Source organism: Pseudopipra pipra, chromosome 11 (assembly GCF_036250125.1).
Source record: "Pseudopipra pipra isolate bDixPip1 chromosome 11, bDixPip1.hap1, whole genome shotgun sequence".
Classification (NCBI taxonomy): domain Eukaryota; kingdom Metazoa; phylum Chordata; class Aves; order Passeriformes; family Pipridae; genus Pseudopipra; species Pseudopipra pipra.
The window spans coordinates 4,953,907-5,098,085 of NC_087559.1; the positions used below are offsets into that span (position 1 = coordinate 4,953,907).

The following is a 144,179-nucleotide window of genomic DNA, read 5'->3' on the forward strand; positions in this document are numbered from 1 at the left end:
CAGATCACTGAATACTGCTGCTGTGAACCACAATGGGAGCTGTATCTTGACAGCATGGCAGTTCTATGTCTTGGGACTCTCAGATACTGAGGACGTGCTGGCAAGGCCCCTCTTGCTGCCCAAATGTATGCAGTGGTCTCACTGTGCAACCCTTGCAAGCCCCTGGACTGACAAATAGGGCACAATTTGCAGCAGTTGTGCCTATGAACAAAGTTGGGCTCCTGGCTGTATTTCAGAACCACCAAGTGTCCCCACATCTGCCACAGTTCTCCTGTTTGTCTGGGGCTCCTTCCCCATCACAGCCCTTTCTGATTAGATTAAGGCCAGCTGGCGAAAACCAAGAGAAATTAGAGAAGTCCAGGCAAGTTTATCATCTTCAAGCAGCCTCAGTGTCATGTCTCAAGATCCTGGCAGACTCAGAGCAGATTATATATTGGATGCTGATGGTGAAAAAAAATAAAGGCAATGCCATCCTTCTCCCTGGAGGTCCAATCAAAGGAATTGCAACAAACAAACAGCCTTTGAATTATTTACAGCATTATTTGTTTTTTCCCCGCTGGTGTTTTTTTCCCACACCAGTTTGTGCTGATGTGCTGACGTCTGTTTTGCTAAAGTAATAAAACCTACTAAAATTTACAAACTTTTGGAATAATGATTGCAGTGTGTACTTGGGTACATTTGCACCTGCTTGAGAGACAGAAAGAGACTGGAGAAGTGAGGCATATAGCTGACATAATAAATTCCTTTTTGCATTTGAGTCTGCAGAGGATGTGCCTAAAAATACACCAAAAGCCCTCCTCAGCCCTTTTCCAGATCAGTGCATCTCTCCAGGTTCAGGACAGGGTTTCATACAGATGGTACCATTTTACCAAGGAGCACGCAGCTTTTAGAGCACATCCTTAGAGCCACAACTTCCCATAGAAATAACCCCATAATTCCCCAAGTTAAATAAGCCTGGGACTGAGGATATCAGTGAACTTGTGTCCTTTTTCCAGACCATCAAAGGTTCATTCAGCCGGGTCCTGCAGTCGGGAGAGCATCGCTGCCACTCGCAGGGATCCTCCGGCACTGCCAGCCTTGGCTGGAACGGACAGGGACAGTGCAACTGGAGACAGGGAGGACCCATGTACATAAATATCTGAAGGGAGGGTGTCAAGAGGATTGACCAGGCTCTGCTGCGTGGTGCAAAGCAGTAGGACAAGAGGCAATGGGCAGAAAGTGATGCACAGGAAGTTCCACCTGAACACGAGGAAGAACTTCTTCCCTGTGCAGTGACCAAGCACTGGAACAGAGACCAGAGAGGGTGTGCAGTTTCCTCACTGGGGATATTCCAGAACCATCTGGATGCAGTCCTGTGCCATGTGCTCTAGGATGACCCTGCTTGAGCAGGGAGGTTGGACCAGATGACCTCCTGTGGTATCTTCCAACCTGAAACATTCTGTGATTCTGTGACCCAAAATTTTTAGGAGCCTGAGAGAGCCCCAAGGAGAGCAGTCTGAGGGGCAAGGTGCCTACAGGAGAGGATGTGATGTTGTGCTTACAGTGATCACCTGAGCACACTTGCAAGTAGTCTACCTCCTCTCAAGCATCTGGGTGGGCCATTTTTCACATCAGATAACCTAGAAATGAATGAAGCACAGGATTATTGTCTGCCCAACAGTCAATGTCCTTCATGCAACAGTCCTACTCCCATCTACCTCCATGGAGGAGGTGCAAGACAAACATCCAACTTCAGTTTCCTATTTTAAATGTCCAGGGAGAGACTCTCAGGAGCCCGAAAGCATTTAGCTCTCCAGTTCCATGGAAGGCCAAGGTGCACCTTAGCAGGGTCCAGGTGAATTGAACTAAGAAGAGTCACAAAACCACATACACGTATTAAAAGCCCACCATCTAGGAGTGATGTGCTACCACCTGCCAGCCATCAGCTTTGCCTCCATCTCCAGAAGCCGGTGTGTCTGTAACAACATATCCAAGGAGCTGGAGCGCAATTAAGACTGAAAAGTGAACACATGATTATTATTATTTTTTGCCCTCCCTTCTGCTGTGGGTGACAGAACACAATCAGCCCCTGACGTGCTTGGTTGCTTGGTAGCAGACAGCCACATTTTTAATTATATACTAAAATATGCTAAAGAACATAAAACGGCTGCGTGACTAATACGTGTGTATCAAGAAAGGCACATGACAGCAGCAAAATTGCTTCAGTGTCTGATAAAAAGTGCCTCTGTCAGGCTTGTCATCAAAAGATCAAGGGAAAGGGGTGGAAAGTATTATTAATAAAACAGTGACTTTTAAAAATACCCCTCATTGTTTGAGGTGCATTTTTTTTAATGTCTAGCATGAATTTAATTCTTTTCCATTTATTCAGCTTTGATTTAGTTCCTGCTTTTCCAAACAGAATTATTATATTAGACCTAAAAAATCTCTGCTTATGATGCATGACTCCAAAAAGAAAAGTGGAAAGCTTGTAGGATCCAGCTGGGTCCTCAGCAGTGCAAGTTCTTCATGGATTTGTTTGAACAAAATTACTTTAGTGGTCAGAGAACAAGAAATTATTTTATTATTTACACGTTCTGAAGTAATTTCTTTTGCAACAACCTGCTCTATAAACTGCTTTTCAGCAGGGAAGAAAGAAGACAAAGATTAATTAAGGTCCCTTCCAATCCAAACCAGTCTACAATTCTGTGGTTCTGGGACTGAAGAAGGAGTATCTACACAGTTATTACTCATGCCCAGTGAACGGTAGCATTCAATGTACCCCATGTAAAATGAGAATCAGACCAGTGATTTTGAAGACAATAAAAGATTTTGACTAAATGTATTTAAAGTGGCTAAAGAAACAGTGCTGATCATAACAGTGACAACTCAACACATGCTCAACTCCTCTGTGCCTGCCTGTCTGGAGCCCATCACTCGCAGGGATCCACCAGCCTGTAAATTATGTTCTGCATTCAGAGACAACGATTTGCAAATGACATAATTAAATCACAATTCGCCTTAGAGCAAGGTGGGTTTGCCAGCCTCTGCCAGGATGGAGCTGCTGGGGTGGAGCAAAGGCAGCACCACAGGGAGATGCCGCTGAAATCCTCACGGTGGCACATCTGTGCCCACCGAGAGAAGCTTGTCCTCATTCCAGGCAGCTGGAAAAGCCACAGCCCCACAAGAGTGTGCTGTTCCCCACTCTTTTAATTAATGTCTAACTCTCGCTGCTATCACAGGTGGAGAGGAGGAAAGCCAGGGGGAGCACGGAGCTCTGGAGAGGCACTGCTGAACAGCACGAGAGCAGGCAAAGTGTTTGAGCAAGACCAGAGTCCCCAGAGCTGTGTGCCCCATCCACCAAACCCTGCTTTGAGACAGTACTGACAGTATATACCTGTGTGCATCACTCTCATGGTGATTTTTATAAATACATTAAAGAACAATCAATATTTAGATGCAGGTCTGTCAAAGGAACCCTTTATGATACCAGGGCACAACAGGGCTTCAGCCCCAGGAAGCCCAGCTCTAGAAAGTGCCGGGGTGGGATAAACCAGCAGGAGCACGAGGCGCTGGAAGCTTCCCTCTCTCCAGGGAATCCATCTGTGCTCAGCACAGATGGACTTCAGAGAAGTCCTTCTTGCTCCTTTGCAGTCTAGGTGAAAAAGTTGTAAACAGGATGAAACTGCAGCTTCAGGCCTCAGCAGAGACGTGAGCCTCGACACATGACACACAGTTCCCAAAAACTGAGTTAAAAACGCAGCAGTTTCTAGGAAGTGTGTACTGCGGTCACAGGCAAAGACAAGGGTGATGGTCAGTGCACACACATTTAACCTCTAAGGCAGCATCCTGTTTAGCCTCATTGATTTTAACAAGTCAGGGACACTTTTTCAAGCCATTACCCTGCAATTTTAAACAAGTGCATTTCAAAGGAGCTGGTGTAACAGGGTACAGCATCATTCAGTGCTGGGACCACCCCCAGATGAGAGAGCAAAAGGAGCAGCACTGCTGAAGCCACTGAGACACGGCAATCACCATCTCCCTCCTGGCACTGGGAGCTGTCAGGCTCCCAGGTCTCCTCAGAAGGAAAGCAGGAGGAGGTGACCCAGTGGCAGCATCCTGCTGTGCCACCACACAACAGCCAAGCCCTGCCCCACCCCACAGCCCAGCCACGGGGCTTTCCAGCAAACCAGACCCCACCAGACACAGGTGGACATACTTTTAATATCCACTTTCTTACCCTGCAAAGAATTTCTCAGGTTTGTCCAAAGGAACTAAAAGGCTTCTAAGCAGAGCTGCCACCACTCCTTTGCTGGTACACTGAGCTATTGCCTACAGCCACTAATCCCACGACAGGTATTCTTCCTGCTCCTCCTGGGTTCTGCAACCCAGCCAAAACCTCAAGGTGCTCCCACCCAAAGCAAGAAATTCACTCCAAACTGACCACCAAAGGCAAGCCAAAATACATCCAAGAACTCAAACTTAAATTAGAAATTATAACCCAGACTGCTGATATATATTTCCTACTGCAGTATTACAATGGCACAATCTAATAGTATGTTGAATTTCTAAAGAAATTGCATTACAAAACCTACTGGAAATACTCACAAGCTTCTGCTTAAGTATCTTCTACAAAGAGGGAGCCGGTCTTTTCAGCTGTAGTCCTAGCAGAGTCTGCATTTTTTGTTGGGTTGGTTTTTAAATTGAGCCAGTAATTTTTAATTTCAACTGAACTAGGTATTTTCTACTCCTAATAGGTATCAGACTTACAAGACACAGGCCAAATTCAAACTTCTGTTTGCATTCAGGGCTCAAACCCATGAGACAACACTCATGAACCTCCACTGCTGCTGCAGCAAGGACCACAGAGACACAGGGACTCAATGCTGTGAGCACAGGAAGCGACAGCCTGTCAAAGAACAAGACCAGAAGGGATGAAAGCAACAGAGACAGGGAGAAATAATGAAGATAGCAAGACACAATAAGACTCCAGCTGGTTCCTCATCACCACGAGCTGCAGCTCCCAGCACAACCCAGGAGCAGCTGTTTGCATGGTGGGTGAGTGCAGGTCTGGGAGGAGGAACCTGGGCAGGGAGGATGGGGATCCCATGCACAGGTCAGCTGGAGAAGGTGGTGAGGGGCTCCTGCATAGGACTGCTGGGGGTGGGTGACCTTGCAGGAGTGACAGCAGGGCAAAGGGGCCTCACTGAGCCCCCGCCTGGCACAGGGTGCTGGTGAGCAGCAAAGGGCAGTGCTGCCAGGGGTGGTTTTGGCAGACGCCCACAGGAGCAGGGAGGGAGCCAGGCAAATGGCAGGAGCCCATGAGTGGGGAGAGGCAATGACATTTTACCACACTCACTTGTTTTACTCCTTACGCTGCACCAGGTCTCTCCACCTTGGTGTGTGTTTGCAAAGCCCCAGTGGGGTCTGATCTGTAGCTCCATCCTCCCGTGCTACCACCATACAAACACAACTGGACACTTCTGGTGCAACCAGGGATGCCAACCAACACCAGGTCAGGGACGTGGACACATCCATCAGACACAGGAGCACTGCAGGGACTTCAAATACACAGGAGAACAAGATCCACCCACATGGAAAACGAGTGACTTACACAGACATATGTGAAAAACCAAATGCTTTAATCCATCTATCAAGAACAACAGTTCAAATTATTTCATTGGATACATTAATAATTGATCCATAATTTACAGTGCTATGGACCATACACAAATTATTGCTGCAGTCAACAGCAGATGAATATCAACATTACAGTACCAAGCATCATAGCAAGAGGCAGTAATTAATGTCACTTTTTCAAGAAATATAGGTATTCATACTATTATCAACATCAGCTTCCCCCCCAGTGCATTTTATGTCAAACAACATAAATGTAAGTGCATTATTTTGTGCTTTGTGCTTTCCTCATGTACCTTCTTTTTGCTTTACAGGTTGTAAGAGTTAAATATTGCTTTATAGGCCAAAAGCAGTAAGGAAGAACTTCATGGTACTCTGCATGTCCCTGCCTGTTGCATGGGTTTGGCAAAGTGAGAATTGGTCATTCCCCACCCACCTGCTCAGGGAAGTCGTCGCTGCCCAGCGTCACACGAGTCACCGTCCCCAGAGAGGGCAACAACTTCTGTCCATCTCACTCCACCCAGTCCATGCCAAACCCTGCCTGTCATCGCTGTCTCTGTCCTCTGCCACCAATGCCCTGCAAAACCTCACAGCCACACGCTCCATGATGCCCAAAAGGGCAAAGGGGCCTCCCATTAGCACCCACCTGGGGGTCTGTGTCTCCTAGAAGGTGTCCCCACTGCAGTGTCACCATTCAAAGGGTGGGCAGACTCAGAGCAGGGCTGTGGCCTAAGGAAACACAGGGTGAAGAGTGAGCAGGGCACAGCAGAGTTGTATGTTACCCCAGAACAACACAAGGTACAGGGAGCACACAACAGAGCTGCTGTGGCCACAGCGACTTCTATCCAGGAATCCAGCTCTTGATGTAATGGTTTGCCTTGAATCCTAACTCACCTCCACACAGACACAGCTAAGAATTAGAAGTCATGGCTGTCAATGAGTACCAGTGGTTTCACATAAACTCGAAAAATATTAATATACCACAGTCTAGACTTGAATTTCTGAATGTCCAGCACAGGCACCAAACCAAAATCCTTATTCAATATACTCAGTGGTTCTCAGTTACTACACTCCAGCATGCACACCCTGATTTGTTGTACCAATGCTGCAGAGCTGTCCCATTTTCATGGGGGAGGGTAACACAGGTCTGTGCTACAGCTACAAGTATTTTTTACAGCCCTGATTTTCTCACCTGTCACCCTAACCAAACAGCAGCACCAGAAGCCTGTACCCCCATACTCGACTCAGAGCTGACTATGGCACAGCTGCCTTGCAGGGACTGGGAACATTTCCCTGCCCGAGGACCATGGTGGCCACAGTGCATCCTGCAGGCTCCTGGGTCCTGCCTGGGCCAGAGTTTCTCTACCCTAGGAAAGACACATTCCCAAAAGCTGTCTGGGGCTGGGGGGGGGAGGGGGCGGGAGAGGCATCATTACAATCTAACTCCAGCTCCTCTTTCAAAAACTACAAAGGAAAGAAAGAAGCCACAACCCGGTGGTTGCATCAGCGCTAACACATAGCTGGTGGCTCACGCAGGAAGGGAGAGGGCCGGACACAACCAGCACAGCCACAGAAAGAGCAACACACAGACCCCGGAGTACCGTAACCGCAGCTGTGTCCCCGCCATCCACACAGGAGCAGTGGTGCCCGGCAGGGACACCAGGAACTCTCCCATGGAGAAGCTTTTGGGTTGGACTCCTGACACCGTCCCCAGCTGCCCCATCACCACCCAATTCACATTTGGTTTCTGAGCACTAACTGCCGAGCCCCAGGTTTCCTTGGAAAGCCTCCCAAACTGGCACTCAAGTCACTCACCGTCGCACTCATCCCATGGAATTTCCAGTGTAGCACAAAGGAGAACGGGAAGCTCTTGTTTTCTACACGTAGGCACCATGCTACACCTCAACGTCCTACAAACCACCACCCTAATAAAGCTCTCTCCTACGCCACACTTCAGTCAGTGCTAGTCGAGGAAGACTACAACTAGAGTTTAAGGCACTTCATTCTGAACGAGCTACGCCTGCGAGTCAGCTGTAGGCTGCCATGGAGAAATCCACTCCCTCCGTCTAGCTCGGAACACCGCACGTCACCTCCGTGAAACACCTAGGCTGGATATAATACAAGGAAAACTACCGTTATTGCATAGGACTACACTTGAGTAGATAATGCACCGAACTACTTTTACAACATGGTTGCATGTTAAAAATTAATAACATTGTTATCAAGTAACAGTTATTTGCAGATACAGTAATTTACTCTTTTTTTTTTTTGTTGTTTTTTTTTCTTATGTCAGCCCCAGTGCTGAAATAGAACACAAATTGCTCTAACGGGTATATTAACTACATAGTTATGTTTCCAAGCATATTACTACTTTTTTTTCAGTATCACTAAAAATAAATATGTAAGTTCAGTTTCTCTACAGAGTTGTTTTATTACCTAATCTAAATTTTTACTCTACCTTAAATGCGTTTAAAAACATTTTCAAAGTGAGACTGTAATATACAAAATATTCTTGAAATCTCTCTGAAAACACAGAACCCTGCATAAAAGCTTCCTTTCAAGTGTTTACAAAGAACGCAGAAAACTTCCAATGAGTTTTAAAAATGTCAAAAAATCGTTGCAATATTAAGAGGCAAAAATCTTACAAATGAAATAAAAATAAATTTAAAACAAAAAGTTGAGGATAACTAAGGAATCCATGCAAATCAAAAGAAACTGTACAATGCAATTTAAAAAATAAAATAAAGCCAATTAGATATGTACAACATAATGTGCCCAGCTGATAAAATGCCTTTTTTTTTTTTGTCCAAAGAGTGTATTCCAACTTACAGTGCTCCTGCTTGGTTTGTTGTTGGCAAAGCCACCAATGTGTGTCACAAAACAAAATAAAAATTTAAGAGGAAAAACTCGAACCGTGATCAAAAGGAAAACCCAAATCAGCTCAGAGTAAAATTAAACAACACTCTGAGACACTCACATCTCCCTGCAGTTTCAGCAACAGCATTTTATATCACAATCAACACAATCAGGATGTCTTAACACTTGGTTTTAGTTTGTATTCTGAGTGGAATAGGGTGGGTATTTTCCCTAAACACTTGTCATGTAAGACCAACATTTGAGGGACACTGTATCTTTAAGGCAGCACTATTCAATTAATACAATTACAAATTGGACTTTTTTTTTTTTTTTGGTTTCTTTACATTCTTTAACTTTACATTTTGTTTCCAGGTAAATAGGTTGCATTTACAATCCTACGATTGCCCCCTCCCCCCCGAGTAGAAACAGACTCTTCATCTGTAATTCTATTGCTTTGAGTAGATTTGACCAGTTCAAAGTTCTTGGCGAATCCAGTTCACAGATACTGTACATATGCTGTACAATATTTTGGAGGCGTTGGTAGTTTTAAAATAGAATATACAAGTTTCTTCACAAAAATTCTAAAAAAAATCCTATATATATAATATGTACACACACGCACACACACTGATGAAGCACAAGGGAAAAAAAAAAAATCAAAAAAATTCTACAAAAGGTAAATTATTTCATCTACTGATCAAGAACCAAAGCAGTTTATGAAAGGTGTGCCAAGTATATGCTAACAAGCATGATCAGTGTCCTCCATGCTCACGCTGCTCCGCCTGCTACTCGTCTTCGACGCCCCAGGAGACACGGAGGAAAGTAGTGGGTCAGTTACTCCAACGGGGGAGAGGGTATCGTCCATCAAGATATCTTCCAGTTTGGATCCCATTTTGGCAGGAACACTGTACGTGCCAGTTGGTTCAGTCACGTTCCCGAGGTTGTCACTGAAGGTGATGGTGCCGTCAGTGAGGTCGAGGGTGGTGGTGCAGGACAGGTCTGTGTGGTGTGGCATCATGTCTTGGGTGCAGTTGTCCAGCACAGGCTCCTGTTTGATGACCCTGTTGACCATGTCAGGGGAGCAAAGGCCTGTAGATGGAACAAGGGACAGTCCGTGTGCCCGAGCTTGCATCTCAAGTTCCTGTGAAGGATGATAAGGGACAAATTAAAAGAAAATCTGAAAGAAAAATATGTCATCTTACACTCACCTTGCAACTTACAGTTTTCTTCTCCTGTACACATCCCTCTCCCATAGTGACCTTGCACACTCCAGCCCTGCAAATTTGCACCTGAACATCAGTCTCTTGAAGAGGTGGGTGAACACCACCCCACACAGGTCCTTCACACTCCTCCTCAGAACCTACACCAGAGGCAAAACCCAGTGCTCTGTAGCACAGACATGTTTCCCCTCAGGCCTCTTTCTCAAACCAGTGCCAGGATACGCAAGTTTGGCATCACGTACGGTGAGGAAAACATTTAAAAACAGGAAAAAATGAAATAGCAGAAGCATATGCTTATTACTTTTATAAAGTCATATGTGAAGGCATAGCAGGTCTATAGGAAGGGACATTTCTAATTCCACAAGTCTAGCAGAGCTTGAAGAGATCAACCAAAACTGAGCAACACTATCTCTGCATTGAAATAAAACAAGCAAGTCACAGGAAGGCCTTAGACTTCACACACAGCCAGGATTCTTCAAATCTCCCCAGAAAGTTTAAATCTCACCTTCACATTTAATCATACAGGTGCACTTGACTGAAAACAGATAATAGAAGAATTCACTTAAATGGCCTTTCATGAATACATCAGTAAAAGAGATGTTTTGCTTCTACTTATATTAGACAATCACAATCACTGTTGTGATTGTGCTGTTTCTGGATATTCCTGTCACTGAAGTTGATTAATAGCCCTTTCCCCCATTTTCGAGCCAAGACAACAAGCTTGCAGTGGCACCCTGCAAGATGAAGAGAGAAGGTGGAATAAGAAAGCACTTCTTTCATCAGCTAATGTGCCTAAATCAGGAGTTCCTTATTCTGTGCTTAATCAGAATTGACACAAAAAGGGAAAATACACATTTGCTGCCAGATGTATTGCCTGTTATTCAAGGGTCTGGGTCTTATATTATTTTGATTGAAGGAGCCAGAGAAAATGGATAATGCAAAGGAAGATGAAAGATGTTTAAAAAGTGATCTCAGCTTTGAAACACCACTGCTTGATGTTGCTCTGCAGAAAGGTTGTGAGTTTTTATCATCTCACTCTAACAAGCAGATTGCTCAACCAAGTACAAAAACTGCACTGAAGCTCAACCCAGCCTGTTCTAATTTTAAAGCTGTTTACTTCCACACTTGACTCCCAGGTATTTGTAGCTTCATTATCTCCTTGGTGGATTAGCTGGGCTGTGGTTCAGGGGTCTCCTGGCACACTGCAGCTCCATGCAGAGCTCAGCTGTTCGCACTGCAGGTGAGCAGCAACATGAGGATATCTGGGATATCACTGTCTCCATGTCATGTGTTCTTACACCCAATCCTAGATACACTAATTACCCTTTTTCAGAGAGAGGGGAATATCCAGCTGTCTTTGCCCACCTGGAGAACAGAGGTGACAACAAAAGTTGTGTAGGCTGCAAGGTTAAGATTGCCTATCCAGCTTGAGGTGAAGGCAAAGGAATTAATTAGAGAAATGGAGTTCTCATCCTTAGATCTCTGTGCAGCACAGAACACTGGAATCAGGGTGAATCCAACAAGGCAACAACCCACAGAGAAAACATATTTATGCCACCTACTGCTTTTCAGTGCTGAGGAGAACTGTTGTACTGTCCTACAGACATCAAGGTATGAGGAAAACTCCCAAACAGCCAAACTGAATTTCATGAATATCAACAAACAGGTGATTTATGAAGTCCCAATTCCTTAGGCCCGGCACCCAGAAAAATGTATTACCATATAAATCTTTTTAACAGTATGCTTTGCAACTAACGTGGGCCATAGTAGAACAAAACCAGACTACTCATAAGTGCTTCTACTAGAGCGTTAGGACTCCATTTTTTTTTTTCTTTAAACTAATGTATCCTTGGCTTTTTCTGGAAAAACCTCATCACAGCACTGGTCACCGTTAATTTAAATGTTGGTTCCTTCCAACCCACACCCCTACAAACAAGCTTCAGTCACCACTATTTGCAGTCACACGCTGCAAACATGAAGAGCACGTGCAGCATATTTATTGGCAAACCTGTATTCTGAGCAGCAGGTGTCTGTTGGCATGTTCCAGCTTCTTCTGCCTGTTCTCCAGCTCCTTTGTGCGCTGCTGTTCCCTCTGCAGCTTACGGATGTAATCCACCGAGGCTTTTAGGATCGTTCCCTTATTCCAGCGCATATCCCTTGGGAATCAACACAAAAGGAAAAGATAAGGCCCTCGGGGAGGCTTTATTTCATAGCTGTTCCCTTTACATCCATACCTGTGATTACACCTCATGCAGATGTTAACACCCAGATAATATTTAATTCCAAGTTTATGGACACAGAAGGCACTGGAAATGCACTAGAGGGGGCCGGAGTGCTGCTCTTGGGAAGCACACTCGCTTCAGACGGAGAGGGTGCTGCATCGCCTTCTCCTCACATCATCTTACTTTCTTTAAATAAACAAATAGTCTGCATGCTATTAGCAAAGATCCACCTGTCCTGTAGGTTGATACTGAGCAATACTGTTTTCTTGGCCTTAGAGGAAGCTGCAGAGCCTCTCTGCAGAGTAGCTGTGAGTTGCTCCATGAGCAACTGCTTTAAAACACTGGAAACTCTCCCCAGAAGCATCACGGGGCATTGATTCAGATTTAAGCGAGACTTTCAAACTCCAGAGCAAGGAGGGCTCCTTGCTACTGAATCAGCACTGGGAAAGTGTAAAGACAAGCTAATAGCAGTAAAATCATTATAAAATTATCAGATGAACTGCCCTCTATTTTCACTGAAAGAGGGACTGTTTCTGTCTTGTCAAGCTATGACATCTAATTAATTAAAAGAATCATTTGGCAAGACAAGCAACCAGTTAAGCAGTGAGACCAGACTATGGTTTCCCACTCTCACAGTTCAGCCTCTGGTAAGGCTGTCAGTCACTCCCAGCACCAACCTCAGCTTTGTGACAAAAATTATCAAATTAATATAAACATAGGCAGGTTCCTAAAGGGGAAAAATAAACCCCAAATCAAATCTTCAAAAAATATAACAGAACCTGCAAGGATTTCTACAGTCATGGAGTGCCAAGAGCAACAAGAAAACAGGAATTTTTTTTTTTTTTTTTTTTTTTTTTTTTTTTAATTCTTGTTCTCCACTAGGATTATTTCCCTTTAACCCCTCCCTCCCACAGTCCCTGGGCACGTTACACTTACGGGTCATTTGACTTGGGTATCAAGGTGCCCAGTTCTTTTATACGATCATTAATATTAAATCTTCTTCTTCGTTCAACTTTAGGAAAAACAGCACAAGTGTTACAAGTAATATTCACACTTAATTACAACATACAACGTATTTCATCAAAGGTTTCTTTCAGCACCCTTGAAATGTTCACCTGAAGCTTCAAATCCAGAGATAATTTATTTTCTCTCCTACACACAGATGCATTAAGAGAGAAGTTCTGTCTATACTGTAAATTTTGGGACTGCTGAAGTGGCAGAGTTATACTGAGACTCTAAAAATCGAGATGACTGAGAAGAAAACATTTTCCTAGGGAAAAGCATCAGAGACAAATTCAGAAACAAATATTCGCATGCTCAAGGAAATCCCAAAGCAGGAATAGTGAAAAAGGGCACAGTCTCTTCTTCAAAGTACTCTTACAGATGCAACATTTTGAGGATCCTAAAGTCAGATTTAAATATCAATTTTCCAGCATTACTTTTTCATGCTATGGAAAGGGCTTCTGAATAGCTCAAGGCATGAAATGGTTCCTTTTTTCTAGTAATATAAAGTATAAAAAGACAACTTAAGGATTCTTTAAGTCATAAGATACTAATTATTTTAAAATGGTTTTTTCCAACCTGGAAATATGAGTTCCCTTCAAGAATGAAATCTATAAAACTGCCACACTGAGGATCAAAACTGTTGTTTAAAGTCACAAACTGACCACATATCTAATTTAAAAAATAATTAAAATTAAAAAAGCAAATGGTGCAAGGTGGATTTGTTAAAAGCAATTGAGTCACGTGTTGTTCACAGCAATTCCATTGATAGCATCCACTCATATACTTGGTTTATTGAAAAAAACAATAGAGTTAAAACTCAGTAGTACATTTAACCACACATTTCACAGGAATGTGAGATATTTGATCTGTGGGCATAACATAACAAACTAATACTATATACTATCTGCAGTGACTCATTCAGATTTAAATAATCAGTATTTGAACATTTAGTGCCCAAAATCACTCCTAGAATTGTTGCAAAATGTGAAGAACCAAAACTTACTCAAGTTGTGGTTGTCTTTCTTTTGCCTCTCCTTAGCCAACGCTCTTGCTTCCGACTCTGTAGGAAAAATACATGCTGTGCATGTGAATGAAGTAATTAGAATTAAAAATAATTCAAACACAACGTTTCAGTCTGTGAAACATCTGCACGGGAAGCCTGATCGATATTCGTCACACCCATTACTATGCCCATTCCAAGGAGTGAGAAGGGCCTGGGAATGCCAAAACACAACCGCTGGTATTGAGCCTCACCTCTGCACCTGCAGAGCGTCTCTTCCCACACCTCCCAGGCTGACTTCCACGATGAGAATGTTTCCCACGGAGGCCCTGACTCAGCAAGGTATTTGAGGACAACAAGCTGCTGAAATCCAACATACCTTCTCCTACGTTTACATACGAGTCCCACGGGAGCTGAACCAGAGGGACAGCATGCTTATGGCATTGCTACCTGCACAGGATGTGAAGCAGGCAGGAGTCAGAGCCTCTGCTCACTGGAATTAAGGATATGGCCTTCTGTGGCACGTGCACACATATCACCGCAGCACTAAAGGGATAACTTAAGTGACCTACTATGATTGTATTTTCCAGCTACACTAATTGTTCCTATTATATAGGAGAAAAAAAAAAAGATGAAAAATTCAATACTCTCATTAGCAACAAAGCTGGAAAACAAAGGGTTATGCTTCAGGAAAAGCAAAAAGAAAACTAATGACAGCCGTGCTGCACAGAATTTGTCTCCTCAACTCAGAACTGCTCCTAACATTACTCCACACATTTATTACCTATTATTTATTATTATATTACCATTGCTATTATATTCTATAAGTGTTATATAATTATTAACTTCAGCTTGCAACAGTTTGGGCAAGAACATAACTAAATCTGTTATTTACAATTCTCATTTGATCTTACGTTTCTCGAGCAATTTTAATTTTAAGTATTTTCATGTTTGCTCTACCACTTTATTTTTTTTTTAAAGGTGAAGTCATTAATCCTTGCCCTTTTGCCTTTAAATCCCCAAACCAGCAAGGCACTATGCAGTTTCCCAGTAAGTCAGTGAGGAGGAATGAGTCTATCATGTATTATCATACATTCCATTATGGAAACAACACCTCACTGCCTCCAATAAGTTTCTTTCCTGTATTATTTTATTTCTAAGGAATACGGATTATGTCCCATCCAATTCAAATTAACAGGTGCTAAGGGTTTCCCTTGGAGTGCTTCACTGCTTAGAATACAGAGGTATCCCAATATTACATGCAGTACAACAGGACATATCCTTTTCTATGCCAGGCTCCCCAAGGATCCCCCCAAAAGCTTGAAAGATCATTGAATGTCTTAATGAAATTTGGGCTTAATCTGACACTGCTTTATTAAACAGATATGAGGTTTGTGAAGCCAAAACTGATAGAAACCACACTCCTGGGAGAGCTGGATTCCCAATAAATGCTTCAGTAACTACAGCTGAGAACCCACAACCATCAACATCAGATGCTGAAATAACAGATTGGATTTTTTTGGGGGGTTCTTTACCATTTTGGTATTTATTTGGTATATATTTGGCATATAGTAGGATTAAGAAAAGTTTCTGCCAAATGCTAGATTTAAGTATTGCAGCTCTCTCTAGCCTAGCTCCAGTAACAAAATCAGGAAAAGGAGAACCAACAGACTCCTGCCTGCAATAACATGCTGATTTTAAAATCACTGGCTGTCAGAAAGCACCATCAATGGAGCTTTGTGCACAAAGGCTTGGGTAGATCAGTGTCTCAGTGACTGCTGTTAAATTTGAATTTAATACCTAAACCTGCCCTGAATCAGCTAGCATGTATTTTGATCAGAAAAAGCACTCACCTAAATTGTATGTATTGGTGAGTGTAGCATATAGACATGTAACTTATTTCAGTTCTGTTTTGATGTATCAAGGACTTCCATAAGACTACTCACTATTTCTCCTCTCTTTCTGCTTTGTTGGTCTGAAGTCTTACACAACTATCTGCAGTGAATCCAGCAGCTTGCACATCCAAGTTGGGTCTTCAGCTTCTATTCTAAAGGTCCTTGAACTTTCTACACTTTGGGCAATGAAACTACCTGTAACTTGGACTTTGTGTGTCTTCTTTTGGTGCTGAGCTCAAAATCTGTGCAGTCACATAAATGCAAATACCCGCTGGCTCAGAGATGTGGCATTTCCTCCTGAGAAGCTGACTCCTGGCCTATTAAAACTGCTCTACTTAAGCTAATTCCTGCCCAGAACCTGCTTTGCAACTGAGTCAGCCTGTGAGTTTTCACAACTGAAACCCAGAAAGATGATAGACAAGAAAAGAAACCAGGCCTCCAACCTACTACATACAGTCAGTGACTCCCTGTTGGGCTTAAGAACAGCCAATTCTGGGTATTAAGATGATTTTGCCATCAGTTCTAGAATGGATCTCTACAAGTTCAACCTGCAGACAAACTTACCTTGTATATGTACCCTATGTGAGGTTATATCCTTTCAAGTGAAGCAAAATAAAACATGCTTGAGAATATTAAACTTCTTATTACTTGCTTCGAACTATCTCACTTCTGTACACATGTGCTTGAGAGAAAGAGGCTTTTAATGTCCTCCTCTCCTCCCTCTGCCTCCCACAGATTGTTTAGAGCACTGCTGGAGGAACTGGCATAACAAGAAATTAAAGGAATACTTAATTTTCATCTTAATTTAGAGATGCATATTCATAGAATCATAGAATGGCTTGGGAAGGAAGGGACCTTAAATATCATCAAGTTCCAGCCCCCCTCAGTGCCTAATTTTACATTATATAGGATCTACATCTACAGATTTCATATTAAGACAAGTTATTTGATCATTACTGCTCTTTCCTACTACAGTAAGTCCTCTAGTGTGTATTATTCCTCAACATGAATCCCACAGAGACTCCAGATGTGAAATTGTTAAAGTTTAGTGTTGACAGACCAAACAATAAGACCAAACTAGAAAACAGCTCTGGAAGAGATGCATGGAAACTTCCTGGGTCACATTTTCAACAAGCAGGTGCGACTGTAACAATTGGGGAATTTATCTTAACTTGTGACAGTGCACACACACGTGACCACACATGCACACAACTGCATGGTAGGCTAATACATCTGCTAAAAAAATGGTCTGCAAAGCAAAAAGTAACTATTCAACCATGTATTCTTTCTCAGAAATTATGTCCAATATCACCTGAATTCAAAACAATTACACTACTACTCCAAGGTGGTATTTTAGATGTATTTACCTGTGAGCTCCCTTTTTATATTAGGAAGATTAGCTGGACATGAGTTGCTGATGTTTAGTCCTGGAGGAGGCATGCTTTGGTTGCCATAAAGGTCAATCAAATTACCAGACACAGGCAACTGCAAAAGATAAACAAGGAAAAAGATCACTTGGTTTGCATTTATGAATGCCTTTGTACAGAAGAACAGAGTCAGGATCTGCTGAGAAATCTGTGCTCTTTTCCATGTGCAGAGTGTGCAAGAAGGTCAGCAAAATTCACATAGATATGCACAGGCATGAGGAACAAAACATCTCCTCAAAAATATGCAGACAGAAGATATGTAGAAGAGGTAAAATCCTGATGATATTGTGTAATTGTTGCTCCTTATTTTTCACTTAAAGCTATTACATCTGTACCCTCAACACTTCTGTCACATCTGAAAGAGCCTAAGAACTCTCTGGGAGAAAGCTCCCCTTTTTCCAGGGATATGTGAGTGAAGTACTTTGCAAGTTGTCACATGCTTGAGGAAGAACACTGTATTAATTAATCACATTTTTCATGTGATTTGAAAGCTACCTACACAGAAAACATTTCAGTTTACTTTGTTTTTTGCCTTACATAACAAGAACATGCACCAGTAGGAGGAAGATTATTTTTACATTAAGTTTCCCCAATTACTTGTTCACTCTGCAATGCTTATTTAGGTGTGTTTAAGCAAGCAGACTTATACAGTATTCCAACAAGACCTACCAAAGCTATCCTTTAAACTGAAATGCATTTAAAGAAGCTTACATTTAACCTGATTGGATTATTTTACCCATCTCTTATTTGTTTTTTGAAAAGACAGGTATAAAACACTTTGGTATCTTATCTGAGTGGCAATACTTCTTTTAGCATCACTGCTGCAAAGAAAACCAATCCCCCCAAGACATTGATCCTGCAGAGATTAGAGTAAGTATTAACTTTACACCCATGTAAATAATGCTGTTGAATACAATGCAGTGAGTCACAGCCTGCACTATTAAACTCCTACTGATGGTCCTTGACAGAGGGAGACTTAAGAAAATTTCTTTGCCATGTGGAAGTGGATAAACAGAAGTTGATAGGTAAAGTACCACCAACTAGAGGCCATGCTGATACATGTTTTGAACAGTGACCAACAACAAAACCAAAGTCCCCAAAGTCCCCTGACTCAACCTCTAAGTGACAGAGGAAAAAATGTAATTGAATTCTCACCAAGATTCCTCGCCCTGCCCTTAGTTCTCAAATGCATTGAAAAAAAAACATAAACCCAAAACATCTAATAATGCTGCTCAGGTCAGAGCTGTCCCAGTTGTGACCTACTCTACCCACACTAATGTCAGGGTGACCACTCACTACTCTCTACAAGGCTGACCCTTTTCTCTTTGGGCTCCCCAAATGCATCCATGACACCAGCACAGCGATAGCGTCACACACCCTTCTGACTTGGATGTGCTCGTTCTATTCATGCTCTGAAGCATGGGGAGAGCACAAAGACCTTGTTTGTGGCCCAAGGACTTGAAGTTCATAACCAGACATGTGAAATCTAATTAGGAAGTTCAGGGGATTTAGGGGGGGTGGGGGGAAGAAAAAAAATAGATTTTTTTTGTTAGAAAACCAGAAACGAGCATTTCAAAGCCTGGGTAAAGCAGTCAGGTTGTAATGAAACATGGAGAACAGTTAAAGTCACCAAGCTGCTTTCCTTACTGCGTGACAGAAGCTGCTTGTTACAACAGTTCATGATTGATGTTTTTTTCCCATAGGTGTCAATGTGCCAGATTTCCATGTAAATAAACAGGAAAAGGGGACAGTAAAGGCAAGCAGCAACTGCTGAATGTGCACACTTGGATGGCTGCTAGAGGCTGTACACAGGAATGCTTATCAAGGAAATTAGGGGGAGATGCCAACAGTGTCCATCTAAATTAGTGATCCATAAGCAAAGAGACTGATCAGCTTCTTCCTTTGACTTTTCCCACCATTTGAACTCCAAAGCTTCAGTTGTAACATCTTCCTACAGGTACACTCCACACAGAGTATGAGCCTCTGAGAGGCCTCTTTGCCAGGATCCCACAAGTCTCATCTTAGGGATTCACTTATATTATTACTTTCATATGAAAACAAAGTGCATGCAGTACTCTGGGTCACCTCATATAACATACCTGCAGTTAAACATCAAAAGTCTAAATCGAGGTACATCCTTTGTTCACAATTATATAACAGTTCCCAGAGGAATAAAATCAGTTGACTAAGGTAAAACCAATAATCATTAGTGCAGAGTTTAGGGAACTGGAAAGGGGAGAGGAACCCCATGCTGAGGGCACTGATTTGAGATGGACAAGTCAGTAGTGCTGTAAGCACACAAAAGCAGCCAGTAGGCTGAAACAGGCAAAAAAAACCCCAAGAGGAGGTAAATGCCCTTACAGTGACACCGGGCATTGATTTCAAATTCTTCCCTGCGAAACAAACTGAAAAAATTACACATTGTTTGCAAACATTTCAGCTCTAAGACAGTCAAGCCCTTCATCACTATCCCCAAGTAAAAGGAGATGGGAAAATCTCAAAACTTTCACGGCCATTTCATAATGAAGATGGAGTCCCAAACTTTGAGAAAGACATGAGGCTCCTTCCCTGTCTTCTCCAAATTCTATCATGTTCCCAACCTAAATAAGATTTTCCTTAAGGCTTTCTTAGCTATTTCTGGTTAAATAGAAATTTAAATGCAGCATCAGTCAGATCATCCACCCTTACTCTTCCAAAAGGTAAATGAAGGAAGAATGGCTTATGCAAGGATTAGCATATTATCTTCATTGAAATAGTATGGTCTCAAATGCCTTAGTTTTTGAGATTTCATATTTCAAGTCCTTGGCTTTACAAGTTGCACAAACACACCAAGTAAAACAAATTTCAACCTTCCTATTGCTTTGCATCTGGTTTTGTTTTTTTTTTAATAACAGCTTTTATATAACAGAAACTTCAAATATGGTAATTATGACTGCAGATTCATCAGAGTGTACATTCATGGGAGTCTCAGGCTTTCATTTCTCCTCCACTACTCCAACAAAACAAGCACCCACATTCTGTCTAAAATCCCTGAGACATCAGCTGTGTGATCAACAAGGCTGTTGCTGAGGTATCAGTACACACTGGAATGGATCCTGTTCCCCAGCTCTTGCAGCCTACAATGTATTGTGTTGTTCCCTTACCTACAAGCACACGCTCAGCAGCAGTCCCTGAAATAAGACTCCTCTCTACTTCTGGAGTTTAATTCCATGGGAAAGCCACATCTAAAAGTGGAGCTGTCCATACACACCTTTCCATGTCAGGCTCTGGTTAGAATTGATTAGTTGGATGAATTAGTTGTCATCTCCACTTGGGACACAAGTACTTTACACAGGACTCAGCAATCCAATTACTAAGTCACATCTATGCAGAATACCCTCTCTGCAAACTACAGACTATTTTGTGGCACTTTCCACCACAGAAGTAAAGCCAATTAACTGGTGGCCCAATCCCCAAGTTTACAAACACTTCCACAAGCAGTTGATTGCAATGAGCCATTTTCAGTTCAAGGCACTTGGAAACCTCCCTTAGCTTGCTCTGCACAAAAATCTCTGATTTTGCTTATCAATTAAGTACTGTTACCAACTGTAACAAACTGGTCCTTTTGTTCTTTGTTGGTTATGGAACAACAGCTGCCTTTGTCAGAGTCTCAGCACAGCTATTTATAGGTTGCGTCTCTTTAGAGACCATTTCCTCTCTTGATTTCTCCCACCTCTACTTAGCTCAGTCTATAGACATTAATTCCTTATTAGTAAAATAATGTGTGTTTTTAGGAGCTAAATCCTGTCCCAAAAGAAAAGTGTTACATCAGGTTCGTTTTTTTTCCCAAGCCAACTGTTGAGAAACATGGGTCAGTGTCCATCTCTTTAGGTTAAATCAGAGACTGAAATATGCTTTTTTCCTGCAGCAATTTAAATGTATTAGTAAAGAAATATTAATTCTACTGTTTCATATCCTTATTTTCCAGACTTCATCACACAGAGTGGGCTAATTTTGAAATTCCACAGTAAACGTGGATTGGGCAGCCTTTACAAGGCTTCTTGTCACGCAGCGAGCAGGAGGGATGCAAACTACCCTGAACATTGACTACAGGGACTCCTTGCACCAGAAGAGTGCAGAGTACTATTCTGTCCCTGCCTGGAAGCAAAGAACCACTACTGGGGTCCCTGGGAAATGAGAGAGGAAGAAAACCACAAAAATAACCAGGTCCCTTCTAATTTAACAGGTTGCACTCCAAAGGAACTTCAGAGAAAGGACTCCGGAAGAACCTCATCCCTCAATTTAGAAAGATATATATATAAAAAAATAGATCAAGTGTCTTGAAAGCTATCTTTTTCGCAGTTCACTGAGGTTTTTCTCTCAAATTCCAGGACAGTTGCACTTTGCATCTTAGACTAAAGGAAAATTTATTCTTTCTGGCAGGACTCTGTAGCTATTTCTCCATGTACTCAAAGGGCACTATTTAGAGAGGGAAGCTGGTGGGCCGCTTCCTGCGTCATGCACCACGTCTCTGAGAGGGCTGTGGGAATCTGTGGGAGCACAGGACTAGGTTAACATGACATCAGATGACTACTGTCAGCAAATGTAAACCTGTGCTACAAAATCAATGCTATGTGGTAAGCTGTAAATTTTGGCACCAGATAAAAAAGAAACAGACGCCAGCACTGGCAGACATCTACTCAGCCAGATCTAACAGCACTTAAGCCTAAGGCAAAAAATTCACTGGAGCTACCCTCCACAGAAGATCAAAATCAGATTATGCCAGAAGTATGATTAGATTAATTCTCAAAGCAACGTGAACCAAACTGAAACAGCCACTTGTAGGTAACCTGTGCCTTGCCTTGCTCAGAGCCTTCCACAACCCCTGTGTTCTTGATGTTTGTGACAGGCTTCCCACGTGCTCAGACTTGTTCAGTTTTTAATTTCCTTTATTCCTTCCCCTTTTGTTTAAGACTGTGTTTTAAAATTCCCCCCTCCCAAATTCTGTAACATCTTTGCTGTCGTCTAGCTGGGGACTTCTCTCCAACTGATATCAGGCTGAGTTAAAGCTGTGATGTCAGAGATAACTGTCAAACTAGAGTATCTCTGGACAGCAATGCCAACATGTAACGTACAATTTCTTACTTGAATATGACAAGATACAGGAACCTGGGATGCCAGAGGTTCCTTCCTTTCTGAAAACAAGTATAAAGTCCATGGCAATCTTTAATATCGATGGGAATGAGCTATTCATGGTAGCACAGTTTACTCCTCTGTTGTAATCCTCTCACAACTGACATAACTGGGAAATAAGAAAAGTAAAATTGTCCTTTGTATTCTCTTGACCTGACTCCAGCTTGTGTCTTTAAATTCGTGTTTTTCATTGCAACTGTATACCTTGAGCTCTTCAAAGAAAAAACCAATTACACTCTATGGAACAATACAATAACTACTTAATTGCAAGGAAAAGAAGCCATGCTGCAGTTCTGCTTTCTCTCAAGGAAGGATGATTAGACTTAACAGGGAAATCAGAAGGAAAGGACCGTTGTACCGTATTTGCCATTTGCAGGGCTGGGTCCACCAAGCCGAGGATTTCTTCATTGTAACTTGACTCCAGACTAATTATGTCATCGATCACATCATCCATCTGCAGCAGAAAAGGTGGACAAAGAAAAGCAGACCAGTCATCAAAATCACCAGGATACAGAGGCCTGACAAAGCCCTTCAGCCACACACGGGCTCTGCAGCACAAGCCCAAGGTACTGGTGCAATTTTGCAATCCCTCAGCCACGACTCCTGCTACCCAGCCAGGACACACAGGTCGTGGCAAAGCTGAGGCTTCATGGTCTAACCCACTCCTCCCACCAGCAGTTACCCTGCACTACCTGCCCACGGACACACTGTTCCTTCCCAGGAACCGCAGAGGAGGAAGCTGCCCATAGAAGGAGCAATGCTGACGACATGACTCCCTCTCCCCCCGCAGCACTGCCCGCCTACCCTCCACCTCTTCCCTCTGTGGGACCAACACCTGCCCACAGACAGGAATACTGAGCCCCTGACACCTTCAGGGAAGGAGAGAGAGCAAAGGCCTGCTGCTTGTGGGGTGACAGGCTGCCCACCATTGACAGCAGAATCCACTGGATTCATATCCCTCATACACCCTCCTCCCAGGAAGCAACACCCAAGGGCAGCTCAGAGATGATTTTAGGTGGTACAAGACATATCTTTTTTTTGGGCTGGGCTGGAAGGTTCCTCCGTAAGCTCCTAGATGGTCAGGAGAAACACCTCTCCAAAGCACCCACCCAGCTGTTTCCAACAGTCCTGCAGGACTATCTCCTTTTTGCTCATTATAAAAAAAGAGCTTAAATAACAGAGATCTAGAAAATCAATGCATAACACTGATGACAGAAGTAGTAGTATATGGGATAGTAGTATATGGGATTTTTGCATTGGCTTCGGAAAGTGTGATCAGAACAAATTACACTGACTGGAAGTGAGGGCAAGAAAGGAACTAACAGTTACAGCCCATAACTAAAGTCTTGTTACTGTTTCTGGGAAGGAATAAAAAAAATTTAGTTTAAAAAAAATTAAAAAATATAAAAGGGTGATTACTGAGGATGAATTACCACAGCCTCCTCACATAATTTTTTAAAATGCAAGTTTGATCTGCATAGAAATGTGGAGTCAGAAGTTATCAGGGCAAGAACACATCCATGCAGTCTCGGAAAATCCAACTAGAAAAAATTTCCTGAACTGAGACCTTAAACCATGTTTGAGGTGTTTTGCTGCTATAACAGTGCTAGAACAGCACGAGCCCTTTTTGGATGTCTCCATGCATTTTTGACATCAATGCTAACAACCAGTGTTGCTCTTTTGTACCTTAAATACATTTAATATTCAACTTCTTAAAGACACTATAGGGCAAGTTTATTTGTCAACACAACATCAAAGAAACATGCTCATTAGAAAGGGGACCTGTGCTCCACCTCCTGTGTCATCCAGTACCTGCATGCATGATGCTCGTGAGTGTGTATTCAGAGCCGGGCACTCACTCTCAACCCTGCTTTGCTCTTCAAATTTATAAAATCCCTGCAGAAATAAAAAGGAAAAAAAAAAAAAAAAGAAAAGAAAAAGAAAAAAAAAAAAAAAAAGAGGAAGAAAAAGCAAAGCATGGATCTGAGTTCATGGCACAGTCTCAGTCCCAAAAAGAGCACGATTGAAATAGTGTCATGCACACATGTTCCTGATGACACAGCAAAGTGAAGCTGTAAATACCTTGAAGAAAAAAATATTTGGGTGCCACTGGGACAATAGGATGGAAATATTTGATTTTCATTTCTTTTGAAACTATGGAGCACAAGTATTACTCTTGCATGTGCAAAATATGTTCTGTAACAACTGTTTCTCAAAGATGTGTAGTATTCTCCTCACAGACTGAATCTGTAGTAAAAATCTGGCACAAAGGTTTGAGGATGAGAGGACATAAGCAGCTCTACATTGTCTCCAATTGTTCATTTTACAAAATATTGACATGACTCTTATACTTGTTAATATCTTCCCAGTCATCTTCCTTTGGTGCCTGAGCACACATGTAACATCTAATTAAGTTTATGCCAGTAAAGATTAAGACAAGGTTGCAAAGGACTTCTAGGCATAGGGTAGCGAAGTCTTATATTTGTAGCACTGAAACAGCAACCAGTAACATTTTAGGGTATATTTGTTGGGATAATCTGGCCTTCCAGTTACACAGGAGACTTGCACAAATTTTACTGTAAAAATACCTAAAATATCTCAAAAAAGCTTTGTGGTTTTTTTCAGTTATTTTTGCTATGCTCTTTGCTCTTTCTACGAGAATGAGCCATAAATAACATTATTCCAGAAAGCTACAGCTTACAAAGCTGCTTTGTGTTCTCCAAAGGTCAATTATTCACTGTTGCATCAAGCAACAGGGTGGGGGAAAAGAAAAGTAGTTTTAATAAGTATCAACTAGCTAATACAGTTCAAAAAGGAGGAAGTTTGAGGGATACAGTTGTTTTGCCAAAACGTTCTATGCACCTATCTACTAATCAGGCAGACACAGAGGCAGCAGTTACATTTTCACAATGACATTCGGAAAAGATAAACACAACATCTTGACAATGAGCAAAAATGGTTTAAAACAATTAAAGCAGATTGCAATTCCGTTTTACTGAAGAATGTGAATAGGGAGAGCATATTACCTCTTTCTCACAGTTGGAGTTGAGGGTGAGCATTGCCATCGGGCTGTTGGGAGCGCTGCTTCCAGTTCCAGGCGGCATGACATGATCCCCGGGCTGGTTTGGACATGGCAAGCTCAGGGCTTGGTTGGCATGTTTATTTGCTAGAGTGGTAGAGAGGTACTGCTTTACCTGCTGCCGCTGGGCCTGCTGAATGTGGTACTTGGTTGGATTCTCAAGGTGAGTCTGCACCTGTGCGACACAATTAATAAAAGAGGGTGTTATTGTTTAACAACGTCATCACAGGTGCTATGGATTTGAGCTGTGCATTTCTGACATAAGTACCAGCTAAGCATTTGACAAAGTACAAACCTGCACAGCTCCAAGGAAGGCCACAGCATGTCACTAACTCGCATCTGGTGGCAAAAAATCAGTTTACGACCCGGTGTTTCAACAACTGAATTATTATCAGTAAACCAAGAAGCTCCAGTTATTCTTCTACAACATGAGATTTCTCACTTAAGCCCAACGCTCAGGTTTCCAGTTGATACAGGCAGTCCAGAACAGACAGTTCTGCATTCAGACTTTCAGCTGTGCGACACTCAGTTTTCACTAAAATATGGAGAAATGAGTTGTACCACAGGACTCATTTTACTTGTTAATATCTACAAATGAAAACCAAGTCCTATGGATTGCTGTCCTCGATCCAAGAGAGGTCAAAAGGTTTGTTGTTGGTTTTTTTTTTAGGTTTTGGTTGTTAGGTTTTTTTTAAATTAATACATTGATTAAACTAGAAAAACAGGAAGACACCATTTTTCTGCCTACAGATTATTTATATCTCAGATATATGGCCTAAATCATATACAAATAAGGCAGCCTGTTTATAAACACATCATGCAAATAAGATGCAAGAAAAGAAGTGTTTCAGTTCAGATCAATCACTGTCCTCAGCAACAGCTATTTTTATATTTAAGATAAGCTTTTCGGTAGTTAGAATTTTTTTTATATTCAAAATATGAAAAACCTCACACCAAACTACTGGTGAGCACTCTAAATAAGCAAGAGAAGAAAGGCAATTTTTTTTTTTCCATGAAAAATTTCCACCATATCCTGGAAACTCTTTGTTGCCTTTCTCTGGTCATTCGCATTTTCACCAGAAGATAGAAAACTAACCGAAATATAGTAATATTCTGAGAAGTTATTTTGTTTTAAAATAGTTTCATTAAACTGATTTTTGCTGTTACAAGTGACCACGTACACTGCTGTGAAAAAAATTAAATAAAGCATCCAAGACACCAGAGGAAAAGGGTTTCCTGCATCCTGTACACACCTTCTTAGCAACAGGTTTTAAAATAAGTCTGCAACAACAACTCACCTGATAATGATTATATTCAAGCATTTCCAGCATGCTACTTAGAGGTTGCAAGAGAAGCGACTACAGTATCCTTTGCTCTATTGCCACTCCAGTTTGAGGGATCCACATATGGAAGCACCATAAACAAGCTACCCCAGAACAGCAGAAGAAACTTGATGGCCACTGCTCAGACTTATAGTAACCTACTCTAATTAGCCATGCAAGTGGAGAAACAAACAGTTCACACAAGGGCTCTTCATGGAAGTTATGCAAGTTTAAGTTAAGCCCTAACGATTGGTATTTTTTTTTCCCCTGGCTTTGATGTCATGCTTTTTCATAAACATAAAAGGACCTTTTAAGTGATGGGCTATCAAAGTCAGATTGACAGTCTGCTCAAGGCTAATTCGCTATTCAGCTTTCGTTCCAGTCGTACTAACAGACAATGGCAGTTTTCTTTAGCAGTAAGGTTAAAAGTTTTTAAGTACAGAGTAAGAAATAACTGAACAAATGCCCTACGAGCCTAATGCACATCCCCTGGAGTGCATCAGTGCATTAGTGGAGTGCACTGGATAAACCCACGGGCTACACAGTCCTATCCTCAGCTTCCAGGCTCAGCTGCTGATCCACCCAGGACCTGCAGCAGAACATGAAGCACTTGAAAAAGCTCTACCCCATCCTCAGCCTCCCTGGTGCTTTAAAGCCATTAATTCTGTCTCAATCTAGAGCTGCAAGAAGTTTTCAAGTTCGTGGGCTAAAGCATGTTCCAAATGCACTTATCTGCAGGTGGGCACAGTCCCTACACATTCCAGGACTTACCTTTTTCTTCTATCCAACTCCTTGACAGAAGTCTGTACTCAAACACAGACATAAAAACCACTCAACTGGCAATATTTCCCAGAGTCTCCGCACATTAGGATGGTATTTCTAGACAGTTTAATCTGCTTTGTTGCACTACCTCACAAGACAACACAATACCAAAGCCTGCTGTGATAAGTACAGTACTTTGACAGTCCCAAACTGCATTATCAATTTTTCTATCACCAGTGCTAAGAGCTACACTACCCAGATAAGTCTATTTTTCACCAAATTTTCAACTTCAAAGTTGAAGATAAAATTATCAGTAAATGAGTTATTTTCATAACACTTATCTTTGGTTAAGACATTTGAAAACAAGCCCTACTCATCTGACAGAATCTGCACATTCCTTTTCCTCCACAATCATCAGACACAACTGCTGTTCTCCATCCCAGGATGGAGCTCTCTGTATCCAACTCTTACTCACCCTCCATACTCCCAGGAGAGAGACAAGCAAAATTCCACAATCCACATCTCAACTTTACATCATCAAACACTAAATTATTTATATCATATACTAACACACTGAACTGACTCCACTACATGTCAAGTTTTGAAATGCGCACTGCCTGACACAAGATTTTTTTTTGCTAAAACACAAACTTATTTCACAAGAACTTACTCTCCCTGTGATTTTGTTGTATTATTCTACATTAGAATATTTTGAGTATTTTGTTACTCAATTACTAATATACAGTTTTAAAGGGCTGTGCTGCCAGGAAAGGCAAGAGAAAAAACGTTGTGAGTTCATGTGTCACAATCTCACACAAGTCCAGTAGTGAGCTGTCTTTTTCTGTCATTAACTTGCTCCAAAAGGATGCAAAGATATTCAGGGACTGAACACTTTCTTTTAATCCACAGCTGGTCAAACATACTTTCACATTTAAATACAAGAACATACAATCAATCTCCAAATGGAGGAGAATGTGATATAACAATTCCCACCCTTCAACAAGGACAGGAGTTCCTACAGGACTGAAGCAGCTTTGCACATGTTCCTTCTTGGACAAAAGTACCAATTTCAACAACCCTCACTCTGGCCAAACACGAGGCCCAACAGGCGACACAAAAGGTATCTGAGAGACTTGAGTTTGATTCTCTGTTGTGTCACTGGCTGCTTTCTTAAGCTGCCTTAGGAGCTCCACTGCGGAAATCTGGTGGGAATTGCCTTTATGAACTCTGTGCTGTTTGTTGAGACTAGCCCTGTCTTTGGCCTAAAGCATCCTATTCTACAGTCTCTACATCAAAGGCAGACCAAATGTGACCACTTGGACACACACTCCAAGATGCACCAGTCACAGCCAGCCTGTAGATAACCCATAAAGTAGTTCTTCCTTTTTGACAAAATATCTCATGAGCAAAGAGCTGCAAAATAACCCTACAATGAAATTCCGCTACCCTGAACTTGAAACCGTGAATAAAAGCTTTGACTTAAGATCTAATTTTGGTCCTCAGCCCCTTCCAGCCTTTCGGGTGAAGAATAGTTCTTGTTGTTCTTCCAAATTCATGAGACACAAAGTGAAAGATGGCAAATTATTGGTTTGGATACACTTCCTAAGAAACGTGACTGAATGAGGACATGAAAGAAAAAAATAAAGCAACTTGAAACCAAGTCCTCTGGTTCTCCAACTGTCTGTCTCCAGGAATCTCAACCAAAGCTTTGCTGCAACATTACTAAACTGAGTAGAACACGGTTTTTTGGGCATTTTGGTATTGACAAGCAAGAAGTAATGTAATATCATGTGCAGAACTTCAGAGATGAGCCGAGGCAAAACAAGCTAAATTTATCACACTGTAGTAACACAAGAATTTGGCTATAAGGAACTGCAGCTCAAGGATGGCCAAGTGGCAGCCCACAGCCTGGATTCAGCAGAGAAGGACCCAGAAAGCAGCTGTACATTCAATTTGCACTCAGATGCATTTTCAATTTGCTTGGTTATCAGGGTTCTGCCTACATGGGCAATACAGAATAACACTGCCTTAGAAGTAGAGCCCCAAAACTGGTTTCATCCCAGAACTGCCTGCAATGCCAGCTCAGCAGCATCTCCAGTATTTCCATAACCTGGCTACATGCACACTTAGAACTGCCACAGCATTAGATACACCTGCACCACCAGTCTCATTGGTCAGCAATTCAAGCTCCATCTGCTCTTGCCCTGCTGACACTCAGGAGGATGTATTTCCTTCAGGTGAAGCACTGAGAAAGGCAGGATAAAGAAATCAACTTGACCTCACCCCTGTGTTACCCACTTAGGCCCTACAAGGCTGAGCTGGGCTGGAAAAGTTTTGGATGGAGCCACGCTGATTAGTCAGCACTCACCCCTCACACTTTGTACTGTCCTGGAGAACCACATCATCTCAAGCAGGGAAAAGGCTTTATCATACCTTCACTAATCTTGAAATCTGACTGCTAATTCCAGGCATACAACCAGTTCAGGTATCTGAGCAGAGGAAAAACGGCTCCTGAGTAGCTGCCTATTTTCTTCCACATCACAGAAACAACAGTAATAAGCTGTTTATTACAGTAATAGACAGATTTTTCCCAGCCCTTGTGTCTAGTGTCAATCAAGCAAACATTTAATCAATAGCTTTGACTAGCTTTAAGCATACACACCACATCAGTGGGAATTTTAGGTGCACTTCAGACTACATTCTTCAAAATCCTTATTATATTACACATCAGTGACAGAACCTCTGAGTAGACCCACACACTTCCTTGAATTTCCCAAACTAAAAACGTTTCCCATTAGGGTGATGAGGGGCTCAGGAATTTAAACACAAAGCATAGCTGTGTGCTTAAGCACAAAGCTCAAGTAGTTCCTCTGCACGAAGCCAACACAAACAACTGAAACAATACTGCTGATACTTGCTCCTCTGGTCAAGTCTTGCTGGGAATCACTCAGGCTTAATTTACTAACAACTTGCTGATAATGGCAAGAACTTAAAAAAGTGCTATGTAGCAGCAGAGCAATGCACCACCACTCCCAGCAGCTATGCACAGACCAAACCCTTTTTGTAGGGGCACCCAGGAGTTCACTCTTGGGCAGGCCCAGGCCAGGGAAGCCTAAATGCCTCTGGAAATACAATTTGCACAGTGTAATCCAGAAATTAAATGGCTAATGATAAAAACAACGGGGAATTACACCAGAACAAAGGTCTTTAACTGTGGCATTACTGCCAATCATACTCTAGGAAAACTTCAAGGTCACAGAATCATAGAAATATTTAGGTGGGAGAAGACCTTTAAGATCATCAAGTTCAACCATAGTTGGAAGTTGATTAGTTGCTGTAGGATCAAGCTTTGAGCCACTGGTACATGTGGATGAAAGTAACTAGGCTAAGTTGGTGTGTGTTACTGACATACTCATGAATTTGTCCTTGCACAGGTTTGATTTCTTTGCAATGGGTAACTTCTGGAAGCAAGGACAAACACAGTCTATCTTGTGTTAAGAGTATTTCTTCAAGGTGAAACACCGAATATTGGCTTTACCATCTCAGTTACTACTTAAAATCACAGTGTCTTACTTGTCACATCTCCCAGTGCTGCTGCTTTCAAAGCAAAGCTGAAGATGCCTCAAATCCCCTGCTGGTGCAACACAAGTGAACAAAGGCCACCACGATGCCAGCAGCTCCAGGCTGTCCCGCTGCTCTGGCCCCCACAAGCTGGGATGGAGCATATTCCCACTTCCAAAACCACACAGAAGGAGATTCTTCTCACCAAAAACATCACTGAAACTTCCTGTGACAGTAAAGCCAAAGCACTCAATGCTTCATTTAAGCAGAGATAGGCTCGGGCACAGGAACATGTCAGAGGACAGCAAAGCAAGGGGGAGGGCGACTCTTCTCCCCACCCCAGTCCCACTTTTTTTTCTTTAATTAAAAAGACCATTTGTTTTAACTAAATTGCCTAAGGACTTACAGTTTACAATTACAAATAAAATACTTTTTTGTCAGTTTTTTTGGTTCAATAGAACTTTTTGTTGCTTAGACAGCTAAATGTCATGGGATTTTTAAGAAAGGTTAAAATTCTGTGTCATTTAACAATTAATGGCACCCAAAGAAAAACTATATGAAACCACATCCACTGAAGTGTTCTGCAAGGGCTACAGGCTTCAGTTGGGTTCACTGCAGCGGAAAGCCTGTTCAACAAACCAGTCTTGGGCTTCAAAGTTCCTTTTTAAAGTTGTTTCAACCTACTTTCAAGAATAAAAACAGCAGCAGCAACAAGTTGCCTTCTAAGATTTTGAATAAAAACAGGAAGTTGTATAAATAGGTGTCTGTCCTTTGAGGTTAGGGGAAAAAATTTGAGGAGAAAGACATTATGAGAAAGATAATCAATTAGTGCCACTTAGAGTGATTTATTCCCCTAAAATTTTCCAATCCAGATTCAAGATTCTGCAAGTCATATTCACCAGAGGCTGGTCCACTAAGTCTGAAAATCCTAAAGACCATAAAATCCCTTCAATTAACTTCATTAAATATTGATCATGGGTTTCACTGCAATGCCAGGAAGTACCCTCCTACCACCCAACTTGGAGCAATCCAAATAACCAGCCAGACAATGGTTTAACTCATTCTCAATGACATTTTCCCACATGCTGCATTCAAACATTAAACAACAGCATCACATTTTTCCCCCTAAAGACGTCAGTGGTCTGAAGTGGCTTCGCGTGAGAAGTTCAGTCCTGTTGCTTTCTGAAACTTTTCCAGTCCTCAAAGATGAAGCAGCCACCTCACTTGTAATGTCACCAAAATTAAGCTGATTGGGCTGTGATAGATCATTCCCCATAGGGCCACTGTGAATTTAGTAATAGATAAACCTATTCAGTAACTTCTCCAGCTGCCATTCTCCCCTTGCCCCCAATTTTACTAGAGCATATTTGCTCCACTTTCTTGTAGCCCATTACCCAGAAAACATGGCCAGAACAACACTGACCAGAAAGCCCAAAAGCAAGAAAAAGGTGAAGAGTAACTTGTATTAACTGGGGAATGACAAGCAGGATGAACTGATTCTATCATTTTACTTAGGGACATGGCAAACACAAGGAAACTACATCAGTTAGCACAACAAAACTCCCTGGTTATCTAATTCACCCAAAAACCCTCTGAACTTGAAAAGAAAATCAGATATGAGAAAGTTATTTAAGATCTGGCATCACAATTGCACTCTAAGTAAGTGGATCCAACAGTCATCTGCAAGCACAAAGTTATGAAAAAAGAAATGGCACATTGTACAGAATGAACATCATTTACACAACGAGGGGTTGCTTAGTCCATCATCAAATTCCTCTGTGTAACGTGACTGTTCGTCCAAGGGAAAGACATGAAGCAAACAAGAACAAAGTATTCGTGGATTAGTATTTAAAAACTGTGCTTTAGCTACAGAAGCACATGACAACAGTATCTAAAGAAATTAAAGAGAGGTTAGCCAAATTTGCTTAAGGAGATAGAAACTGATGTAATTTGCAGGTTAGTGGCATGCTTAGCTGCCATTCCACAAGTCTGCCTTTCAGAAGGATTAGGTCCTTTGAAGTCCTGCCTTTTTTTGTTGTTGTTGTTGTTAGGAAACCAGCATTTTAGCTGTTGACTTCCCAACACACATGCCATAAATTTTTATTTTATACAGTTACTGATACCAAAAAGCACTCCAGCATTTTAAGACAGACAAGGAATTGACTCCATAAAATGACACAAATCTTTTGCAATGATTTCACCTACCCCAGGTGCTTCTGAGCGTAAGTATTTTATGACTTAACAGGCAACAACATCAGCCACACAACTGCATCTGACAGGCAAGTTTGAAATATTGTACTGCCACGGTGAAAAGCTTAATTCAAGCACCAAATATTTACATCCACTTCTGCCATCCTGCTCTCTCAGAAGGAAGCTGGGCAGCACTTTCATCGGCACTAGATGGTTTGAGATCGCTCAAAGTAGGACACAAATGACTCCTCCTCACAGGAACTGTCAAAGATAGACATAAAGCTGCTTCCAAAATCTCTTGCAAGACTTGGCTTAGAGATGTGAACTCAGGAGGGAGCAGAGTCACGGGACTACAGATACTTCAGCTGCCTGAAAGCCCAAAACCAGTTCAGGCAGACGGTCTGAAGCCACCTGTGCTCCCACCTTCCCCTTGCAAAGCCTATTTTGCAGCCCAAGCAACAGCAACACAAGATTCACCAGACCACTCCAACACAGTTTACTGTCGACTTGAAAGAGTGACATTAGAGGGGTAAAAGTATTTGTCCAACTTTATCTTCCTCCTGAGGTTGCCAAGCACGGCATGAGCCAGTGCCAGCTTTGACCGGCGGTCACGTACGTAGAGCCTGAGCAGGACTGTCAGTGACATTTCACAGGGGTTACTGACCCAGCCACTGTTCCAGCCTTGCAGTAACCCCTGCTAGACCCGAACGACACAGTAATTAACTTTCAGGTCCCTGGTGCACTGCAAGATGGCTGAAAAAAACAGTGGTTTAAACTTCACTGCATTTCCCATGGCAGGGAAGAGGCACAGAATATCCACTCTTCTCTCCAGAAGGGCCTTGACAGGTCAGACTACTGCTTAAATCATATCAACCATCACACATGCACAGGATTTGGAGATCCTGGGTATATTTCTAGACCCCAAAACCAAGACAGCACGGACTTTGCTACACAAAATCCTCTGCAATGCCCTGAGGATGCGGTTTCCACAGGTGAGAAGAGGTGTCCTTCTCCACATCTGTTTTTTCTCAGGTTGCTCATCATCACTTGTCAAATGTGAAGAACACAAATGGGACTGGGTAAAAATAATGGCATCTTCCACAGAAAACAAACAAAGGAGAAAACAGAAATCAGTTTTATACAAGATGTTGGGTTAAAAGTAACCAGAGCTAAGCTTAAAACAGTAGGAGAGACAGCACACAGTGACTTCAAAATAAAATTCCTTATTCTCAGCTTCCTAGGGATGCAGAGTTACCCACATGTAGAATGGGACAGGTTGTTTGCTTGTCCAGACTTCAATAAATAAAATTCAAGTAGCTTCAAGTTTCCATGCTGAAAGCAGATTTTAATGCAGTAAATCTACTTTGCCTCTGCATCAACTTCTCTTAAGATGTCATACAACACCAACTTTTCCCAGGTGAAAATTAAGTTAAAACAGGCTATTTTACCCAAACTGTAAATAAAAAGTGTAAGAGTAGGAAAAACACCCGACCTTTTACTTTCATAAATTTTAAAACCTCATAGCCTGAACCCTGGTCTCATTTGTCACTTTGAGGTTTGTGAAGGGTTGCTCAAATTTATAGCATATGGACAGATTTTGGCCAAGATAACTTCTAGTGTTGAGGAATGTAATTGTTGGCACTTTGGGGTTAAGCAAGAAGGAGTTTGATTTACAAGTCTTTCCAATCCACAACGTTATCTTGTGAGAACGAACTGGTATTCAGAATATCGCCTGTGGGCTACTGAACTATTTATTTACAAAACTTCAACATTCAGCACTGAAATGCAGGAGAGGGAGAGAGATGTAAAGATGGCACCAGATCAAAATATATCAAACACCCAAAAGCCACAGAGACAGTTGTATCCTTCTCTTTTTAAAATAAAACCTACTTTATAAACTCAAATGCAGAAGGACATCATGGAATAGTTTGGGTTGAAGGGCCCTTTAAAGGTCATCTAGTCCAACCTCTATATCTTATGGCATACTTCTCCAAAGATACCTACACTTGTGGCATACTTGTCTAGAGAAGATCCAGGTGAGAGACTGCTACATTCATGGTTCACATAATTACATGGGACCTGTGGGGTTGGCAGCTCTCAGGGTCACATACACAGCACATATCAAGAACTTGCCACTAATCATGACCCAAATGTGAAAACATAAGTACACCAAACTCAACCAGTGCATGCTGGAAAAGCTTTCAGCATCTACCGGAAAGTCTGCCTACCAAAACTTCCAAAGATGCATCAAAAAATAAGAGTGAAAATAATTTTGAAAGGACCATTTATTTTAACAAACCACTTGTCAACACACTGGCTACAGCACAAAGGACACTTGTTCTGGAACGAGCCTGTTTGGAGGGGATTTGCTTTACAACAAACACACAGCGCCACCAGAAGAAGTTAGCAAGAGAATGAAGACTGTGTTAATTCAAACCAGTTTTACACTGTTAACATGCCCTGAGCTTCTACATGTCATAGTTAACAAAGAATTAGAACGACTTAGTTGGGCTCTATACCACTTTGCCTACAGCTGATGATGTCTCATGTCAGCCCCAATATGGAAGGCTCGGATAAGCACAAGAATAAAGCACTCCAGATACATCCATTTTATTCACATCACTAATATGATCATTAGACATAGCCTAAAATAATAATAAATCGCTGACTTCACTTAAGTGAAGGAAATGCAAGCTGGCTTACCACTGAACTCCTTGATTTTTATCCTTAAGTTCAACGAGCTGTGCTGTTATTTATGACTGTACTAAAACCTACTGAGTTATAATAAAACAGTTTCAGTACCTCAGAGTGCTTGATCATCATGTTCGCTAAGGTAAGATAATCCAAGTCACCTTCATGGAAACTCAGCTGGTTCTCATCTGAAGCACTCTGCTAAATACCAGAATTGGAATTTTTTTGAGGACTTTGGCAGGCCACAAAGGTGGGTACTCCTTGTGCAGGGCAGCAAGGCATTGCTCTAGAGGAGAATTTACCCAGGGGCCAAAGTGGTGCCACAGAGCATCAAAACTGAAAGCCAACACTGTCAGGGTTACTTTGAATGATGCTGGCTCTTCCTAGGGAGTAGAGTGCTAATGTCCAACACTTCCATTAAGCAATATCACATCCTTTCTTTTCTGACATCTCACTCACAAAATAAGTGCCCCAGCAGACATCATAGTAGCCACAAGGGATGAAATGCAGCAACAGTAAAAATAAGTATGTTTATTCCACTCTAATTTTAAATCCAGAAATCACAATTAAAGTGGTTTAGTTAATTTTTAGTTAAAGACATGTCACCATAATCCTGTAACAGGAAGACATATTTAAGGCAAATAGCCATTAGGCTGCACAAGCTCAGCTCTACACCCCATGATCTTATTCCTACAACTGCCAGACAGTAGCTATCATTTGGCTCCCAGCAAAAAGTAAGACTACCACTGGCTCATTTATTAAACAAGGATGCCAATACTTCAGCCCTTTAAGATCTCAGGCCTTACATGCATAGAGACATAGCATCATCATCTATTTTATACTTACAAAAACAACATCCAGCCACTCGGCCAATTTTGCAACCTTCTCCACACCTGCTCCTCCATGTCTTCCCAAGACGAGCTGTTGAAAACCCTTCTCCTCGTGTTATTTCACATACAGCAAGCAAATAATTAGTTGCACTGTGAAATGAGAAGCTCCTGTCTACATAAATGACCCTTGATCAGGCCAGAGGATGGGGCACTGGCAGGACCATCAACTGAAGCAATGAAATCTTGGACAAAACCCAAGTCAGCTGTCAGGAACCCTGTTTATATTGCAGTTGTAATAAAAAACTGCACTCAGGTTCATTACTTCAACAGATATTCCACAAGCATGTTCCTTATCACAAAAACTTGAAGACTGTGAAAATAGGTTATAAAAAGAGATAGTCTAAAATTCTGCCATGATTTTCTTCCAGCATATACACAAACCTCTCACAGCAGCATTTGCAGCACGTGAGCAAATATAAACCCTCCAGCTTGCAAGGGACTACAGGCTTGAAGTCCTCCTGCATGAAGTCCTACCAAGGCTAGGGTTAGGGCTTTTTCTGCAGGATTGGAATCACATTTTATTTCATGACATCAGGCAAATTTCACCTTTCCAAACATCTTACAAAAAACTCTTTTCAATGGTTTCATCTGAACTTCAAAAAAGCACAAGCCGTCGACTCACCAGGAGAGGCACATTCACAAAACACAAAGAAGAGTGTGTGTTATTGTTCCAGTTCTCCAAAGGTTAGTTGCAAATATGAATCATCAAGAAATTCAGAAGTAATAGTTTTTTCAGAAGATCAAAATGTCTTTTGAGAAAGAAATTCAGGGCCCCCAGGCTTGGTCTCAGAAGAATCCTATTTTAAACCGCACTTGACCCGCACTAATGTAACCCTTCAAGTGCTATTGCAAGAACAGAACTATGTTCACAAGGGGAAATAGGCAAAGTATCTTTCACTAAAGATTTCACATATTTATTTATGTAAAAAAATGCATATCCTTTTAGCACTGAAAAAATACAAACATCATGAGATGTATTTTACAAAATACCTCTCATCAGTGATTGATGACATACACAAGGTTTTAGCTACCCAAAAAATAGTATGGGAACATAACATAATTCAAGGCAGCCAGATGCTAGAGTTAGAGATGTAATTAGAGATTAGATGTGGATTAACTAGATCCTAACTCAGACTTCCTGACCTTCCTCACCCTTTTTTAAACCTCAAGTATAAACCCATTTTAGCATATTACTACCTTACTAACAGGATGAAATATTTTTAGAGATCTTAAAAAATGCAAATAAGCTCACACTGAACATAATTTATTTCAAATTAAGTTTGAACAGATGAAAAGTAAAAGCTTAGGGTATTTTAACATCTGCTAGGAGCCAGGGGAGATGTCAGTAGCCATAGCCAACAACGTGGTGTGAGATGTGGGACCCCATAGGAGCATAGTTCAGAACACTATAATGCATTTCAAGCCATTGGTGTCAGACCAGCTCTAGTCTGCTCTCACAGACTGAACTCCCAGTGGAGGCTGAGTAACACAAGGTCTCCTCATTTAATTTTCCCTGACAAGAATCTAATTAGTACTCATCAACAGCACTGGGCAAAAATAAGCTATATGTAATACGTGGGGGCAACTGGGGATTTACTGCAAAATTACATAGCTGCTCCACCGTAAAGGCAGAGCTGGTCCAAGAAGGTGCCAGTGCTGGTGTCCAGCTGCTTGTTCTTGCCCTGCCACATCAGCTCACTGCTCTCAGCCTTCAGTGACACAGGTACAGCTGCTTGCAGGGCTATACCAACCCAGGCAATCAAAAACACAAAGCTGATTTTAAAAAACCAGTCACCTTTCCATAGCAGGGGAGTTGACTAGGTGATGTTTAAGGTCCCTCCCAACCCAAATCATTCTAGGATTCCACAACTAACAGCCAAAGCTGCTTCTGATTTACCCCACAGTTGGCCTATTGCTTATGTACACCTGGCAGCAATAGCTTTTATTTTTTTTATTGAGGCATGTTTTCTGCAACTGCAGCTACCAGAGAAGAAAACGCAAAGTTGAATTAACTATGTTCCTCTAATAGCTATCTGTCATTATTCCCTGGGTCCAGTAGCAGTCAGCACATTCCTCACTCCGCATCCAAAGCAGAGCATCCACACACTTTGTGCTCAGATCACGCAGAGCCATCGAGACACAACTCAGTCCTTGCAGCCTTTACCCAAAGTAGATAAATGGAATTAATATGTTTTCTTGGGGAAGGTGAAAGTTCAGAGAGAAGTGTTTTCTAAGGATAATCCTGCAAACAGGCAGAAGCCCTGGCTGGAAGCTTTTTCCTCATTTCTTACAGGCCATTCTTAACAGTGACCCACAGAGAAAGCAGCACTTCACACGAGCGACCACTTACTGCATAAGCAGCTCTCCAGAGCAGAAGGCACCACTTTTCTTCCCTCAAAAAGCCAATGTATGAAAAGGATAAACTCTTTTGATAAGCCACAGTAGCATGATTAAATGCTATTTTTCTTTTTACACAGCAAACCATACAGGGCTGAACCCTTAAGGAATATATGAACTTTCATGTGAATGGAGCCCATTAACTGCCCTGCAATGAATGGTGCCTGTGGTCCAGAAATCATTTCCTTTTAGAGAGCAATGAGAATGGAAAGCTTACGACTGCTACACACAAGTGCTGACTCATTCAAGGTCATTTTATTCCCTCCCAATACAAACTGTTTCTTTGAGACAGGTATTTCAGCAGAGTATGGTTTTGGTGGGAGTCAGGAAGCAGAATTGTCAAACAGTCAAATTAATACTATGGTAAAATACTTGTAGACAGCTCAAAGGATGACTTTTCAATTAGTAAGTTATGATAATATAGATGACTGCCATAGTATTTCAAACAGAAGTCTCACTTCTCAGAATTTTCAGCTTAACAAGAGAAGAACTAACTTTAAAGCACTTTTATAATAAAGTAGGAATTAACTTTAAAGCAGTTCCTGAAATGCTAACACTGCTTCAACAGAACAGCCCAACTTCACATGAGGCTGCAGCAGCACCAAAAGCAGCCCTTGTCCCCCAGTAAAAACAAGCTGTCTTGCCAAAAGCATGTTTATCACTCAGCTGCTATCAGGACAGCCATGCTGGTTAAGGGCAGCAGCTCTCTGGATGGCTGATATGGGTAAACTGGAATATGTTTTTCCTGAGAATATCACCCCCTCTAGACAAGTCTCCTGAAACCCAGAAGAAACAGAAACAATCCCACACACCTATAAAAAAACACAAGCAGAAAAGTCACAGTCTTAGGTAGCTACAAGCAGTTGTCTTAAAGACAAAGTTCAGTGTGTTGCCTGCAGGTCCTTGGCAGGACTTTTATAAAGACCTGGGAGAGCCAAGACAGACTGTTCTCTACACCTCAGTCTTCAAATGTCTTCAAGTAAGAGACTATTTTTAAGAAGAGAATATCCATTAGTTGCCAGTTTATATTTTGCTCTGAAAGAACAGGAAGTTTTAATTCACAGCCAACCACGACACTCGCAAACTGAATTTTGATGGTTTCAACCAGCAATTTCTTGGTAGCAGAATTTAAGGAAGGTAGCCTGAAATACAAGCTCAGATTCACCCTTCTCCACATACAAATTTCCTCCCAAATTAATGCATTATTTTTGATCCTAGGTCAGAATAATTTCCCTTTCAATCCATTACCAGCCTATTTTAATAGAGCAGTTTTCTGGCAAGGCCTCTCATTATAACCAGGAAACAAAAAAAGAAAAGTCAGCACTGGATGGGGAGGGAAAAATACTCTAAAGCTCACTCGAAGGATTTGCTGGAGCTTGCAGCAATGAACCCTTAGGTCCAGATTTATTAAAGATGCCCAACTGCTGCTGGGTGTCCAAGTTGAGCAGCAGCAGCTCCCAGCTCTGATTGTACTTCCAGCACCGCAGCACTCGCGTGGCCTGTGACGCTTCCTGGTGAGTGGATCTGCCACTCTCCGTGTTCAAAAGGAGAGGACAGAGAGATAGATACAAGGAGCACATTGTTCCAAGAAAAAAAAAAAACAGCTCTTTGAAACTTTGGTTTCTTTGAGCACGCAAGACACGCTCCTGCTGATGTCAGTGTGCTCACTTGGAGACACGACACAGATTCCAGCCAAGTCAGCGACAAAAATGCTGCCATCAGAAGCCAGGGATTCAAGTAGGTGGGTTGCCTGAAAGCAGCTAATGGCTTCTGCACTCTGTAAGCCACATTAATTTAGAAATACAGTAATATTTACTACTTGCTTTTCCACAGTGGCATCATATACCACCCCAAGTGATTTTTCTTTCACTAGCTGACATTTTCTACAAAAATCAGGATCTTTAGCACAAAGCAGAAGAGGGGTAGAATTTAACACATAACTGTTGTGTCTGACATAGCTTTGAGGATCTGGAATGTTCAATGGAAAACACGCTCCAGTTTTATCGCTGAAGTCTTACTTGCTGAACAAGTTTATTACTTGTACAGCAGCAGTGGGTTTGTTTAGAAGAGGCAGCCTGCCTTGCATAGACTTTCTAGCAATATTTGGTTTTTGCATGCAATAACTATCACATACAGCATTTTACTTGGTTAATAATTTAAAGGCACCTCTAGGACATTAACTGATGAAAATATGATACAATAACACAAGCAAACAACACGTTTAGAATAATGTGTCAAAACAGTTTTTCACACACGAGTTTTAGCCTTCATCAGTTAAAGAAATAGTCAAGAAAGACGAATTCCCGGGCAGCTGAGAGCTTTCCCAGGGAATCCACAGACTCTTGGAATCTGTATTGCCATCTGCTGAGAGATCAAGGAAGTGCAGCACCCGGAATGACACAACCTGGATGAGTTATCAGTGCTTCCCAGCACTTCATGTACCCGTTTAATTACTGTAATGTTGACACTGAAATGCTTTATGTCATGCTGCTGGTGATCAACAGGACAACAATCTGTTTGGATTATATAAGTTAAACAAGAATTTTCAAACAACTAGCTGGAACTTCAACTATTGATATCCAACAAGTCTAGGACACTAACAAATATTGTCCATAATAAATAAATAAGAAGTAGATCCATAATAAATATTGTTCCAGTACATTAAGATAAGAATATGATGTGTGAAACCCAAACTATTAATTTGGCATTGACGTTCTGACTTTACAAAAAACCATTATTAAACAGAGTTCTGTTTGTTGGGAAATTGTTTGGGTGTTTCTTTAGAAGATACTCAATTTTCTGCTCCACATCGTTACAAGCTGGAAGAAACATACCTAGTTCTAAGTCAATTTAAACTACAGAAGTTTATTAACAAGTTTCAAATTAATAAACAGGCAGGTACTGGCATCCAGTGGTAGAGCTTCTAGTGAGGACCTGCAGGGTTGAGCTGCCACCCCATCACCCCAGCAGCCTCTCTGCAAGTGTTTGCAGGCAGCAATTTATTTTCATGCTTGGTAACAGAAGAATAACTGGCAGAGTAATATTTCCACAAAGGCTATCACATTATTATTTTTTTTTAATTTACTAATCTGCCAAGCATATAAAAGCAGACACGTGGTTTTGCTGGGTCTAACAAACACAAGTTCCCCCAGAATAAGCACTATCCCAGGGGATGTAAAGGGGATGTATGGAAGATGAGCAGGAGCATGTTCTGTTCTGAAACAATTCTGCCCCAAATGGTACTGATGAGGTACAAGTTCAGAAAAAGTGTTATGCAGCACTAGCAAGCCTACCCTAAGTGTAAGGCTAGCACAGTCTGCTTTTCCTCTAGCCCACAACAGTTTCAGAAGTGTTGCAATCCAACTCTAACATTAATTATTAAAGGAAGATTTACAGTAACACAGTAACTTGATTCTTTAATTCAAATAGACTGACCCAACCAGCTCCACAGGCCAGCACATGTTAGTGCACAAACTCAAGCTGGATGCTGCCACGCTGAGATGTTCCCCCAGAAAAGTGCAAAGGCAGCAGTGTATTGATCCAGTGATGGCCTGAATCTCTAATTTAATTTCCAAGTAATGCTATTCCCATCTATAAAGAAGAAGGAAGAACCCTGCATGACTGTTTTCGTAACGAAACCAGATGAGTTCTGTCCTCAACTCAGGAACAAATTTCCACTAAAGAGATGGGTTAATAAAATGGATCATTTTGCTCAAAGAACAAGACATGTAGATGGCACTCACTTCTGAGAGACAAAGGGTTAAAACAGTTACCCATTTCCTCAACTGGACGACTACTACTATTGTAAAGTCCTTATTCAGCTGAATTCCATCAGGCCAGGCTTTCTTAACACAATCTGACATGTACCTCTTCAAGATCTTGGATTTTTTTTCCCTCTCTCTGCTTCTCCATAGTAGACACTAGAAATAAGTACACCCAAAAAGCCAAATGGTAATCCGAACAAAGTAATATTAAATTATCAAGCTGGAGAGACTGATGACCAGACATAATAATTTCTTTTTATAAAAAAACAAAACAAAACACACTTGCCAGGCCCTTTGCAGACAACACAATACTGGGTTTTGTTTCAAGTTCATAACTTGGCTCTTAAAGTAGTTGATAATGAACCAGCAGGCATTATTTTAAATCAACCAGTTTTATTAAATGAGCCAGAAAGGAAAGAGGCAGGGCTAATTACCAACATTCCTTGATGAATTACCTAGCGGTGTGTGGTAAATCTCCAGGCGTCTTTGTCTTTATCCCCAAATTTATCCCTTACTTATTTCTCAAGAGGTTAAAGGACATGGGGCTAATTAAGGAACCAATCCAATGACAGACAGAATCATTCAAGGTAAGACTGGTTTTCACTCTTTCAAGCTTTTGCATCTCTGCCTGGTACTTCTTAATCTAATTTTTTTTTTTTACTTTTTTTTTAAAATTACTGCTGGGGAGGGGGAGGAAAAGTGCTAATCTTGTCACGGTCAGGCAGGTTGAAATTGCCATGCAGTGCTGGGCAAAATGCTACATATTTGTAATTTAGCCAATAAGAAATTCCTTAAGCCTCTCTTGAATGGCAGGAATGTCTCCAGCTTGTCACTTTGAATTCATTTACTACACAGGTTCAGCATCTCAGGGAATAATGCTGCCAAACTAGCTGAAGAACTGAAATATTTGCGAGGATACATAATACCCAAAGATTACTTTAAGCACATCTAAGTTTTCACATTTAAAATTTAACGCCTGTCAAAGGTGTCAGCAGAGGCCCCTCCAGACCTCCCCCCAACTCCTCCACCTTCCAGACCCATGTGTGGCTCCGGGCACTGTCTTCTGCCAAATTAAGCCATGGACTCAACAACACAACTGCAACCAGCACTCACCTTCTTCATACGTCCTTGGCTCAACCAGGAAGGAGGAATAAAGTGGTTTTTAAATTCATGGTGACTGGAAAAGGACTTAGTACAAGCTGTTAAAACCTGTTAGCTGGTGGGCTGTGGAGCCTCATCAACGCTTTTAATACCCACAACTGTGGTCACCTACAAATCTTTAGGAAGATTAATTCATCTTCTGCAAGTCCAAAACAGTCACTGACACATGGTAAACCACCGTTTTCCCAAGGTCTGGTAACTCAGCCAGCAGATAATATGTCTAGACCACACAAAAAAATAGGGCTTTGAAGCTGTAACAGACCAAACTTAGCAAGCTCTCCTTAATTTTGTGGATGTTTCCATGCCAGAGAGAAGACAGCAAATCCTTCAGACCACCAACTAGGGTAGAAGACTAAAAATTTCTAAAAAGGGGTCAGAGCTTGGACCTCCAACTTTGTATTTTGTGTCACAGGGACCACAGGTAAAGAAACAAGATGGAAAGATCAGACATCTTCATCAGCAACAATAATTTCTCTCAAGAGAAATGTTTGCAGCACGTTTGCATCCACAGGAAAAGGACATTTGTGACGAAGGGTGAAAGCAGTGTTTTGCATTAGCAGTTAAGCAGTCAGATACTTGCACACAGAAGTATGTTGCCCCCTTGAATTCCATGCATTTTTAATGTCTAATACTCTAGGTGTTAAGCAAGACTTTACATTTTACCTCTGTTGCTGACCACAGAACTCAAGCACCAGTGCTCGTTTTTTGAATAGCTTTCAATCCACTGAGCAAGCAAAAGTTTTAAGGCCTGAGAGATACTTTTACTTATGTGAAGGCTTAAGAGACAAGTCAGGGTTTAGTGGCTCTGTGGTTAAATGCAAGTTTTTCTTCCTGGAGAATTTGCTGAAGGCTTAAGGTACATATACCAGTCATTGAGTGTAAGTAACCTCAGTTTAAATGTTGTATCTGTAGCTCAACAAGTCTCAGCCTGGCAAATCACTTGCCTAAGTTCTTGATTGCAAATACACACCATGCTTACCTAACAAACCCACACACTACTATCTACCATTGTCAGGTTAGATTAAATTACCTTTTAATCAGATAAGTGTGTCCACAAACACACATCTGCTGCTCATTCATCTCAACATCCCATTGTTCCTGTTCTTCAGAACTGTGAGGTAAGTCCCCTATGCAATGAAGTTTTATGGTAATTATTACACCAAGAACACCATTGCCAACTGCTGAGCCTCGCCTGCAAAGCAGGGCTGTGCTACCACCACAGGTCAGTCTCAGGCACAAGCACACTGGAAAAGGACTAGAAGGAGGTATTTTTTTGATATATGTCTGTAGTCATTAACATCACTCAGAAGACATGCTTGGCATTTAAAAAATGAAGAAATACAGGGTATCTGATGCAAAGAGCTTATCGTGGTGGCACATTTAGAATCTGAATGAGTAACAACGTGATGGTGAAGGCAAGAGGCCAGGCTGGTTGCCTGCGCTCTTCCAAGCAGTACAGCGTTGGTTTTCCCTCTGAAAAAGCTGTAGTAAGGGGAAAGATGAGCACAAACTTCAGTAATGGGATGGCACTGAGGAAGAGGAAAATGGTCCTACTCTGGTATCAGCAGGGATCAACCTACAATACTGCCATGAGATGAGGAAAAGCTCTTGGAATAATAAAGCAAGAGAGGAAGTAGTAAACAGTACCTAGCTCCAGGCTTTGAAAAGAAGAGGTTTCACCTTGCTTAGAACAAGGAAGAAGGGCCACAATGACAAGAGGCAGCAATAAAGAGCTGCAACTCTAGCACCAAAAGAGCAGATAACAGCTCCCATGAAGACACCAACCCAGTCAGTGTAGCAGGGGGACTCCAAAGTGGAAGCCTTAGTGGCAGATAACTTTTTAAGTACCCAGCATATTATAAACATTGTATCCAAATAAACTATTAACAATCCCCTAATTACAAATATTTAAAATGTTTTTGCAGCCTATGTTTCCATACATAAGGTTTTATATATGTATATATATGTATAAAATATACACATGTATATTTGGGGGTGAACTGCCCTGTTAGCAAGGGCAGGAATATGCACAGATACAGATTCTACATCCAGGGAGGAGAGATTCTAATATGTAGATCACCAAAGCAGGACTCACCTTGTCCAGATGCCCTGGAGCAAGGGAACTGTTTTCTTACTCTCCAGGAACAAAGAAAAAGGAGATGTTAGCATCCTGTAATGGACCTGTTACATCATCTCCTGGTCAGGAGACCTAATTTTACCTTATCACCTGCAAAGTATTTATGCAGTGCTCAAAAGACATCTGCACCACTGCAGGTTCTCACTCCAGCCCTTGAGGCTGTGCTGTGCAGCAGTATCCAACATGGCACTCTCAGACAAGCATCTCCCACCTGTGCCAAATAGAAGCTACATTCTTAAAACTGCAATGGCAGACAAAGAGGGAGGAAAAGATATGAGAAGTCCAGCTGAGTTCTTATTGTGCTATTCATTTGGTTTGAGAACACTCAGGAGGGAGGGGATGTACACCAACTGCATGCTGTGAGCACTGGCATCCAGCAGCAGAGACAGGGACCTGCAATACATCCACAGTTTAGGTTCCATCAACCAGTGACCTGGTGCATCACATTCAAAACACAACAGCAAGTGTCACATCCACGCACCAGCTGGGAGATGTCACCAAGTACCATGGAAGGGCAGAGGGAAGAAATGTTCACCCTCAATCTTCTACCTTCCATCTGCTTAGTGAGACATGCAGAGGGCTGGATGTCAGCTGCCCACCAGTAATGTTTTCAATCCTACAAGAACTGGTAACATTTTCAGTGGAACTGATTTGCAAATCTGTGGGCCGATGCTGGCCCTGAGCCTCCTTTGCTGCCTCCTGAGGATGCTCTTGTGCTTCTTCTCCCACGGAGGACACAAGCCTGCTCACTCTAATTACAGTTCCTGCAATGCCACACTGTGTTTTGGGCAGGTAGGTCCAAAGTACTTAGGGGATTGTGTCATGCTTGATCTGAACAGCAAACTTGATCCAGAAATCAGATAAAGCAATACAAACCACACAGCATAACTACAATTCAATTTCTGTAATGTCTCTCCATGAGCAGACAGATGAGTCCTTACTCTGAATTTCTGCAGTAAGTTTACTTTCTGGATCGCTGCAAATTCTGTAAATATAACAACTTTGGTACAAGTCGCCTTATTAAAAAAAATAAACACAGCAACCTTCAAAGGCAAGCCTTAATCAAAATCTTGGGTCTGGCTACTTCTATCAGCAGAACTTCTGAAGGACTAACCCAAAAAACAAGTAGAGGATCTTTCAGTCTTGTTTGTGGGAGTAAGTCCTGATGGCTGGTAATTTCAGCCTTCAGAATCATTTCTTGGTTTTTTCCCCCTTGGATCTTCTAGATATTTTAGATTAAGGAAAACCCTTTTTCTTTTGTAGCTCTTAAAAATGTGTAAAGGGTGATAAGCCCCAAACCCAAATTGCTATAGTGCAGCTTTGGTGAAGATGCCAGAGGGACATTATGTAAAGCTCTGATCATACAAGTCAGCTTTTTTGTCTGAAATCCTAAAATGAGCTGCCTGGACTGACACAGAAGATTGAAAACTATCCTACAGACAAGGCCAGGGTATCACTGCCTATCAGAAAGGCAGGGAATTGTCCTGCTGCTGCCAGGAACTTGGGAGGTGGGAGACCACTCACTTTACAAGAATCCTGAAAGTTGCTTGGTAGGAAAGGAGGAAGGGAGTAAGCAGGGCAGGCATGAAAGACATGAAAAGCAGAAACCAGCAACTCTATCACATCAACTGGAGATGCTCCCTAAATAACTGTCAACAGGCAGCTGGTAGGACTACAGCAGGAACACTAATTCAGTGATATCAAGTGTAAAGACAGGAACAGATATAGTCCAAGACAGCTCAATGGAAGTCGATTGACAGACCAGCCTCACTACAGACCAAGAGCATATTCTCTACAAGCTCACCACCTTAAACAAATTTATTTCCACAGGGTATGGGATTAATAACAGCATTGTTTCGCAAATAGACTACTGAGGAGCAACAGGACTAACCTACCATCAGGCCTCAGTGACTGCACGACCTCCTCAAGTCCTGGGCTAACCCTGCCTACAGAAATGCAGCAACCGGCTCCTAGAGATCAGCTCTGGAACACTGAAGCTGAGATCTGCAGCACTGCTTCTGCTCCAACAGATGAGAAGTCCAACCAGACAAGAGAATAACTTCAAACACCACCAACAAAAAGAACAGCTTCTTAATACCCATTAAATACACACTAAATATAAACTAAAAGATAACAGGATGGAAGAAGCATGAAGACATCTTAAGACGAACTCTTTGAAAAGAAGTTAATCCTTTTAAATAAAAACATAAGCTTATTTTGTACCTCAGGAACAGATCCAACACTGATAGGACTTGGAACTACTCAAATGATCAACCTTTTAGGTTATACACTCTTTTTTCCAAGGCAGTGCAAGAAGCTGAATTGCAGCAGAAGGAAAGAATCCCTGGTGACATCTATCTGTAGATTTGGTCCTTAACTACCAACAGGAGATGGATGAGAAGGTGCTACTCCCAGTCCACCTCTTAATTAGACTGCACGAAGCAATGCAAAATGTGAATTCCAACAGGTCATTTCCTACCTTGCCAAGGTACATTACTTGGCAGAGAAGTGATGCAATAAGAAGTCATTACTCAAGAAAATGAAATCCCATTTATTCACATGGCCTTGAGCATACTAAGTTATGCAATTTGGAGATTCCTATGCAATGTGACATAGATTTGTACGTATTTCTCTTTCTGTATTGTTTCTAAATGAACATCTTGAAAACAAACATAAAATCCAAGCTCATTAACACATTTGGCTTCTTTTTAAACTAGTCATTCCGAATTACCATCCTCAGATATGCAAGTATTCTTCTTCTTCTCACACTGTGAGATATGGGTGAAAGGGCAAGTCACACAATACAATTAAAAACACAAAACACTGAGAAATTCAATGGGCTTAGAGTGGGGTTTCTTGATACAAAGTTCCAAAACAAACAAACAACAAAAACAGCTACTACATTTCATCTTGTTCGTGAAGTAATATTCAAAAAGACCTCGTTTAAACAAAGTTGCTTTGCAGATTAACATTTCTGAAAGTGTAAAAATCCCCTTTTTGTCTATCTCATTCTTTAAGGTCACTAAATCCAGACCATCTGGATAACAAAGTTACCAACTTAGTTCCCTATTTATCTAATTAAAACTTCTGTACAGCTCATATGGAAAATTTGTCTACAGCTAAAAAACAACTGAAGTGTAAAAAGCAGCTGCAGGGAAATGATGTCACTGCAGGCAGAGCTGCCTGTCAGCACACTGGCACCAGGAAGATCCTGAGTTATTGTTAATCTCAGCTTTTGAGCCAAATATCCTATTTGGAAAAACAAAACAAAACAAAAAAAAGAAAAACAAAACAATCCTCCCTCCCCCCCAAAAAAAAACCTCCCAAACAAACACAAAATTATATGGGCCTTTTAGTCAAATCCTACTCTCATTGAAGCATCAGTGGTAAATTTTCAGGTAGATCATGACTTCAAGACTGGTATTTTGTATCAATTTTTTTGTACAATTTTATCAGTAAGGATAAAAAGATGAACCTTTCCCCCACCAAAAACACAAGCACCAAAACTGTGCAAAGCAGACTCTCTTCTCTCACACACAGAGACCAAGAGGACTTGGTTTTGATAATTTTGATTGTTACATATGTAAATGTAGGTGATGAAAAGACGGACATTTTTTCAGTCCAGCAGGTAGCTCATATTTCCACAACCATCACAATTCTGCTGCCAATGGGTAGTTGTTGCCAGTAATTACTTCTATTTTACAAGCCAGTTAAGGATACATTCTCATAATTTTTTGCTCTATAGGGTCATGCACTCTGTTATTTGGGCCAAAGACAAGTGCAAGAGAGGTGTTCTCCCTCTTTCCAGGAGATCCTTCTCCATCAGAAGGAAACAGGGAATAGATACTACTTTTGGAATCCTAAGGGACAAGGATTCAAGTCCTTTGGGTGAAGTTCCCAAGCAATGCTCCAGCAGGTTACAGCTCTGCATCCAGACCTGTGACAAGCCAATTCCCAGTATAACTCCATTTGCAATAACTGAGCATCACCTTCCATCTGCAGTGTCTTCTGTCCCTCAGAAATCAAGGACTGCTTCCCCTCCACTCTTACAGAAAGAGGCATTTGCAAAATGAACAATAAAGACAACTGCCAATGCTTCTTTAAGATATTACACTCCTTCCTTATCAGTAAAATATCATCGGAAAATAAATGCTTCCCTACAAATTTTGACAGAGGTTTAAAAAGTACCCTAAAATTCATGTCACAATATATTAGGATGAAAGAATGTAAAAAGTGTAACTATGCTTATTTAACTAGGTGCATTCCAAACAAGACACTATTTCATAGCACATACACTTCTGCTAGATCTGAATTATAACACTGCCATAACCTAGAAACAAGTTTAACAAATCGTTATACACAAACACTGTGAGTAATGCACTAATGTTAGACAAAACAGCTCTTCACAGACAATTTCAGACTCCTTTTACATATTTCTATACACATGCACACATGCTTAAGAGTATATCATATTTAATTTTTAATGGAAATGTGTGTGTGTATATACCTAGAATTCAAAATTCAACTGCTACCTCTTTGTATTACCCTGATGTCCCAACTAAGTGTTAGTTTTGGCGCAGACAACACAATGCCATAATGCAGACTCAATAAAGCGACCCTATATTTTCTCCACAAACCCACCACACAGACTGCCTCAAAATCCTGAGCCTGCAAGTCTATTTTAAAACTAAATCTTTGACAAGGCATTGTTGATATATAACAGCAACGAGCAAACTACGAGTGGTTTGTAACCAAGCTCAATTAACTTATGTGGTGAGAACACGCTCCCTGACTGAAAGTGGTTACTAAACATCAAACTGTAATAAAAAGATTCAGCAGTAATGCAGAGTACGCTCTTCAAAACTAGTGAAAAATGTATTTTCGTGAAATATGTGAGCAAACTTCTCCAAAACATTTCTCATTGTTGTACTCGCACTCTTCATGTCACTTCAGCCCACTTGAACTTAAGCAGTGCGTGAAATTATCTCTTTTATTATAGCTGTTCACGTTTTTCCCTGAGTAATTAGCAAGCTACATCCCCTTTGACAGAGGGACACTAACAAGCTCCTACAGTTTCCAGTAGGACAAGGAATCCAAAGCTACTAATAGCAAACAAGTCATTTAAACAAAAAAGGATTACAAAGACTCGTTGCAAGAGGCTGGAAACTCACCCATATTTCAGATTAAGGCTTTCTGAGGAGCTCTTTTGTAAAGAGTTTTGACTCCATCTTACAAAAATATTTCATTGTTTTCTTCTAAAAACCAAAATATTGATTTGAATATCTACTAATAACTTCTTTTTGAAAATAATTACGCACTAGAAAGACTGAGAAGTGTCTTCCAAAGGGAAAAGTGACGGAAACATTCGTTTTGTAACAAAACCCCCCTCCGGACATCTCACAGTTCAAAGAAAACAAAAAGTTACACAAACTTTTTAAAAAAGGTTTTTCCACTCTTTGCTATCAGGACACCAAAACAAGCTGCAAGTCAAGCCAGAGTGCAGAATACTTGCAAAATTTCCTTGCCAAAAATCCCTGGAACCACGCAAATAAAGAACGTTCGGATGAGCGCAAGCTCCTGAGAGGAAAGGCAGAACGTACCTTGAGGACCTCCATGGGCACCTGGGTGGCGGGGGGCAGGCTGGTGGGCACGCTCACGTTGATGGCAGGGGTCTGGCTCACGGGCACCCGCTGCTGCATGAACTGGGCTGCTTGCTGCTTCTGCTGCTGCTCCCGACGCTCCTGCTCCTGCATCTGCTCACGCATGAGCTGCTGTCGTAGCAGGATTCGTGAGGTCATGCTGGAGGAGCTTAAGGGAGGCTTGGAAGCGCCAGGATGCTCGGAATTGCTGTGGGAAGACCAGAGAAAGACAGCTCAGCTTCCACCAAGCGGGATAGTGGCTCCAGCGGTCGGAGCCCGAGGAGTTAGACCGGGGTGTGGGTGAGGATACGACGCACCGCGCGAAGGGGAACTCGGAGTCGACCTACTTGAGGTACTTAGCGGCCACATTAGGCTGCCTTAACTTGACTGCAGCCAACCACTTCCAAACGCCAACATCCAGCTGTAAAGAGCTATTTGCTCTTTCAAATTTTGCACTAACCGCCCACAAGAAAAAACAAATGCTTTGATAGACAAGGGAAGGCACTCGTATTCCTTTTTCTTAAAAAAGTAATAAAGGGCTGCCTGCAGCAAGTCTTATGATAGGTGTAGATAATACTCCAGGTCTAGCTCAAAAATAAATAAATAAAGTAAATCTACCTCTCCCATGAAAACACAACATAACAAAGTTCACTTATTTTTGCGAAATACTACCTTGGGGTTGGATTTGCTGGAGGTGACACACCTCAGAGCCAGAAACCAGACCTCCACAAAAACCCTCAACTCCCACCCCAGGCCTACCAGCATCTTCCAAGTGGAGTGACATACAAGAACAGGCAGAATAAACAACAGTAACAGCTTTATTCCAGTCATACTTTATAAAGAGCAACAGGCTGGCACACAGCACTGCCCTAATACCTAAGGGCTACCTCTATGCCATTGGCAGAGCCTGGGACAGACCATTGGACTTTGCCATGGACTGCATGGACACCTTTTGAAGCAACTCATCCTTTTCTTAGCTCTCAGAACTAAAATTCATTCCTGTAGCGTAAGGCAGAACAATTAGGGTATGCAAACACCAATCTGCACATCCTTCAAGGGAAGGATGTTGGAAGTGGGTAAGAATACACGACTCCATATAAGAAAGAGCTACAATGTGCATAACTCAGCATATTTGGGTTCAGATTCTGCTGGCTGCCGTCGGCCCATGGAAGGACAGGGCTCATTAGGCTGTCATGATGCAGGGTCATGCCAGCAGTAACCCTCCCCCTCTGGGAGGAGGCTGCTCTTGAAAACCTGACCTCTGGCTCCAGTGCTTTGGTGGTACCTGCAGGATGCTGGCAGGACACAGGTGTCTGGGAGCCAACATCCCTTCCAGGTCTTGCTCAGAGGCTGTGGGCACCGAGCGCTGCTTGTGCTTGGGCAACTGGAGCCAGCACTGCTGGAAGTTTTCCAGCTTTGTTTAGGACTGATGTTGAACACAGTTCAGAGTAGAAACACAAAAAAAAGGAGGACCCACACTTAATGCCCCAAGAGATCAAACTCTGCTCTTCCAGAGCACACATTTTGGGGGCAGGGAGGCAGGGGACCATCTTGCTATTTAAGACCTGTCAGGTTGAAACATTCACAGAGACACTGATCCTTTTGAAAAAACAAGAGAAAACCTTTGTGGTGAAACTAATGCAGCTGCGGAATAATCGTACTAATTAGCTGCTCAAGACAAGTCATTGACTGTGATACTTGTAAAAAACACTCCCTTTTTCAATTAAGGGCAAAGCATTCTCACATCTAAACCCAGCAGCTTGTTTTCTGGCTGCACATCTGAACCACTTTTACATCTCCAAACAGAGGAGACACTTTATTTCCATGACTACGATAGTTAGAGATCAGTGGCCTTCCAATTTTTTTGATTACACATTCCTAACAGGAATGTTTGAGCATGCACTCCCAATATATGTATATTTATTTATTTATGAATTATATACAAGTATTACTGAAGTGATAATATTTTCCTCCTGCCCACCACTGTGCATCCCACTATGGAGACCACTGTAATACCTGAGCAAAAAAAGGCACTCAAATGTTGCTTTCAAGGAAGGATTCATTGTCCTCATGTTGAAGAAAAGTGAATCATGTATCACACTGAACATTTGTGTGTGTTCTCATTTGTGTGCTACTGGCATTTTTTACAGATATTTAATGCTGCAAAATTGGTAACCCAGCAGTTCCTCCCACCTTCTTTCATTTTGAACTGTTTCTCCGCCAACCAAAGCCAAGTGCGCTGGAAATCATCTCAGAAGAACCTTCCCATGTACTGAAATTTTGGGGAATGCGAGGGAGAAGGAAGGAGAAATAATTTCCACTGCATTTCGAACAGCCCCTGCCAGGAACCTGATCTCACTCACACGATTATTGTACCTGCTCAGACCAACAACCACCCCTCCAGCTTCCTGCCAGTGATTCAGGGCTCTAGCACCGATTGAAAATTGTCAACAAAAGCTTCAAGTATCATGTCTTTGAAAGAGACAACAGTCCCAGAAAATGCTGCTCTGCCAAATTCTTCCCCAAAGGGCAGAGACACTTCCAGGTTTTATTTCTTTTGCAATTCTGCTCAGTATTTTACATGGTATAGAGGCCCACAAGCCCTGAACGCAGGCAGTGCTGGCAGGCACGTGCTGCCAGACTGCAGTTACTGCCAAAGTATCATGGAATTGTTTAGGTTGGAAAAGATCTCCAAGACCATCAAGTCCAACCGTTAACCCAGCACTGCCAAGTCCACCACTAAACTCTGTCCTGAAGAGCCACATCCACATGTCTTTGCTGACTCAACCACTTCCCAGGACAGCCTGTTTCAGTACTTGACAACCCTTTTGGTGAAGAAACTTTTCCTAATATTCAATCTAAGCCTCCCCTCACACAAGTTGAGGCCATCTCCTCTTATCCTATCCCTTATTACCTGGAAAAAAGAGATGGGCACCCAACAATCACACCATCAATGCAGGCGAGTTCGAATGCCCAGCTTCCCTTCTCCACCATGTCTGCTCCTCTTCTTAAGCACAGAACACTCCGAGGTGGAATAGAAGATAGTCTGGGTTTCATCACCATACACCCTCCACAGAGCAAGCAGTAGGTTTGCCAGAAACTCACTTTTCCAATCAAAGAAGCGATTAAAGACTTGTTATTTCAAAGGCTTCATCAGGACAAGTTTGAAAATGCATCTTTTTAAAGCTTCTTGACCTCTACATGCTGCCTCGCAGGCAGATCCCTTCCCATGATCAAGCTCTGTGCCACGTGCCACAGTACAACCCAGAACTGGACATGTGGATTCAAAACTCCCATCCATGAACTGATTCACCCCCAGATCATGCAGAGTTGGTAACAGAGCCCACACACACAGCTGATACACGATGTGATTTAGATACTTCCTGCAAACAGTTTATGGAAACCATCTAATTGCAATAAATGAAACCGACTCATCCCTTTAATTGACACATGATTAAACCAGTTATCCATTAGCAGTCTAATAAGCACAGTGTAATACAGACTGGGAGTTATTAGTTATGTGTCATGTGCCGATCCAATTAATCCTGAAGTGATAACATTTTATTAAATGAGTTTAAATTACATATCCTTTGCACAGATGCCTGGGAAATGTTAGTTACTGCACACAAATTATAACACAGGTGGCTGTTGCATAATAAAAGGCAACTGATCAGATTAAAATCAAGTTTGATTTTGTTGCCATCGACTCCAGAGATTAGAGGGACCATACCTCTTACAGCCTAATCTACCTTCCCAGATGTGTACTGATTATTTTATCTGCCTCCTTGGCCAAAAAGACAAACTCATCTTTTGTTGGGCAGTTTTGTTTTTTGATTCCTATAAATTAATCAAACCAGCTCTCTGGTTCACATACAGTATTTAAATGAGTTGTCTGGTTCACAAGTATTATTTTGCAACAGCTACATATTTGCTAAGAAACTTCTCTGGTGATTTTGAACTCAAAAAAATATTTAACTCATCTTTGCTTTTTAACTGCTGTTTAAAAATTATTTCAGAAAAAAAAGAAAAGCCTCCAATGTAAGGTTTCTTAGACAAATTACAATAATTAAAGCACAGATAAACCCCTCAAAACCCAAGCCTCCTCAACCAGAGATGAACAAGAGTCAAACAAAAAAAAAATAAGAAAAAAAAAAAAGCCCACTTGCTTTGGGCAGGATGTACTACCCTGCTCTAAACAGAGAAATGGCACACAAGAGGGAGGCTGCTGCTCTCCTCCATTCATGCCAACTGTTTGTTAATGGGGTAGTCCACAGAGAAATCAGCCAAGTAAAGCAGATTTAGCACCTCAGGAAATCCACTGAGCTGTACCAGATCTCAGAAGAAATAACACGGGATTTAAACCCTTGTGTTAATTTCTTACCCTTATGTCATTCATAATTATTTATAGAGAAAAGAAAGGCATCCACATTTAAGTATCCAACATTAGTATAAAACAATCTTGATCTTTAACAAGCAGATGAGAGGTTGCCAATGCTACAACTCAAATACTTGGCTGGACCTCCAGAAGGCATTTTCAGAAGAGACCACCCCACAGGCCCCTTCCAACACCCCTCCTGTTCCACAACCACTAGAGTTTCCTCAAAAATTAAGTTGATTTGTCCAAATTCTGTTTTCAACCTCTCTACCAAGCAGTAAAATGTCAAGTAACTTTTTATTCCCTGTACTAAATATGTAACTGAGGCAACAACGCTTGCAGCAGCACCTAACTTGCCAGCAAGCACCACTGTTTGCCTCAGAGAGGGGTGACAGAAAAGGGAATAACAAAAGAAAAAAATAAATGCAAAGAGGACCCAGATTATACACACTACACCACCCCCCAAAAAAAATTATAATACAAAATGTAGAAAGTCCACAAAGAACAAAAATGCTCTACACAATCCCTTCTCTCCCATCCTCAGCCAAGGTAAGGGATTCCAACTACTACAGCGTTTCCCCCTGGAGCACTTTGTACTTCATTCCTAGCATTTAATAATTGATTGTGGGTTACAGCGACACTCCACTCACCGCGTCAACTGCCTGGCACTGCTCGAAGTATCAGCGCAGAAAAAACCAAGCCCAAGAGTTGGCACCTTTGTATGTCCTGACTTGCCAAGGACAGAGCAGTTACAAAAACGGTGTGGAGACCTTTATCAGCCTTTATAATAAAGCCAGGACTATGTTTCAGGCTTCTATATGAAATGTTTCTGCACTTGAAGGTTACATGTTTAAAGAGACAGGCTGCATCTGCTCCTTCATCAAGGTAGATGTTTTCTGTCCCTCAACTGCTTTTGCATCCTGACCTGCACCAGCTCAGAGCTGCTCTCCTGCTGCAGCACTGCTCACCCCACATCATGGGCTGCACCCACAGAACACCTCACAGCCCAAAAGGCATCCATCCATCCACCTCCCTGAATGCATTGTGTGCATCTGGTTGGGTGGGGAAGGAAGGAAAAACCCTGCAATCAACCATGCAGACCTACTACCAAGGAGCTAAGGGTTGAATCCCAAATCCAATTAATGCAGTGGACATACTTGCTTTGGAAAAAAAAAAACAAAACAAAACAAAAAACCACACACACCTCCAAAAAAAAAAAACCTCCAACAAAACCCAACCCCACAAACAAAAATATTTAATCCTCGCTAAGAATTTCTTTAAGTTGTTGTACACCATTTAGTAGTTTTCCATTTTTCTTCTTGTCTTTAAAACACACCTTCACAAGCTGCTGAACATAATGCTTTCTGAACTTAATGAAAACCTCTCTCATGACCCAGGAGCACTCAGTAAATAATTATTAAGCTCTGGAGGTGGCTTTTGCATGAGTGTTGACTTAATAAAATGCCGCAAGTTGATCTGCTTGAATGCCCATTTACCTGGGGGGACAGCTTGCAGTACAGCCTGGAAAGCTTGATCACAATCAGATTAAGGAACCAGGTAAAATTAAGAGGTTCCATCCAGAATCTGCAAAGGTCATATTTTACAATCCTTTACATTTCTTTTTAAAGGGAGATAAATAACTGCAAACCCATGGTATCCTGAAAGATTTCCACAGAATAATCGTTATAATGCACCAAATCTTTTTACACCTAAAACGAACACACCCATTAGCCCAAATGTCTGTGTATGCCATGAAGTTTCAGAAGGAGAGATATTTATATGCATATTTAATTACTTTTCTTTTAAACACAGAGTATTTTACAAGTCTTCCCCTCCTCAAAGTCACCATGATCTCTCAGCAGGTCAGCCCCAGCTGCCGTGGCTCTGCAGGAGACAGTGGCCAGCTCTCAAGCATGGTATATTTAACTCCCAGAACACAACCTCCACCACAGCAAATCAATCACACAATAATCTGCTCACGGTGCCGTCACCCGGGAAAGCGTCACTCACAGACAGAAGCTGTCAAGGGAGCAGGGCATGAACATCTGAACTCTAACAGCCTCCATCTTTCCCCCCAATTTTGTGTCCAAGGGCTTTTGCTGAGCACCCTCGGGTGAAAGTCAAGCGGCGTCCGGGCCCGGCTGTGTCTCTAGGGGAGGCTCCAGATAAGGACCTGGCAACTCCAATCCCCACGGAGCAGCAACACAGGCAGCGGTTCCTGGCACTGCAGACCTGTACAATCCAGCACCTACCGAGGAGAAAAGAAGGGAGGGTTGAGGCAGCCACACACAAGGTCTTTGTATATCGTGAAACGACTCTGAAACACCTCAGAAGTTTGGAGTCGACATCTCACTACATCCTGTCTCACCTGCATGAGAGCACTGCACAGAGCCCTGACAGGGACAGCTCGGAGCAAGGTGTGGATCCACAGCAAGCACGGATAAATGTCCAGCACTACCGTGGGGCTGAGTGTGATCCCCACACCTGCACCCAGGCAGCTATACCACCCTCACCATCCCGAGAGCACTGGAAGAAATGGAAGACAAGGGCTGGCATTGAAAGCACTTCTCCCATTCATTAATTAAAAGGGGTGTGATCAGGCCATTAACACCATCAGAGGAGTGGATAAGGGCTGTCTGTAACAGCACCGTTTTCTCACGATCTTTATCACCAAAAAGACAAAGGGAAAGGGTGAGTGCAAGACAAATTTGTTTTCTGGGATACAACTCCTTCACATTCAAGGCTCAACTAGGTGAACCTCTACCTAGGAACCACTGGACATGCATCTCACAAGAGCCAGATGTGCATCTCTAATGGTATGGAGAGTCGATCTGACAGTGTACACACTCTTCCCCCATTTTCACCTCTGCTCAAAGAGGCTGAAACCTTCAAGCAGAAAAGGAGCAGGCAGGTGAAGACAGATTTGTCTTTCACTTTAAAGTCTGACCTTGCTAAAGGCTTTTTGAACCATTTTTCAGACACCACGTCTATGGGTACTTCCCTCTCTGAAAGGCTCTACACAAATTTGCAAAACAAAAAGCCAGATAGCTAAAACAATCAAGAGGTGATAAAAGAAAAAATCGAGGAGATAACTCTCCACTAACAACCTCTGTAGGGTTTGATTTTGTAATACAGAATTTACGTTCTTTTACCAGGGTAAATACAGATGATAACGCCGTCGCTGAGAGGGCAGATGACGTATGATCACCACACTTTTTGATACTTTGCAACTAAATAGTGCCCAGGTCTGACTCCACAACAACTTTCCATCATATCTTGGTTTAGAAATTATCTATCATAGTTAGATAGCAAGTTTATTCACAGATGCAGTCCTGAAGAAAACAAGACTCGACCATGCTGTGTTCACAGATTGTACCCATAATTTACATGCTCATATTCCCTTCAAGCTAAAAAGCCACCATGCTCCTCAACGCTTAACGTGACCCAGCAATTCCCAGCCTAAATCCTTCCACTCATCCAAGGTTTTCTGCTTATTGACTACACTGTTACAGCACTATTTAACGCTTTCCAAAGAGGATGAGGCAGCTCGAAGCCTCATCTCGTGCAGATGACATCCCTGCTTTGGTATGTTGAGTAAACAGGATCTTAAGGAGCAAAAGGGAAAGTGTTTATGGAAGATGTGCTTTAAATGATTAAGAACCCCAAAGAGTCACGATGAAAACCACACAGTGAATTCAGTGCTTGATGTGCGATCGGTCAGTGTTATCAGCTTGGAGGACTTGCTTCTTACAGTGAAAACTATGGGCAAGGGAACAAACAACCCCTAAGTCATTACTTCAATAACTCTAACATTAAAATAATCTTGGACAGATATCTCACTTCCATCTCCAGCCACAGCACTAGCTGTTCATTACGGAACCTGATCAAATCAGCAAGTGTGTTCAGCAACTTTTCTTTCTAGCAAAGCAACTCTCCAGACTGCAGAAACCAATTCCTCAGCATCCACATGCTTGAAGTAAACTTCAGTTTGAGTGTTCTTAAGCATTGCTCATAGTTCTTCTACACTTTTGTCTATTTGTGGAAGAGTTATTGGGACAAGGAGGATTGTGTGACTATGTAAGCTGAATGACTCCGGGCAGTGGAAAAAGCCTTTATTCAGCAACAAGTTACTTTACCAACCATTTGCATATTTACATTGCAATTACGATTTGCAATAGCAGGACAGATGTGCCAGACTTGCTGCCTTGGGTTTTCACAGCAGACAGGAAATTGGGATAAGCTTCAGCTGTCCATGTAAGAAAACATTACTGATATTTGCAGATGTGCTAATTGAGGCCAAGAAAATGGAGGAATCACCATTGCAAACAACTACAGACCAGACAGTTTTCAGTTCCCTTGCTTAGGCCATTCAATGCCATCCAACACTACCCCTGACATGGGGTAATCCCAAACCAAAGCTCCTGGAGAAAGCAACCCCCCCACACAGTCCATCAGGTATCACTGCTATGCTACCACGGGATCCAGCAGCATCCTCAGTACAGACACATCCAGCACTAAGGTCCTTTTGTCTCCAGGTACCTCTCCCAAATCCCAAGCTCAGGGATTTTCTGAGCTTCTGTGTGCTTACAGCCTTTGGGTATACACTGTGGGTCAGGATGGTTGGGGTAGGTCAGTGCCAGTGTTGGTTAAAGTGACCTCTTCACCCACCATCCAGCAGTTGCAAATTCTATTTTAAATTCGTCACATCTATATGAACTGCACTCTTTCACAGAAATATTTAAAGGCTTCAGGAGTGGGGAACATTTCCAGGGTCTGTTCTAATAATTCCCTCTCCACCTCCACCAAAAAATTCTGCATCTTGTGTTTCTAACCAGAAACTGTTCATGAACACCAGAGAGAGGGAATGAGAATAATTACTTAAACTTGGAGTCACATGTAAATAAAAAATAACAAATGAAAAACGTAATACAGAATGAGGTCTCATTCAAAATAAAAACATACAAGTAACATTTATACTTCTGGATTTCACAGTGTCAAAATATATAAAAAAGATCCTCCTTAATCTATTTATAGGTCTTTTAACACCTCAAATGCAGCCCTGCTAATACACAGCCTTAATTTAATTTTGCAATTACTCTTTTGCTCTGCATCTCTTATGTTGCATCTAAAATGCACAAGCGCCTCTCGCAGAGAAGACATCAGGAAAAATCCTCAGAAATAACTTTATGAAACCAAATAAAATCTCAAAAATTAACACAGTTGATGCATTTCTAGACAAGGGGATTTTTTCAAGTAAAACTGTTCAGCATGGTGCATGTTTTGCACAGTTCACTGACAACTAAGAGAGCCGTGCTGTCCATGTCATTTGCTGCAGGAACACCACTTCTTACTTTTCAAAATACCCTTGTGGTTTATTTTTGAAAAAAAAAAAAAGCAACCAACTCAAAACTATTTACAGGCCTTTTTGTTAGACCCTCTTAATCTGTTCTGCTCTGCCAGAAGCATAGCACTTGAATGGCTATTTCTGTTCAAAGCTATATTTGTTGTGGAACTACTGCAAACTCCTGAATCATGTAAACAGAGGCAAGAGCCAAAAAATGTTTCACTGGACTTGAAGTTCACATCTGCCTTAGTTACTAGGGCAAAAAAAAATAAAGGCAGGCGCTTAGCTTATAGCCAATAAATCCTGCAAAGACCACAGTTAATCATGCATTCCTGCAACAGGGTTTTGTTTAATCTGGTTTATTTAGCATTTGTGACCTTGGCAAAGTACCTGCGGGAGCACCCACCACTGCTGTGGAGCAGCAGTTCACACCTCCTGTTATTTTAGGCCACAGCAGACAACTACACAGTGCTCCATTAGTCAGCCAGGTTTATAAACATGCAGCAAAGTCACCTGGAAATGATGTACAGTTCCAGACTTGCTGGAGCCCAGCAGCCACTGTACTGCTGTCCCCAAAAAGCCGTATTGTAACGGCTCGGTCTGGACTCGGCAGCAGCCGCACGTTTCTGCAGAACAAAAGCTTGGCAAACCTGCTGCTGAGAGCAGAGTGACCCTGCCATTTCTTCACGTTCTTGGTTCAGAGGAGTTAGTGCTGGAAGCCATGCCCTCACCTCAACCTACCAATCTGGATGAAAACTTCACCTTCTCTTCACTCACCTTCTTCTATTCCCCATGATCCCCCCCAGCAGAAACAATCTCCAATATTATCAACATGCTGGAAACAGGAAGAAGCCCCAGTATTCCCAACATGTTGGAAATTATATAAAGCCCTAAAACAACAATAAAAACGCAAATAGGTATTTCATCCCACCTTTCCACAGATTTCAGCGAGCTTCAGGTAAGGACAAATTCTGCCCAGTGGTCTGTGGCACCGACCTGTAGAAGAGGTACTACAGGTACAAAGACAAGCAGTTTATTTTTGGATAAGAATGGGACAACACAGTGAATAATATGCTGAAATATTTACACATAATACACTGAAAATATTTTTCTCATTCATCCAGAGAGGCAAAGCCACATTCAGGAACTGCAATTAGCTTTCCAAGTATTTGGGGGGGATCTATTTTTTGCAACCTCAAGATGATTTGTTACTCTTATCCTGTTTTTAAAAGCAGATAATAAAATATTTGGTCCATTTATACTTGTATTAGCTATCTTACTGTAGCTTAAGATTGTACAAATCAGTCAGGGTCAAAAAATATTCTATCTTAAAAGTGTTAACCTTATACATTGTTATACTTCTGTGTCTCTTCTCTTCACAGAGCTGCAACCTGGCTATTGAATTCCCAATCTTAACAGAAGGACAGAAGGACATATATTTAATTTTCCTTAACAGAAGGACATATATTTAATTTTCCTTGAATTGACATTAAGACTACTTAAAGTTGCATTAAAGCTAGTATGATCCTGTACACACTCCAGAGCACCAAAAATGAACATCAGCTGTCAGAATGCCAGAGTTATTCAATTAACACTTACACAGCCAAAGCATTTGCAATACTATTCACAAGTTACCAAAAAAACCCCCCAAAACAATAACACCAAAAAAACAACCCTTGTGCCTAGGCTAGGGAAAGGCAGCTTCTGCAGGATTTCTCATTTGGTGAGCTCCCAGACACCTCTCTTTCCACACTAGATGGAGCTTTGTGCCCTGCTTCTTCAGCTGTCTGGCACTGCCCTGAGCTGGGATAAAAAGGGTAAAGAGGCAAAGGGTGAAACACCAACGTCACCCCAAATAAACAGCCTGCACACAGCAGCTTTGGGAACAGCATGATACCAGTGAGTACCTGGCTTCTCACCGTGTTCTTCCTGCTCTTGCTCCCCTTCCAGCCCAGTAATCTCTACTTTGAGCACTGTTTTGTTGTTTTCAAAGAATCAAAGGTTTCAACAACTCCAAATCCCAAACTGTGCTGAGCTCACTGCCTTGAGCTCACACCACATTCAAATTACACTCCTTTTCCTCCCCTTATACAGGGACAGCATTTAAGCTTATTACCAGATTACACACCTGAATTGCTCACTGGCTTTCCTGGATCCCTCTTCATATTCCCAGTTATTTTCTTTCAAAATAAGCTCTTCGGTCTCCTCTCTAGTAACCTGAAACATCTCTACCAAATGCCTCTGCTCAGGCTCCAACCTTGGATCCACTGACACTTCGGGGAAACAACTCATGGATAAAATTTCCCTTGACTTGTGTCTGCTGGATTTGGTCTGTATTGTTTCAGATCACAGGTCAGGAGAAACAGCTCATCCTTCTGGTGAGCTGCCACAACTCCATTAGGATCGTTCAAAGCACAACAGGATATGGTCTATCATCGGTATTTCTATGATGAATTTAAACTCAATGGGACAGAGAAGAGCCCAGGGAATGAGTCACTCCCAATGTCACAAGTGGCCAGCACTGCAAAGCCCAAAAGCAGCAGCCTCAGGCTGTATCAGATAAGGCAATGACAGGATGGAGAAGCACCAGTGTCCATAGTGCAAAATGTCTGTGTACCCTGTGGGGAAGGGGTCCTGCTGGGGCAACTCGCTCAAGAAAAAGAAGCTAAAATTGAGGGGACAAGGGAAACAGGCCCACTTTATAGTGGGAAGCTAAAGAAAAGTCTGGAGGTTGACAGGGATGAGTGTTGCTGCCTATAAATACAGCTGAGAAACAAACACCCAGGAGAGAACAACCCTGGCACGTCACCAAGTGATATAAACCAGCTATGAACAAGATTAAATTGGTATCAACAGTCTCATTCTGAGAAGTCCAGACCTGAAACAGCTTCCAACTGGAGGACTGGCGAAGGAACAACGTGCTCCTTTTCAAATAAAGGCTGGTTGCCTAATCAAAGTAGGTCACTGTGGAATGAAGCAGCCAGTAACGAATTACAGGACACAGAATCACAGAATCAATTAGGCTGGAAAAGACCTCTAAGATCACCACCGATCACCACCTCGTCCACTAGACCAGAGCACTGAGTGCCACATCCAGTTGTTCCTTGGACACAGAAGATCCCCTGCAGCCAAAGCTCCAACGGGACAGACACAGGACAAAGCAAACCCTTTGGCAGAGCTCATGGATCTCAAGTAGCGCTGGAATATCGCACACAACAGGAGCTGTTGCCTTCCCATACACCAAATGCAATCCTTCTGGAAGGTGAGCACGCTGGCTTGAACAGCCTTCTCAGCAGGTCCTACCAAAACAAAGATGCTCTTCTAGAGCTATCAGCCCACCTGAGCCCTAACGAAACATTGCTCTTATCACCCGGACTCTGGGTTAATTGGACAGAGACACCGTTATCAGCAGTCATTATGCTGCAATTTCTTGGAAACCCTCTCTTCCTCCTCTGCCTGTATCCCCTCCCACGTTAGCCCAGCTGAGTGAGCCAGAGTTCAGAAGTGTTGAACTGAAGCAGTAAATAATACCTCAAAAATGCAACCCCTCCTTTCTAGCTAATTTAGAAATAACTTGAGTTTCTGTGCCACTGCTTTGCAAGTAAAGGACTACAGCTTAGCTGACCCCACCTTTTGTGTCTGGTTGCCACACTCATCCCCAGATTTTTGCATTGAACCATGCAGAGACCAGAGGGCTACAGCACTTACTTAACTTGGGGCATCCACAGGTTCAAATGGAATAAGTCAACAGGCAAGACTAACTTCAATACTGACATTAGGAAAAGGTCTGAAAAGAGGCTCCAAAAGAAGGTCATTTTCATCATGCAAAATTTCCTCCAAGTCAGTATTTCTTAAATAGGCAAAAACTCTCATCAAGTGGTACAAATAACTGACATAACAGCACAGAAATAAAGCTAGAGTCAGAAAACTGTGGGAGCAGGTGATGAAAAGGAAAAGCTGTTCTTCATTCACATCAGACTGATCAGCCTCAGTCCGTGTTTTCCTTCTGTTGACCACGCCATGTTATTCAGCTTAACTGGCCCACAGAGTCAGTGTCAAGAAGCTTTGCCTAAATCAAATATTCCCCTGAGAAAAAAAAAAATAAAATTGTCTCTTTATTCAGTCAAGGAACAAAATCAAAATCAGAGCAGATTTAAGCGAGATACCTTTTGAATACAAGACACAAGACGGTCAAATCCTTGACCCCCTGTAAGTGTTCAACATCCTGGACGTGCCATCTCAAATTTCCACTGAAGTTTGAAAGTGGAACAAAATGATAACACCATCACTGACCGTGTTATTTACAGCCTGGGAACAAAGAACTTCAGCCTCCGGTGCTCTTTTAATACAGCCTAATTTATTCTGAAAAAAGTTATAATTAAGTACACAAAACCAAAGTATGGAACCTGAAAAACACCCTCCTATCTGGCAGAGCAAGTGCTTTCTAAGGACAATTACATTAGCTCATGCTGCTAAAATGGTTTATTAAAAATAATTGGGGAAAAGCAAAGATGACCTCCAAAATACACAACAATGTTAAGCTGAAAATGTTACACTGAAAAAAAACCACAGAGCAGATCAGATGCATTAATATATTCTTAAGTCCATATTCAAGTAGTTTGAAACTGAAGTCTTTAATATTTGAACGATTATGTACAAGTTTTTAAAAATCTAACAAGTGTTTAGCACTACTAAAAACCCAGCACATTAAATCTTTCCAGACTGAGATTCAAAAATTCCCTACCACAAGAGGGAGAAAGCCCTGGGCAAAAGAAAATAATCAAATTTCACCACCCATCCCACCACACGCCGCTGGAGAACCAGCATCAGGTAAACTGGGGATTGCAAAGTCAGCCAGAATAATGGAGTTCCCAGGCCAAAGGGTTCTGGCTTTCAAACAGGTCCAAGAGCTCAGTATTACAGTGTCCTAGGACAGAAAATGCAAAGGAAGCCTTAGCAAGTGCCAGGAGGGAGGTACTCAAGACTGACACCAAAACCAACCCGACAGTTACTACTTCAGGTAAGGTGTATCCCTACTTGGTTAAGGAAAACCTCCATATACTGCCATTAAAAATATAAAGCAGTAAAAGGCTACTGTGATTCTAGTGAATGCACAAGATATTTTGTGAGGGTGAGGAGCCCTCCCCGTGCCCAGATGGAAATGACAGCTGGAGTTCCTAAGAATGGGCTGATTCACCTTTAGAGGACAACCACGGCACTTCCAACACAGCTTAAGGAGAATAAGCTGAGAGAGGCATCCTCAGAATGAAAACACGCCACAAAAAATCCCCAAAGTGCTCAGTGAAGTACAGCAACGCCTACAGTGTTCCTGTAAGGACACAGTACTGCAGGAAACTCATGGGTAACATCCATTTCCCAACACCACTCTCCTGGGCTGGTATTGCCCCACCCTGAACAAAAAGGTGCACCCCGCAATCAAAGACCAAGCTCCACAAAACCTGGAGCAGCCAGTTTTGTTAGAAATTGGCCACAATATTCTAGATTGAGCTGCAGCAGCTTTAAAACCTGGTTTCAAACTGATTTGTCGTTTTCTCATTGCATTATTCAACAGCAGCATCATTTTATCAACCTCCCAAATACCACCCTCGAAGAAGCAATACACAAGGGCTTTTCTGTAAAGTTTTCCATAATCACTAGAGCACCAAAAAATATTTTGATATTGGAAGAGAACTGCTAAGTTTTCTGCAGCAAAGTCCATCTTTATAATCTGTCATTTGAGATTAAATGCAATAAATTCCTTGGTACTAAAAAACCAAATATGAAAATGCAGGTGGATCCCATCCTGTATGTATTTTTGTATCAGTTAACATTTTACATGCAAAGCAGTTTAAACAGTGAACTTCAAGCCAGAATGGCCAAATCATATACTTTCCTCATTTCAATTAAAAACCACGAATATTTAGAGTAGTTTGAGCAACCTGGTCTAATGGAATTTTTCCCTGCCCATGGCAGGGGAGTTCGAAGTGGAAGATCTTTAAGGTCCCTTTCAATACAAACCAGTCTATGACTGTATGATTCGCAGTGGTGTTGGGAACCTACAGATGCATGGGAAGAAGAGAAGGAAATAAAAAAAAAAAACAAAGTACCTACAGAAAACAGATTTAAACCTGCATTTCCGCATGGCAACAAAGCAACATGCTGCTTGGAAACATCCTTCCATTCCTATTTAACATAGGTGGTGTGAACTACTGCCAAAGTAAACTTGAAAAATTTGTTTGCCATCGAGGGAAACCAAGCAAACCGGAGTTCTGAGTGCAGAATCTTGTTTGAAGAGGGTGAAGGTTTCTTTGTTCCCTTTAGTGCCAGGTCATTTCAAACTTTTACGTCTACATATTTTATTGTGCTTGCAAAACAACTATAAAAAAAAAAAAAGGAAAGAAAACTGGATGATTAAAAATTTTAATAACCCATTCCTAAAAATCAAAAAGCCTTGCTACATGTGTAAAAATATCACCAAGTGCAACATCTTTCCTACTCTATTAGTCTACTCCCAAATGTTTGCCATCTGAAAGCAAAATATTATTGAATGTAGCAAAGAGAGAAGATATGTTTTTTGAAAAAATGTTTGTATAAAATCCAGGAAAAAAAAGATATATTTACAATGTTAATATTAGTTACATAATCTGTCCTCTTATATGACAGTTTCTGACCATTAACAACCATAAATATAGATAAGACCTTTTATTCAATTATCACGCTAAATGTCATGTTTCTGTAAGCACCCTGATAAAGCAGCTCAATCATTCCTCCCTCGCTTATCTGTTATCTAAAAACCACTGACAGTATCATTTCTGACACTAGAAAAGTACTTGCAACTTTCTAGGCTATGGCTCAGCTACCCCAACAGATCTCTGCACTGACAAGAGTTTACTTTCTGCATCTCTCCTTTCCATTTAGGTCTTGTGCCATTCCATGGTTTTAAGTCCGTATCTTCAGCACACAGACATGTAGGCAAACAGTAATTTCTGTAAGTTTGTTACTATTCAAGATATTTCTTGCAGTATTTGCCCTAGCAATCTTAGGATTTAAACTCAAATTGCAAAGCAGACTCATAGCTGTCGCAAGATTGGGGAGAAAGGCTGATTGGAATTATTAGACAGCAACTTTCACTGAGCATTTAATTCCAGCATTAAATTCAGGCATTTAATCAGTGCATCATAACCAAACTTAGCTGGGACATGGTCCTAAACCCAAGGAAATCAATAGGAGTATTTCATTCTTATTTCCCAAAGACTCTTTGGACACACACTGCAGCATTTTGAGCTGAAAAATTGCCTGCCCTTTTGCACCTGAGGAAACGGCCCTGGCAGGCAGGATGGATCCCACCATCCACAGTCAGCTCTGCAGCCCATGGATCTGCCACGGAGCAAACCCTGAACCAGCTGGCTGCACATGAAAGCACATGCAGAGGTCTTGTGCATGCTTGTTTGGTTGCTTTGCAAAGGAAAAAGAAATGAGCAAGGAAATATTGTTGGTTTTGTTGTTCTAAGTCAGATTTCTCCGTTTGATTCCTACCTGGGCCAGGAGGGGAAAGGGAAAACTAAAACAAAATAATCATATCCTATTGCTTGTTCTCCATCTCCTACAAGCCAGCTGCAGGAGCTGACGTGCAGGCACAACCCCAGGAGGGACAAATGCTCTGTACAACCCTGCTGCAGCTCAGAGAAGAGAAAAGGACTGAAAACTTACCCAGGGGATTCATTCTTTCACATTCCAATCCAGCAAAAGCTCACTGGGACCTGGGCTCCTGATGGCCACAAAACCCAGACTAGTCAGAAAGGTCTTAGTAAGCACCAACTTCCAGAAACTGCACTTCCACTCCTACCATCCACCTCCTAACCCTGCCGCTGCATTTGTGGCTGCCTTTGTTAGAATACTTCTGCAAATGAAAACAGATGAGTAACTATTGCTGCTTTAGCAAACTCCCAAGCCCATGGTCACTAATAATAGCTTTGTTCCTTTTATTACTAAACAAAACCAAAAAAAAAAAAGTTTAAATGCTTGTATAAAATGCACATTGCTGAATGTTTTCTTTCATTGATCCAGAGCAGTTTCCCATACGAGCTCAGGCCCAGGTCTCTCGACTAATTTCTGGGGATCAACACAATGCAGAGCAATCTCAGGCTGCTTGAAGGGCATCTCTCACAAAAAAAAAAAAAATAATCGGGTTCTGTGCTGCTTCATTTTAGACATTAGGAGTTTAATTAAAAAATAAATATGAACAGAGATATTCCCACTTTTTGCACAAACTGCAACTCAAAGGCAGCCCTGAGCTCTCCGGTATGTGACACTCTGGAGCTGATGAATTCAGAAAGGCAAAGGTGCCCTGGTAAGCCAAGCTCCCAACTCCTTCCTGGCAGTGGCACAAGGTCGGCTCCCACTGTGCCAGGAGCAAACAGGTGGGATGGGAGGGAAAGGGCAGTGTGTTGGGAAGGGAAAGTGGAGAAGGGCAACACAAGAGACAGAAAATGGAGAGGGTATGAAGCCATTGCTATGAAATGACAGTGGGAGAAAGCCTTCCCTTGCACAAACCTGACCCAGTTCACCACCAGGAAGAAAAAAAGAAACAAGAAAAAAAACCACAAAAACTATTTCCGTTACAATATTCTGCCTTTCCTCCCTACAATCAATTCAATAAATCAATTCCAAGAACTCCTGAAAGCCATAAAAATAACTGGGTCCCAAATCACCCCAAGCCTGCAATGCTTTACTGATGGAGCCTCCCACCACACATCCTCTTTGGCCTGGGGGCTGCCACAGCCTCCTGCTCCTCCCATGCTTGTGACCATGGCCGAGTAGAGGCTGTGTCTCTCCCCTTCCTTCATCTGGGGTGCAGGTTTCACACCTGTCTTGGACTGAAATGTAGCACTGCCAAGCCCAGGGCCTCCGTTATCCTGCACAAAGGTGCTGGGAAATGATTTGGAGCCGCTGGGCTTTGGCCGCCCACACTGGAAGGTGAGTTGACATCAAGGAGAAAAAAAAAACCAAAGATACTGAATATTCAAAAGTCAGGCCACAGCATTTTCACATTGTTCACATCCTAAAGTTTCTGAGGGTTTTTAGCTTATTAATTTCTATTATTGGGCTGACTGCTGCTGAATAATCCCAAGCATCACATAGCAACTGGTTTTTTTCACAGGAAGTAACCAAGCCAGAAGCAGCGAAAGCATCCTCTTGTTCTTGTGTGAGCCCTTTTTATTATTTTTTTTCCATAGTTTATTCGAACAATGGCACCATGAAACAGCTTACAATAATGACTGTTACAAAATAGGAAGCTGAATTATTAGGCAAGCGTAACTCAATCAGCCTAGGGAGGATATGACAGGCACGACTAAGACAAAGGACTGGACTCCGTGACCCCAGGCATCTTTCAGGACACTGTTTCTGCAGCTGAGTTATTAAGAGTTGAAGTTTGCTTTGGTTCCTTGATTAGAAGCACCATTCCTATAACTGCAGCAAAGCACACACACTTCCCAAGAAAGCAGATCACAAAGTGTGCAGAAAGCAAACACTCTGGAGAGGCTGGGATGAGAACTTTACCTGGAAATACAGTTCAAAATGAAAATTCAAAGGTTGGTACTTATCCTTTTTAGTGTACAAGAGACAGCAGGACAGGTAAACCATGAGTTACTCTTTAAGAAAATACCCAAGCACAGCTTCCACAAACCAAGAAAAAATAACTGGTGTGAGTGGTCTTTAAGTAGCTTCAAGGTTCAACAGCACAGAATTTCTGCAATCCTGCCAAGAGCATCAGCAGGACCAGCTCTGGAGTGATACACTTTGGACCAGAGGACCAGGCAGACACCTGCCAACCTGTCATTACAACAACCTACTGAAACTATGAAAATCAGGTCTGAGTGCTCGGCTGAGCAATGCTGCTGGAGACAACAGCAACACCAGTGACTGAGCAACAGCAATACAGGAACCTGCAAGTGAATCATTAACGAGCAATGATTTCTCCATTACTCACTGTGGATATAGAGCTACTGCGGGTAAGATTTGCTTCTAAAAAAAGGGAACAGCCGACAACATGAGCACTAACACATTCATCAAAGCCCAACACAACACAGAAAGGAAAGAGGAAGGCACAGCTACCAGTCAGACTTTGTCCAGAAGCACTGCTCATTGAGGAAGACTGTGGAGCAGAGCAGACGTGCTGGGAACAGCATCTCACACCATCCCCTTCCATGGGGGTCACGCTCAGGGGCTCAGGTCAACTGGGTGTTGATTTTGCATTACACCAAGAAATTATTAACTCATTCTACAACAGCTGAACAGCTGTCAGACTAGTGATAGAGATCAATAACCAGCTACTAAAATGTCAACAGTTTGACCTCTAGGCAAGTGTTTCCATACCCCTTCACCCAGGTTCTACAGTAAATGCTCCCAGTACATTTTCTCCAGGCATTCTCTGTTCTACTGAGAATAAGCAACAGGAGAACGGAGCTGACATTCTCAGCCAATCTTTAGGCAAGATTAGTGAGCAATTAAAGCTGTTGTATGAGGAATTTTAAGTGCTCTACAACTTCATGCCAAACAAGAGCTAGTCGAGCACTGGAATTTATTTTTTGCAATTCTGTCCTACACAGAAACAGAGACAAATTTAAAGAAAAGATTTTTGAAGCAAGGATTCAACCGATTACCAAAACTTCTATTATAGTTTAAGTACAAATGTATGCTGAAAGAAATTCAGCACCAAAAAGGGATGTGAAAAGCCTTATGATTGCTTCCTACCAAATATGTCAAAGCTAATGCATTTCTACAGAATGCTTTAATTTCAACCAAATGGAGGGTTTTAATCAGTTTTTATTGTTTTGTTGGTAAAACATAATTAACAGTTATGCTAATTGACCCCCAGACGCTTCGGGTGCAGCACATCCTGAGAACACTTTAGAAGCCCAGAAGTGAACCTCAGCCCCAAAAGCAAACAAGTACTTTGCCACCCCTTGCCTACAACCACGTCCACCAGGACAGGTAGCAAAGAATAGGGATTTTATCCCAAGAGCTGATTATTTAGTCCCAGCTATAGCTCTTCACTAAGTTACCAGGAAAACAAAATAGAGTAACAGAGAAAGCCACACATTTCATCAGTGTAAGATTTACAAGATGTTCAAGAGGAAAAGCTTGCTTTTAAGTACAACAGAAAAGAAGGCAGATTTTAGGAACTGTCACCCCCAGCAACAATTGCATGGGCCTGACAATAAGGGTTGAAAATAATTATTTTCATAAACACACCAAATGGAGTAGAAAAAATGTTACAATGAACAAAGCAAGTAAATGAAGTTAAATAAGGTAAACGAAGCCTGAGGTACAGTTTCAGACTGATCTGCTGTTCGTATAAAGAATGCTCTAGTTGAAGATTAGGGGTGAGAAATAAGAAGTCATTAGCTCTTCTTCAAGGTTCATGATTCAAATCTGACAAAACACACACTTCAGTGTTTCCGAGCTTAAAGAAAATTCCAGCAGGGTCACAGAAGATGCTATTTATAGCTGCCTTAATCTTTGTGCACTCAAACACAGCTTTTGTGCATGCACATATTTTGTTAGCACTTAAATAAATAAATTTTAAAATCTCTGCTGCTGCAAACTTAATCATCTACAAGATCTGAAAATGCAAATGAGCTTTCCTCTTAATATTAGCTGCTTTTGAGTGAACAGCACCAAAAACCAGGCTATAGTTTTTCCAGCCAAAACCATTACCGGAAAAAAAACCAGGTCCTGGAAAATATTCAGTGTCAAAACTGAGAAAGAAGAATGTGGGAAGTTACCAGCAATTAATTTCTTCAATAGGAAACAAACTCTTCCCACCCACAGTGTACCTATCAGTACAGCTGAGAATGTTCTGAAACCTGGAACATCCAGGCAGTGAAGGACATTGGGAAGTGCCCGACACTGGCATCCGTAAGGAAAGCCCCACAGCCCTGGCATTGCTAAGCCCTCTGACACAAACAAAATACATTAGAAACCAATGGTCCTCTGTTCTGCCTTGTTTCCTGACTGGCTGCTCACTGCCAAGATGGTTTAGGTCTGGGGTTTTTAGTAGAAAGGCAAAGCAAACAGGTCAAACACCTGCGTAATCTACACTGGGATTGGGGAGAGGTGATGGGATGGCTCCCATACCAGGCAAATGGTGACTCAGCAGATTTCCTGCCTTCCACGGTGTCACAGCTGGCTCAGAGGACACAATGGGGAGCAGTGATCGCCGTGGACATGACCACAGGATGTGAGGAAACCTGGACAGACTGTCTGGCTCTCTCCAGGCAGCGTTCAGCAGGTCAACCCACACTGGAGGGACAGTAAATAGCTGCTGTCCTTGCAGGGGTAAACACTGGGATCAAGATGGCCCAACATTTTCACTAGTGATCCCTGGGAGAAAAGCAAAGCTTGACTAGACCAGGCTGCTTAGAGCCTTGGCCAGCTTCAAACTTGGATACTGAACCAATGGATTGGACCAGGTGACCTTCGAGAGTCCCTTCCAACTCAAATTATTTCTGGTCCAGAAACACTGAGATTCAATCTTTGACTCTTGAATTACTTACCATGTACTTAAAAATATTCTATTCATACATGTTAGAAAGTTTTTAGCCATGGCAGATGGTATCAAGAATGATGTGGCCCAGGCACTGCATCATGCATTGGAAAGACCAATAAGAACATTTATAGTTGCAACAAGACTGTTACTACTCTCCAGTAACTATGTGCATGTCTTGCTACACAGGCTCTACAAAAGCCATTTAGTTAAATTTAGTTGTTGTTAAATTCTTTATTAATCCTTGTAAGTTTGTCTGTTGACCTACTGTAATTTTAAGAGATTCAGAGGCTGAATGTTGATACCAGCCAAACTCTTTTAATAGAATTAACTAGAGACAACATGTAAGCTTTTAATAATGTTGACAACTACTAAAATTCAGTTAGCTGAGCCAACAAGAAACCACTGAACTCTTGTACGTTTATCTCTCCCCATCAAGCACAGATCTCCATGTGGAGACAGCAAATTTCCTGACTGCTTTCTTAAAACACTAATGGATCAAATCTGCCTGTAAGGGAACAGTGAGTAGCTGAACCCCCTTCCTCCCCCCAAAACAACAGTGAGTTGAGCAATATTTTCCCTGCTCAAACTTAACACATGCACACACACACACACAGAGGTTGGTTAGCACACTGCTATTCTACAACAATGCCACTGCCCAAGATCACTTTTTATTACCTTTAGGCAGGTTTAGGAAAATATTATAGCGTGGAGAAGCATATTCTTTACTGAACACTAATTTCAGTGACAAATCCACAATATTGAGTTAACAGCTATTCAGCACTGAAAACAGAAGTACTTGGCCAATGTATATGCATTGGAAAAAATTAAGCAGAATCAGAATCTCTCCTTGTTAGTTTTCTGTAAGTGACAGAAATCTTCTAGCAGTCATATTTCATAACCAGCCATCATTTCTCTTAAGGTGCGCCTCAAGGAAACTTGATGTACATCCAAACTTCTGCAAGCTTGCTCCTTTCTCTTGGATGCATCTTTCATTTTCCCTAAGAGTGCAAATCATGTTCTGGAAAGGCTACAGCATGCCAGGGATTCTTAAAATAGAAAGGCTGTAGCTGGTTATACTGCAAATATAAATACAGCTATTGGTATAGTGGTGGGAGCAATAGCAGTGACACGGACTCAGAGCAGCCCAGTGGCCAAACTCCACTGGCAAGCTGCCAATGGCTTCCCAAAACACAAGCAGAAGAAAGGGAACAGCCATTTAAAAGTCTGAATGGGCATAATGCACATGAAATGAGTTGTGGCAAATTCACAGCACAATCTAACCCTTGGGATTCAATGTTACTAAATTTAGGAATTTCAGTGCAGGAAAGGAGGTAAGAGAGCTACAAAAAATGCTTTAGTAAGGTAACAGAGCGAGCTGATTGCAAGTCTGTGTAATTTTGACCTTGCTGTACAAAAAAGAGCACTTGCAGTTGGCAGCAGGGGCATCGTATCCAACCACCACTTTCGTGTGAGCAGGGAAAAGCACAACTCTGGCTTTCTGTTATAGCAGGATTTACAGAGGGATACAAACACCAAAACAAGAACATCAAAGAAAAAAATGGACTGAGAAAGGTTTGGCCACCAAACTAGCAAACCCTGTGAACCTTAAAGACTGCTTAAAAGTATTAGATATCAAAGTTATCAAAGCACACCACCAGTCAGAACTGTGGCCAAGTCTAATATAATAATGTCATGTTTATTTTTGACCCCCGACTCCAGACTAGGTACTCCAGCTATATTTGTGCTTCTTGTAGCATTTTAAAGGAAACACACACTGACTGAGCAGAGCAGTAGAGGGTGTATTAGATGATCTATTTCAGAGAGCAGCCTTGCTGCATTACCCAGTTAATAAACAATTTCAGTCAACAGAAAGACCAAAGTATATACTGAGAAACACATTTCCAAACATTTTTAAATAACTGTTTCTATTGCACTAAGAACAAACAATATTCAATGGATTTTAGAATTATTTAGTGAGCCTTGTTTGCTAAACTAAAATAAAACAATATTGCAAAAACTTCATCTAATAGGTGACTAAGCCTTTAGACATGCCATGGCCTGGCAGAGCCACTCGAGTACCCAGTCCATCTGGCAGTGTCATTCAAGCCATCGGGCACTGCAGCACAGACATCTTGACACAGCAAGTCTTCCCAAAACATCTGAAGAAAATATTCATCATTTCTCCACTTACTGCTGAGCACAGAGCACTGGTGGGGAAAGAGGAGACCCCAGTGTCCCAGCACTTGCCTCTGATTTCACTTGTATTGTCACTGACTAGAGCACAAGTATTAATTTCTATGTAAAAACCAGACAAGACAGAAACAAACACCTGTGTAATCAAGACAGGGATAAGAAATAGCAACTAAATGTGGGAAAACAAAGAATGGATTACTTCAGTTTAGCTGCTTGATATCTACTTCAGGTGCACTGTCACACAAAATATGCAGTTTCCAGCATCTTTCTTGCAACCCACACACACTCCAAAACAAAAGGACATTCACCATGTTACTACCATGGGTTCAAATTTCAGGTAGAAACAAAAGTTGAACTTCTGGGTGAAGACACAAAAGATTACTCCCAAAGGATGGCTATTCCCATGACAAAAACCATCTTATAACAGCAGGGACAGTTATAGTATGGTTCTTACACTCAGGCTCACACATCTTGGGTAACGTTATGTCATGCAGGCAAAGTCAGACCTGGAGAAAATCTGCTCATTATTTTATCATAAAACATTGTATCTGGGAGATCTGATAGAAGAGCTCTGTCCCTGGCAGGAGCAACAAGTAATTGCTGCAGGAGAGGTCCCACTGCACTTGTTTTCAAAGAAACCATCCCTTTCTAATTTCTTTGTCCACCTTATCCTCAAATGTAAGGCTGAGGATTTGGTCTGCAGGAGATCATTTCTTTCAGCTTTCCCTGAGACACCTCACGCAGGAGATAGGGCCACGATTCAGCCCTTCCAGGTCCAGTACTCCCTCTTCCTACCAACACTTCGTGCTTCTAGAGGCCTGCAGAAAAAGCCACCAACACACAAAGACAGCAAGTTGGCTTCAGCTACAGGTTTAGCCAACAGATCTCAGTCACCATCTTCCTCTCTTTCAGAAAGGTCAGTGTGACCCACCTCTGAAAATCCAACAGAAGCCCCCACTTCTCTCATCACCTCCCTAAGCGAGGCTATGAGTTTCAAGAGGGAAAGTTGCCTGCCCTTCTCTATCCTTTCTTTTCTTCCTCTAGCTTGGTCTTCCTTACCCCTCGCCCCACACTCAGGATGATAGGCAGCAGATAACATGAGCTGGACTCAGGCATTCACACAAAAAAGTCACTGTTTAAAGATCTGGGGCCAGAACTCGGAGACTCAAAGTAGATGGCCCAGACCACCCTTGGCCAATCTTGACAGTATTCAGTACAGCTCCTTTGCCTTCCCTAAATATAAAAGAAACCAGGACAGATGACTGCGGGATGCATCCACAAAGTACTTGTTAAAGCAGCTGATGAACAAACCCATTTGTCTGAAACATCAAAATCTATATTCTTATAACAAAAAGCGATGTGCTTGCAGCCATGATGATCACAGGGCATGAGCAATTCAAGAGTTTACAAGGAGACTACTTCATTAGATCAACAGAAACACTTGGGAAAAGCATAAGCTTTTAGTTGACAAATTCTTCGTTAGGCTTCCAGGTGCTCACACCACTCATAACAATACCAACCTCTGAAATACACCTTTTTTGTTTTGCTGTTTCTCACACAAGACAGAAGCAGGGCAAGAACAACAGCAGGACACTGGACAAAGCCATTTCTCTCCTGTGAGCTCAGCACAGTTATATTCCTGGTCTTTCAGTTCCAGCATCTACAGTCTCACATGATTAAAGAAAGCTACCAAACTATAAGGGAATGCCTGCTTAATGGTTGACCAAATCTGTGCACCATGAAGTGCTCTGCTGTTCCAACAGCATGTCAACAGATGGATCATTTTCAGCAATGCAGAGACTGTTCACATGCCACTGGTTGCATAAACCGAGAAAAACGGTGCTATTGTGGAATAACTGACATGTTTTTATGGTTAAATTATTATAAGACATTAATTGATTCCTTTCCACTGCATTTTTCAGAAGCTCGGTCCTTAGATGCAAAGCCGACTCTGCTTAAATTCGATTAGTTTTGGGGAGGAAGGGGGTAGGTAGTCAGGAAATAATCATTTATTAACAGAAAAGAAAAATCCTAATGCAATAAAGCACAACTTCCAATTCAGTTGACATGTTTTCCTTTACTGTATGATGGAAACATGATAAATCAAGTGACCGCATCTGAATTCCTCCTTTTCCATGACAGATGCACAGCAAGGCTTTAACATCACCAACACCATGCAGTACAGCCTTCATGCTAAATCCTGGTTATCCCACTACCAGCCACAGAAGCAAACAGGCAAAAATAAATTGCACTGAGATGCCAGCTACAAAGCACACATTATAGCTCGTTTGGGTCATGGACATAAGGATTAACAGATAGCAAACAGGATAAAAGAAAACAGTAGCAGAGAGGTCAGAACCACTCCTCACCTCATCCTGAATGCAAAGCAAATCCATGTCCTGCCATAAGTGCACACCCTCCCATCCTAGCCTGTCCTCAGAAACAGCCAGTTAGCAAAATCCTTACAGTTTCCACTTGTTAACAAGTAGTTCTCCATTACAGGAAGCAGTCTCACCCTGTCCTGAATTTGTAACTATCACTTTGTTTCTGTATTACTTACGTTTTTACCCTTTGCACCCCAAATTAAGTAATGTCACAAAACAAGAATTTTGGGGATCATCCTTGGGTTTCTGCTGTACAAAACACTATGAAATAGAGAGCTATAGCTGGGATTCCTTTATATTGTGAAAACAGCATAAAATCAAGATCTGGCTATTAGGCACAAAGCTACAGAAATTTCATTTATTCAATAGTACAAAGAGAGGACAGAGGGAAGAATAAAATGCAAGGCTTCACATCAAAAGGAAGGATGTAGTAAAAGAGGCATTCTCCTTCAGGAGAAAAGGGCACAGAAAAATGCAAGAAAACAAGAGACACAGAGAAGCTGTCAGGAGCGAGGAACAGCCCCAAGGGATGTGGCACAGGTGGAGCCTGAAGCATCCACAGCATGAGAAAGGTAGGAGACAGGTATCAGGGCAGGTGAAGTAAGTGACAAGGAAAGACAGGACCAGAAAAGTGTGCAGAGTGCAACTGAGCACCATTGTAGTAAAAATGGAAGCATACTTGTCAGGGTGTATGGAGAGATAAACTGATGGGAAAAGAGATGCATGTTTATGGGTCCAGGAAGAACAGCATCAGTTCTAAAAAAAGGGAAGTAACGTAGAACAAAAAGTATCGAAGAACTAAGAAAATAAGGACAAGAAATCCCAACAGCTTTTGGTTTTGTTCTCTTTAAGGAAAGGTCAAGTGTTTTGTAACAGAAATGAAATGATAGCTTCAAGAAGCTGGCTGGTCAGAGTTTACTCTCTGTGCATGGGACCATGCAGGAGAGCACTTCCCAGACCCAGACACGAGCAGACATGTAGAGAAACTTCCCTTTCCAGTAATCTGAAGGATGAGAAGTAGCCTGCTGTACATGTTGTTATTATCTGCCACATCTCTCCAACTCTATAGCTCCAGCACTGACTACTGAGCTCTTCCTACCTGTCAAAGAATATCCCAGCCAGTAGCTTAAGGCCATGATTATCAGTAATTGCAACTAAGCCAGGTCTGGCTGCACTCAGGGAAAAGTTGTTCACGTTCTTATTTTCAGAAGCTCACAGGAGAGTTTTACTTGTTGGCACTAACATCAAGAGAAATAACTATAGGACTTGGTGAGGACGAGGATGCTGCTCATCTACATCACCTGAGGATAAGCTGCTCCCTTCCCTGATTTTTATTTCCCCACTTGCAAAGCAGGAATGATGATAAAGGCCTCTTCTATAAGGCATTTTTTGAATTAGCAAACACAGCCACTGTTGTCCAGGCACAAACAATGGTCCCTGTTCTAAAGGAAATGGAGAGGGGCCAAATATTTGGATGTATAACCCAAGCAGAGCTGCACCAAGGGAGTGCAGTCTGGCAGAAGGTACATGGTAGGCTCAGAGATGTCCAGCAGCACTGGCACTAAGGGGGGAAGCACCCCCCCCCCCCCGACGTCTCTCCCCCTTCCTCCCAGCACCACCCAGCACAACACTCCATATATGCAACATTCTGCTGCACAAGCAGCTAAGCATTGGCTGTGCTTAAGCTCCAGACAACAGAGAAAAATAATTATGAAAAACCATTGGGATGCTGGAAAATTCACTTTCATATTCACAGCATGTTGTATTTGCCTCTGCAGTTCTCTTCTTACGCCTCTGCCCAGATGTGAACCGAAACTAGTTAAGTAACAGTACAGTTCACCCTGATGATGCAGAGTTTCTAATGAGGGACTTCCCAAGAAAATAATACTCAGACTTTGAGTAATAATTATTCATACATGTTATAAATAAACACAGCTCCTAATACTTTTAATTAGACAGTTTCCACCAACAAGTTATGTTCCCTTTAAATATTTACATTGCAAAAAGAAACCATACAGCACTTCTCCAGTGATGGAGGAGTTGAAGAGTGGTCTAAATGAAAATGGATTTACTGGAGACCTCTCTTATTACAGCTTTTTCTTTCAAACTGATGAAGACCAAAAGCATTAATTTACTCTTTTATATACATTTGAAGAAAAATTGTTTAAGTGGGTAAAGGTTTTGCCCATCTGCATTAGAAGTCACAATAATATTTGAAATTATTGAATGACTTGTTTCTACAATTCTGACTGACAACACTGTGTACCCAAAAGGCTTCTATTTTGCTACAATCCCTTGAGCATATTGGATATTTTATCCACTGTGGATGGGATTTCTCTGTCCCACTACCTGAAAACAGTTTATTTATCAGTCACAAAACTTAAAGCTTTGTGCACATCTCCCCCACCCCCAGCATATCAGCACATCAGGAGTTTATAAGCACATTCACTCATATAGACACTAAGTCTCTATCTGCCACATAGAAGCTACTTAATTATTTGTTTGCACTGCCACAGCACACAGGAGCAGTCAACATCAATCAGCATCTTGTCCAAACAGCACTACACAAATAGCAAACATGACCACTCCTGTCCCGAAAAACCCTAATTATAGAAGGCAGACAACACAAGAAATATGGGGGGAGACAGAAGTGTGCCAGGAGACAGCAGCAGTCCTTACAATACCAAAGGGGTCTGCTTGTATTTTTTAACAATTATAATAAAAAAAACCCCAACCACTTCCTACTATGGATCTCTTCTTCCTTTTGAAGGAAGGAAAAAGAGTCAGGAAGGAGGAATACTTTTTCCATATGAAACAGTCAACTCACTTTGATGCAACAAGGCCAAAAGATGGAAGTTTTCGCTTGAAACAGTATTGTAGCTGGGAGTCCTTCCTCCCCACCTCTCCAGGTGCTGCTCTGCTGATCCTTCCCCTTCATTTTCTTTGAATGAAATCAATTTTATGCAATGCTGCCATAGCAGTGTTGCAGGAGAAAGCATCAAGATGATCTTTACCTGCTAATTTACCCCCTGCACTGGCAAGCTGGAAAGAATGGAAGATAAATGGGGAAAAAAGAGCTAACAACTCTGTTACTATTAAGAGCACTTTGTCAAATAACAACCCAAAGAAACTGAAGAGATGGGGCAGAAAAAAGACCATGAGAAAAGAAAGGCAGGTAAGCAGATTCAGCGAGACACCCCCTGTAACAGTTTCGTGAGATGACTCACCCAGAGCTCTGCTCCCCTCTCCAGACTTAGCCCAACACTGGATCAGAGGGATGTGCTACACATCAGGAAAAAAAGGGTGGAGTTGACAGAACATTTCCTGGGCAATCACAGGAGCAATAAGCAGCCTGTTTGTCCGCCCGGTAGCAATTACGGGAACATCAGCACTGCTCAAACACACTCAGCACGCAAGAGCGCCCCGAGAGCTGCTCCATCAGCCTCAGCTGCTGGGCTGCAAGAGGCTGGCTACACCTTTGGAGTAGGTGACATCCACTGGGACCAGTGCAGAGGCTCTTGCATGCCACCAAGAGCCCTAAAAACATGACATTGGTTTCCTGCCATTTACCAACTTAAAGCACAGTTCATTAATAAAACGATTTTTAAAGGTTCACACAGATAACAATCATGGAACGGATGAACACACAGCAAAAGCTTTGGGAAGGTAAAGCAGATGTGCTGTAACACAAGACAAATCTGGAATAGTGATTTCCAAGGTGGGAAGTGAGAGGGTAAAGAACATGTATGAAGTTATGGCAGCCAGCTCATTTCACTAACAGACAAAAACCTCTCCATGTTGAAAGAGCAAGTATGGGAAGAAAGGGATGGAGTCTCATGGCACTGCTGGGTTCTGAGGGACAGAAGATGCACATAGAAGGATAAGGAAAAGTTCTCACAGCTAAGGATATATTTGACATACTTAATTTCAAGCCAGAAAGAATGGGCAAGAGACAGGATCTAAAGGCTTTGAGTTCCTCTTTGTGCTGCATAAAAGACCAAAGGATCCTGTAAGGATGCAGTCCCACTTATTCCATCTGAAGGGCCAAAAGCACACACACAACAAAGAGAGGGACTGAAGCCAGAGTGTGGAAACTCACCTTGACATCAGCCCCCAGCCAGCTGCTGATGCCTGTCCTAGGAACCCTCCAGGCTGGACTGTCCCACACTTCCCTGCTGTCTTGTTCTTCTCAGAATAAGGTTCCCAATACTCCATCACCTTCCCTCACGCATCCAGCCAATCCCTTCATATCCTGTGCTATTCATCTTTCTCATCTTCTTTTCATCCTCATAGCAGAGCCATTACCTACAACACTCCTAATCACAGTTAATTGGTGTCTACTACATGGAAGAGATCCATAATCTTCAAAGCATCTCCCAAACAAACTAGAGCAGAAGAGATTTCCCCCTCTGCTTAAGGCATTTGGCAAGAGCACAGCAGCAGACATTACACCAAGTGGCCTTTTTGTTTCCACTCCCTGAGTCACAACCCTATGCATCAAAGATTGATTTCACACCTATCTGGGATGAATGAGCTTTCCTAAATGCTTATGACATGCTTAAGAAAAAAAAAAAAAGGCAGCAAGGGGAAGGTATGACTCACTAGGTATTTGCTAATCTATACCTGATCTTCAGAAGTTATTGCATCTGTATCATGTTTCAGAAATAAACATGCAAATTTCAACATTTATCTCAGACCTACAGCACAGCACTCCACGGTTATGGGTTACCACAGCTGCTGGATGGACAAGCCACACACAGCAGCCTTCTCCAGGAGACATAAAAATACCAAATGACACAGATCAGTCAGAAATAAAAGGCTTCCTTAAAATAACACGCACACAGACTCTTGAACTCTACAATAATCCCTACTCTCTTCTACTAGGTGTAAATGGCAGCACAGACTCAGCAGACTCAAGGTTATTTCATTTTTTTAACCACTGAAATTCTTCTCAGGTTTCCAGAAGGACCATGTTGTCTCTTCCCATCCTCAAAGGTATTTGGCACAAGAAGAGGCAACGCCTATGCCATAGCTGAACAGATAAACTGTCTCCCTTGGCTGGTTGAATCACTGTTTCAAATTAAGCACAAGAATATGGAAAATCCCAAGCTTTCCTTTGCCTCCCCATATTCCTACTCCCTGTTTCAAGGGGGAAGTCCTACAGAACTTCAGGGATCAGTTTTGCTCCCAGGTACAGACAAGCGAAGTACATGACAGCAGGCTCCAGCTTCCATGGCCCACCTATGTTTTCTTCTCCCAGCAGGAGATCCTAAAATTACTTTTGGAGGAGAATCCAGGCAGAATCCAACCGTATGTTGGTGGTCTTTAAGCAAGGAAAGGGACTGTAACACTTAGAGCCAGACTTGGAGCAGTAGCTCCATGTTTAGGGAATCTCGTAAATACCCAGCACAGATTTTTTGCATCACAAATGCTGAAGCCTGTAAAAGCTGAGCTAAAAGAAATGCCACCTACAGAAAAAGTCTTAAACTGTTGAAAAATCCAGATATCAGTGAAACCACTGCGGACAACACCCAGGAAGGTTGGACCTACCACAGCTGGAGATGCCAACAAACTGAACCCCAAATTTGGGAGATGAGAACTGACAGTCAACTACCTTAAAAACCGTGTTTTTCTTTTCAGTATGTTGTTCCTATTGTATTTCTTTTATGTTCACCTTCAATGGCTACTAACGTACCAAGCCCAGGTCTTTGTTTTTTTTAAATGAAGCAGATCTCCTGACATCACTGGGAACAGAAGCATGGCTTGAACAGAGGAACCAACAGTTACTCTTAACAGTGTCTGGTAATGAATGAGACAATCCCCATTAACTCTAGTTAATAACCACAGTCTCACAGCCTATAAAAGTTCTGCTGCTTGGCAAAAGAGGAACAAGCAACCTCCAATTAACTCTTTCTTTCTTGTTTAAATATAGTTTCCTGTGCTTACTGGTGACCAAATCCTGTTTGCCTAACTCACGAGAGCAGTTCATTTTAGTGGGAAAACTCTGAGAATTCAGCTTTTATTCAAATAAAATCTGAATTCGACTTCAGGTGCTCTTATGGCCTTAATGTCACTAGGAAGGAGTCTGCAGCTTGTGCCAAAGACATTCTGTCTTCTTCCCCACCAGGTAAATCCTCACTGGGTAACAGCTGGAAAAGAGCTGGATGATTGACAAACATGAATCCAACAACTGAAAATAAGCAGATTGATCTGTTATTCCCATTCTTGCCAGCAAGTGTTGCTGTTTACCAAGGGAAAGCAAGAATGAAAAAAAAAAAAAAAAAAAAACAACAAAAAAAAGGTATTGCTAAATTTCGTTATTGTGTTTGTACCCAAATCTTTCCATGCAGAATTCTGATTCATCAGTTGAAACTCAGTGTGGCTTAAGAAGAACGTGCTTTCAATAGCTTCTGAAAGCAGAAAGCTTGCAGACTATTTTCTGAAAAAAAAGAACATGCATATGATCTTCTGCAGTGTTGATAAGCACATAGCAAATGCCCAGGGAGAAAATTTGTGTGGGGAGATAACTGCAGAAACTATTCTTAGTAACAGAGTTCTGCATCTGTTAAACTAACTCTGTTGGCACTGCGCTGAAAATTTATATTCAGGAACACGTGTTCCAAATGTTGTGAAAAAGATACTATTTTAAATTCTGGTTTATGTAACCTGAAACATCTCTGAGAGCTCATGGAGGTATTTTCATTGCGTATGGAGAAGGAGCAGAGCCTGGTGGTCCCCAGCACAGCAGGGACTCACGAACAAGGGCCGGTGGTGTGAGGGTAGCAGAAGCCCACACGTCAAAAACACAAAATAAGGCAGAGCAAAGCTCCAACACCCATAGAAACGGGTTACACAGTCACAGGCCTAAGCATGGCTGAAAACTGTGGCTTTAAAACTGGGGGTTTGCTGGTTAAATCACTGTCACTCAGCGAGGATATCTGATCTTTGGCAAAACATTTAAGCAAATCCATGATGTTCAGTATACCATGACATTCCAGCAACACAGGACTCACAGGCAACCAATAAGACCCTTAAGAGGTCTGCAGATGAAAATAATATAGTGCAAGCTTCATGTGTGACAGTGAATGAGATGAGAAACTTCATCTGAAGACAATGAAGCAGAGCCCCTGTTTAATAGACAATTTAACTTATCAAGCTTCAATACTTCTTTTAGCTGCCTTTTTTCAATTTGAAAACTAACTTTTGGTAGGAGAAATGTTCACTACAGAGGAGGGTTTTTTCCTTCTAGCCATTTTTTTAGGTCCTCCCATAGCATTTTATTTTGGGGCACTATGAGAAGCTGGGCAGAAGCTTTCTCTCTCCCCAGTACATCAACAGTGTCCCCTAAGTTAGACCAAGCAGAATCCATGGCATAGTACTCTTTTTCTGTAATTCCTTTGTGGTTATGCCTCTGTGTACCAAACAGCACTGGACCTCTGGATGCACCTATAAATAATTGCTGTCAAATGGAGTAAGACCATTCACCTCTAAACCCGTTGCTGAAATCTCATCAAAGGGCTGAGAGCAGTCTCTGTGTTTGACACCACCCGAGACCACTGTGGCACCTTTCTGCAGTTATGTGACAACATGAAAAATTCATTATCCCACTCAGGAATAACTGGGACCTTTACTTGTAGAGCAGCTGTAGAGAGGTCAAAGCCTGAAGGGATTTTGGAGAAAGCAAGCAAAAAAAAAAAAAGAAAAGAAAGAAAGAAAAAAAAAGGCCCGAAATATGTAGGAACTCCAGCAAAAACTCTTTTTTACTCAGTTAAACAGCCAAAAGCAGTATTAGACTGCACCACTCACACCAGACTTGCTCATAACCCCTTCTCCTGGCTCCCAGCATCCATATTCTGGTACCCAATTTGAAAGACAGCCTCCCTCTTTAACCACCCTCTGTTAAAATGCTTGTTCTAAAAGCTGATGGTACAGACAGGGCCCTAGTACACTAGTCGCAGAGAATGTATTTTTTCCTGCTAAGCCATCCTCATGGCAACAGCCAGAAATACCCTTCAGTAACCCGTACGTGTCAACAAGCTCCATTCCAGCCCAGGCTGTTTGGTATAGCAGTTATTTCACAAGTCTCTGGTGGGACTGTAAATTCTGGCAGTGTCAAATACATTTCCTTTTATTACAAAACCCATTTTGAAGCCATCAGAAAGATTTCTCATTTGTAAACTAGCACTTCTATATTTAGAATATTACTTGGATTACAGATTTATTTTTTCTTCCTGACACTGCAGAAATGGAGAAAAAGAAAAGGCAGGAAACACTAGCAGAGGCAAACAGGCAACTTTTCAAATACTGGAAAAAGATTTAAGTTTTTGGAGAAGGGGGCTGTTCCTCTAGATTTGAAGGAATGGCCCAATTCACAACTTCCAGATGAAACACTGTCCCTGACTTCACCCCTCTGTAAAATGGAAACTCTTCCTCTGGCCAGGCTAACCTGCAATGTGACTTGTGGTCTGCTTCAGAAAGCAAAAGGTCAAGGCGTCACAGGGATGTGGGGTGAAAAACCAAAGTGCATAAAGTACCCAGTCAGGAGAGGACCATTCACTTCCATAACTCCTCATTTCTTCTCTGCTGAAAGTATAAATGCTGAAAGTCTACTGACCCCTCAGCCAAACCAAGGGAAGCAGATCCCCCTCACAAGGCTTCTGCTCCTTAAAGACAGGAGCCTTTTAGAAGTACTAGACTAAGTTGTTTTAACATGTAGAGTGAAGTACATCATGACATTGCCTTTGCAAGTCAAATAAAATATGAAAAATAGTTGATGGAAGTACAGATTTCAGTTTTTCAACTGAACTAATGCATTAGGAGAATAAAGGAGTCTCCTGTACGTGCCAAGATGAGCGCAACTTGGCATGACAGACCTCTAAATAAATTCTAAATCAAACTAAAAACCATGACTGACAGGATAATGACTAATACCCCATGTAAAGCAAAGCTCTTTTTTATGGACTCAGGAGATTTTGATGTCTTGGACTGAATTCTCCCAACTTAGATGCGCTTTTTTTTTTTTTCCATCAATTCTGGATTAACTGGCTCAATTATCCTCTCAGAGTAAACCATATCCAAGCTTTTGATTCCTTGACTAAAACCTGCTCTGCAGCTAAAACTAATACCAAGGCCTACCCAAACAGCTTGGTACAAATAAACTGGGGGAGGGCTGCATACATTAGTTCCCAGATCTCTGGATATACTTTTTTAGGGGGAGGGCACTGTTCCAATAGTTTCTTAAAATTACAGCAGCAGAACAGTGTGAAACTGGGTGGCACAGAGCTGCCAACACATCAAGCATTTGCAATGATTCATAAGTCCAGACTTGGACAAGTTGTTCCCGGATTTGAAACGAGAGAAAGAAGGAACTAGACATCCAACCTGCCAGAGCTCAGCTGACTGGTACCCAAATTCCAGGTGTTGGGTGAACTCATGGAATAATCACAGTCATAGTCCATCCAGCTCAGTACCATGTCTCAAGTCCAGCTACTCTCTAAGCTCTGCTCCGCTTGCAACCCTCCAGCATCCACAGTAACTAACTAAGAGACAGAGTAACCCCAGTCCAGTTCCCTTCAGTATCTGGTCTGTCCATGATCTTTTAAGTCCAGTAGCACCAGCTACTTCCACAGCCTCCTGAGCAACCAAATTCATGTGTTTACTACCTGTTTAAGCTTATTTTTTCCCCCTACAAACCTGTATTATTGCATTTCCTGTGATTGCTTTTATTTTAACCTAAGCAGGTATCTTGTTCAACAATGGAAAACTGGTTTGAATGCTTGAAGTCATAAACATTAACTGGTAAAAGATAGAATAAACCAAGAGAACAGCCATTTGTGAGGGATCATTTCGATGGTTCAGCATTTGTATTCAATCATCATCTAACTTCTCTGCCTATGTATTTTTTTGAATGAAAACATTACCATAGTTTCCCATTTATTGAACCCTAATCTTTGTCTGTTTTTCCTATTAAACCTTTTTCCAGGCTTCCATCCTCCCTTTCCCCAGAGAAAGGGTCTTTGAAAAGTTTTTATCAAATGTAATGTATAATTTAGCCTGATGTAGCTATTTCCAGATGGCCTCCAATGCAATGAATTTATGCACTCACCATGAATTTTCCAATGGAGAAGAAATAAATGGAAGCAAGACAGGATTTCTAAAGCAAGAACCTTGCAAGTACCTCAGGAATTACGATACTTCATTTCTTCTAATAAAATTCACAGAGATACCAAACACTCCCAATGACTTCACCCTTGTCTCTAACCCAAACAGTTTTTTCATTGAAAGAGAGCCACAGCACATGCAGGTATTCAGACTGTTGGCACACCTTACTGGAATCTCTTGCCTGAAAATCCAGCCATTAACATATGGAGGAATTGGAGCAAGTGCTTCTATTTTTATCATACACCATCTTTTCTGAGTTATCATTTTCCCTGGATTAAAGGTATTTGGCAAAACAGACAGAAAACCATGAATTAGGATCAAGAATTACAGCACAGAGCTTAGCCTTCCCATCAGTGTGATGGTACTGTTTTCTCTGTAGAATCTCATTCAATTTGTATGCTGCACAGTACAAATATTCCTGCAAAAGATGCTCCTGGACAGCACTATCAGGCAGCTCCTATAGGAGGGTAGCCCGGAAAGCCACGAGACAGATCTCCAGGTTCCTGTTGGTTTCATTACAACAGGTTTTGTCACTTCACCACAGACATTGCTTCCTTTGCATGTCACAACTGAGATCCTATACCTGTCCAAGGCCCTGCTATTGTGAATCTCTGGACCATACTGAACCACCACAACTACCCAAGGGGACAGGGCTGGGATCCAGACCCACGGGTTCCTGATGCTCAAGAAGAAAACCTGGTCACCAGAAATGCCACATTCCTCCAAATGACGATAAAAGCTCAGTGCTTTATCCCACTTCCAAAGGTACCTCCTCAGAGGTACCTCCAAGTGTACCTGCCCTGCCACCCTCCACCAAGTCTGCCAAGAGCTCTTTTCTGGGCAGGACACCACCAGGGTTTTGCCAACAGCAAGGCACTGGGTGCACTAGGACTCCATCCCATCACACTGACAGCTCTGCCTCATTGTTTCCCCCTTTAGCCATCTGCTTCTCATGTCTTATTCTCAGACTGCAGATCTGCTGTGAAGCAGCCCACCACCTTCCTTCGAGCTCACACAGCACCTACCAGCAGCACAGGACACTGGGTCCCAGCAGGGATCCTTAGTGTTACAGTAGAATAAGTCACAACACACAGAACAAAGCTGTTTACAGAAGATGTTGTTGTTGGAGCTTCCCAGATATACTGTTGACAAAATAATGTCACATTTCATCATAATTTCCCTGATGTGTGCCAACTACAGAGGAGCCCTCTGCAACCAGAACACCTCCAAAGCACCCTGTATCAGTCGTCGGTCTATACTCAAAGCTGCTGAGGAGAAACAAGGTTTATATTCTGATTAATTGTTCAGGATGAAAATATGGGCTCTGACATAATGTAATAGCTATTTTGGCACAACTTTTGAGGAGCATGAGTAAGCAGCCTCTCCTAATTGATGTGCAGATCCTGGAGTGGGTAGTAACTGCATAATAGCTTCGTGTTGTCTTCTGAAAGTTAACACAGATGTGAACCCTGTCAAACTAGTCCACAGTTACCAGCAGCAGCTACTCACTGGAAGAATTTAACCCCGCTCATCCACTATCTACATTTTCTGTCTTCCACGGAAAATGGATTAACACAGGAAGACTTGGACATTACAGCTGCAGTCAAGGCAAAGGATTCCAAGCCTCAGGGGTGGCAGGAGGGCTCCAGCAGCCCATCAAAATCCCTGGTTAAACAAGTTGCCATTCAGCAGCTGAGCTGCCAGAGCAGCCACGTGTGCTGTGAGAGGACAGTCAAGGTGTACTAAAAGAGCTTAGCTTAGTCTGTGGTCAGAGAGGTTTGTGTTAAACCTGCATTACGTGATATTTGCTACAAACCAGGACTTTGCACACAGATAACTACTGCAGCAGAGCTGACAGCAGTAAATTATTAGTCAGAATTAACTAAACTATGCTTGAGCTGTAAGATGATTAGCTCAGTGAGCCAGTATATTTGGGTCATGGTTCCTATGGAGTAAGCATAAAGCTCAAGAAGAGAGAGGCCTGGCAGGTTAACAGAACACTGGCATATGCTTCTCATTCATTTAAGAAATTCAGTATGTCAAGAATCAGTCAGAAAGACATCAAACTGGACTCACTGGTAAAGGTATCTGCTGGCTGTAAGCATGGTACCTGTCACACTTTCTGCTGGAATGCTGATTTTAAGACATTCAACCGCATAAAAAGAAACAACCACAGGCCAGCAACCATACAACTCACACATCAGTTTTATCATGTTTTTGTAAGGTCAGCAGTATGGTTTCAAGTACCATGTAACCCAACATAACTACAAGCTGCTACAGCAGGAGGAGTCTTGCCCACAGTCTGGCTCTCAACCCTCCCCTGGGTCGGGTCTTGTAACTGTGTGGCCACAGCACCAGTCAGTTCTGTAAGCAGATGGAAAATTTTTTATTTTGAGCATGTGTGGTCCTTTCCCATTGAATCAGCAAGATAAGCCAACTCTCCTTACAGCCATTTAGCAGCCAGCTCCTTGACAGGACTGTGGCTCAAGGCACAGATGGGCAGAGCCAGACCTTCCAGCAGCAGCCAGAGGAGATCAGGTGGAGCACAAAACCACACCCCGCCTAGTGCAGAGTCCTTCTGCCAGCATTTGTAAGGTGAACTTTTACCCCACATTACTGCCTTGGAAATAAAGTAGCCAAGTAAGTGATAAGAGGCTATTTTTTCCCTTAAATCGTTCAAATGATAGAGAAGACAAAGCCTCTGATTTCACATACCTAAGCTACAGAGGAGATAACTGAAAAAACACCAAACCTCCTGCATCTTTGCCTCTGACATCAACTGAAGTAGACAATGACAAATAATTGATAAAAGTGCACTTCAATATAGGAATGCACATTACAGGGCAAAAGCATGATAGACAGCATTGCTCTGCAATGCTTTTGTGTTCATGTTCATGTTCCGAACTGGAGCTCTTCCACAGTCTCCGATTCCCTGAACAAAAAAAGGTGAGTAATCAACATTTTCCACATACAATGTCCAGTAGAAAAGGAGAAAGCTGCCCCTTATCTCTGAGGTCACCCAAAACTCCTGGGCAGCAGAAACTTGTGCAGTTTTCCAGGCTGTTTGAAGGCCTGTACCTTATATCCAAAGGCAAGTCAGCCTGTATGAACTGGTATGATGCCAGCAGTCCAGCCCTGAAAAGCACGGGACTTACCAGCTGGCACATACTCCACACACACGTGCAATAAACCTGACACTTTCTGGGGGAAATTAAACACCTCTGCCCTTGCACAGCAGCTCTGCTGCAGCACACAGCTGTACGCAGTGCTGAGAGCAGTTAAACAGTCCTCTTGCCAGAGGAGCTGGGGACTTTTCTTTGTAACAGTAATGGCTGTGGTAGGATGTAAAATATGGGCACTACCAAATAAATCACAAAGACCAGGCCAACTTTTGTGAAGGAACTCTGCTGTCTGCAGGTGTAATTCTCCTTCCATGTACCACCCTTCTGTGCCTCTCTCACAATAAACTCTGCAGAATATCCTGGAGTTTGGGTTCAGTCTTCAGTTCCAGCAGAGAAGGGGATCTCAACTATTAGTCTGTATCACTGAGCTGAACCAGGTGTCCCTCCATCTTTGTACACTCTTCTCCCAACCTCTGCAAATGCCTCACACTTTTTGGAAGCTGTACTGTCGCAGCCATCCCATGCCCAGATTTCACAAAAAGCTGTACAATAAACCTAAGTGCAACAAAAAGTCAGTGTGCAACATTAGAAATCCTGACTCCATTACTAATTCCTAATTTAATTCAGAACATCCCTTAACCATGCAAATACAGAGGCAAGGCGGTGCCTTCAAAACGCTTTTCATTAAGAACTCAGCATTTAGCACAGCTCCCCATAAACTGCATATAATCAAATTTCTGCACTACCCTGTTTCAGCTTCTCATTACTGCATATCTTTCATGTTTTAATTCACATGACATTAGATTTGCTGCACTAAATGAGCACCTTCTGAACTCCAGAATAAAATGGAGGTTAATTACTAAACCAGATTTTTAAGTGAGAGTAAAACTCTATTAATGCCTAAAGCAATGCTAAACTTGACAACTTAATTGAAGTTAAGCATTGCAGAGTTAAACTGCCCCAACAGCTTTATTCAAGCAGCAACTCACACAGCAAGACCTCCCAGGATCCAGGTGACAGGATTCCTCCTGCTCCAGAATCTTGCATTTCAAGTGAGATACTCCAGTGGCATTTTGTGATGGCCTTGTAAGCAGATGTCCAGAACCTCTCCCCCCATCTGCTTCTCACCTGCCTGGAACACACCAGTGAGCCTTAGAATAAAGGAGGGAAGACAAAAGCAATGGGGTAAAAAAAGCTCTCACTTCAGGTAGTACACCCAGAGGCAAAAACTACTGTCAAGATCTGCCAACATTCAGCATTCACAGTGTTAATTTTGCCACCAAAGCACCTAACAGCTAACTATGCCATAAGCACACTGAGAGTGCAGCTATTGCTGTCCACTGTCTACCATCCAAAGTCACTCCCATTTACACGGGAAAATCCTGAACGGACTGCATAAATGTAGACATCATCCTCATCTACTAACCTGAAGTAAGAAGGACCATTGAGTCTACTGGGTCTCAGGTTCATCTGGAGCTTCAAGATGGTATTACATAACCAAGCCTCTTCCCCAGAAAGTGCTACTTTGGGAAACCACCTCTAACTTTCTGCTTATTTCTCAACAGTTATTGTAAATGCAAAAGGAACAAAGTCTGGAGCAGTAAACATGGTTTATTTTCTACACTTGACGTTATGCTATTGCCAGTCAACTCCAATCATCCAAACATGTCAGAGCTTGAGAATACAGAGAAACAAATGCAGCCTCAGAAAACACAGACTGGAGACCGTAGCATCTCAATATCTGATACCAAGTAAATCAAGTAAGACTGCTATGGCCTAGGACTGGACTCTTACTTGCTATTGGCAGTATCATTAAAGATTTTTATTTAATTGCTACACTTTTTTTTTCCCTGGAAGAAACCTCTGAAGTAAACTTTTCCAGTCATTCTAGTAAACTTTTCTTTAAGTTAAAGAACATATTCTGTAAGATCTCTGATTTGCTGGCACTTGAAGCTGCCAAAAGCAATCTGCACAAAACTGAAAAGTAGTCCTAGACAGTCTAGACAAGATCAGTCCCAACTGAAGATCAGATACTCAATTCCATGTGATATTTATTTAATATACCTTGGCTGAAGTGCATTGTATGCTGTCCTGATGAACAGAAACAGCTACAGGCCACAAAAAGGCACTTTGTGCATAGCACACTGAGGAACCCTTTCTAGATTTATCCCAGAGCATGGAATGGCCAAAGTTCATGTTTACTATTTTAGAAGTAATTTCAAATTCAGTGTATGAATTCATAGCAGACAAGTTAGTGCTGGTGCATCAAAGAGCAGGAATATTTTAGTCACAGCCACGTGGAATTATTATATGTTAAACAGCCAAGATAACATCACAAGCAATGAGCATCTGTCAAATGCTTTGCACAAACAACACCAAGGCATAGTTTTGCAGCACTGGACACAACCTCTGCACTGAAGTGCTTATTAAATGCAACGTTATGCTGAAGGGTGCTTTGCATCCATCCACAGTGGGGAATGGCAGAGTTGAAAACTAGTTCGTGTCAAACAAGACTGAATCAAGAGGAGTAAGAAAACCTTGAGTCACGACTGAAAAGGACACAGAAGTTTTGCCCGAGAGGTCTTTAACTAAACCTGTACAATCCACTGCTTTTAGGGCAAATCCCAACAGTTTAGATAAGAAACGTAACCCCCGTCTTACTTCAAAAAGCAAAGCTGAACGAGTGTAATTTGTGCAGCTGCCTGCATACTCCACACAGTGATACAGAAGTCAGAAAACAGTCTATGTGTAACTCAGAAAAAACCCGCCAAAACACAAACAAAAAACCCCACACTTTTTTTTACTGTGAGGGTCCAATACTGGAACAGGTCACCCAGAGAAGTTAGGAAGCCTCTGTCTTTGAAGATACTCAAAACCCAACATGACATGCCTCTGAGCCACTACTCAACGATGAGCAATGGAGCTGGACAAGATGATCTCCAGAGGTGTCACCTCAATGACTCTGTGAGCCTGTAAAGCCACTGGGAAAAACTTCAGAATGTTGGAAATAACCCTATTCCAAACCTTCAGATCCCGCCCATGTGACACCCAGTAGCAGGCTTGACAGCATTGTGGTTGGCTTTGAGAACAGCCCAGTTTGGATCCAGAAAGCTGTGGTCACATCCAGCTCCTTTTCCAGAGGAGCCACAAAAGCACTTGCTATCACAGTAGGCAAACACACATGTGAGGGCTAAAGGAACTGTTCTTCTTGATATAAGCACATGCAAATCTAAATACTCATCTCAAACGATATCATCAGGACATCAGAAATAAATGGGCAGTTAAGTCTTTTGGGAGAAAAACAACAAAAAACCCAGCTGATAGTGCTCATCCTCTGCTAAATAGACTATACAGAAAGTCAGTTAATTCTGCATCTCATGTTGAAAAGATTATGCATTTATCTTCTTCTAGTGGGATTTTTTACTTTTCTAAGTAGTATTTCAATGAAAGTGGAACATATTAAAAGCACAGTGTCGGGCTCAGAAGTACATCAGATTTAGCAGCCTGCCATATGCTGAACACTCTTCTCCCAATCCAACAACACGGATTTCAGCTCAAACCAAGAGCTGAAACCAAAGCACAGTCTCGAGCAGCACAGCTCACATGCTTAAGGCCTGCTGGATCAGGGTAGAGCTCTCTTGTGTTCAAATCTGCAAGTACAAAACCAACTGAATTATTAAGTATTCTGAAATAAAGACTATATGGAAGTGTTGTGTTGGACAGAGGTCTAATCAAGGTAGATCTTTAAACATATGCTTAACTTCAGCTGGCATTTAATGGTGATCTCTTTCAAAATAGCCTCAGCCTGAACACTGGATGCTTTCTCAGCTTGCAGCTCCCACTACACCAAGGATTTAAAGTACATTTGGGGGGGAGGACAGACAATGTAGGCATTTGCTCAGGAAGAATGCTTTTGGGAGATACTACATATTATTTTAATATTTCAATTACTTTTACAACCTCAAACAAGCCCAAATTGTTTCTAAAATTCCAGCACATAGACACCTCCCTGAATTTTAGCTCAAATTCTCATCTTCATCTAAAAAAGATGCCAGGGAACAGAAAAGAGCCTGTTTCCAAAAACTTCGATAAAATTCAGTAAAATTGTCCAGATGATTTTCATTCCACAGCAAATACCAAACCAGCAGTTTGCATAGCATAGCATTTTGTAAATACACAAAATAAAGAGAAAACAACACACAAGTGGAAAGTGCAAATGCTGAGCCCATTATATTTTTGTTCCAGCAGAAATGTAGCACAATCAATACCATCTTGCAGTTCTAGAGCACCCACCTTTCTGCTGCCAGGGGCGCTCTGCAGCTCTAAGTGCCACCAAATATATTGCACGCAGCTCCTAGTGCAACCATTAATTTTTCCTGTGCTACATGCAGAAAGGAGGAATTGCATCCCCACTACCAAACCCCCAAACCTCAGCATTCCCTATAGCACAAGAAGCCAAACAGCACCTACTGAATAACTCATGTACTTTGGATGACTCTGCAAGCAGCCAAATTTAGCAAATTTGCTATTTTCTCCACAGCATAGCCTGATTCTGTGGCTCTTTAAATACCGGGGAAACTGTCTTAGATTAAATAGTGATTAGAGATTTAGAATTTCAAGAGCTGTGAAAGTCCTTGCCACAAAACATGAACCCACTGAAAAGAGACGAGGACAGATACTGCAATTTTCTATGCCGTGTTATTTAATAAATCTCAATGCAAAAGAACTAAATTACAGATGGGAAACAAGCATCACACAATAATATGACAACATCTGAAATCATTCAAATCCACCACCAGCAGAATCAGAAAACTGATCAGAAAGATCAGCAAAAGATGAGCCATGAAAAGAAATATCTCTCCAGTTACAGATGGATTCATCCTTTTTCCATGGCATCTCATGGCATCTCACTAAAATGCTTCATAGCAACGGGACAGGAGTTATACCCTGGCAGGGGAGGATACTAATAGCCACATAAACCTGGAGCTCAGAGTACACCTCAAAAACAATAGGAGAAAACAGGCGAGTGAGCAAACCCAGCACTTAAACTGAGTTTCTTAAACTGTAAGAAATCACTAAAGCATTTCTTCTGTAGGTCATTAATGCTTTTCCATGCGGTGCTACTGGTTTCCCTCATCATCCAGCCAGGAGGGCAGAGACAAGACCATTGCCAGGACCTGCTGAACGTTGCACCACTTGCAGTCCTTGCAGAGAGCAGGACCTGTCAGTGTCCATGTGTCCCTGTCTCTGTGCCTACCCAAAATAGCTGCCCAGAAGAAGCTCTGGGTATGAAAATGGAGGGATCACCTGCTGATGAAGCCACCATCGAGGTGCTCCAGCTCACTGCAAGAGCCACCTTTTCTCACCAGCCTCCTTTCACAGAGCTGGTGCCCAGCGCGACACTCGGCACAGCATTCGGGAACACAAGATCACTGGACCTGTTCCTCTGCAGGTCTATTTATAGTCTCAAGTGGTGCTGCAAGGCAAAAGCCCAAATGGCCAACAGTTTCAAAGAGCAAGTCCCTAAAGATCCCCACTGAGAGCCAAGAACACACCTGCCAGATGAGAGCAAGAGACCACTGAACACACAGAGGAGGGGAGTTTTGTCCTGTGGAGATCGTGGTACCCCAGCACAACTCTTAGAAGCACCTTCATTAGTAAGGCTAACTGAGGGATAATTAACCCTCCTCCGTGAACAAGGACTCCTTTGGAAAGAGAACAATTACTGCCTGCTCAGAGGGATCTCTCCCAGATGCTGTAAGGAGGCTGATTCCCTCGGGAAATACCAAAAAGGTTCAAGACCCTCCTCGGCTCTGCAAATGTGCAGCAGCACCAGGCCCCTTCCATCCAGCCCTGTTTTTGTTGCAGGGGCAGCTTCATGACCTTTGAGAACCTCAAACAGGCAGATCCATTTCAGGATTTTCTACATTACTCAACACACTCAAAAATCACAAAGTCCTTGGTGGTCCACAGCATCTTCAGGGCTCACAGCTCCAACAGCACAGCTTTGTGCAGCATCAAAAGCTGCATTAGCTGGGAACCAAATTATCACTTGCAGAATAGTTTTGCAATTAGATTGAAACTGTAAATTATGCAACAAGCTAAATCAAAAAACAAGTTTATGATACAGACGTAATCTTATTTCATCCCCTGCCTTACTCACATTACTCCTTTGTAACTCACTTCTACACAGATTCAAGCTTCTCTTGCTGTACCACAAATGATTTCACATTCCTAAAAATTTAAGCATTCCTAAGAAATAACATATACTTGTCGTCACTCTTAATATCCACCTTTGCCTGAAGCTTCCTCACCAACATACACCACTCTCAGAGGCCTTTTGGCCATGAGAGTTCATATCACCCTTCAAATTCCATGCCTTCCTGCAACAGTTCAGGACTCTCTGGTTCCCAGAACTGTAAAGACTTCCTCCCCTCATCCAACTATCTCTGCCCCAAATATCACCACTCTTACTTCAAGCAGGTCCCCATATTTCATGCTGTGACCTCAACTACAGAGATTTGGAAAACTAATTTTTGAGAAACAGATGGAACTGAAAACTACCTAATTTCTGAGCACATCTTACTTGCCTCCTGGTAGAGCTGTTCCACTTTGTACAAGGAGCTATTTTCTGGAGGAGGGTGAGAACCATCCCATGCAAATACTCACTCCCTTGTGTTACACCAAGTCACTCCTGCCCCTATCAGGCTCAATCAATACTATACAAGGCAAAACGGAGTAGCTTCAGCAAAAAAGACACCTCAAAGAAGTTTATTGGTTTGGGCACTCCAAAGGATGGTGGGCACTTTCAATCCTGTGTCTTGAGCCACAGTCAGGATTGGAACTCCAAACTTCTATGTGCTGAGTGGACAAAGCTGGGGTAGGGGGATGTCATACTACCTGCTCTTCCTCATTTCTGTAAGAGCACACCTGCCTTGGGCACGTCACTCTGAGGAGGGTTTAGCAACAGCTCACCTAGAACCAACAACCAAATCTTCAAGGGACAGCGTTTGGCACCAACACCAGCCTCCTGCACCCTTCCCTGCCTGACTCAGCCAATCCCCCACTCCACAGGCCGGTGCTCACAGGCCTTCTCTGAATCCACCTTTCCCTCATGAGTTCTTTAAGGAACCCAGACAACCACCTCATGTTTGTTTTATTTTTTAAATTCCACTAGGCAGCAGAACACATAAAAATGAGATGATGCAACGCTAAACCCAAAGCTCCCCTAATGAATACAGCCCTAAGTGTCCAACAGGATGTGACAGGTGGACAGGCAGGCGAGCCGAGCGGGGGATGAGGTCACGAAATGAGCAGTTTGCACAGCACACTACTAATCTTAAATTCCAAACTCATTATGCACAAGCCCAACAAACAAAGGAGCAGCTTAACAGATTTACAATGTACCTTCTCCAAGGGTGGAATAATTATTTATCAGATAGCAACCTTCGTGTTACAACAGCAGTAAATAAATAAATGGTCTCAGCAACTCTTCTGAGCCATGCCTGTGGCTTCGCTGGACAGACTGACATCTGGGATGTGCCTTTAGCTGCCTGAGCTTGGGTAGAATTGTAAATATTTAGTACAAATAAAAGAAAGCCTGTTAGATAGAGCAGAAACCCAAACACAGCAGTTAATGGCATCCCAGGGGACACAATGCAAGAGACCCACACCCCCCTGAACTCCTTCCAGCTTTCAATGAACAGCCCATAGGAGTCTTTTTCCCTTTGCTTTTCTGTAAGATCATTCCCTCCTGCAAGTGTACACATGTCAATATTATTCTGATTTCATTCTCTCAGGTTGCAACTGTTATTTATCCAGGCTGAAGTTCACAAACATTATAGAAGGAGTTTGTATTCCTAATTTGGCTTTACAGCTGCATATTATCATGCAGAGACACATCCAGAAAAAGCATTTCCAAAGTCATACTTTATACAAACTCTCTCCTTTATTTAGATAAAGCCCAAAGAATCTTGAAAGGAAATAGTAAACGTGCACAAAACATGTTCAGCCAGGCTCTCCCACTCAGATATCTCAATGATCCTTTTCCATCTCTATGACATTATTCCAACCTCCCAGTTAAGCTCCAGGACCACACGTCCCCCTTGCCCACATTCCAATCTCTCCCTATCTGACAGCTTCCAAAGTCTGGTCCCATCTTCTCACCCTGAAACAGTTCCCAACTGATTTACCTCCAATCCCAAGTTTTCTAGCTAGCTGCTTCTTCTCCAGAAAGGATCACACTAATTCCTATTTTCTTCATGTGTTTACATGTTACAACAGGATGCCTGGCAGTAAGGCTAGTAACAATCATTGAATGTTCCCATCTCCATTCTACCAAGCATCCTTCATTTGGGACAAGCCAGTTGTTCCCATTTCCTACTACTTTTCTTAGATCTCCAGATCCCAGAGTCTCTGCCCTACGAGGTTTCCTCCATTCATTCTGCAGTTTGTGTTGTCACATCCTTGCAAAGAAAAGCAGCAGTGTCTCAGCATTTGGGTTACAGGCTATATATTGTTATCATAGTGCTGCTTTAAACACATTAAACTTGGCAAGCTTCCAGCGCCTAAATACCTCAAAGATGATCAACATCTTTTCAGGAACCCAAAATACTAATATATTCAACTGAATTTCCTCAGAATTCACCACAAACAAACTCTTTAATGTAACAGTAGGCCAAACCAGGCACATAATCCTTGCACGCAAAGATTGCTTTTGTAGGTTTGAACAGATACAAACGTCCTTCCAACCCTCCAAAACTTCAGTGGTCTCTTCACAGTCAGTCTCACAAGATGGTCTGAGAAGAGCAGACCCCCAGCATGCTCCACCCAGCCACACCAGCCTGAACAGAAGGTCCGGGTGGGTCTGTGCCCACTTTGTGTCAGAACAGCAGCACAAACAGAGGTGCAACGTACCTGTGCCTCTAGATCACCGTTTTTGGGGGAGCGGTTTAGAAGGATGAATCCAGTTCTTCCCAGAGGTGGGAACAGCTGCATCGTCTCCAGTGCAGCTGTTTCCCTCAGCCGTAATGTCCCTATGAAATACCAACTGCAGGACTGGTCTCCAGCCACCTGACACCGTACCTGTGGTGTTCTAGAGCGAGAGAAAAAGGGTCTGAAAAAAAGGCATTTGGTTGTTCTCAATGTTCATTTCTGCAAGCAACACAGAATTCATAAACTCCACATCTGCAGATGTATGTCTGCCTGCATTGTAAAGGAATAATCTTCATGGGAACTGATTTAAAAAAAAAAAAACTTGTTTACTGTTAGAGGCTGTTAATTACAACATTAAAATACTAGCCCGAACCCTACATTACACTTGCATTCTGTTTTACATAGCAGTATACGTAACAATCATCACAGCAAGCAACTCTGTTGGCTCATGCTAGAAGAAGTAATTATATATCACAGGAACACATTTTTGCCCTTCAACCTGCCAGTCCAGTCCATGCAGCAGCTGCGAGCAGCAGGTCAGGGTGGGGGGAGCCTACAGAGCGTTTCTACATAATCACCACTGAAGAAAAAAAGCTAAAAACCACCAGCCCCTGGCTTGCATGCTTGGCAGAAAGCTGCTAACACAAACATTACAGCAGCCCTTGCAGCAGAGATGTTACCAGAAAAAATGAGCTCGATCCAAAGGCACTATTAGTGGTTGAAGTATTAGCTAGAAGTTGTACTGCAAGCCTTCCTTAGCAATTTTCACCATTTCTGTGCTTGTACCAGTGATACTCACACTATCCTCTTGCACTTGGACACTACTATGACCTCTGTGAAACACTTATTCTCTGGTGAAGCCCACAGACATCAATGACAGGGGCCTATACAAGTCACAAACTGAAATTCTGGGCAAAGATACTGGGACAGAGCCTTTCAAAAGGCATCCAAAACTGCAAGTGCCTCCCCACAGCGAGCAGATCCTTGGGGTGCCTAACACTGAAAACAGCATGGAACTTCTACCTTGCACATGGGCTGGAGAGCAGGTTTGATCTTTCAAGACTAAGTTCCAGTGAGCCTGAGTATTTCAATCTTGACACTCAAAGCAGCGTCAGTTTTTTACAGCTGTTGCAGATGAAGCAGTTGCCTTGTTATATCATGAATATGCAACAATATTCCCTTTCCCATGCTGTTTTTTTCCCCAGTATGAAATGAAGTATAAAACTACAAACAAGCCACTAGTTGTGCTGTTACTGTTTAACTAGAGAAAATTTAAAAAAAAAAAAGAAAAATCACAGTTCTGGTATGATATGATAGTGATGCAACAGTTAACTGTCCAGCAAAATCTGCTATGCCATGCTGCTTAATCACGTTGTCTTCATTCCAGCAAAAAATTATACTAAAGACAGTGTATTTTTTCCCCAAACAAAAACATTACAGTCCGTACATTTCAAAAACTTTTTGAATCCAAAATAGAACGAGACAGACAATAATGGCCAAGAGCCTGACCAGTTTAATGGAAGTTGGACTCTCATTTTGTTCTCAACACCGAAAGAGCAGATCGTTCTCGGAAGACAATTAAAAGCCAATACACAATTTCAATTTTTTTAACAGAAAAGTAAACATAAAATTACTCTTGTTTCATTTTCAAAGTCTTAAAGTATGTTGCTTTGGAAAGCAAATATAGAAACAGGAGGACTGCATAGTTAAGTGTCAGAACGGGTGTCTCCTGTACCCTCATTTTTAAGCAGTTGTACAGATTTCTTCCCATTAAACTTTTAATCATAGAATGTGGTAAGAGGCTGAATTTGTTTGTAAAATAGCACATCTGCAAGTCTCCTCTGCTCCCGCTTCCCAGTTTTCTTCTAGATCCCAACCAAACTGTACAGCAGGAATTAGTCATGCTGCCTACCACCGTGCTGGGAAGGACCTCTGGTGCATTGCCCTAAGTTCCAAATAAAAGCATACACAGTGTAAAAAAGGCTCTGCAATGACTTGTTCATGACAATGGGTAAGTTCACAGCAGCCTCAAAAATTCTAGACCAGCAGCTTGTGAAATTACCTCCACCACACGTGGGGAAATGAGCAGTACCAGGGGCAGCCCAGCTATCCACCAACAGGGCTGCACAGTCTTATTTTCAGCCATTTAAGAGACAGAATATATTGATTCAAATTATCACCTGGATTCCGTAAATCAATAACAGGATAGGGAAGCCTCCTGCTCACCAGAAAGGTATGGATTTATTTCAAGCAGAGTGCATATGTACTTACACACAACTAACGCAGCCAGCAGTCTGATAAATAAAAAGAAAACACATGTGCTTGCTAAAAGATGCACAGTCAGTGCAGCCAGCTCGGCCTCAAAATATCTGTGCCCTCTCTGATCAGCTTGGCAGCCAAACAAAACCCTCCCGAGGAAAGCAGGCCAGGGAAGCAAAAAGGTGACGCTCAATAGTTCGTATCAAAGCAAATGCTGAACTGAATTTCATGGGCTATTTCTGTTTCCTTGCTAAATAGCAAAGGCCTACTGCAAATAACAGAGTGAGAGTTTTGCAGGAGAGAAAAGGTCACCCAGGATCTCTCACCATGGAAAATGCTCTGCTACAGACATGGAGCAGCACCAGCTCCCTGTGTAAAGAAATATACGGAAATACCACTTATTGTCTCCACATGTTTATACAATCGACACTCCAATTGCAGACTTTTCTTTTAAGACTGTTTTCAGAGATAAAAAAGTACAAAAAGATGTGGTGAGGGTTTCCTTCCCAGTGAAGCGAATTTGAGGTGCAGAATAAACATGGAATTATTGACTCACTCACAAAAATGTTACCGGAGAGATTTCAGAGACATACTTTTGGCTTAGCTCTACTCCCACTGACGTTGGCTAAGACTTTTACCACTGATTTCAGGCAGTGCTAGCCTACGTAGCACTTTAAGCTCAGCTATTATTACCTTTCAGTTTAAAATACGTAATGTTCCTCTGTAACAGACGGAAAAATATTTCAGGAACTTTTTAAATCTGTTCCTCCAAGATACATTTTTATTTTTTTTTAATCACACTGAGACGCGGTTCCTGGATGCAAGAACATGTGACCTGTTCTAAATAAAGGATATTTTCCACTTCTTGCACAACTGGAACAGATATAAGCAGTAGCTTGAACAAACTGCATTGCAGAACCCAACCAGAATATAAAACACTTGAATAAGATCCATAAATAGCAGTAATATGAAAAGACTACCTCCAATAGGCACAAACTCAATGTTAAGCCTAATGTAATCAAGTTCAAATTCAATCATGCTGCAAAGTTCATTTACAAAATTAAATTTGATCATCTGCAGGCTAAGGCACTAAGGTACTTTAGAAGAATCCTCTTTGGCTACAGAGTAAGCCCACGTTTCAAAAATGTGTGCCTCTTTGGTGAAATTATTATTTCCTCAATAATCACTGTGTATTAAAAGGGAAGTTTTAACTAAATCAAGACTTCAGTGTTTAGCACAGCACTAGAAAAGAGGAAAAAACCAAAAAGGAGTGCTTTATAGAGGATCCTAAATGGATAGAGATAAGGCACTGGCTGATATAATATTGAAGGTTTGCAAGAAAAAAAAGGCCTTTGGACAGTAGGAATGATGAGAATTTTACAAAGACATTACTGCTTTAATAATGACAAACTCTACATCTCAATGCCATTGCTCATAAAACAAAAATAAGCTGCCTAAGAAACTATCATGCAAATTAAATGCATTTCCTAGTATTTTTTCCACTAAAAATACTTTGGTAACTACATCATTTGGGTGTTTTTTAACCAGCCTGAAAATACAGGCAACAGAAAAGGGCACAAATAGCAGTAATTTACCTGCAGGCTTTATTAAGAGCAAGGCAGTAAATTACAACAATCGACAATAATTTGCTGGCAAGGTCTCACAGACAATCCAAGTGGGCACACATTGCAGAGAACAAAAAAATACAGAGAAAAATCAATTGAATATAGAATTTTTTTGCTGCATTTGGCGCACCTGGGTTAGTTCAGATTGCCCTGTGCAGAGGCAGGCTGTACAGTCTTCACCTCCAGATACCAGTTTGATACCCAAAACATCCCTACAGTAAGTCAAATGATTTAAAGAATCTACATTAGCAATATGACAGATGTAATTTAAGCCTCCAGCACCCTGCTGACTGCGTGCAGACATGTCAGTATCTGTGTTTACTTTTGGTAATAAAACTCCATCGATTTCATTGTACACTGCTTGTACCAGGAAAGAAATCTTATTTGCTTGTTCATTACACAAACACATACATATTTAAGTGTATGTACTTATAGATTAAAACTATTATCTCTTGTGAATATGGCAGGAGAGGAACAAAGTATGAATATGAGGGGAAAAAAAAACAGATCTCATTGTCTTACTGGCTAGTCTTAAAGTCCAGTTTCTTCCCACAGTGAAAAGTGACTCTGGAGAAACCAAAGCAACTGAAACATCATCTCAGTTTTCAAAGAGATTCAACCATGGCAAATTCCAGAGAACCCTTGAATGTAGGTAGGGCTTTGCCCAAGGAGCCAACTTCTGATGAGTCGTAGGGGTTTGGGAAATATGGGTGGAACTGATCTATCTCGGCCCCATGTATTCCTTCCATCCCCTGTGATTAAAGCTTTTGCTGGGCTTACATTTTAACTTGGCCTCTAGCACTCAATTGTGGCTTGGCCCGAGTTAGTACAGTATTTACTGCAAAAACCTTTTATTATTGGACCCCTTGCGGCTTTGGATTGCAGACTTGAATTATGAAATAGGGATGGAGTAACTGTGAGGGCACACTGGAGAGGAGAAACATTTAACTGGATGTCATGTATTGGAAAACAAGCAATCTGGGAGGAAGCGAATAGGAGAGTTTCACTGAGTGAAGGACAACAATATCAGCAGGGCTGAGTTAAACTGGGCAACAAAAATGTTTTTTCTTGGTTCAAAGCACTGATATTCTTACCTGTTTCTAAGTGGGATGGATTTTCTCTGTACTCACAATTTCAGCTGCTATGGTAAGCCAAGGGTGCTTCTCACCTCTTATAGTTACAAGATCAGAGAAAGCCCTGAATGTTGCTAGGAAATCAGCAGTTCTCACCAGGGAAAAGAGCAGATTGCTGTTTAGACTCAGCTCCTAACATCAGCTCTTGCCTCTGGCTTACTTGCTCCCCAGCCACCTTTCCAGAGCCAGGCTGTGGAGAGGGTAAGAAAGCAATTCCCACGGCCACAGTCCCACAACTACACCACGCTGACCTGCTGCTATTCTACTTACTGCTCTGCAATTACTCCTGATTTACATCCACAAGAGAAAGCAGCAGGGTGATGCTGGATACCCTCGATAATCATCAGTCAGACTGGTTTCAGGCCTCAGCAAAGCTGAAGGACTACAGAAGTCCTCTGAGATATGATCATGAAGCAAACAGGTTTGTGAGCAACTTCTGCCTCCTGTTATCATCAAGCTTTATCAGCCTGGCTGCAGGGACAGGTTTATACGGACCCAGCAGGGCCCTTGACTCCTTTGCATCTTCATCTCCCACAAGACCAGGAAGACAACTGAGACTCTACCTTGAGGTAAGAGCTGTACGTGAGCTGGGCAGGCTCCATGCTGAGGTTAACATGTCAGTTCACTGTCTGCCAGAAAAACCATGGATTATTATTCCACCCTCAGGGCTCCCTCTTCTCATAGAAGTGGGTACGTGTGGAGGGACACGAGGCAGAGGGGGGCAAGCTGGTCACTTCCCCTACCCAACATCAGGACAGATGTTGGCCTGAGGCACCAGCAGGCTGTGAGTATGACAGACACAGGGGTCCCCTTAAACCCAAAGGGTGGGCAGTGCTGGCTCTGCAGGAGTATCAAATAAGGACGTACCAGGGAAATTCAGTATAGGGAAATTTTAAGTGACAACATTTACAAGACAGCCAAATACTCCAGTTTTCATTACAGAGTTTATTGACATCCCCCTGAGAGAAGAGAACAACACAGTGATACATTCAGGTCCCAGAGCACCAAGTCATAGGAATTAAAAGCAGTTGCAACATCTGTGCAAGGTCAAATGCAGACCTGCCATCTAAGCTCCAACGCAGACTTGCTTTCTATGCTCCACTGCTCACACCAGGAAAGCACAGACAAATTGCTGACTACAAAGTGGACAACCATAAAGGGAGAACTCCAGCACACCAGTTAGAACCTGCAGCTGGTGCAAACAGGGCTCCTGGACCACAGCACAGTTGTCGTGACTGCTGCACTCCATTGGCAACACAGGCACTGAACCCAAAGCCCTGTGGGTCTCCCAGCTGCCACCCACCACTGCTGATGAACCCTTCTCTGCACATTAGCCTGGCCCCCAGCTAATTACCTTGATAATGGCAACTTCCCTGCATAACCTTGCAGAGCAAAGGAGTTCTGGCAACTTTGGTTTGGCTGGATGGCCCCTTAGTCTGTATATCACCACTACCTGCAACATTCCTCAGCAGTACCATACGTTCAGTGTGAGGCAGGGTTGCTGTGAAGATAGGCCACAGGAGGTGGCCCCAGATTTCCAGCCCTTGTGACAGCGAGAGAATTTTTAACATCTTTTACTACAAGACTTTCAGTGTTTCTAAAACATTCAGAGGATCATCAAAAATTCTTGTATTTACTTTGAAGTGAGTCTGACAGACGGTACAACCTAAAGTCATTCTAGCACAATTTTTTTTTTCAATATTTATCTTCTTATTCATTTTTCAACTGCACACAGAGGTACAAAGAGCAGTGTTCAAAATACGAATATAGAGACAGGCTAACAACAGACGTGATTACAAACACAATACACTTGCAGCAATGACCTTATATTCAGCAGAGGAGAGCACTGAGGTGAAATGGAGGGTTCGCTGAATGAAAAAAGAGGAGGGAGAAACGTGCCATCGCTGACAAGGTTGATGTTCAGGGCGCGGGAGAGCACTGACTTTCTTTTTCCAGCACTAGGACGGGCAGCGGGTCCCTAACAGCCCACAAGGGAGAGAAACACACACAGAAACCGCCTCATTTCCCTTTACAGACCATATCTACGCGACGCAGCCGCTCCAGATAAGCAAACAGGGTCTATCTCGGCGAAAAAAAAAACCAACACTCTAGGAAGAAAGTGACCTACCTACCAAAAGTTTCCAATCCCCAAGCAACTGCAAGTAACAAACCTACTCTCAAAGTCAGGGGAGGAAAAAAAAAAGGAGGGGGGGGGAGAAAAAAAAAAACAAGAAAAAAGCCCACCAAGAACAACCTCAGATGCCACAAGCCCTCGCAGCTCCGCGCTGGCCCCGCCCGGGGGGTCTCGGCCGCGGCGCTCACCGGGGGCAGGTGCGGCCGGCGGGGGCTGCCCCGGGGACAGCCGGGCCCGCACGGCCAACAATGCCCTTTACATAACGCGGGCCCGGCCCGCCCTCCGCCAACAACGCCGCTATTATGGCAGGAGCGCTCCCGGCCGCCCCGCTGCGCAGCAGCGCCCGCGGGGATGCTCGGCGGGCACCCGCCGCCCCGCTCCGGCCCCGCCGCCCCACCTGCTCTTGAGGGGCTGGCTCTTCAGCTCGTAGTACGTCTTGGGCTCCTCGTGGAACTCCTCGCCCACCTCGAAGTCCGGCACGATCCCCGACTCCGCCTGCATCGTCGCCGCCGCCGCCGCTGCGAGAGGGAGAGACGGGAGGTTACGGCCGCGGCGCCGAGCGAGCCCCGCCGCGCCGCCCGCCCCGCTCGGCTCGGCCCCGCTCACACACAGCGCCGCCGCCCGCCCCGCCTGGGACTTGTAGTCCGCCCCGGGGCCGGCCCGGCCGCCTCCGCCCGCCGCGCACTACAACTCCCGCCGCGCCGCCCGGGAGGGCAGGGCCGCGCCGGGGCCGCCGCTGTCAGCCGGGAGCGCGGGGAGCGCGGCCCGCCCCGTCCATCCCGCCCATTCCCGTCCCATCCCATCCCATCCCGGCCGGGCGCCACCTGCCGCCCCCTCCCTGCCCGCCCCGCCCCCGCCGTGACGTCACGCGGCTCTGACGGCGAGGTGCCGCGCGTGACGTCACGCTGCCCCGCACACCCTCCGCACAGCGCTGCGGGGGTCCCCTACAAGCGTAGATTGACAGAACGGTTTGAGTTGGAAGGGGCTTTAAAGACCATCTCATTCCACCCCCTGCCATGGGTGCACCCTCCCACTAGACCAGATTACTCAGTACTCCGTCCAGCCCGGCCTTAAACACTTCCAAGGATGGGGCATCCATAACTCCTCTGGGCAACCTCTTCCAGTGCCTTACCACCCTCACAGAAAAGAACTTCCTCCTAATATCCAATCTAAACCTACTCTCTTTTAGTTTAATGCTCAAGGCATGGGAGAGCATTGACTTTCCAGCACTAGGATGGACAGCGGGTCCCTAACAGACCACAAGGGAGGGAAACACACACAGAGATGGCCTCATTTCCCTTTACAGAGGGATCCCTGGTCTTGTCACTACATTGCTCTTGTAAAAAACTCCCTTTCCCCTCTTTCCTGTAGACTCCCTTCAGGTACTGGAAGGGAGCAGCACAAAGGGCTCTTCATCTCCCCTTGGGAACATCTGGCACAGGGTCTCACAGGCAGCATGTGTCCAGCTGCAAACAACATTCCCATACGGCTGCAGACTCAGGAATCAGCCTTGCCAGGGTTTCAGTCAGAGGGGAGTGGAGTAACTCAGGCAGGGGAGGGTGTGACAGGTTTGAGTGCCAACAGCAGAGATCAACTGATGACAGTGTGGGACATTTATGGTAACTTTCTATGCCAGGTACAAAAGCAATGGGCTTTGAGTCCCAGGACTTTGCACTTTTCCAATTAAGTTCCCAGCACGAGAACCAACAGCTCTAAAAGGCCTCCTTTGAACTTTATCTGCCTTTATAAATAGTCTAAAGCTCATAAACATTGCGAAGAAAGGTGCAGTAAAATGGAACATTTGAAGCCAACTGGGCTTCAGTTATTAGCAGCAGAAATATTTTAATGCCACCTCATCTTCCAGATCAGCTCCTGGCATGGTTAGGATACTAAGAGCAGATAATCTCAGAACACAGGGGTGGGAAGAGCCTCTGCCACACACCATTGTACCCACACAGATGACAGTCCCAGAGAGAGCTGAGGAGGGAGGGCTGGGTGGGAGGGTGGCAAGGAGGTCTCATCACAGAGGAGTTTGGATGGTGTCAAGGATCAGAGATGCCCTGTGCCTGCTCAGCCCTGTGAGTGATGGGGTTAGTCCCTTCTGGGGTTCAAAGACCCTGGAGGGTCCCCGCTCAGGACTTGTTAAATGATCCTGTTTGGCCTTTGTTGTTTTCTTCAGTTTGGGGGTTTGGTGCTGCAGGAAGATGGATTTCAGGAATGGGGCTCTGTTTCCATGTTGAGGAGGTTGTGTATCAGCACTGACTCTCAGGAGGTTCCCCTTCACAATCCAGAGAGCAAGAAACCTTCCTCAGCTCTGTCCTATCTCCTTACTTGCTTCTATTTTTCCACATGTGGGTGACAGGAACCCCCTGTTTCAGAAATGCCATAGGAAATTTGATTCATGGCATTTCCCCAGAGCTTTGACCTCAGTAAACAAAGGCATGGCACAACTCAAAGGCCCAGGACATTTGAGGATGCTGTTGGTAACTGATGCCTTAATAATTCTGATGCCATCTTATCACTCCCAGATAAAATCACACCACTCCTGTTGTGCCAGCAGAGCACCATTAACTCCAACAGACCAGATAAGCCAGAAAAGAGGTTTTTCCATGCATGCTTTTCTCTGTCACAACTGCCGAAGCTGCTCAGGGACTGCTGCACCAGGGACTGCTCACAGTGGGCTGCCAGGACCCCTGCTCATTTCAGGCAATGTGAGATTTAATAAAATAAACATAAGAACTTCAACTTGGTTTAGAAATTTAAGTCCCAGGTCATTATGCAGCTGCCAAACTCAAAGCAATTACTTAATATCAAGAGTTATTGCTTTAATGAATCAGATACAATAAATTGGATAAGGCCCTGAAGAATGTTCTTTTGAGCCCACATTGGCAGATGGCTGGGATGGCTCGACAGAGGAGTAGGCTTGCTAACAGTCCTTTGGGCAAAAAAAAAAAAGCAACCAACAAACAAACAATTAAAAACAACTTAGAATAAACCCACTGCTAAGCTACATTTATAGCCTCAGCCCCTGTGGGTTAGGAGGTGTTGCTGAGGAACTGTGGTTTCACAAGTGAGGAATCACTCCATGATTTGATGAAGGGAGTAAACAGCAGGACTCATCTCTTTGCAATGACTTTGCTTCTATTTTTCCAGGTGTAAAAATGAGATATTCTCTTCTGCTGCTAGAAATGTGCGGCTTATGAGGTTTCAGCTCTGTTGTAATTATAGCACTGGTTCTAAAGAGCAAAGATCTCATATGCAAATACCTGTCCTTGGCAATGCTGCTTCACTTGAGATACCACAGCTTCAGCAGGGCCAGGGTGTGCAGCTCCCAGGGAGAGAGGAACCTGGTTTGCTTTTCAGCAGACTGTGAATCTTTTCTCTCTCTTTCCTCCTTCCTCTGTGCAATGCATTTATCTGGTGTTCGGATGGGGGCAGGCTCTCATTGCACCTGGGCTAACTGGGACCTTTGCTGAGAAACACAAAGTGCTCTTCTACTCATAATAGATGGCATTCATGTCTATAATATCTTCTTAAGAGTTTATCTTTCAGGGTGAAAGAACAATACTTCCACTGTGCCTAAGCAGGATACTAATACATAAGCATGCCCCAAAACAAACATGATGCTTAAAACTTAATACTATTATGCCAATATTGAAGTTAAATTGCCATAAAGAAAATTAAATTAACCCCAAAATACGTATTAGGTGAAATTATAGATGAAGTGACTGTTGTGCTGCTGCAGGGTTTAGATTTCTGTAAAGTTACTCTATATAGCTGGAGTTCTGCATGGCTCTGTTGATTGTTTTGCAGTTATGGATGTCAAATTGCTTTAGGGAGGTGAGCAAGAATGATTATTCAATTTAGCAAAGTGAATAACAAAACACAAAAGGGTCATTTGTCAAGCGTCAAATCAGTGGCAGAACATGAACTTCAATCTAGTGTTTGCATTATGGGTATAACCCTACTAAGAGTCTTACTAGGTAGTATTTCTGTAGTATTGTCACTCCACTAAGGGCCTACAAGTGAGTCCCAAACACTTTAGGAGGTAAAGTCAGGTTTCCTCAGGGGTAGTCTTGTATTCCCATACAGGGATCACTGGGAATGCACAACTTGGTTTTCTATTGCTTGAAACCAGCCTTACTTTCAAGAACAATTTAATGCAAATCACAGCCAGAATAAAACAACTGTGTCTATACTGACAACTATGGCACTGGGTTTGTGGCCAAGTTTTGGAAGCAGAGGGCTACAGGACAGGGGTAGCATCTGTGAGAAGCTGCCAGAAGCTTCCCCCACATCCAGTGGAGCCAATGCCAGCAGCTCCAACATGGACCTGCCACTGGCCAAGGCCAAGCCCATCGGTGATGGTGGCAGCACCTCTGGGACAATGAATTTAAGAAGGGGGGGAAAACAGCACAACAGCAATTACAGCCAGAGAGAGGAGAGAAAAGACAACCCACAAGCCTTTCAGTGTATTTTCTCTTCCCTGGCCAGCTGAGGAGGGCAGTGATGGAGCTGTTTTGGTGGACACCTGGCATCCAACCAGTCACTCCACCACAACTGTGTGTCAGTTTGCCCCTTTGAAGGCAATATCCCATTGGCCCACATTTATGTTATTTACTGTTTTCCCATTTTTCAAATGGAATGAAATTTTCATGCTTTGCTAAGTCCTTCCCAGAGTTGCAAATTAACATCTTTAGCAACAAAGGCAGTCTTAGTGCTTATATGACACTTTTATCTTGTTCCTCACCCAAACTAACATAACACCCTCAAAAGCCATCAGTGACTGCATCTGGGCTCCCCAGTGCCATGCAGACATCTTTGCTCTGGTCAGCATTGTTCAGTTATTTTTCAAGTGATGGGTCTGATTCTGCTTAAGCCATTAAAATGTGTTCAGCTTATTAGGCAAATTCTCCTTTTCAGATCAGATTCTCAGTGAGACTGAGAGAGCAGCACAAAGGTTCAGGAGACTGAAGGACATTGGTTGTGCAGCTCTCGAGAAAGGTTTATCAGAAGACACAGCTCTTCCTCATTCTGAACCAACATTTCCTGTGATTTCAGCAATGATTTTCAAGATACCATGAGGCACACAATTTAACGTGCAGCAAGCACATCGGGCAGAGCCGATACTTTTTCCTGCCTTGATTCCTCTTTGAAATTCCCTTATTTGTAGTATCCTCACTTATAATTCTCATAATTTGTATTTTTATTCTTCTGCCCTACAAGCACCATTTAAAATGATTCTCCCATCAGTAATGTTACTCAAACCACAGTCTGGGGATCTCTAGTTGACAGCAGAGAGCAACAACATAGATTGATGTCTCTATAAGCAGGCAAAAAAATTGACACACAACTCAGCAGAGTTCCCAGTTTGGAAGAAGTCCCCCGCACCAACTATTTGTGCATTCATGTGAAGAGGAAAGGAAGCAGTCAATGCTGCTATTCAAAAAAATAAACAGACATGTGATTTAATTTTGAAGAAAGTTCCCAGACTTTTGCATTCATACTCTGTATCGTACACTGTGAAATTCGTGAAGAGAATGCAATTTACCCCTGCAGACTAAAAGACAAGAAGTTATTGCTCTTTGTCTCCCTACAAGGCAGAAGACTTGTGTGAAAGCTTTCAGCATTGAATACAAAAGAAAGGGGGCATTTAAGTGGGAACTTCCAGTGCCCGTGGGAGATTACATAGTCTCATAGGAACATCCCTGTCCTGTTTTCTCCACCAACTGCATATATCACCAGTTAAAATCTTCCATCCCTAATGTCTCATTTCTTGTCCCAGTTTCTTTTTCTCCAGCCACCCTGTTTCTTTGCAGACCCCCAGTCTGTCACCCATCTCCTTCCCTCCCCAGCTGCCATCCCATCTCTTTGCCCAGCCAAGACACATTTCCCCTCTTTCAGATCTCCCACTTCCTCCCAGTGATACCTTCACACATTTACTCCAGATTTAAATCACAGTTTCTGCCTACCCTGAGGGCTGTTTGAGCTGTCTTCAATAGGGTGCAGTTTTCATCCTTTCTGCTTTCAAATCAAAGGTTTTCCTTCTCCCCACTGAGGAAGATAAAACCAAACAAGCTGCTCAGCTCCCTACAGACAGCACCTCGGAAGTGTAAGGGAGGGGAAATCCTGCTCCCATTTAGGGTGGAAAATGCCCGAGAGGGATGAAACCCGTGGAAATTTAACTGTTGCATTGCTGTGCATATACCAGGTACAGATTTTCAAAGAATACTTTTTAGTCTGATTGTCACAAGAACAGCACGTGGCCTATCTCTGACATACATGAAAACCAGCAGCCACACGCAGCGAGATAATTTTTCCAAGCTTTGTCACTTCTCATGCAGGGCTTTACTAGACAGGCAGAAGCAACCAGATGTTTTGAGAAGGAATCCAAAAACCATTTTATGAGGGAGAAAAGCAGGCCAACTACCCCATGTCTCAGCAGGACAGCCTTGCTCTCCAAGCCTGCCCCACGCAAGATGCTGTTGCCAGGTTTAATAATTTCACTGCAAAGTTTGCATTTGTTTCTCTTAGAAAAAGTTTGGAGTTCTCAGATTGAAAATGAGCCCCCTTGTTACATGAATACCCCAGGAGAAATAAGGATAATTCATATTTTAAAATATAGATTCTAAGAATGTGTCATCAGTTTGGAACAAAGTCTGAAACCCTGTCAGTCCCAGGGTGGTTTTATCAGCAGAATTGAAGGAGTTTAATTCTGCAGCTGGGGCTCCTGAATGAATTATGTTACTCTAATGAGTCATCCACTAATTCCTAGTCCTCCCTTTCTTCATCTCTGCCATATTTGGATAGGTAATGGAAGAATTCAAGGGGGAACTGGACAATCTCTCTTGTTCAATATCCTTGTTTTGATTTTCACATGTTCCTCTTTCCAGATGCTAACTCATGACACTGGTTACCAACAGCAGCGGTGGTGCAAACAGAAGCTGGAAGAGCAATGTCATTCTGACTTGGCTTTAGGGGGAAAAAAAAAGCCTAGACTGGGGATTAAGTCATTCCCTCTGGTTCTTCATCAAAAGAATAGTCTTCATGATTTCCATGCTGGAGACTGAGCTTGGTAATAAAGGCGGATGTTCCTGGGTCCAGAGAGCGTGTGTGGGTCACAACTGGCTCTGCAGGGACAAATGGACAATCTTCCCTGGTCTGGGGAGGTGTTCAGAGAAGGGATTTGCAGGATAGAGAGGAGAGCCTGAAGGACTCTTGCCTTCAATCCATGGCCTGGAGAGCAGGATCTGACAGGATCTAAACTGGGCTTCCAGCCAGTAACGCCCAGTCACCCTCAGAAGTGGTGACTGTGCATTTCCAAGTGGAAAGGTAGGGAGCTGGCCTTTTCTTTAAGAGAAAGCTGAGGTTCTCCTGAGCTAGAACAGCTCTCAGAACTGCTGCCTTGGGAATGACAAATCCAAGGCCACGAACATGGTCAGAAGAGCTGGCAGCAGTCTATGTGTCATCGGCTCCTCCTGAGGACCAGAGGGTTGTTCTTCCAGTGGGAAATCATTTGGGTCTCGCTTCTCAAAGAAGGCGCACAGACATCCTGCTGAGTTCTTGCAGGATCTCTGGGGAGGAAAGGCAGCAGCAGAAGCAGCTAGAGCTGGACTCCAGCAGGTATTACCGACTGGCACTCAGACATGGCCATGGACAGGCTGGGAACAACTACTTGAAACTCAGTATAAGTCTGTGGAATGAAGTCTGTGAGGGCAAACCTCATTTGGCCAGCATGGCATTGCAAATCCAGTTAATTAAACTGGTGCAAAGGCCAGAGCAGACGTAGATAAACCAGGTTAAACTCTCACTTATGGTGATTTAACGTTAATTGTGTACAGCATCAGTGCTAGTTAAACTGATTAGGGAGTTAACTGGTTTAAATACATTTGCCGTAAGTACCAGTGCTGGTTTAACTGGACCGCTTTAAAATGAAAAGCAAACTGTACACCTCTGCCAATTTTTCCCTGTTGTATTTAAACCAGTACCACCTGTAGAGACATGTAAGGAACTGCTTTTAACCAGGAGCAAAGTGCACCAAGAACAGAGGACTTGGCCCAGCAGCCCTGGTCTCTGGTGCCCTGTTCTCAGCTTTCCTGAGAAACTGTCGTCTTAACGTCAACAACACTTAGGTCTAAATCTGTTTCCCAAAAATCCTGTCGACAAAAGGTGAGACCAAAATCACAGCCCATTTTCCAAAATACACATGTCATCAATTTAGGGGGAAAGTGTTTGTTTCATTTCCCACTCTCCAATAATAATTTTGAATGGAAAAAGCATGGATTTTTCAGTGAAAACTTACTAAATCTTTCTGTTTTGATACAGTCCCATGACTGCTTCCTGTGCTTCGTCTGTCTTTTGAGAGACACTTCATTACAAGCACTATCTGAAGAGAACAAAGCTTTTTTTTAACATTAGAAATATGGACATTAGTATTCACAATGAGTTCAAACACCAAGACCTTCATATTTCTGCTTTATATCAGGCCTTTACACACACATCATGAAATACAAACCCTCCCCAAATGTCTTAAATTACTCACTCACTTGAAACCAGAATATCAAATACTATTCTAACAAATACTGAAGTATTCTCCACCTGAAGCCAGAGTCCCTTTTTCCCCTTTATCTACAGTATTTCTACAGCAATTCATTACTATGTCACCACCTAAGTTTGTCTTCAAACGAAAATTAAGCAGTGAGAGAATCAGAAATCCAAAGGAAAAAAAAAAGTCTTTAGTACATTAAAACCTGCTGAGACTCGTAGGGTTTTTAAAGCAGAGTGTTTAAGGATAAGGGCCAATTTTCTGAATTTTTGTCTTACCTTTCACATTTTGGATGTGCAAAAAGGATGCCTTCAGCTAGCAAGACAGCGTGGTAAGTATTTTAAATCTCTATTATACAGAGGTAATTGGTAGCATCAAGGGCCAAAACTATGTATAGTTGAGATCGAAACTGCCCATACAAAAAAAAAAGTTCCCAAAACTCTTCTTGAGTGATCATTAAATGCTTTACTCATAATGTATGCCCACTTCAGATACCCACAGGGATTTAACACTTTTTTCCCCCCTCTTGTCTCTCAGCAGGCTGCCATTTGATGTGAACACGCAATGTAAGGCTGTCATTGCCTCCATCTACCTGGAAAGGATAATTTGCCAGATAATTTTTTTTTCTTTAAAGAGGCTTTGTTAAAAAGAGGGAAGTTAAAGGCCTGATAGCCCAGTCCAACATGCTCAACATGAATCCATTGGACCCATCACCTGCTTGTGAGGGAAGGCCGTTCATCAGCCATGAAAAAAGGATGTCCCTTCCCTTAGTGTAAATCCAGGGAGGAGTTTAAATGTTTGCTTCAAATACGTGTGCACAAGAAGCAGAAAATGAAGTAGCTTGCCCAAAATATGCCTCTGTGGTTTTGCCCATCTATTTGCATCCCTTCATCAGCTCTTACCCCACACTTCCTTAGTTCTGTGTTCATCCAGCACTCATTCCCATCAGTGCCAGTCTGTGAAAGAGGCAGAGAAAACACATCAGATGTCACTTTGATATTCTCTGCTCACCCAACTAACACCAGGGCACCCAGAGTGGGAGCAGTGTTGAAATGCCCAGTGACCCCAGATGCTCTTTGGCAAGGGCCCCTTTGACTGTGAAACCATAAAGCCAAGGCCTGGCATTAGCTTTGAAACCTGGGGGGAGCATCAGTGTCCACAAAACACATAGGCATGGCCCATGGGCCAGGCATGCACAGTGCATTGCCTCAGCAGTATAGCTTGAACCACTACTGCTTGCTTGGGAGAGTTCCTTTTGTCAGTCCTTTGAGAAGCACCCATGCTACTTTCTGTATTAGGAGACTTGATAAAGAATAGCACAGCCTGGACCAAACTGTACACAGCTAAGTGACTCGAATACATGAGCACTCACATGGCTTAGCCTTCCACACCCTGCCCAGTGATGTAGTGCATGAGAACAGGGTATTCAAACTGCTTCAGATGGCTTTAATTACTTGGCACAGCAGCTTCCAAGGATATGGCTTAAAGTGAGCTGCCTCCTCTCCAAGGAGCTCGTCAGTGAGAATGCCAGACCTGGAGCTCATGCTGTCTGCTTTCCCAGCAGTTAATGCCATTACTGTGGCAAAATGAAATAAAAAGCACACTCTGTACAGATGTGGGAGAATGGAAGAAATACTCTCTAGTGATTTCCATGAAAAGCCATTGCCCAGCAGGTCTTAATGTGATGTTATTTGCAACACAAAGGCCTTGCTCAGCAGGAAGTCAAGTCTAATTGGAAGGGTTTAGTCTAGAGTAACCAAAGTTACCTGATTTCATAACCTTCCTGTGCTCATCTGTGCTGTCCTGGCTACAGACCTCTGTTTGCCCATGGACCTCCAAGCAGTACAGAACAGCCACTGCTGCTTTGGTCCAAAACTATAAACCAGTATCAAAGAATCCAGTACTTGCCTCACACCCATGTCTTCATCTAGCTAATTAGCCCTGATCATTGCTAGAACCTCCAGAAGTCTTTTAAATTTCAATAAAGGCAAAGAGAAAGCTACATGTTGTAGCTCACAGAGGTTCCCATATACACCAGCAGGAGTTCCTGTATCAGTTACACCTGATCCTTATCAGGGGAGAGCTATTTCTGAAGTAGATTATACTGTCTGGAGCTGATAAAGCCTACCTCACTTAATTTTCCCTGGCAGTGGCTGGATTTACTGGAACCAAGGAGGTATTGGTGGCTACAAGCACTGTAGGATCAGAGCTCAAGATGTGTGGAAAGCCTGAAGAAGGTGCTATCCAAGCCAAGAAACCTAAGTCCTGCTTCTTATAAAGAGCTAAATCCTGCCCCATTCATGTCAGATGATCACAAGACATCCCAATACCTGTCTATCCTTTCATGGAAAATCATCTTCCTCCCCACAAAGAAGGGTTTTTAACCAGCTGCCGCATTTCTCATCCACTGTAAGTGCAAAAGGCACTATGTCAAGCCACTGTGATGTCATCCTTGATGTACCCTGCTGACATGTCATCAAATATGTGATTGAGACTGATTCTCATAAGCCCCTCCAGAGCAATACACACAGGGTCAGTTAGCACCTCTGGGAGAAAGGTTTCCTTGGGAAAGGACATTTCCATTTGAAGCATGAAAGTCCCTCAGGTCTCTGCTACCAGGGCTGTTCCAGTGCACCCCTTCAGTTTTCAGCATTGTCTGCAAACCAACCTGCAAACCTGCAAAGCTCCTGCACCCCTTGCCCACCCCCTCCTGCTGCAAGGCACCGGGTTTGACTCCTGCCAAACTGCTAAGCAAGAAGCACACAGTCACTGTCACTGCCTGGTGTGGGCATCAGAGAGGTCAGGGCTGCTGGATGTTGCTCTGAAAGACCAAGGAAAGGCCACCCATTGGTGATGCTAACTTGTCTCAGATGGAAAGTAAAAATACATAATTTATAATTTCTACATATTATTAGCAGAAGCAGCTCAAGGTGCAGTCACTGGCACTTCCCTGTATCCTAAGTGTTCATCAAGCTTTCCTTGATGTTAGCAAGTCTATTAATAAAGTGTTGCAAGCAATCAGAACTACTCCACCAGCCTGGAAGGGGGAGCGTTGGTGACATCGTGTTCCAGCTGAAAGTCATGTAAAATCCTCTATACCTTTTTTGAAAGACATCATCATCACCATCATCATCAAATATAAATGTGCAGTCACAGCACCTTGTAGTTAATGGGAAGTTACAGGCCCTGTTAGAACTGCAGATCCTCTTCCACTGGTGGTGAGTGAACAGGATTCTTGCCCAGCTTGGGCATTATCAGTAAAATTCAGCAGCACGTCCAAATGCAAAGAAAAAAGATGTAACCATACACTGACCTTCCCGTGCCTGCTCTGCCCCCTTGGTTTGTTATGTGGCTGAGCATGGGCTGAAGCCTCCATGGCCATTGTCTCCCTGGGTGATGGAGAGGGCTTTGCCCTGGATCTCAGCAGCAGGGTGATGCCTTTGCTGACTGCAGACACATCTGAAACCCCTCGTCAGCACTCTGGGGAGATGCTGTCTGAGCTCATTGCAGAGTGTTAGCCCTGGAAAGATCCTGTAGGCCTCATTAGGAAATAGTTTTGTTCTTGAGTCTCTGTCTTATTTTTTAAAGCACCCAGGAGACAACAGAACGACCACATTTCCTCTTACACTCAGTTTTCTGATGGGGGGCCTGGAGTGCTCACTGCCAGATGTTGCCCTGATTTCATACAATCCATGTGACACAGGCATCAATGCCAGCAGCCCCATTTGCCTGTGATGTCAATGCACACAGCAGCCAGGAGAAAGTTCCAGGGGTGGCTAACAGGGGCATATGGGCAAGATCATATATTTTAGATTCAGTGTTTTGGTTCTAAACGTGTCTTGCTTAAACCACCAAACATCAAGCTGCTTCTGCTCAGCATCACACCACCCCCATGCTTATTCTTTGTCACCATTCTTGCACATGCATCATGCTATTGATGATATTTAGGTATATTATTTTAAGTGAAAAATTAAGAGTGGGAAAAACAAACAGTTACTTCTTTTATCCAAATTCAGTCTGGATTTCTGTAAGATTTTCTAGAAAATTGAATTATTATTGTGAAGAAAGAAGTGTGTTAAAACTGTACCAGTGCATATATTTACAGTCTCTCCTACACTCAGCATGAAGAAATAATTCACCACAAATAATGACATTCTGTTCCCATTTCAGTGTTGCCCACTTTCTCAGATCTCCATGCAGGTGCAGAACAAATCAAAAAGAGACACCCAGACCAGAGAAGGGCAGGGAGAACTTGCTGCAAGGTCTGGGAGGGCACCCACAGCTCACCATGCTCCTGACCTGTTTGATTTCCCCTTCCTTTGCTATCTAAATAAAGCCAAAAGGAAAAACCACCTGAAAAATACTCAGTCCAGCAGCACTACAAGCTGCTGTCTGGTTTTAGACCCATCTTGAAGGATTAGACCCATTTTGAGGGAACCTCAAAAGGACCTCCTGTTGTGATGTCAATGGATTGAAGATGCTAAGCAAGGAGCTGGTCCCAGGACCTCACTGAGTATGTTGCCTTGGTCAGAGAAAACTCTGGACCTGTTCTCCTCTGCTAGAAAGGGGATATTAAAAATGAGAAGGAAGCAGAGGGGAATTCCAGGGAACTGAGTCAGGAAGCAGAGAAAAAACTTTGTTTGTTACATGTCTGGCATGCACCTGACTGACATTTCACTCTTAAAAATGCTCCCAGTAGATAAATTCAGATAAAGGGATAGAGGTCTTATGATTCAAACACGTGTTGAATAAGAAACCACATAAATGAAAATATCAAGGATACACTGACTGATGAAGCAATGAGCTCTATTCTGTAAACATATTTTCAAAGGAAAATCATGTGCCTTGTGTAAAAAAAAAAAGTTACTTTCTTTTGGCAAAGCTCTATGAAAGTTCAGTAAGCCACATCCAGTTACTTACAGTGGGATCTGAAACTTGCTTTAGGCTGCTTTATATCCTGAGGATTTATTTCTTTTAGCAGCACCGTCACATTCTGTCCATGAAGTGTCACCCTGTGACACAGCAGCACACCAACAGCACCAGGGCTTCCAAGCAGAATCCTGGGACTCTTGGACCATGTACCACCAGGGAAGCTCTGAACTTGAGCTCCTATTCCTGCTGGCTCCCAGCTACAGTTGGAAAGTGAGGCAGGAAAGTCCTTCCAAACAGTTGCTCACTCATCGAAATTAGGTCACTAAGGGGGAAGAAATGTCCCTGCAGATTGTAACAGTGAGAAACTTCCTACGTGAATTATGTGGGACTGACAGCCTCTATGAATGCCACTCAAAGCACCCTCCCACCTCCAGGATCCTGTGGAGAGGGCATAGGCAATGGGATTTTTCCATTCTCTTAACAAGGTTTTTCCTTTCACCCATGCCCAGCTTCTCTGGAACACTTCAGAGTGGGATTTATTGAAATACCTGTGGACTGAGTGCTAGATAAGTCCAAAATCCATGGTGTAGGGGTGTGCCTGCAGCTGAGAGTTGCCACACTTGGCTGCCCAAGATCCCACTGGAGTGCATGGACCATTCTGCTCAATGGGCCCAGGATGTCAAGCAGCTCCTCTGCAAAGGCTTTTGCTACAGAGAAAACACAGGAAGCCACAGAAATAATCACCAGAATCACCCCCAAAGTGGCAAAACTAAGCATGGCAATGTGCTTGACAATTTTTCCAGTCCTCATGTAAATCTCTTTTGCTCAGTACTGCTTTGGTTTTCATTTCTCCCATCTAATACACAGACATCGGATTTGTGACATCAGACTGTACGACAAAGGTGTTGCTTGCCACACTCAGAGCTGCAAGTATGGGCACTTCCTAGCTGGAATTCAGATACCATGAGGTCTATAAACACTATATTTTGCACACATTGCTTCTACTCCTAACTTTCAAAGCTCAGTCAACAGAGCCCAAACAATGACAGGAAGGAAACTGGTTCAGAATAGAAGAAATCTTTCCAACTAAAATCACTGAGATGTCTTTGTCTTCAGCTCTGCAGAAATGTCAACACAACCTTGAGGACATTTATCTGGAATTTTGCACTAGGGTGCATTTATTCCTAGCATTGCCCACAGACTTGCAAACCAGAGGACTCTGAGCAACCACATACATCCCATCACACACATACAGCTGTTTGCTCATGTTGAGCATTAGTGCCTGCTATGAGTAATCCTACTGCAACCAGTGTGATTACTTCCTCAGAGAGGTACTGCTCAACATGAGTAAGAACACTACAGCTTGAGTGAAGGTGTGCAATGACACCAAATGTCAGCATCTCTCCAAAATGCCTCTCCAAGGCTCTTGAAATCTGTTTGACATCACTGTATCAGCAGCTCACACTCTGGGTGTGGGGCCCCATAGGATGCCCCAGTCATTCTCAGGACACGGTTTTATTCTTTTTCAAGAATTCCATTGTCCCACTGCCAGACACCACACTCCTTGAGGGGTCTTCACAGGGTCTTAAAGGCAGTGGAAGACTTCCTGCAGCAAGGTACCATTACTCCCCAGTTCACATCCATAGCCATTTTAAGCCTCTTTTCCCTACAGGTATAGTCCCAAACATTCAGTCCAAAACAGAGGCACCAGAGCACATCAGCTGACTAAAATCAAAAGTGCTGTATCTCAACCATCTGTTAAAAAATGTGGGACCATTGACTCATTAGTTTCATCTAACTCTACCAGCACAATAAAAAACCACATGCCTTCTGGAGAACAATATCAACACGTGTGGGAGGATATCATCTCTGCAAGATGGGGTGGGATGTTGTAGTTAAGAACAACTCCCCGGGATTTGCACTGAACTCTGTCAGGTCAGAGCTGCAGTAGATTGGCACTTGCCATGGCTTTATTGGGTCTGGGCCATTCCCTTCCCTGGCAATGGACAATTTGTTTGGGTCCCCTCCTTTGACTGGGGATTTGGTGGTACAAAGCCAGATGGGAGTTCATCTACTTTTACCACTCTATTTTAGAGCACTTCTTAAGCAATTCACTTTTGAGCTGAAATTATGCAAAATTACCAAAAAGAAGATGTAAGCAGCAACCTCTCCCACCCCCTGTTGGGCTGTCCCAGTCTCATCTGGCAAGTCCCTATTATCTGGGATTGCAGAAATTCTGGGGGATTATTCACAGGCTGACCACAGCCTCTTGCAACAACTTCTCCAGACAAGGAGGAGTGAAAGCTGGTGAAGATTAGTTTAACAGAGCATGCCTCAGTTCATGGGAGCTGCTGAAGAAAACATAAATAATGAGGGAAATCAGTCCCTGGCCGAGTTCAACATCTGAAAGTTAAAGTCTCCTGCTCATGAGCTCACCATGCTCTGCTGAGCAAGTGGAAGGGAAACATTTTCTCTCTACAGCGTGACTTCAAGAAAGGAAGTTGTGTGGGCAGAAGCACCAGGGTGACTCTAAATACAGTGATGTCTCCTTCCCTGGCACTCAGGCCTGGGAGCACTTGCTTTCTTCCAGTTGGGGCAATTTCAATGGCAAGATGTATGGAGGAAAATATTCAATGCATCCTGCTTTAGAGACATTTATTTCTACAGCCAATTATGACTCCAGCCATAAAGTTTTTATTGCTACCTCGCATGCAGATTATTTATTGTAACTTCCTTTTTTGAGTGGGCTGTTTATTTTTAAGCAAGTGCTGTTACATTTTTCACTAGATTACTAATAGCCACGTGCTCTGGCTGCTGAAGCTGAATAAGCTGATGTAACTGTAGGTCAGGATATCAGCTCCTTCCTTACCCTGTCCCCAAAGTAAATAGAGAGGATGAACTTGAGGTTTTCTCTAAGAGTCCTGTCTACTTTCCACTTGGAGGATAAAGCAGAGTCCCACTTCCAGCACAGCCACCAGGCCTCTGGGGCATAACAGGTGGACTGAGACTGAAGTCAAAACTCTACCCACCATCAACAGAGCTTTGAAAAGTGCAGGGTTAAGGCAGAACTTTGCATTTAAAATTACTTCTTCAATAGCCCCTTATTAAAGATGCAGCTCTTTCATTTAACGGCAGTTTAGGAAATTCTCATCCCAACTTGGGAGACTGCTTTCCAAAGTCCCAGTGTCTCAGATAGCAGCATGATACTGCAGTGTGCACCCAAACACTCTCCTGGTATTGGGGTGCTTTGGCAGTTCCTTGGTCCAGCAAGCCCTTGCCTGTGTGTCATGGGACACCTCAAAGCCCCTTCTCCCTTATGTCCTCCACCACCAGATGTTTTTATCTGCTGGGAGTTTCTGACAGCATTTTTGGGGCTCGGGTTTTTTGCGGGTTTTTTGCGTGCATCTCTAGAAATGAGGAAATAAAAATCGCTCTGGGTTTCCTGAACATGCCTTCCTCTCATGAGAGGAGCTTACTGGAAACACACATTCCTGGATAGGCCAAACAGCCCTGGGCTGCCCTTGCTGGGTGCAGAGCAAGCCTTGTTGGAAAACAGTTGCAACAATCAGGCTGCTTTGGGTGTCTCCTTACTCTCGTCTGTGGTTTGCTCTTGGGCATTGAGCAAGATGGAGCAGGGCCAAGGACCACTGAGCATCACCAGCTTTGGAGTCAGATTATCCCTCTGTGCCCAGGGGAGCTCACTGAAAATGCTTCATCTGCTCATCAGTCTGCCAAGGACCTGGTATTAAACACCTCCACTCTTCCCAGAGAAGAGATTTTAAGGGGACAATATATATGTACCAGCAATTTTTAGGTTATTCATACTTACAGATCACAGAGGAAAATGCCCCTGTTCTGCCCAGGACACCACTTCCACAGTACTTTCAGCTGCTGAGATCAGTCTAAGATTTAGTACCCAAATATTCAGGTGATTGGTACATCTGTCTGGAACTTCTTATATGGTTACTGAAAAAAAAAAAAAGAAAATCAATATTTTCTACTGTTCAAAGTAAAGATTACTGGGATGAGCATGCTCCAAATTTCTCCAAAGCTGATGTTTTGAATCAAGCCCTCAGCATATTGCTTAATTTTCCATTCTTTTGCAGGAAAACAGTTTACCAGTTACAGGGTGGAAAAGGGCAGCAGAGAGGTTTCCAAACAGCTCAGCACAGCAGCATCAGTCCTCTCATTTAATGACCTCACCATGTGCCACTACAGTGCTGTGCCCCACAGTTCTTGGATACAGAGGTCACAGCTGAACTTCCTTCTTTTATAAGACCAAATCAGAGGTTTTGACCAACCTCTATAATTAGGAAAGACATACTTCCCTTTACCCCTTTCCACTTGAAATGCCACAAAAACTCCGTGGAAACTTGACATTTCTTATTTTAGCAAGAGAGATTTATATTCAAGTTTGTGTTTCTCTCAGAGCACCGTCTCAGTCCGATTGCTGTTTAGTAAGGAGCACACAAGCTGTTCCACTAAGCAACTTGGCTTACTGTTTGTGTGATTTATTGCTCAGCCTGCAGTCAGCATCTAAGCCCTTAAATCCATATTTAATTCCCAGTCCTGCCATTCTGAGCTGCCTGCAGCAGATGGTGCTGCTGACTCGCCAGGAGCCGACACACCTCCACCCTGCCTGGAGATCCAGGCACACTCTGGGAGTGAGTTATGATGGGGAAAGGGCCCAGAGCACAGCGTCTCCCACCAGTCTTGGTGTTTGCCACCCCTCCAAGGTCTGTCCAGCACTAGCTCCATCCCTGCTAGTCTCCAGCTAGAAAGCAAGCAGATTTTAGGATGAGTCAAAGAAAACACATACAGCCATTTATTTGCTGATGTGTAGGATCCATTGTGGGAGTGAAAAAATTACTGTTTTATACAGATGTAAACACATTTGGGATGCCACCCTAAAAAAGAAAAAAAAATACTTTTGTCCTGATGTTTTCCAATTTCTAATCAGAGTTGCTGCACTGTGCCCATTTCTAATTTAATTAGGGCACCCCCTTCTTCCCCAGGGAGAACAGGGATTAGGTCTTTCCAAAATACTAAAAAAGAAACTCATTTGCTGTATGGCACCACCTGAGCTAAATCTCTGCCCCTTGTGAGAGGACGGGATAGGAATCCATAATGTCCTAGTTTCAGTTGGGATAGAGTTAATTTCCTTCCAAGTAGCTGGTACAGTGCTGAGTTTTGGATTTAGGATGAGAATAACACTGCTAACACACTGGTGGTTTAGTTGTTGCTGAGCAGGACTGACATGGAATCAGGGACTTTTCAGCTTCCCATGCTCTGCTAGTGGGCAGGTACACAAGGAGCAGGGACAGTTGCCCCAAACTGGACAAAGGGATATTCCAAACCAGAGAACATCAGACTCAATATATAAACTGGGGGGAGTTGGCCAGGAGCCACTGATCAGCAGTGGTGAGCAACTGTACTATGCACCACTTGTCTCTCTTGAGTTTTATTCCCTTCTCTCTTTTTCATTACTATTATTATTGTTATTACTAGAAATATTAATATTATTGGTCTACTCCATCACCCCCGGGTCAGACCATGTCCTGGGGCAACTGCAGCCTCCACACAGTGGAGTATGGCTTGTTTTACCAAGCTGGAATGGAAATAGTCAAAATGACCTTATGATTTTTCACCAAGTCAATATCTGAGAGCATAAATTCCTCACCACATAAAGCAACATATCAGTTCTAAATAATAAATGAGGTAGAAGTGTATGGCAGGTTTAGAAAAACCAAAGAGACAAAGCATTACATCATCTACTTCCAATTACCATCTGTTGCTGAATTGATACAGAGCTTTACCTTACAATCAATCAACAAATCCTACTTTTCTGTAACACAATGCTAAACCCAGGATGGCTGGGTCCCCATTCTCAGAGGGACCTGCAGTAAACATTTGATGTATGCTCCTTTAAATTAGCCAGCTTCAGTACTCCAGCAACTGAGTCCCACTCCAGGTCCCCTCCACCAAACTATCTGACACAAGATTAATTTGGGAAAGTCTCTGTCTCTGACTACAGTTATATATATATATATATTCACCATCACATATGGCATCAGCTGGTGATGTAACAGAGTTTTGCACAGGTATTGCTGCCACCCCACTGTGTCTTCCCTTCCTGGGAGGAAAGGAGTGGCTTACAGGTGGCTTTAAGCAATATCCCCCACTGCCAGGGCAGCCCCTTGGGTTCACTTAATTATTTTGCCCTCAACATTTTCCAGCAGGCTGCTGGGAAGCCCTGCAGATTTGGCCAAGCTTCTGTCATCTGGACCAAGCACAGGGTTCCTGCCATCCACTGCCCACCCTACCCTGTTCATTTGGGGCAGCAGGACCCAGGAAGAGAGACAGGATTTTAGAAATAAAGTTCCAGAGTCATCTAGATTTCCAAGAAACAGATAGGGCATGTAATATGCAGTTTGAAGGTCCCAGGGAGTGAGTGCACACTACAGAGCAGTGATTGAATATGCCTGCTGCAGGTTACTGTTTTCCAAGCAGATGATTTCTGCATCAGTTTCTGGGTGGCTTTAAAGCTGTCAGGTGCAGTGTCAGTGGTGTTTAGTCTTATAAGCTCCTTTCCCTAGCATGGACTCCAAAACAGACCAGTCTACATTTGCAGAACAATGGCAGAATCCACAGAGCATGAAAATTCTCATTTGGGGTGAAGATTTGCTGAATTTCTTTCCAGCCCAGCAAACCCATCTGTGTTCTGATCCATGCACTGAATAAGGGTCTCACTGAAGTGCAGTGAGGCTTTTTGCCTGTGCAAAGCACATTTCAGCATAGGAGATTCAGTCAGCATTGACTGATGAACAGGTAGTTGCTCTGCCATAACAGGATTTAGGAAGAATATTTTCCATGCCTGGCATTATTTTGATTCTGTGATACTAAATCACATTCACCTCTCACCCTCACTGATCAGATTACAAACCCCAGCACGATAGCAGAGAGCTCAAAGCAGAAGAGCTGGCACTGCTGCTCATGCCTCTGACATTCCATTTGCAGATAAGCAACTCCTCTGGATTTACAGCCATGCCTTTCTCCTTCCCTAAACAAGCAACAGAAGGGATTTGCTACTTCAAATACACCCATAGAATGGTTTTGGGTTGGAAGGGACCTTACAGATCACCTAGTTCCACCCCCCTGCCATGGGCAGGGGCACCTTCCACTAGACCAGGTTGCTCAGAGCCCTGTCCAACCTGGCCTTGGACACTTCCAGTAATGGGGCATCCACAGCCTCTCTGGGTAACCTGTGCCAGTGCCTCCCCACCCTCACAGGGAAGAATTTCTTCCTCATATTTAATTTAAACCTGTCCTCTGTCAGTTTAAAGACAGCCCCCCTTGCCCCATCACTCCCTCTCTGCTCTCCTGCATAATTCCTTGTGGCTTCACAGGTTAATGGTAAATTACTATCCCCATCTTCCACTGCTCTGTCATTGTTCATTCCATATTAGCACAGTCCTTATCTGGAAGCAGGCAGGCGATAACAGAGCTCATATCTGAGCTCCAGTCTTTAACCAGGTTGTTGGATTTAGGGCCTGGGGAGGCAAAAGCAGCTCCAGTGACAGGTGCCTCAGCTCTGCCAGGGACAGCTGAGCACAGCAGGAAAGGTGCTTTGGCTCTCCAGCAGAAATGTTGGCTGGATGTGTTTGCACATATCCATTCTGAAATACAGAGGAGCCACACACAGGGAAAATGAATGTGATGTCTCTGTGAGTGTTATTTGAGAGTGGTGACTTCAATATTTAAAGCGTCCCTGGCTGCAGGTGCAGCACACTGGAGTTACCAACATTTCCTACACTAGACAGAGAGCTGATGCTGACCCTAAGGCTTAAATTAGTAACCAGATTACTCAGAGAAAAATAATGTACTGAAAACCTTTATGGGACAAGGAAGTGTGCCAAAAGTAAACTTGGCCAGTATACTTAATAGATAGAAACTCATTTGTTTTTTTTTTTTTGAGAACTTAATTAAATTTCCCATGAATTCATTTGTAATAACAGTAATAAGCACCATATATGGAAATCTTCAATGAGCCCTTAGCAAGGTAATTTCCTGAATTTGGCTTATATCTTAATAATGTCCAAAGCCAGCTAGACTCCAAAATACAGCTGGTATGCATTAATCCATTCTGAGAATGAGGGTGTGTACGGACTGAGTGTGTAAAATAAATTACTTTGGTGCTTTGACACTGAGTTTTATTGCCTGCAGAATGATGCTTGATCATATACAGAAAAGCAGTAAGGAGAGAGTGAACATGATTTATTCTGTTTAACAAAGAAGCCTTTGGGAGAGCAGTGCACATACCTCACACACTCTGACACGCTCCTCTGGGGCTCCTTGGACCATGGTCAGTAACTGGGAGAGGGAAGCTTTGAACCAAGCCACCTGGAACCAAACAGGGCAAGGTGTAAGCTCTCCTGTGCCCTCCTAGAGAAACACAAGAGAGAAGGGAGTTAAAGGGGGAAGGGCTATTTCTTATCAAGGATTGCTCACACCCAATATTTGCAACCCTACCTGCCTCTCAGGCCTTTTTCTGTGTTTCTCATGCACAAATCTAGTAAAAAAACATTAAATGGGAAAGAAAACATGGTCACTGCTGACTAAGGCTGATGACTGAAAGCAAGTCTCCTTCCTCCATACAGAGAGGATAAGCTCCATCAGCAGATGGAAGGAGCTTTCTCTAGTAGGTCTATATGTGTGCACTCAGAGTCCAAGTGCTAACACAGCAGCTGCAATTAAAACATGGCCAAGACTTCTAAAATATCAACCTCCCTGCAGCTGATCTTGGATGGTATTAAATAAGTATTCCAGTCCTTACAGGGGTAAGGCAAGTCACAGTACAAACAGACATCGGGAATTATCTTGAGATGTGAAGCTGAAGTCAGGTGGGTGACAACAGCCATGGCAGACCACGTGGTCACTGTTTGGAAGTGCCACAGGAATGCTGGGGAAGAGCTAGAGCAGAGCTCAGAGAAGAAAAACCCAGAACAGGCTTCTGCTGGGGAGGGTGTTGGTATTCCCCCTCACATCCCAAACAGGACAGCACACTGTAAATAACACAAAAGCAGAGCTCCTGCTCAGAGTGTGCAGCAGCCCAGGGATAAATTAAAGCCCGTTTAAATCACTGGACTCATCCTTACAGATATCAGTGAGATCCAGACCCAAGTGGAAAGAGTGTTAAGAAATCCCCCAGGGAATTAACCCTGTGCACAACAACACCAGCTCCTAAAGAGTTCCCATACCTGAGAAGGAAGTGATGTTATGTTTTTCATCATGAATATATGATAAGAAACCTTCCTAAGCTTCCTAAGCTCCCACAGTGACTCGGCTCAAAAGCTAAAGACCTGGCAGCACTGCCACTTTATCCATAATCTCCTTTTTACAGTTAAGCCAGTGCTCCTCATGTGGTAACACAGCTGCCTCAGGGGTTGGCTTACAGGTCAATGCCTTCTTAGAAGTGGGGATCCCAGCTGGATATTCCTTCTTCTTCCTGACTCATCTGCTCTTCCTGAGGAGCAACACAGGATGCTGAGGTTTCCAGGGGTGTCTTTGTTACAGGAAACTGCTGCTCTGCAGAGCACTCCTCCCAAGCACTGTCAGGCAGCCTAGTGAGAGCTCTGCCCTACTCCTGCCTGCCTAAATACCCTGCCTGCAGCACTGGCCAAGGACAAGGCACAGCTTCTTCTCATTAACTATATAATCACTCCATTAGATTTGATATGTCCCAGCTTTCCAGAAATGCCATGGCCTTGATTATCCCACCTGCCCCAGCAGTGTTTTTCTGCTCTGATAAGCACAGGGAGAACCCCTCTGTTTGAGGTGTCTGGATCTGCTACACCCCAACATCCTCCTCACTTCACTGAGAAATTTGCTCTTAGTATGAGATTTGTTATCATTTTAGGGGTTTTATTGCTGCCCCTCTCTTTTGTGGACATTTACTCAAGAGTATTTAAAGTTACCTTTACTTAAAGGCAATGTGCCCAGAGTGGTAACCTCTGCTTTTGCCATGACTTCTGTACTGAGGTCAGAGCAATCAACAGTCTCACCAGCAACAGCTTCAAAGCAGAGTGGGGCACCTGGGATGCAACAAGGAGGGTTACCACATGTTAATGACTGGCACACTTTGTATAAAGAATTCCCTAATGAAACAAGACACTTGAGCCTGCACCTGTGCCCAGGGAAAGCCCCATTAATATTTGCTCCATCCTCCTCATCTTCCACAGCTCCCTGCCTGTCCCTGTCTCACTGCAGTGGTGGAAGCATGCACTGCTCAGATGTCTGGTGTGTCCTCTGGGTAATCTCCTCGGTCTCAGTGGTTGGGAGGAATGAGCTGAGGTGGTGCAGGGCCACTGCCAGTCCTCAACTGCTTCTTGTTCAGCTGAGCCCCCAATCCACCAGACTCCCCAGACCACGCTGGCAAGCCCTTCTCAAAACACAAATCTCATCTCAAGGCCTCCTTGCTGAAGCATTACTGTGTATTTCTTCTTTCTTAGATCATCTAGGTGAAACTCGGGGAGCTTTTCCATCCTGGGAAGCTGTGCTCAGGACTGGTTTCTTTCACCATCCCTCCAGGTTGCCCTCCCTGTCCACTCCCAAGGAGTGGTGGCTGCAAAGTGCTGGCCTGGGAGAGCTGCCCTCGCTCCAGGGACAATATTCTGTTACACTGAGAACATCCAGGCTCTGAAGAGAAATAATTCATGGATTATTGCTTTGCTTTTGTAAGCAAGAAACAACTTGTAAATGTATGATATTTAACAATCAAGAAAATGCTCTAAACAAAATTGCTGTAGGATATTGTGAAAGCCTGACCTTCCCCTGCCCATTTGTTCTCAGAAAGCAGCACACGGAACTGAACAACCACAAAATGAACAGGAGCTTAGCAAAGACTTCATGCAAAAGGGGACCCTTCGCATTTGACATGCTCTGTCACATTGAATTTTAATTACAGCTCCCCTCTGGAGCTGGCACAGGAGGGGAATGCTAATGATGGGTGGGAGAGGGAAGGGAGCAGTGATGGCAATCGCCAGCCCAGCACTTGCACGAAGGGCAAGGTCCCCAGCCTGATGGCAAGGAGAGGTGACCTAGATGCAGTCAAATACAAATCTTGATGGTTTAGTTCCTCCTTTAGCTCCTACTGTTTCACCCAAAGTGTGGGCTGCTGGTCAGACTAAAACACATTTAAGTGAATTTAATGTGTTAAACCACTGCAAGGTACAGCCTGTTTGTGACAAGAAGCCCACTGAAGGAAATCAGGGTTTAGTTGGATAAATATGACCACAGATCACTTCTCTAGTGATCAGTGAGCCAAGATTTTGAATTATTATGATGCAGTGATGCTACTTGCTCAGGGTTATGTCTATCAGGATCCTGTTTATTGAGCTTTGTAAAAACGTCTTTGGGAAGTATCACTTGAAAAATATATCACCATGGTGGGTGCACAGCTCCAGTAATTCTGGCAGTGGCCACGTGCAGGCTCCCTGCATGGAATAAGCATTATACACACACTTAGTGCTCCAGAACAATCACAGGCAGCATCAGCAATATCTATGCTGTTTTCTACCCAGAAAGAGAGAAAACGTCTTAATCAGATGTTGATCATTGGATATGTGATGAGTATTAGTGCAGCAAATATATGGGATGCTGATATGTATCTCAGCAAAAGGTAATCAGAACATTAGGGGTCCATGTAAAGATTCAGAGGAGTAAGGACAGAGTGGAGTACAAAACCCACTCTCCAAACCTGTGTAGATATTTAAAGGCTTCTCAGGATGTCTCCTCAAGGTCTGGCTGCAGTCAGTCAGAGACACTCACACTATTCATCTGGGCATCCTGTGCGTTGTGAAGATATTTCAGACCTCTTCTTGCTTCCCCCTTCAAGAAACAAAATTTATATTTCTCAAAATGATCAAAAGCACCTTATTTTTCCCCCTATTTTATTCTACTATTCAAAGAGCAGGCAGCTATCACAGAAATGCAAAGTCTGCTTATCAGGGTGAATGGCTGATCTACACAGATTGTGTGACAATCATAAAATCCTTGGGGATCAGAACAAAGGCTTCCACAAGGCTTTTGTTGTAAGAGCTCGATCTATTCCTGCGGGGAAATTCTGTGTTATATTGCTCTCTGCTTGCACAATAGAAAGATGTTTTCCCTGCATTATTGGGGTTAGTAATGCAATGTTTGCTATTTCATCACTGGATACTCCTGCCAAAAGAATTTGTATCACCTCACGTGCTATTGATAAAATGGAGTTGCTTGGGAAAAACTGTTTCACTCAGTGAAATAAATCAGACAGGAGTTTCATAAAATTAAAATACCATTTAAAGCTATAAATTACCTATAAACTGCAACATGTGTTGCTGTGCTCCATTATTGGTTTCTATATCTTATTTTCTATAGCTTTTATAGTTTATTCTCGCCTTCTTTTTCTGTCTTTCTGGAAGTAATAATTTATTCATTTTAAATTTCCTGATGGATAAATGTGGCTGGTTTATGCCACTTAACAGTAGTACAAGGCAGGATCTGTACCTTCTCTATTGCAAAAACATTTCTTTTAGTCACAGTCAGAGCTTCCTTCACTGTGGCACTGAAGGTACAAACTCATTTTCTTCAGTAACATTTCTTTCTGCCTGTGGCCAGAACAGGACACTTTCAATAAAGCAGCAGCTCAAGAGAGAATGACCAGTCTTATTCCTGAAGCATCTAGAAATTCAGAGTGGACAACTAAATTACATATGCACCCTAAAATGTTATAATTTCTACATTTCTTTTGTAGGGTATAAAACATACCCAGTCATTTTATGTATTGCATGATTAGGGGTTTAAGCTTTACCTGAGAAAGTCTAATGGAATCTGAAAGGTTGATAAAGTCCTTAAATAGAGCAGACAGGTTTCACAGAGCAAGAAGAAGCTAAACTTTAAAAAAAAAAAAAAGCCATAAATCATTTATTTCTCCCTCACGTAAATTTTTGAGGGTGGTTTTCAATACTCTGATATGAAAGCGGAAGAGCTCCTGGCACAGTTCAAAGTGTGACTGCGTTGATGTAAGAGCATGAGGGCCAGCTGGGAATGTCTCTGCACTACAAAAGTAATTTTCAAAGAGATTTTGAGTAAAGAATACTCATCCTTCTACATATTTCTATATGTTTATACATATATATGCTGTATTAATGTCTATTTACTTTCCCTGAGCTGCACACTCGGCAGCGTGGCCCCAGGCCAGCCCATGGCTCCAGGCAGGCTGAGATCCTCTGGCTCACACCTATGGTTTTCATGTGAACCCTGCTACTCCCAGGTTACACAGGGAGTGAGGAAGTTGAGCCACTGCCCCTTAACACAGCAAAGTGAGAAATGTGTAATTCTACAGTTGGATTGGATGCTATTTTCTCCTCCAGTATTTCAAATATATCTGAGCAGGATGTGCTCTGAGCATCCACCAGCCATCAGTGGAAGAGGGAAAATCAGCCTTTAAGTTAGCACAATTCCCATCAGGCAAACTCCTTCCCTAATTAGGCCTGGCAGCTGAAGCCAAATGAAAACCATGTTGTGTTCCATCCAGCATTCCAAGAGGTCTTTGCTAAATCAGAAAGATATACTTTAATCTGTGTGAGGAGAGATTTTAAGCACAGAACTGTGTCTGGAAAGTCAAATCCTTTATGCATCCCTCAGGCACATGAAAAGATCCCCCCTGGCAGAGCAGGGGAGTGCTGAAATCTCCTATAGCAACTGGCCACTAGCAACGGGAACAAACAGTCTCTTGTCCCACTATTTCAACTTTCTGAATTATTCTGTCACAGGCAGAGAGGGCGGGAGGCTGACTCTGCACAGGGTTCAGATTTTGCACCCTGAAGGATTCAAGCCACAGACAGAGATCATGGAATTGGTACCTTTGTACCTCAGTTTCCCTTCCCTCAAAGAGGAATAGTTTTGTTTCCTTTCCCACTCCCATATGGGATGCATAAGTCCAGGGAAGTTGATAAACCAGAGGCCCCACATGAGTCAAAATTATTGCTTGTACATATTTGTGCTGCATTTGCAAGAAAACCTCTTGGCTTAAGCAGGAATAAAAAGTTGGACAGATATTTCCTGGCATCCTGAGCAAATGGACCTAATATTCCAGTTGTTTTTTATGTTTTGAAATAAAAACGCAAGGTTATTTCACTAAAAGGGGCTCACAAAGCCAGGCAGCTTCCTAAGATGAGTTTTTTGGGGCCACTGTGTCAGAGATAACAATTTTTGCACTGCAATCACTGGAGCAGCTCCTGGTGCTGGAACCCATGTGAACATGAAGCAGATCCAACTCTTTCTACAGCTTGGAATGGCCAGATCCTTTCACCCCACACATTTCTGAGGATTATAAGTGGGGGGAATTTTCAGTCAAGGTTCACATTTTAAAGTAAAAACCTCCTGCCACCCTCAAGCTTATTATTACCCTTCCCCATTTACTGCATTTCTCCTCCTGTTTGGATTCTCTGCTTGGGTTTCTCCCCAATGCTGCCCAGAGCAGAGAGCAGCCATATCCTCATGCTCCTGGAGATGCTCCCTGCCTCACTCCCTCCCTCCCTCCCACCAAGGGGGAGGCTTGAAAATCCCCACAAAATGCTCAAGAAGCTGCTTTTGTGCAATAAAAAGATTACAGTAGAAGCAGATAACCTTTCTTCCTTGGTACCTGTGATGCACATTACATACTGCCTCTGGCAACATCATGAGCTGCTGCTTGCAACAGGGGCTTAGTCTACAAAAAATAATGGAATTCTGCCACTCAGATGCCTGGAGGGGAACGGACCATCCACCTTACTAGAAATTAGATCTGTAATCCAGCCCTTGGAACACCTGGCTTGGTTTACACTGAAATGCCACCAAAATATTCCCATCTAATAGGGAAACTGTCAACACAACTGTCAAAATGCTTTACCACAAGAAACAAGGGCAATTTACTTTAAAATTAACTACTCAATTGTTTTTCATTTAGAAAGCACTGCACTGACTCCATCGTGACAAGCTTGCTCATTTTTCATCAGGGTTGTCTTCTTATGCAGGATCCCATCACTTGTTACCATTTTCTCTCCCCGCAGCAAAGCCCAGGGAAAAAAAAAAATACTCTTCTATGCCAGCATTTTACACGTTGGACTTGTCCAAAAGCCAGAAACCCAGAATAAATAATGATAAATAATGATAAATAATGATAAATAATGCATAGCCAGAGTGGTCATACATAATCTGTGGGGTTGTGAGCTTTACAGCTCTCCTCTCTAATCCTTTCAGTTTTGTTGGTTTCTTCTGACAAGGTTAAAAATAATCTTGTAACCCCAAAATAGGTATTTATTTCCTAGTGGTTCCTCCTCTGCTCTCAGTGGGTGCTGAGGGGTGTCACTGGCGAGGTTTGCTGTGAGTATGGGTGCATTCAATCTGCTCTCAGGAGAAATTCAGAACACCGACAACCCCAATCCTGCTGAAAGCCATGAGGTTCACAGCCAGGCCATTAGCATTTGCTGAGACTACCCTCTTCCTCAAGGCCATGTGATGGGTTTGATCGTGCATCCAACACACCACGTTCATTTAGCTTGTGATTTGACACCAGGATGGACTTTACACACCAGAAAATAAAATATCCTGCTAAAAGCATCCTTTTGAGGCTGAAGGCTGAGGGATGGAATATTTGGATATCTGGATTTATGGCATCCCACTGTCAAGAAAGAGTAGGCATGAGGAAGGAGGTCACAGTCTTTTCTTGGAGACATGGTATTTTGAAATGAAAAGTGAAAATGGTTTTAACTATAAAGAAGGAGCTGGTGTGAAAATCCAGCTGCGGAAAGCCTGCTGAGCAATCCCAGTTCACAGGACAGTGAAGCCATGGGGTATTCAGACTACATGAGGAGCATCACAGTGTTTTGGAATCAAACACTTTGACTTCTGGCATGAATATTGGGGGAGGAATGCCTGTGGGGTTTTTTCTGTACCACCTGATGCGTCCTGAGAGCATCTTTTGCAGTGAAGGAACCCAAGACACCATGTGTCTTTTTCCTACTGTGCTGTCCAAAGCAGAGCACCAAATATACCAACCCCCTTGCCTCAGGATCCTTGTTGTTCTCATAAAACAGTTTGAGCACATTATAGCCACATCTTTCTCTATGTAATATATCAGAGCAGAAAATAATTATAATATAGTACCTGCTGTCACAGCTGGAGGTCAACCTATCTCACACACAAGGCTTATTGCTAAGCTTTCTTAAGTTCATAATCTGATACGCAAAGAAAGAGTAACATATTGGGGAAAAAAAACAAAAGAGAAGTCAGTGCTTTCTTCTGGCCTCTTCCTTGAGGGTAAAAAGAAAAATGAACGAAGTGCAGAAGAAAATTACTTCAAGCAAGTGACCTGATCTCAAAAGAATTCATGTGCTTGTGTTCTCCATCACCTTTAAAAACATGGGAGGAAATCTGATCAACAGAAGAATGGGATTATTGTCATTTGATGGTAACTTGACGGCTGGCCCCAGCCCCTCTCTCTTTGAAGTCAATGGAGAGATGGCAATTTCATTAAGTCAGTGACAGTTTCATGAAGTTCTAGTGAAAGACTAATACATGTTGCTTGCTCGCCTCTGGTCTAGGCCACAGGAATAATCACAGATCTGTAAGTGATTCACAGCATGTGGAAGGAGGTGCTCCTGAGGCAGGTGCAGAGGCACTGCATAACTCAGAGTGACACAGCACTCCCTCCATGAGCTGCTACTGTGACTGTTTTTCACTACTAAATCACTTTACAGGCATATATAATCCAAACAAGCCATTATCACAGTGAGGTGTGCTGTGGGAAGCAGAGGGACCTTCCTGCTGGCTGCCTCACAGAGTGCTCATGAGTGCTTTACAGTTCACCAAGAGAATTGGACTAGGCTTATTTTACCACACATCTAATGCATACAAGGTGAAATGCTCCCACTGACTGCAATTACATGTGTATCTCATCATGTTTTTATCTGGAGGGAAGATGTGGTGTAACAGGCTTTGGGGGATGCTGAACTGAGGCCATCTGAAAACCACTCTGTGCAGGCTGTGACTGGGTCTTCTTCATTGCTGTATGAAATCTGCTCTTGGTGGCTTCTCAACACATCTACAAGGAGATCATACCAGGACAAGACACTATTATATCTGAAAAGAGAATAAAAAAAAAAAAAAAAAAAAGCCCTTCAACACAAACAACTATTTCCCATGACTGATTACATTCATTTTGACCCTTGTAATAGGGCTCCTAACCTGCAGTGTCCTCAAAATATGCAGGAAACTAAAATAAAAAGATAGGCAAGAAAAAAGAGGTGAAGAAGACAGAAAAACTAATTTTTTGAGTTTTGTCTCCAATGTGATGAAATCAGGATTTGAGAAAACATTCCTGAAGAGTGCTGGGAGAAAAGGCAGCATTATATTTCTTTGATAGAGAAGGAAAAATGTTTCTGGAGTCCAGGACCATTTACAACTTAGCATTGGAATTTAGATTTGTTTTTAATGTCACTTTTTTCAAAGGAGCCCATTGATCTATGATTTTCAATAAGCCAAGAGCTAAGGCCTGAATTTCAGGTAATATTTTACAGTCTTTAACAGCAAAACCAGTAAAGCAGTGACCAGTATGGGCAATGGCAACCCCTGTCCCTGTGCTGGTTACCTGCTCTGAGATGTAATTGTAGTGCTCACCTGGACTGCAGTGATGCCCTCAGAATTAATCTTTGGAAAGGATTTGGAGGATTATTTGAAGTTCAGTGTCATGTACAAACTGAGGCCAGGAAATGTAGATAAATCATAAAGAAAATAAAGAGGTTCCTTTTTTAAGAGTGTTTCTATCATCAGTTCTTTGATTTAATTATTTACCTGATTCCAGAACACAACCCAGAAACCACTTCTGATGCAAGCTGTTCCCTAAAGTAGCAGGGATTGTGCATGATTTTGATGTATTGATTAAACTGCCACTGAATGATTTGAGATGAAGATTGAATACTCTGAAAGTAATAAGATATGATTGAAGCTGAGCCCTTCCATGGATTAGAATGGACAGCTTTTTCTGCCACACTGACCTCGTTTATCAGAACACTAATAATGTTTATTACTTTAAGAGTTACAGCTCACTGGTTAGATTTAGACAAAACTAAAGCTGCATGAGCTGAGCAAACCCATTTACTCTGAGGCATTTAAAGCTGGGCAAGGCAAAGTGTATGAAAAATGCAGGAGAGAAAAATCAGAGCTACTGAGATAACTCTGAAACTGCAGGCACCAGTACAGGGGCAGCAGGTCCCTTCTGGGCCAGCTAATCCCAAACTGGAGCATGTGTCCTTCAGACCCACTTGCTATACCCCAACCTTTGCACCCATGGACAGGGAGCATCTTCCCAGCATCCAGCTGAGAGCCAGGAACCCACAACTCCCCTCTAGACTCTGCTAGAAACCCGTGAACAAACCAGTCAGAATGGAGGAATACAGCAACCACTACAGTTTAAAATACAGATCCACTCTGCCTTTTGCTGGCCACACTCCCAGCTGCTCCTCAGTGGACAGGGAAGTCCCACTTCCCTCAAATCTTCTCCTTCCTATACAGGGCCAGAGAGAGATGGATGAAGGTTTGTGTCCCTAAAGCATCTGACAGCTAAAATCCACAGAAAGAGCCATTTCATTTTTTATATGAAAATGTGGGGGTAGGTTATCTGAAAATATGCTGGGTTTAAACTTTCTGTGCTTTTCCCTTCCTCCTATGGAGTCTTTTTGACCACCTTCCCTCTCTGATTTCAGAAGATCCCAACAACCCCAATTCTGAGCACTCTTTCAACTGATTACACAGCTCCTCTCCCAATAATGTAATCTCCGTTAATAATTTATGAAATATGCTTGAGTCATCAGACCAAAGAGGTCATAACAAAGATAGTGACTGTGAAATGGAAAATGTGTTGGTTGGTTACTTAATGAATTGCAGATGTATGCTCATAACTTGGAAAAACTGAAGCACATCACATTTTGGGGGACAATAAAGCCTTGCAGTGCATTATGGATTTATAACCGCAAGCAAAGTACTCATAAATCCATATTTTCCATATGCTAAGGCATAAAAAAATTATTGTCATTACCTAAATATGCAAATATTCCAAGTATTCAGTATGCTAGAGGAAAGCATCTATTTGTCTAGTCTTATAAACTATTTGCAAACTCATGAAAATGAACTTTTCTGCGTTATATGATCATGGAGCATGCAAAGAACAATTTGTACTTCAATAGTGATACTCTGGATTTATGACTTAAAGGTCTTATTTATCAGCCCCTCTGGCTCTGCCAGGGCTCAGCAGCTCAGACTGTGTGTTTTGCAGTTTGCATGTCTAGTCACACCCTGAGCTGTGCTGCCCCTGGCTATGAGATAAAGGAATATATCAAGGTTTCTGAAGGAAGGCTGCATTTTTAGTCAATCCTAAGGGAATTCTAAAGGTACTATTCCCTTCCGTAGCTGAACTGTCTACATTGAGAAGCCATCTCTGTTTCTTAGCAAGTGCAAGTCTGCAAGGCAAAGCTGTGGGTCTGAAGACAGTCTCTGAGGATGCTCTGTGCTGAACACGTGCCTTGTGCCCCCCTTGCTGTCCAGCATCGCTCCGCCAGCCGAGGGCAGGGATGTACTACCAGGAGATTCCCAGCTGGTTCAGCTCTGGGTGAAGTGCTCCAGAGATACACCCTTGTTAGTTGTGCCAGGGGTGATCAGGCAGCAAATTTGGCTTTATCACAGTCCTGTTCTGCTTATTGGACAGTGAAGGGAAAAGCATGGCCCTGGGGTTTTGAGGATGAGCAGTTTTATGGAGTGCTGAACCAACACCTCTGACCTCTCATGCCTGCTGGGTGCCCTGCCAGTGACAGTGTGTCTCTCCATTTTGATGAATAAAGCTTTAAGGACACAACTTCACATTATGTAGCATCAAAACTAAACATTCTCTGTGTTCCAGGGCTGTAATTTGTTTAAATTTCTCACCGAAGCATGACACCATAAAAGTCATACACAGTGAAGGCCCCATCTGCCGAGGCACTCGGGTGTGCAGGAGATGGTCACCCCTGTGCTCAGGTGGTCACTGATAACCCATGCCTGGCTTTTGGGGAGAAATCAAAGGTTTTTCCCTGGGTTACTCATTGCTCTGAGCAAAACCCACTCACTATTTGCATCAGGGGAAGAATTTCTACCTCCCAAACCTAACAGAAAAAAAATGAGGAGGGCAGCACAGGTTTGTGCCACCTGTAACAGGTCTGGTGTCTACAAACCCGTGCTACAAAAACCACACTGGCATTTGCTGAAGATGCCCATCACAAGCATCCTGGTAGGAACAACTCTGCCCTCCAAGACAGTTCGATCCTTTGGGATGAGCATTTGTCAGGCACCCACAAACCCCACTGCTCTGTGCGGGTTTGCTTCTTGGAGGCCCCCAGGCAGCGCTGTCTGGCTTCATGGATGTTAATTATTTGCGTCTACTGTTAATTAGCTGTCTGCAGTCGGTCATGCCGGAGCCGTGACAGCCTGGGAGCCTCTCCTGCAGCACAGCCCATGGGCTTTGTTCCCCGTCCCTCCCGTCTCCCCCTCCTCAGCTCCCAGCCGGAACATTTCTTTTTAGTCACGGTGCCAGAGGCCAGGCCCCCGAGGACCTTTGAAATTAAACACGTATGAAGTACAGTGGGGAGAAAAGGGGGGGGAAAGGGGCAATTTCAGCTCCTCAAGCATGCAAGTTGAGAGCTTTTGTGATGCCTCTCAATGTAATTTTTTCAGTGGGCCACAAATCATGTCCTTGGCCGTCCAAGGGAACCTCTCTCTATGATGGAAATTTCCACACTTGCGTCTGTTGCTTTCCTGCTCTTTATTGTTGCTTTGCTGCCTTCAAGACATCATAAATAATTGAATTTTTACAGAAAGAAGGGTTTTTTTTTGTTGCAGAAAAACAAATTCATCCCTGATCTGCTAAGCTTAGAAACACAACAACCAGAGTAAATTCTTCTCTTGATATTTGCAGTTAGAGGGAACCAAAAGTTCTTCGATTCAAAGACTCCATAATTGAAGACACATCACATAATTTTCAGTAAAAGAGGTTCATCACAAGACACATTTCCTAGAGGCATTAAGTCTGAATCATATTTCTTTTGTTGGGATGCTAAACAAAAATAAGTGGTTTAGAAATTCAGCTAAACAGCTGTGAAATAGCCCAGGAAAAAGAATTCACAGGGAATAATTTATTCATCCCTTTACACCTGCAAATTGCCTGAGAACAGGTTGAGTTCTTACCCAAATGCTGCAGTGATTTTTTAAAACATTATGAAATGATTTTCACAAATGTTTCTTGGTTGGGGATTTCCTGGTGACCCAGTCACTGTAGATATTTGACATTTGAAATTCAAATTCCAAGCCCGCAGGAGCAGACCTGTGCTCTGCTGGCTGAACACACCTCGGATCTCTGCTGCAGTTGTCCTGGTGACCCAGCCACCACTTGTTCAGTGTCCCAAAGGCAGCACAAGCTCCATCAGCTGTGAGGGCCGTTATCACTGCCCTCTTTGCTTCTCCAGCCTTCATCTTTGGCTTCCTCACAACTGCAGGGTCATCTTGCCTGCCACAGCTAAAGCACTGAATCATCCATGTGGGGTGAACATTGTGATCCTTCTGACCGCCACTGACAGAACAGTCTCCTCTTCCATGGGGTTCTTCAGCAGCTTCTCCTCTCCCCCATTAGCACTCAAGCTCCTCAGGCAGAGGCTCCCAGCCCCTCTGGCTCATGGAGTTAACTCCAGGGTGCAATGGCAACACAAGGAATAAATAATAGCAACAAACCCATCAGAGGGTTCTCCATCTCCTGTGTCCATCAGAAACTCATCTGCTGGTGCACTCAACCAGAAGCCAACACAAAGGACACGCAAACAAATCTCACGCGAGCCTAAATATTCACAGGAATATTCATGGAGATGGGATTATTTCCATCTGTGGGGGAGAGGTGTGTGTGGCCATTTAAGCTTTCACTGCCTGGACAGCAGATGCTCTGACACTGTGGGATGGAGTAGTTGGTGCCAGTGGTTGGAAATCACCAGCATTGCACCCAGCTGGTCCTGCAGCCCCCACACCTCTGCTGCCCACTGCACCCTCCAGCTTGGCAGAGTGGGGCCATGGCATTTCAGAGAGGAAAAACTGAAATGAGATATGCAAAAGAAGTGTTTCAAGGACTTAAAATATGTATTTTACATGCAAGAGCCCAAGTTTTGGTGGTTCATAGTGTCCTGACATTGTGGTAGCTTGAGGCTCTTCCATAGGAATCCAGTGTGATGCTACAGTTATGTGTGCTCCTGCCCTTCTCCAAATTGGGCAGTTCTGGTCCTAAATTGTTCTTTCTTTTATGAATACAACTTCTGTTTCTGTGAGGCCTAATATATCTCCTTTTACAACAGCTTTTCCTTTGCCCTCTCCCAGATTTCCCATCACGGCTTCCAAAAGCAAAGCAGCTCCACAGTGTTTCTAGTGCAGGTGTTCCCCACAGCCTGGAGTTCCATG

General features: G+C 42.8%; 1 protein-coding gene across 7 annotated transcripts; it reads right to left on the reverse strand.

Annotated features, from left to right (window-relative positions):
• Window positions 1–5,597: 5,597 nt before the first annotated feature.
• Window positions 5,598–108,993, reverse strand: MITF (melanocyte inducing transcription factor). 7 transcript variants are annotated; one of them, XM_064667204.1, is made up of 11 exons: window positions 108,831–108,993; window positions 108,618–108,738; window positions 51,965–52,211; window positions 25,437–25,664; window positions 24,223–24,306; window positions 22,769–22,864; window positions 17,179–17,296; window positions 13,920–13,994; window positions 12,848–12,923; window positions 11,698–11,845; window positions 5,598–9,610 (listed from the first exon to the last, which is right to left on the reverse strand). In XM_064667204.1, exons 2-11 carry the CDS (start codon window positions 108,719–108,721, stop codon window positions 9,209–9,211), a joined length of 1,578 nt encoding a protein of 525 aa, XP_064523274.1. In that variant the 5' UTR covers window positions 108,722–108,738; window positions 108,831–108,993; the 3' UTR covers window positions 5,598–9,208. The 7 variants fall into 7 exon arrangements, with proteins under 7 accessions (XP_064523274.1, XP_064523273.1, XP_064523278.1 ...); XM_064667203.1 differs by having other exon boundaries at window positions 108,827–108,993; XM_064667208.1 differs by lacking the exons at window positions 108,618–108,738; window positions 108,831–108,993 and adding exons at window positions 101,052–101,229; window positions 103,341–103,437.
• Window positions 108,994–144,179: the final 35,186 nt, after the last annotated feature.

Bases quoted from the DNA above. Each gene is read 5' to 3' on its own strand.
- MITF (XM_064667204.1), bottom strand. From the start codon at position 108,721: ATGCAGGCGGAGTCGGGGATCGTGCCGGACTTCGAGGTGGGCGAGGAG. The intron at 25,665-51,964 runs GTACGTTCTGCC...TGTGTCGCACAG, and splicing joins TGCCCATGGAGGTCCTCAAG to GTGCAGACTCACCTTGAGAA. The intron at 24,307-25,436 runs GTAATATGCTCT...TTATTTCTGCAG, and splicing joins ACTCCAACTGTGAGAAAGAG to GGATTTTATAAATTTGAAGA.